The sequence below is a fragment of the Pinus tabuliformis genome, chromosome 9, assembly GCF_031772625.1.
Source record: "Pinus tabuliformis cultivar Carrire ecotype Pingquan chromosome 9, CPIR1, whole genome shotgun sequence".
NCBI lineage: Eukaryota > Viridiplantae > Streptophyta > Pinopsida > Pinales > Pinaceae > Pinus > Pinus tabuliformis.
In genome coordinates this window covers 1,598,577,800-1,598,721,978 of record NC_142307.1, presented here as the reverse complement: position 1 = coordinate 1,598,721,978, position 144,179 = coordinate 1,598,577,800, and the positions used below count along the sequence as shown (strand labels likewise).

General features: G+C 38.7%; 1 protein-coding gene across 1 annotated transcript; it reads left to right on the top strand.

Moving 5' to 3' along the window:
- Positions 1–46,961: 46,961 nt before the first annotated feature.
- On the top strand, positions 46,962–118,568 carry LOC149154861 (cinnamoyl-CoA reductase 1-like). The gene is made up of 6 exons (XM_089441223.1): positions 46,962–47,228; positions 57,695–57,864; positions 58,379–58,564; positions 58,926–59,088; positions 117,904–118,093; positions 118,180–118,568. Exons 1-6 carry the CDS (start codon positions 47,087–47,089, stop codon positions 118,322–118,324), a joined length of 996 nt encoding a protein of 331 aa, XP_089297349.1. The 5' UTR covers positions 46,962–47,086; the 3' UTR covers positions 118,325–118,568.
- Positions 118,569–144,179: the final 25,611 nt, after the last annotated feature.

Below are 144,179 nucleotides of genomic sequence, written 5' to 3'. Positions count from 1 at the left end.
TTTCAGATAGTCAATGGGTTTCTCCACTGGTTATTGTACCAAAGAAAAATGGAAAGTGGAGGGTATGTGTGGACTATCGGGAACTAAACAAAGCTACACTAAAAGATCATTTTCCTCTACCATTCATTGATCAAGTGTTAGACTCATTAGCTAGAAAGAAATTTTTCTCCTTCTTAGATGGGTTTAGCGGATACAACCAGATAAGAATAGCAACAGAAGACCAAGACAAGACAACATTTACTTGCCCATGGGGAACCTATGCATATAATGTTTTGCCATTTGGTCTATGCAATGCACCTGCAACTTTCCAACGAGCAGTACTTGCAATATTTGCTGATCTAATTCATGAATGTGTAGAGGTCTATATGGATGACTTCACAGTTTATGGAAACACATACAATGATTTCTTAAACAACCTTGAGAAAGTTTTGAAATGATGCATTGAAACAAATTTGTCATTAAGCAATGAGAAATGCTATATGATGTTGACAGAAGGAATAGTTCTGGGACACCATATTTCTGCTTCAGGAATAAAGGTGTATCCAGCAAAAATCCAAGTCTTAGTAAACTTAATGCCTCCTACAACACAAAAATAGGTAATAAGCTTCTTAGGCTATGCAGGCTATTATAGACGATTCATTGAAAACTTTAGTAAAATAGCCCAACCTCTGTTCAAACTATTAGCAAAAGATATCAAATTTCACTAGACAAATGATTGTCAAAATGCATTTCAAACTATGAAAGAGAAATTATCAGTTTCCCCCATTCTTCGTGGGCCCAACTCGTCTTTACCATTTCATATATCAACTGATGCATCTGATACCGTGATAGGTGCCTCTCTTGGACAGAAAGAGAACTTGTTCACTTATGCAATATACTTTATAAGCAAGAACCTAACACCTGCAGAAATGAACTACACAGTCACAGAAAAAGAAATGTTAGCCGTTATACATGCAGTAAACAAATTCCGGCACTATATAACAGGATATCAAGTTTTCATTCATACCGATCATTCAGCAATCAAATACTTGATGAATAAACCCATCACCAATGGACGAATAACAAGATGGTTACTGTTATTGCAAGAATTTAATATCACAATACAAGACCGGCCAGGCAAAGAAAATCAAGTGGTTGACTTTTTGTCCCGCACACACTCACCCAACGATTCAAATCCAGTTGCAGATAACTTTCCAGATGAACATCTGTTTTCCATCACAGTCAAAACACCATGGTTTGCAGACATTGCAAACTATTTATCTTCTGGGAAGTTTCCAGCTCAATTTACTAAAAAGAAAAAATACAAAATTGTTAGAGCAAGCTCTAGGTATAGTTGGGTAAATGGTGATTTATTTTATACTGGTCCAGACTTGATAATTAGAAAATGCGTACGGGAAGACAAAATATTAGACATTCTAAGAGCATGTCATGATGAACCATGTGGTGGCCATTTTGCAGATAAACGAACAGCATATAAGGTGTTGCAACTGGGCTATTACTGGCCATCCATCTTCAGAGATTCTAAGAAATATGTCAAGCAATGTGACAGCTGCCAGAGAATAGGGCGACCAATAACATCAGATGAGATGCCGCTGAAGCCACAGGTCCTCAAAGAACTATTTGAGTAATGGGCACTTGACTTTGTTGGACCTATCAATCCACCATCAAATGGGAAGAGGTACATCTTAGTATGTACAGACTATGTAACCAAATGGGCAGAGGCTAAAGCAGTAAACAGAGCAACAGAAGATACAGTGGTCACCTTTCTTTTTGAAGAAATCTTTGTCAGATATGGAGTACCTAGACAAATTGTAACAGATCAAGGCACACAGTTTACATCAAAGCTGGTACGAGATCTAACGGAGAAATACAAGATCAAACACAGGAAATCTACACCATATCATCCTCAAGCAAATGGGCAGGTTGAATCAACAAATAAATTCCTAGAAAATATCATGAAAAAAACAGTACAGATGAACAGAAAAGATTGGTCTGAAAAATTAAAAGATGCACTATGGGCCTACAGGATCACATGGAAAACTACAACTGGTTTCAGTCCATACCAGTTAGTATATGGGAAAGAGGCCCTACTGCCTATAGAGTTTCAGATACATACATACAGACTAGCAGCTGAACTAGGACTAGACTTGACAGAAGCACAACAGCAGCGGATCATGGAACTGAATCAGTTAGATGAGCATCGTCAACAAGCCATGGAACATACTACATTGGTGCAACAACAAAGAATGAAGTGGCACGACAGATATATCAAAACAAATACATTTCACAAGGGAGACTGGGCATTGCTTTTTGACTCCAAATTCAAAGACTTCAAAGCGAAGTTCACAACACACTGGCTAGGCCCATATGAAATTGACGAAATCTTTGACAATGGAGTAGTCAGGATCAGGACAATCGACCAGGATTCCACCTCGTTTATAGTGAATGGACATAGGCTCAAAGTTTACAATAGGCCTATTAGTAAAGAAGCATTTATGAAACAACTGATCGAAGATACAGAACTGGAACTCATGGCACAGGATCAGCCATCTTCCAGTCTAGTAGTTGAATAAAAAAAAAAATAACAAAAACAAAACATAAAAAAAAAAAACAAATAACTTGTTTGCAAGTGAAAACCAGGCAACTGGCACTTCGCAAGCACGAATTCATAGGGGAAAACCAGGGCAACTTGGACTCTATGAATTCCTTCTACTTGTTCTATTGTTCTCAGATACTTTTACTGCAGGCACTCTCCACCACCAAATGACTTGAGGACAAGTCATATCTTTAACAAGGGGGAGACTTGCATCCGCTCTTTAACTGGACAGCTGAAGTTAAAAGCTGACATTGCAAACATCAGCTCTTTAGCTGGAAAGCTGAAGTATAGACGGAACTTGTATTGTCAACAGAGGGACCTGACATAACAAATCATTGCCAAGGGACCTGAAAGACCTGCCAATGTCAAAACAACATGTGCATATTTTGTAAGCAGTGCAAAGGGACCTGAAACAAAGAATCATTACAGAGGGACCTGACTAACAATTCAAGAACCAGAACATGAAGAACAAGGAGCAGCAATAAAGTTTACATTTTGATCCATCTACAACATCTGATCAATTGATTTCATCTCACTTGTACAGCCATCATCCAGGGGAGTATATGTATAGTCATTTTGTGCTTTAAAAATTCAAATTTTTCTTAGAAATTTTTAGTTTTTGTTAAGTTGAAATTAGTACCTGAGGATATTCATTATCATTCATATCCTATATTCCTATAACCCTTATACATCATAACCCTATTCCCTTTCATTTCCATACATATTCCCTATTTTCATTAATCCTATTACTCCTAAGTATTTTTCTTTAAGAGCTTAGAAAGACCAAACTGGGACAACCTTCAACCTGCACATACAACTCAAAGCATTAGTGGTGATGATAATTTTAAATATGACCCAAATGGTCATTTTAAAATTATAGAGCTATGTTATACAAGTCAAATAAACCCCATGCGCTATATGGAAATCAAAAGTTATTATATATCATACCAACATATACCATAGTTCAAAAATGTGAATGCGCTAAAGTCATTTATATCACCCAACGCGCATATGATATAAGATATAAGGTATATAAAACAAAGGTGCACAACATATGGTATATAAAATGGTTATAAGTGAAGGATCATATAACAACGCATATGGTATGATATATGGTGGATGGCCGCATGCAAACCAACATTGAAACATTACGGCGGGGAGGTTGAAATATCATTACATGCAAATCATTGCAAAACAAGCAATGGTTGTATATCATTGCAAGCGCATGACGGTGGGCATGATGGTAAAACAACCGCAATAAACAAAACATTAACCCCAAACAACAACCGGCCAGCACACAGGTACGAGCTTAACACGGTGGCATGGCAACTCATTGTCATTGGACAGTATACTGCGCAAGGGTCATGCGTATGAAAACAATGATTCGGCCATCCTCATGACACAGTCGGGCGACTGGTCAAACAGGACGGCCATGTAAACCACGCATTGTAAACACCAATGGACAAGAAGCGCAGTACAGCCCTGAAACGGTCATGAACCGACTGAGCTCTTGCGTTGTTTAAACCATAATCTTCATTGCCGAATAGCTCAGAGAAATGGTGTTTGAAGCTGCAGCATAGTAAAAAGAAGAGTGAATTGAGTTGGGGCGGATTTAAAGAAGGAAATCATCCCGGGTTTAACGTTCAGAGATAGCAGATTTTCGGGATTTAATCAGGTAAGGCGCTAGTTGTTTAAGCTCGGCACACAGTGAGTCAAGGTTATGAACTATCTGTATTAATGGTTACGATTGCTCTGCCCCTGCCACCAGTCAATTGCACAGTTGAACAAGGATTTGGAGTGTCGGATATTCCTCAAAGCGCTCGTTGATAACAGGTAAGCCGAAACCATAGCCTCAAATCCGTTGATTCGCTGCGTGAATCTTGGTATGCACTGCTAGTGGATCACGCTTCACTTAAATGACAATGCATTGCATGGTTAACACGTTTAGGATTTGGCATTGTTATGAGGAGTTTTTATGGCGTGCCGTGTTAACAATGAAAACTATGCACAGAGGAGGCACGAAACTTAACTGTTATGGCATGTTATGTTGTATGGCGGTGAGTGGGTATTAAATTGTGAGTGCTGTAGACTGCGCACTGCGCTTGTTTGTTGCCATACATTGTTTTGATTGCGCGCCATTTTAAACGTCAAAACAAACAGTCAAACTGTTATGAAACGACATGCGTCCATAACCCTTGCTGCGCACTGTTGTTTCGTTTGCACCGAAAACAGGGGATTGAAATGCCTAAGGATTGAATGAATAATGCATGTGAATTTTTGGGTTGCCAAACGAAGATTTGATTGCTGAGCTAAATGCGTTGTGTTTTCTTATTTTATCACCCGTGTTTTTGAGGCCGAGCGTATGTGTATAGTCCTCAATCTGCCATGCTGAGGCCGAGAGCCTTCTTGCCCATATTTATGATGCAACCAAGCGCATTTTTGTAATTGTTTTTATGATGAGGCCGTAAGCATATTTTCCAAATTTTGTGATCAGTCAAAAGCATTTTTGCAAATATTTTTGGTTAGGCCGAGAGCATTTTGAAATTTTTTTTTGATGAGGCCGAGAGCCATATGCATGCGAACTACTCAGTTTTCCTGGTTGAACATACACAGTAAAACAATGGTTTGAATTTTGGCAACGAAATAAGGCAATGAGCATACATGGATATTGTTTATATATGTATTTTTGTTTTTAAAAACAGAGAGCAGCATATTGACAGGGGTATACAGGTGTATGTTTGCATTGAGCAGGGAACTAAAACAGTGTTGTTGCAGAGAACAGAGTCAAACAGAGGTCAGAATTAAGTTGATTGAGAGGAGGAAGGTAAGCTTCTTCGCTTTCAAAATTTCATTTTGAAAACAAACAAATAGTTATATTTTTTTTTGTCAAAATGAAATTAGTAACAGCAGAGGAATTCATTCATTGGTTTACAGAAGCAATGTCAGTCAGAGTAGAGCCAAAATTTCAGATAGAAAGCTGGGGGAAGGAAACTATAGAAAAACTTTACCAGGCGGGGATGATAAGTTTCCTACAAAAATTTGATGGCCACTCTGAACAAATAACCAGGGATTTTATAAACAATTTCAGTCAAGACCAAACACGGGTAGGAGATGTCATTATTCCTGTAACCCAGGAATATCTTTCCCAAGCTTTAGATCTACCCATGATAGGTGAGAAGTATTACAAAGGCCTGCACTTCAAGGAGAAAGCTTGGACTTTCTTTCTTGAGAAGAACCGGAAAGGGACATTTGATAGAACAAAAGGGATACCCAGGGAATGGTTTAATGAACCATGGGGTGAGTTGGTTTTGGTTATCCAAAAGTTTTTGACTTGTGATAGAGGATATAGCGTTGCCCACTTGTATCATGTCAGACTTCTGCAGCATATAAAAGGGGAGGATAGGATTAACTTGCCTTATTTCCTATATAGGAGCCTTTTGAGAATGATTGAAACAGTCAAACATGAACACAGGCCTAAAGCAAGACAGATTTACCATCAAGGATTAATCAAAATCCTAGTTGAGTATCAGGTGAGATCACAGGGCATAGTGTGGCGAGAGTTCATGTCTAAAAATCAATTCATTGAACAGGTTAATGAGGTACAGGATAAAACAGAGCAGGAAAACAGAGAATTGATGAACTCACCCTTGTATCCCAGAACAAGAGCCAAACAACAGAATAACATGGCTATGCAAGAAAATGAAACATCTGTTATGTCTATTCCTAGAAGATTTAGGAATAAAAGTCCCATTGATTTAGACAAGGAAGTAGAAACATATTCCCCAAGACAACAAGAAGAAAATGATATTGCACAAGAGGTATTTGAGAAGGATTCTTCATATGATGATGCAGCAGCAGCATCACTAATGAAAACAACACAAGATTTTGAAAGAGAAATCAATTTGGGAAGAATCAGGGACTTAACTGACCAATTGGAAAATAGAAAAATCTTGGAGAAACAATTAAAAGATGAAAACAAGGCAAATAAGAAAGATAATGCTAAATTGGTTAGGACAAACGAAAAATTAAATGAAGAATTGGGGAGGCTGAAAAGGAAAAATGATCTACTTTCTAAGCAAGTATTTAAATGGCTAAAGGAAAAGAACATGTGGCAGGCAAAGTATGAAAAACAAAAGGTCAAAGCAGCTTTGTTTAGGGAGAGACATGACACAAGCCTGGATTGTTTGGTCAGGGCAGCACAACAGGAAGCATATACAGGTACAACATCTACTACAGAGAAAAGAAGGTCAAAGAGGAGCAAGCAAGCATGGGGACATGCTTGATGATAAGCAAGGGAGAGATGTTAGGTCTTAGTTTTGGTCTTATTTTTGCTCAAAGAAACTTACTTATCCATCTATTTTCCATCCATTTTCCCTTCATTTATCCCATTTTGATGTATATTTGATATCCATTCAGGTATTTAATTTTAATTTTTCAATTTCTAAAGTTTTTATGAAAATTTGGTTTTTAGTGCAAAATTGGCAGATTCAGAAATTCCCGTAATAGCTCTATGGTTGATATGGTTGCAGGACACTTGGGCATGAATGCATGGATGAACAGATTGGGAACTAGTACTAAGCCAGCAATGGTTAGTTCGAACAGAACAAGCTTTATTAGGCCCATTTGGTGCTAGTCAACCATGACTAGTCATTCAGGAATCCCATAGAAATAGGGCAGTTTTGAGATTTTATAGGAATGATCATCTTTCTTGGGATGGGAGTAATGAATTCGACTTAGATAGGTGGATGAGAGTAGATGGGTTTGTTTGAGTGAATATAGATCAGTTTTTTCATGAGACTTCTTATTTAAAGCCAAAACTTTGATGGCTTATGTATTGATTTATGATATACTTTTATGTTGTGACATCTTTGGATTGAGGAGTTAATTTGAAGACTTGTGTTATTATTATTTTGTTGTTCAATGCTATGGATGTGTGACTGAATTTAAGCTTCTGATATCACCTCTCAAGTGTGCAAGGCAAGGGTGGAGGGCCCCCATTCCAAGCTAAGTACACTTCCTTGTTAACTAGTTTCATTTCCTTGTAATCTGGTTGATTGTAGCACTAGTTTTTCAAAGCTTTATTTCAGATTGCTTTATGGTTTATGCATAGTGATTGATTTCATTAGTTAATAGCTTATTCATCACTTTATTGAGTTGGAAAAACAGGTGTTCAAGTTGGGCATCCCTTCTGCTAAAATGATGAATCAAAACTAGTTTCTTTTGTTTGCATGCAAGTAGTTTCTCATTGAGATTTTGATATTGAGATGAATGAATTATGATGGAATACCTTATGTGTCTCTTAAGTTAAGAGCTTCTTTCATTAATAATTTATCCATCTTAAGCTTTTGGTTTCAATCTCTGATTCATTAAGTGATAATTGAGGTGAAGGTGGACTTCTTGAGTCAAGAACCATTTCAATGTTTTTCCTCTTTTTAAGTTGATTGAATTAGAGTTATAGAATGTATTACTTTTAACTTTTGAATAACTTATCTTTCAAGGTTTGATTACATCTGATATTCACATATAGTGAACTTGCCTCAAAGCATAAACAACCCGGATTAATAAGAAATAATTGTGTTAATTTAGGTCCACAAATTAGCTCAACAAGGTCAAACAAAAGCTACAGGACAGCAACCAAATATATAAACATAGAGAAGATTTGAGAAGAAGAGAGGTACAATTCGAAGTAGGAGACCTGGTATTAGCACACTTATGCAAGGAGAGGTTTCCTAAAGGAGAGTATAACAAATTGAAGATGAAAAATATCGGGCCTTGTAGAATCCTTCGGAAGTTTTCTGCAAACGCTTACGAGTTGCAGTTACCTTTGGGTATAGGAATCTCACCCATTTTTAATGTGGCAGATCTGTACCCATACATTGTTGTTGATGTGGAAGATGGTTCAGAGAGACGAACACAGAATACTCAGGATGAAGAGGAACCATGGGTTAAGAAGATGCCTATGGCACAACCTTGGAGATCGAACGGTTTTAGGACACGCAGGTAGCCAAGAAGGCACAAAAAAAAATAAAAAATTACAAATTAAAAATTCAAAAATAAAAATAAATAAAATAAAATAAAAAATAAAAATAAAAATAAAAATAAAATAAAAATAAAAATTAATAATAATAAAAATAAAAATAAATAAATAATAATAATAATAATAATAATATTTGCAGTATCTAGTCAAGTGGAAGAATCGTCCTATTGAGGATTGTTCTTGGTTGGACGCTACACAGATCCAAACAGCCAGGTACTCTATTGAAGAGCTCATGGACAAGAGCCATGAATTCAATTTACCCCGGGAGCCTGATGTAGGAGCATCCGACTAAAGAGCTACAATTGGATGAACTGGCTACTTTCTGCTGAGAAAAAATGAATTTTTGGTTTAGTATTTTATCTAATAAGTTAAATTGGGCTGACACAGCCATGGTAATCGTTTAGTTATGAATGATTAAGTTAAAGTAGGTAAAAGTATATAAAAAAAATAGTTTTACCAGTTAATTGTCAACTAAATGGAAGATTCTCAACCACCTGGAATTCTTTGGGAAGGTATAAACCAACCCAAATTTGTCTAAGAGGGAGGTTCTGTCATCTCGAATAGGAGAGAAATTAAGAATAGAGGGTTGAAATAAAATTTGTGTGTGTGTCAAATTACAGTCATGTCTTCTTTTAAAGAAAACGAGTTCCTGATACATGGTGTCATTTAATATCAAAATATGCTATGAGTCTTCTGGTTAAATTGCAATAAAAAGGAAAGCAGGAGGACAAATTTACAGAACCCCAGGTTCACACAGGACATAGCCCGAGGTGGAGAAAAATAACAACATAACCCAGGAACGAATTGCAGGTACTCAAATGAGCATTTTATAAACGGTTTCATAACATTCCTTTCATTTTTTTTCAAGTTCTGTATACAAGGCCGAATTAAACAGTTCAAATATATATAGCTTACAAAAAACAAAACAAACAAGGAAGAACCCTATAGGGTTTTCAAAATTTTACATCATATAAAGCAACGGTGAGAACCAGCTAGGTTTCCTTCACATTCTACGAAGGAAACAATCAAAACAACCAAGAGAATGCCCGTTAACCAGTCGGCCAAAGCATACACCCAGAACCCAAGTGGGGTTTCAAGATAGTAATATATAAATCGAACAAAGGAATTAAGGAAAGACCCTACCCTGTCACACAGGGAAGACCAGGGTCAAGACCAGGGCCGAGACAACAATAGGAAGCCTGCACCAGGTCTAAATACCTGCACCCAAAAACAATAGAGACCGAATTCACAATGGAAATACTCGTTCAAAGGGGAAAAAGAAAACAATAACAGGAAAAGACTTGAAATAAAGAAAATTTACCTGGAGGGTCGAATCCAAAGGCTTCGCCGAGGCAGAAGAGCCACATCGAGACAGGGTTCCAAAACCAGAACCCTCATCGAACCAGGAAGAATTACCAGGGTTCAAAACCCAATACAAAGTCGAGCCCAAGGATTTGAGAAAAATTGAAACAGTAGTGCCAAGAGAAGAAAACTTGCAGACCAAGGAGCCAACAGGTTAGAAGAAACGAAAATAATCTTGCAAAGTAAAACCAGAAAGAGAAATTACCTGGTAGGAGAAGCCGAGCTGTTCCAGGGTGAGTACATTTCACTGTTGAGCAAACATAGCAAATATTAGTGGCAAGAACAGTAAAAAGGAGAAAAAATAGGATTGTAAACAAGAATAGAAATCCCAATTTTACCAAGTGAGCCAAGCACTGCGCACAGGGATGGCCATGCCGTGAAGGAGAACCGGCCAAACAACACACACATCCAATGAAGAACCAGTTGCAAAGTTACAGGAAGGTCACGAGGTCGAAACCCTTCCACTTTTCATGCTCAAAACCCCGACGGAGTAAAACGATGGCGGAGTGAAACGATAAGGAAAAACAACCCTAGCTCGAGAAGTCAAAGGCACTTTTTCTATCAAGTGTGAAGCCCATGGTTTAGCACACGGTCAGAGGGGCCGACAGCTCTACGAAGAGGGGGTTAAACAAATCATTAAAATCTTTGTAATCCCATTAATCATTGACCTCACAAAACCCATCAATTAAAGTGGTATAATAAATCATTATAAGCCCCTTTAAGGTTCAACATCACAGTTCCATCAATTACATAAATTTATATTTATCCTTTCATTTCTATGGTAACACTGACTTCCATTCTATATCTCCATGGCCTTGTCATGTAGACATTGCCCTTATACTTCACTTTAACTTTCATAGAAACCATTCAATATTTTCTTCTTCTAGGGATTGATAATTCAACTACCTTCGTAGCTTTTGATCTTAACATCATGTTTTATGATTTCCTCCCCATGTTGTTGCTTAACATTCTCTAGTTGTTGAAATGTTGATGGCTTCACATTGAAGGAGGGCCATGTTTCTTTAAATATCTCAACCACGTCTTGTTATGATTAGAATGGATCAATTTTGTCTATTTTCCTTTCAATACCAAGCTAGGTAACATATTTCATAAATACATTAAACTAAGCCCATTTCCCATCATCAACATCTTCTTTGAAATCTTGTTATATTATATTCAACATGAATAGATGGTCATCTCCATTTTCATTTTCATTATATGTAGAAACCTTAGAAGGATTAACAAATCTCACAAGCCTTCTTCTTTTACAATACATTTCACTATATAAACGTCTTCTTGGTTTTCATCTCCATTTTCGTTATAACGCCTACAATTAAAATGATATACATTTGAACATTTAAATGGAGTGAAACTGATTACCCATTTTAGGGATCTTCCCGTTTATATTACTATATATTCCTTTTTCTGCTTTTGTGGTGTTGTTATTCTCAATATTAGTCTTTATTATTTCATCCTCAAAATTTCCTTTATCTTTATCTTCTTTTTTGGGGATTTGACCTCCTTTAGGTACTTCTTGATCCAATAATTATGTCATTTTTTTTTGCAGTTGTTCATCCTTAGAATAGTTGTCCCCTTCCATGTGGTTTAAAGTGCTCTCGTTTGTCGATTTTCTAAGTGAATTTTCTATACCTAAGAAGACATTTTCCTTAAAAGGATCCATTGAACATTTTTTGGGTCCAAACTGATCTTCCCACTTTATAGGTTTTGATCTTATGGTTAGACTTTTGCATAGTTCCATGATTTTTCTTTCTTTATTATTGAGTTAAAGACCCCAATATTATAACACATCATTTCATCCCTTTCAATTGAGTTTTTAGTCTTTGCCTGTTGCCATGTTTCTCATGCACATGAAAATATTGCATATCTTCATTTTTGTTTTCTTTTGTCTAGTTATGTGTTAATACTTAAAATAATATTACAACTTGCCAATTCATGCGTAATGCCCCCCATAAATGTTCACTAAATAACTAAGAGATTATTTTTATGTGAAACCCGAATTTCTTATCATATGACCCAATATCTAAATATTATTAATATCATTCATGCACGAAACCAACTCATTCATTTCCATTATCAATAGTTGATATAGCTACAATAAACATATATGCATTTATAAACTTACAATGTTGTTTTATGAATTTACAAAGTTATAATTATAATAGATAGATAAACATTTATAAGCTTACAAGAATAATGAGTTTATCCATTTCTCCATAGCACTATCCATTTTAAAAAAGATATAGAAGAGTAATTATGAATTGGCATGGTACTACATATGAAAACTATATGCTTGATCCAAAAGGGATCCAAAAACCCTCTAAGTCTTCAAAGATCAAAACTATCACATGAGGATGAACTCTTAGAACAGGCGGAAAACACTATCGACAACGAAAAACATAGAGAAAACAATGAAAACAGGCTTATCGGTGGTCAAAAGAAACAATGCATAGGAGTCATCGGATCTGTCCGATCAACGGTCCAAATCCGATCGGCACATCGCAATCAGTGATGGCTATCGGAGGCGGTCACGTGAATGTTGCGATAGTGATTAGCAGAGTCAACAAGGATAGTCGATCAAGCACGCAGATCGATGGCCTAGGTTAACCCTCCATATCACATCGGTAGGTAACAATGGAGCGCTTACAACGGCCCGGGGACTTATGCGATATGCGATTGCAACTAGTCGCATCGCAATATCGCATCGGAGCGGTACAATGGAGCGGGGCTGTATATATATATGTGATGCAATGGCCGAACCCGACGGGCTTATAAGTGATATTTGATATAATTTGAGATCCGTAAAAAGAGCTTTTTCTATGTAAAGTTGTGTTTTCGTTAAATAAACGAAAACCAAGGGAAATGCGATTTGGGCGATGTTTCCGGACCCGAAAGGGTTATTAATACTGTTATATATGATTTCAAGTCTGATAAAGCCATAATACAGGATTTTTCAATGTTTAATGTATTTCTTTAATACAAAGGAAACAAGCGGTATTTTGGGAGGACCGAAGGCGGAAAGAGGTTTTGGCCGGGCTCCGCCCAATCCCATACAACGGCTACCACGTGTCCAGGCTAAGGAGAGAGAAAACCACCCTCATCGGGTAGTTAACCCCTGTACGAAAGGGCCGCCCGAAATGAACCATAGCCGTTGGATTTGGATCTCCCGATCAATGGTGGAGATGCAGTAAGCGGTGTAAAGGCAGACCCGATAGGAGTATAGACCGAATTTGAGGACTTTTGAAGTCCGATGAACAGTGTTTTGGTGGTTTTTCCCGTGTTTGAATGCATTTCTCTGTGTAAACAGAGAGCGGCTGTTTCAGGGATTTCAAAGGCCCAATGCACTCTTCCGTTGCAGAACAGGTGGCCACCTCCCCTAAAGGCGTTAGCAATGATTATTTAACGCTCAAAAGGGGGATTCGAGCGGACAGGGGCTAGGAGACAGAAAGCCCGAGAAGATGAAACGAACAGACAACGCAGATTGGCTTTAAAGCCATAAACAAAGAGCAAATAGGAAAGACAATGCTGAGACAGAGCAAAGACAGAGACAAAGAGTGATAGAAAGAGTCTGTGTACTCAGAGAGGCTTGAGAGGTTCAAGCAAAACTCTTGTTGTTGTATCTGTTGTGTGTTGAGACTCAGATTGAGCTCATACCTTTGTAAAACTCGACTTTGCAGACATAATAGAGAGGTCAACACTGAAGGCTGGCCCAGGAGATGTAGCCCAAGATTGTTGGGTGAACTCCTTATTAAACTTCTTGTTTTTATGTGTGTTGTCTATTATGTTTCTTTTATTACTTCATTGTCTATGTATTTCGCAATCTTATTGATCCATTGCACAAAGTAACATAGGCATATCCATGCACATGAATCTGTAATACCTTAAAAATTGTCTAAGATCATATATCAAATCAATGCTCCACATATCATAATTGAGCATTTCCTTCATTATATGTCATTGAGTGTAATCATATATGCTCCACATATCATAATTGAGCATTTCCTTCATTATATGTCATTGAGTGTAATCATCTCCATGCTTAATTTTATAGTAAACTATAGTTATACGAGTTGATCAATTGTATTTATAGAAATAAGTTAATTTTGTAGTAAGTTTTTTTCCTAATCACAAATTTAATAAAAATATGATAAAAATTTCAAAAATAATTATAATACCCCAATTTTTTTTTCAATTTTAAATCACTAAAAATATAATCATAATCCTAAATCAATAAAAAACAATATTTTAATTTAACATTTTTAATAAAAATAAAATTATTATACCAATAAATAATTCCTTATTAAATCTCTTATCTTCAAATAATTATAAAACAAATTAATCAATATAATAACCATAATAATCATAAAATACACCATATATATACATAAAATGAAATTAAATAAATAATATAACACCTAAAAAAATCATAAAATATATACCATATAAACAATAATAATAATAATTTCTTTTAATAATCTAATTAAAAAATAGAAAATTCAATAATCAAACTCCAACTCCTCTTGATATTTGATATTTGTTTGGGTTTTATAACCGTTACGTAATTTAATGGGATATTCTATTTTCCACCTTAGTACATTTTGAAAAGTAATATCCTTTGTTTGAATCTATGTGCATCAATATATTTAAATTTTCGTAAAAAAGTTAGTGAACCATCCATTGTCCACAAATTCAAATCATCTAGCCACCTCTTTTCTACAGATATTTGCAAGTTTCTTAGATATTGATGCGTCAATGACTATAACTTTACGGTTTGAGTCTTATGGGTTGTGATAGACTTAGTATCTCAAGAGTTCTATGAATATTGTATCGCGAGAGTTCTTATGGTATCATAAATCTATTTATTATTGGAATGGTTGATATATTATTATTTTTTAACAGAAATGGTTGAGTTTTATTTATAAGTAGAAGTTGGGCATGGCTAAACAACCTCGATTACAGTCAATTGAGAGATTTCTAGAATCCTCATATTCTTAGGTGTTGCTTTTGAAACTTTTGGAATGGTTGAGTGTTCCTTGCTTTGTTCTTGGCTTCTGAGTATCCTATCTTACATTTCAGGGTTTCTTTGTTGCTTTGAAACTTACATGACTTTAAATAATTCCCGCATATATTTTAATCCCTGATCCAAACAATACAAACCCGCATATATTAAATTGTATTAATATATAACTTGTCCCCACCTCCATTAAATCAAGCTCCTCTTCTGTACCCGACCCCACGTCAAGGTTAAGACCCCTCCATATTCAATGTGCAATAACCGTCGGATCATCCCCCGCCTAGCAGCCAGAAGCGGTGTGATGTAAACCACTTACCACTCCTCGCGTCATTAACACCCCTCCTTTTTCAACACGCGATAACCGTCAGATCTTCCCTCGCCCAGATCTGACACTTTTCACGTCCCTCGCTGTCCTACCCTTAACACCTCAAAAGCGCGCGATATGGGCAGTTTTGACTTGCCACGCATCAAACCCTAAGGTACATCGTGTTTATTTCATGAAATGTTGCCCATCAGCCAAAAGCGGTGCCATGTAAACCGCTTACCACTTCCCGCGTCATTAACACCCCACCTTTTCCAATGCGCGATAACCATTAGATCATCCCCCGCCCAGATCCGGCACATTTGGCGTCCCTCGCTGTCCGACCTTTAGCACCTCAGGGGCATGTGATATGGGCGGTTTTGACCAGCCACGCATTAGTCCCTCAGGTGCATCGCGTCCATTTGAGAAATACTACCCAACAACCAAAAAGCAGTGCGATAAAAACCGCTTACCTCTCCCCGCGTCCTTCAAAACCGTCCTCCATTTGAATTCAATTCTGTGCCCTGTTAAAACACCCAACACTGATGGCCCATGCGATAAACCGATTACCTGTCGACTCCGCGTGATGTTAACCATCAAGCAGTTTCCCACTCTTTCTCTTCAGTGAAAGTCAGCTTGTGCCAGAGCCTTGGTTCTACGTATTTTTGTCCTTGTTCAGCTCTCCTTTTTTGTTAAGGAATTGGGTGCCTTTCAGCTTCTTCATTGTTCTTTGCCAGCATACCTTGAGCTAGAAGACATCCTTTGTTAGCCATTATATCAGCTTCCTTGTTTAGAGTTTGTGGGACATGGTAGAATGAGAAGGAAGTGAAATTTTGAGTCATCTTTCTTATTCTTTCAAGGGTCTTGTTTAGAGCAGAGCTATTGAGATGGTCGCCCGTGTTAAGGGTTTTAATCAGGATTTCGGAGTCCCCGAAGATTTGAAGGTTTTCCCCTTTATTCCTTTGGGCCAGCTGACACGCTTTGAGCAGTCCGAGAATCTCGGCCTGGTTGTTGGTGCTCTGTCCTAGGCCCCAACTGAAGCTATCCTTTTTGTGCCCATCTGTGGAGTAAATTGTTCCTCCTGCCCCTAATATCCCGGGTTTCCTTTGGAGGCTCCGTCGAAGAATATCGTGACTTTGCCTTGATTTTTCCACCACTTTTTAAAGTCCGCCTCAGAGATCCGAAGTCGCCACTCTGGATTGTGGCTAGGCAAGGAGATATTCTTTTTTATGTTGGCCCGTCTCAGGGATTCACCTAGCCAGCTAAGCTCTTCAGGGAGTAGGGAGTTGTCAGACTTATGAGGTCTATTTTCAAAAGTTTCCAGCAGTAGAGCTTTGGCCTTGACTGTCACTGAGTTGGTGGATTGAAGTTTGTTGTTGAAGATGGCTTCATTCCTTGCCAACCAGATTCCCCAACAGATATATTTTGGGATTGCATCCAGATTTTGGTCCATGTTGATTTGCTATTCAGAGTGTGAGGATAGCATTCTTTCCAAGTTGCGAAGAGACTAACAACTGAAGACTGCTCAAGGATTTGGGCATTGAGCCCCATCATTGCTTGCAACCAGACCTCTTGAGAAAAGGGACAGTCTATGAACAGGTGATCGATCATTTCTTGAGCCTTGCAGCAAAGAGGGCATCTGTGGGGACCATTGATTTCTCTTTTCTCTAAGTTGTCTCCAGTGAGGGTCCTTTTGTGCATGAGAATCCAACAGAAGAAGTTGATTTTTAGAGGTCCAAATGGGTCCCAAACATGCTGCCAGAGCTTTGTAGTATGGATCTGATGTTGTTGTTCTTGTAGAGCTGTAAAGCCCAGCCGTGCTGAGTAAGCTCCAGTCTTCCCCCAGCCCCACTTGTCCCTCGAATGGAGATGCACAGGAGGCAAACCAGTGAGTTTAGCTAGTAATTGATGGAGTTGAGGGAGCATCCAGTCAGGGGGGCAATGGAGGACCCAATTACTCCAGTTCCCTGCTGAATCCCAAGTGGATATGTCAGCAAGTTTGTCGATACCTTTTTGGATGAGCCATTTACGCAAGTCTGCTATTTTTGGTGCAAGATTTATGGGTTCGAGGCCCATGATCTTGTCTTCCCACAATATAATTCTTTTCCTGTTTCCTGGTATTATGTAGAGCTAGTCTTTATAAAACTTCCAACCTTGGCTGCACAACTTCCACAACGTGGTTCCTTTGTGGGAAGTTCCTTCTTCCATATTCTTTATTGAGAGTCTGTGCAAATATTTTTAATTAGAACTTGACTTACAGGGTGTCTTTGATTTGAGAAGATTTTCCAGAGGATCTTACATCCCATTTCCAAATTGGCCAACCCAGGATCTCTTACCTGGATTCCACCTTCAGATATTGGCCTTTTTACTATGTCCCAGCTTACTATGTGAAATTTTTTTTGGTTCCCCTTTTCTCCTTGCCATATAAAATTTCGGATCAGTTTTTCTCACTCTTCGGTGATCATTTTTGGAGCTAAAAGGAATGAAGCTTGGTAGATAGGAAGGGATGAGAGAACTGACTTGATCAGAGTGAGCTTCCTGAGTGTGGTAAGCCACTGTCTGCCCCAAGCAATCATTTTTGCCTTGATTTTGTTGATTATTTCCATCCAATGAGGGGCCTTACTGATACCCAAGATTAAAGGGAGGCCAAGATACTTGAATTTCTCCCAAGAGACATAGCCAGTGAAGCCCAGGGCTTGGGCAATCCTGAGTATAGTTTGTTGGTTTGCTGCCTAGCCGTACACTGCACTTTTCCTCTTGTTGACCATAGCTCTGGAGACTCTGTAGAAGCTTTGGACTACTCCATTGAAGGCTCTTGCTATTTTAATTGAGGCTCCTCCCATAAGGATAGAGTCATCGATGAACAAGGCATGATTGATCGGGGTTGTTCCGGATATCGCCCTGATACCAGGAAGTGACCCATTGAGCTTCTCAGCTGTGAGCTTTCAGCTTAGGGATTCTGCCATCAAAATATATAGGAAGGGGGACAGAGGGTAACCTTGCTTGATTCCCCTCGAAGCTTTGGAGTATTCTTCTGGCCTTCCATTTACTAGAGGGGCTATCCAAGGGCTTTAATCAATTTTACAAATTCAGAACTAAAACCAAATGTAGAAAGAACTTGCAGGAGAAAAGAGTGCCTTACTCGATCAAAGGCATTTGCCATGTCCAGTTTGATGATCATACCTTGCTCTTTGCGTTTATGGCTGGAATGTGTTAGGTCCTTATAATACTAGTGATTACCCCATTACTATTGTAGTTGTATCCCTTATTAATATTGTTGTGCCCCTATTGTCCCCATATTGTTATTACTGTGCCCCATAGAATCCCTTTATTGTTATTTTTGAGTCTTTTTATTATTATTGTTAGGTCCGCTGGGTTATATTGTGACTCCTTAGACTCTTATATATAGAAAGAAGGTTTTGTCATTTGAATCATCAAGGAATCATTCATTTGTGTAATGTAAAGGAGGTTGCTCCCTCGAAGAGGCTGAATTCTAAGGCGTTGATCTATCTTTTCTATCTTTTTGTGAGCTGGTTTCATAACATTTAGTATCATAGGTTTTCGATTCTAGGGTTTCGCTGCACCAAATAGGACATCGCGGCATTTTCGCTATAACTTTTTTTTATGCGACATTTCAGAAGCGGAAAAAAACCATTTGAGATGAAATCGCGCTGAACATCGGGTCCGAATTTCAGAGCTTTTCACGCTATATTTGTAGAGGTATGATCTGAGGAAGTTGGTCTTTTTTCAAACTTCTGAATTACATTCCAAACAGGTGACCTGGGGAAAATTGTCATAACTTTCTCTTTGAGCATTGGATTGAAATTTCGTAAGAAGGTACAGAAAGAGGACAGACTGTAGTTTCTTGTATATATTTTTCAGAGCCAAAGGTCGAAACAGGGACACGTGGCACGTCGTACAAGTTCGCTCTACTGAACTAGTCTATAATCAGGTCACTGTGGGATATTTGGCATAACTCTTCCTTGGAGAATCTAATTTGGATCAGACTAGTGGCATTGGAAAGAGGACATATAGGGCTACTACAGGTCGCAATTTCAAAACTAGATGATCCGAAATTACAGAGATACATCAGAGGCAATATCGAGCTCCTACAAAGTGAAAAAAAGTGTGTAGATTTTTTTAAATTCTTGCTTAAGCTTGGTTTGAAAAATTATTTTGAAGGAATTCAAAGGGCATAGTAGAGCATTATTATCGGTAACTGATGCCCCGAGGAAAGAAAATGCAAACACCTAGTAAGCAACCTGAAAGCTCTAGCATGACTCATGAAGAAGAGGAAGAAATGCTACATGATATATCAAAATTACAAGACCAAGTGCAACAAATGTCACTCTCACAAAAGCTAACAGAAGTTAAGATAAATGGCGTGGAAGCTAAGATGAATGGCATGGAAGCTAAGATGGACAATTTGAAGATAGATTTGAACACAAATTTGAAGACAGGCATGGCAGATTTGAAGACAGATTTGACAAATTTTCTACAAGAAATACTTACTAATGGTGAAAAGGTAGTAAAAGAAACTCATGATGTGAACAAAAGAAATGTTAATCATGATTTCATAGACTCTAATGTTGGATTGAAGACCCACCATATTCCAAAAATCGATATGAGGATGTTTGATGGAAAGGATCCCGCAACATGGATATTATAGATGGAGCAATTTTTCGATCTCAATAATGTGCAAAACACACAAAAGGTACGTATTGCAATTTTATATTTGGAACCAAATCAGTTTGTATGATATCAATGGCTTTGCTCTCGTAAACAAATTATCACTTGGGCAATTTTTACGGAAGAATTGACAACACATTATGAGGATACAAAAAGCAACACCTTTTTTAGCCAATGGATAAGTCTCAAACAAAAGGGTTCAATAATGGAGAAAATTGAGGAGTTCCAAAAATTGAACATAAGGATAAAAAATATTCCAGAGGAGCATAGGATTGATGTGTTCATAGGGACTTTAAGGGATAATATACAACATGATGTTCACCTTTGGGAACCTGATTCATTAAAGAAGGCATTCATGTTAGCAAGAAAAATGGAAAGCAAAATTATGGCAACCAGGAAGCATACCACTCACAACTATAAAGATGAAGCGTTGTTGCCCTTAGTCTTCCACAACCTATAAGGTTGACACCACAACAATTGGAAGAAAAAAGAGCAAAAGGGCTTTGTTATAGTTGTGATAGAAAATACACTAAAGGTCATAAATGTGCTGAGAAGAAATTATTCTACATAGATTGTGAAGAGGAAGAAGAAAAAGAGCAAGAAAGGTCAAAAGAAGAGGATATACTCTAGGAACAAAGCCTAGATAAAGAAGAAACGAATCCGATCATATCTTGTAATGCATTGGCTGGAATTACCACTCCTCAAACCATCAAGATAGAAGGACAAATCAAGAAGAAAAAGGTAATAGTGTTGATTGATTAAGGAAGTACCCACAATTTTATTCATTGTAAGGTAGCAAAATAATTGAATTTCTCCCTATATCAAGCACCAGAGTGTCAAGTGATGGTTGCAAATGGAGGAATAATAAATTGCTCTGGAAAGTGCCATAATATCAAGCTATCCATGGGAGAATATGTATTGACTAGCCCAATGCTTTCCATTCCAATGGGAGGTGTTGATGTTGTACTAGGAGTCCAATGGATACAATCCTTGGGTACAATAGCTTTCAATTTTGAAGAACTTTTCATGAATTTTCTGCAGAAGGAAAGGAAGTTGAATTAAGGGGTATTGCAGGGAAACCGGGAAAGATAATCAGTTCTAACAGTATGACAAAGCTTCTAAAAAAGGAACAAAGAGGTGTAATTGCACAATTATGTTCGCTATATGTTTCCACATCGAAATCATCTATTTCTCCAAATCTCCAAAAAGTCTTGGACAATCATTCCAAGGTATTTGAGACTCCCAAAGGTCTCCCACCTATTCGTGACCATGATCATGCTATTCATCTGATTCCAGGAAGTGTTCCTCCAAACATCAGGCCGTACAGATATCCCTATGCCCAAAAGAGTGAAATTGAACGTATGGTTGCAAAAATGCTAGAGGCTGGTATAATTCAACCTAGTCAAAGTTCTTTCTCTGCTCCCGTAATATTGGTGCACAAGAAGGATGGATCATGGCGCATGTGTCCAGATTATAGGGAGCTCAACAAGCTCACTATTAAATATAAGTTCCCATTCCTGTCATTGATGAATTACTAGATGAATTGCATGGATCAATTTACTTCACCAAGTTGGATCTTCGTTCGGGATATCATCAAATTAGAATGAAGACTGAAGACATTCCGAAAACAACATTTAGAACTCATGAGGGTCATTATGAATTTTCGGTCATGCATTTTGGCCTTACCAATGCACCTTCTACATTTCAAGGTTTGATGAATTCCATTTTCAAACCCTTCCTTAGAAAATTTGTGTTAGTACTTTTTGATGATATACTAATCTACAACAAGTCTTGGAAGGATCATGTTGAACATGTTGACAAGGTGCTACAACTATTGGAGGAGAAAGAATTATATGCAAAAAGATCCAAATGTTTCTTTGGAGTACAAGAGGTGGAATACCTAGGTCATATTGTATCTCATGAAGGAGTTAAGGCAGACCCCAGCAAAATTAAAGCCATTAAGGAATGGAAAATCCCCACATCCATAAATCATCTGCAAGGATTTCTTGGGTTGACAGGGTATTATCGCAAGTTTGTTAAGAATTATGGGAGAATAGCAGCACATCTAACAACATTATTGAAGAAAGATGCATTTTCATGGACTCCAGAAGCAACAAAGGCCTTCGAACATCATAAAGAGGCAATGTGCCAAGCACCAGTCTTAGCTACACTGGACTTCACAAAAACCTTTATTGTGGAATGTGATGCTTTAGGAAATGGAATTGATGCTGTTTTAATGCAAGATGAAAGACCCATTGCTTTTGAAAGTCATCCAATCAAGGGAAAGTTTCTACACAAAGCTATTTATGAGAAGGAAATGTTGGAAATACCACATGCACTTAAGAAATGGCGACCCTACCTAATGGGAAGACACTTCAAGGTAAAAATGGATCATGATAGCCTTAAATACTTTTTAGAACAAAGATTATCCTCTGAAGAGCAACAAAAGTGGGTCACAAAGATGTTGGGTTATGACTTTGAAATCATCTACAAAAAAGGGAAGCAAAATGTGGTGGCAGATGCACTCTCAAGAAAGGATGAGGATGTGGAAGCATTGTTGTGCACCATTTCTATTATCCAACCAGATTGGATAAACAAAGCAAGGGAGGAATGGAAGAATGATGAAGAAGTGTGGGCACTTATTCGAAAGTTGCAACAAGATTCTAGTACATCTGATACATTTAGCTAGCAAAATGATTCGTTATGGTACAAAGATCGCTTATACCTCTGTAAGAATTCCCAAATCAAGCAAAATATTCTTATGGAATTGCACACTTCTCCCTTAGGAGGGCACTTAGGATTTTTAAAAACTTACCATAGGGTTAAGAAGGAATTTTTTTGGGATGGCCTTAAATCGGATATTCAAAAGTTTGTGGTGGAATGTTTGGTTTGCCAACAAAATAAAGTTGAAACAATTAAGACCCCGGGTATATTACAACCTTTATCCATTCCAAGTCAACGTTGAGAGGAGGTTTCAATGGATTTTATCACAGGTTTACCCAAGTCTGAGAGAAAGAGTGTCATCATGGTGTTAGTTGACAGACTTACCAAGTATGCACACTTTTGTGCATTATCACATCCATTTAAAGCCAGTACAGTTTCTACTACATTTATGGAAACAATTCAAAAGCTACATGGAAACCCAAAGATTATTGTAAGTGATAGAGATCCCATTTTCACTGGAAATTTTTGGATAGAATTATTTTCTTGTCTCAGTACTCAATTAGCTCATAGCTCATCTTATCATCCTCAATCTGATGGTTAAACTGAGATAGTAAACAAATGTTTGGAAGGATATCTTCATTGATTTGTATCTGATAAACAGACACAATGGGTCAAATGGTTGCCTTTGGCTGAATGGTGGTATAACACTTCCTTCCATACAACAACAAAAATGAACCCATTTATGGCACTTTATGGATATCAGCCACCATCCATCACATCATATTTAAGAGAAAATTCTAAGGTTCAAGCAGTGGAACATCACATCGAGCATCAACAACAAGTCCTCCAACTCTTAAAGGATAACCTCGTGTTGGCGCAGAATAGAATGAAACAACAGGTAGATCAACATCGCAGCGAAAGAAGTTTTGATGTAGGTGATGGGGTATTCCTACGGCTACAACCATATAAACAAATGTCCCTCAAGCAAGCTAAGAAGGATAATAAATTATCACCAAAGTATTATGGGCCATACAAGGTGTTGCAAAATATTGGTACTATGGCATACAAATTGGAGCTTCCTGCAGCTTCTCGAGTGCACCTAGTTTTCCATGTTTCATTTTTAAATAAGGTTATAGGAGACAAGCTCCCAATTCAAACAATATTGCCAGCACTTGACAAGGAAGGAAAAATTATATTGGAACCGGAAGCACTTACAGAAACAAGAACTCGACAGCTACGAAATCGATCAATTTCGGAGTATCTCATCAAGTGGAAGAACTTATTCGCTGAAGATTCCACATGGGAGGATGAGAATTTTATATAGAAGCATCCAGAACTACTCAAGTGTTGAGGACAACACTTTTTTGAAGGAGAGGGGCATGTTAGGTCCCTATAATACTAGTGATTACCCCATTACTATTGTAGTTGTATCCCTTATTAATATTGTTGTGCTCCTATTGTCCCTATATGGTTATTAGTGTGCCCCATAGAATCCCTTTATTGTTATTTTTGTGCCTTTATATTATTATTGTTAGGTCGGCTGGGTTATATTGTGACTCCTTAGACTCCTATATATAGAAAGGAGGTTTTGTCATTTGAATCATCAAGGAATCATTCATTTGTGTAATGTAAAGGAGGTTGCCCCCTCGAAGAGGCTGAATTCTAAGGCATTGATCTATCTTTTCTATCTTTTTGTGAGCTGGTTTCATAACAGAATGGATGATTTCCTGCACCAATATCACATTGTCTACGATATGTCTGCCTTTGAACCCTCCTTGGTTGGGTGAGATGAGTTTTTCCAACAAAGGCTTTATTCTATTTGCAAGTAACTTGGTGAGAATTTTTTAGGACGCATTACATAGAGAGATTGGCCTGAATCTGTCGAACGACTCCAGATTGGCTTCTTTGGGAATTAGAGCTAGGAAGGTGGAGTTTATGATTCCTCCAACTTTGGCTTTTCAGAGGAAGCCTTTGATAATTTGGTACAAATCATCTTTGATGATGTCCCAACAAATTCTATAGAATTGTATGGAGAATCCATCAGGTCTTGGGGCTTTGTCTGGTTCCATCTTCCATATGACATTGCTAATTTCGTCTTTAGTGAATCGTTTCAGGAGTGTTGCATTGTCCTCCTCGTTAACCATCCTTGGAATGTCCTTGAGGAAGTCATGAGCTTCCTCATCATCCTTTGCGCCTTCTTCTTTGAACAACAGCTAAAAATGAGAGGTTGTTGCCTCGTTTATCAGAGTTGTGCCTTTGAGAACAACCTCATCTGGCAAGGTGATTTCAGAAATGTGGTTTCTAGAGAGACGGGTTCGAATTTGCTTGTGGAAGAAGGCTGTATTTTTGTCTCCAGACGCAAGCCAGAGATTGTGTGACTTGAGCCTCAAGTATTCTTCGTCCTCTTTGAATGTCTAGAGGGTTTTGATTTGGAGTTCTTGCTCGCTATGAATTTCTACGCTGGTAATGTCTTGCATCTCTAGGCCCATTTGCAGATCCAACAATTGCTTTGTGCTCTGTTTTCGTTGGGTAGTGGGAGAATCTGTGGGCTTTTTTATCCATTGTTTCAGGGCTATTTTGGTGGCTTTTATCTTTTGCTCCCAAACATAGTTGGGTGATCCAGGAACATGGATGGACCATGCCTTATTCATTGTATCCAAAAACCCTTCTCTGTTTGCCCATAATGGGCTGAATCGGAAGGGGATTGGCCCCAGGTTTTCTTCTTCTTCCATCAAAAGGAGGATGGGTTTATGGTCTGAATTCCACTTTGGCAGAATTTTTGTGGAAATGATCATCTTCTCAGAGAGGAAGGAACTCTGAAGAAGGAATCTATCCAGCCTGGCTGATATGTGCTCCTCCCCTATTTTGTTATTTGTCCATGTGTAAAGCCCTTTTTTTGGCTTGAAGTCCAATAAATCCCATTGTTGAATCAGGTTTTCCACTAAGGGAAGAAAGCGGTCCCTGCTGCTAGTTCCTCCTCTTTTTTCCTTTGGGTATAGGATTAGGTTGAATTCTCCCGCAATAATTATATTCTTGACGGAGTAAGATTCCAAAAAATTTGTCAGAGTTTGCCAACAATTTTCCTTTTCTACATATAGGATAGGTACATAGAGATTAAAGAGAGCAAAATTTATCTTACTTGAGAGTTGTCGAAGTTCAGTGTAAATCCAATGCTGTGTCTGAAAGGAGATCTCAAGCTGAAACGTGTTAACCTCCCAGAGAGTGGCTATCCTGCCGCATGTACCTCTGGCGCTTACCATTTTTCCAGCTTTCGTTTTCCGTTTTCCTTTGTTGAGTTCCAGAAGGGATTCACCTTCTATTTTAGTCTCTTGGAGAATGAGGATCTCGGGGAGTTCTGATTTCACTAGGTTCTTGACTACTTCAACTTTTGATGGATTCCCCAGTCCTCTACAATTCCAAGAGACTAATCGCATTATTTACTGACTAGGGTTGGGGCAACACCTCCCTTGGGAGGTCTGGTTCTAGTATTTTTTCCGATAGACATCTCTATGGTGGCCTGGATACTTTGCATTTTTTGTCCCTCTGCTTCTTCTTCTTTGGCTTCTCATTGAGTTTTCCTCCCCACTCTTTTTGAGGGCCTCTCAGTTGTTTCATCTTCCAAGGATCCCGATATCTCTGGGGTCTTCTTCCTTGTCATATCTACACAGGTTGGGGAGCTAGAGGCACCTTTTGGGGTTTCGCTTTAGAGAGGGACTATTTCCTCTTGCCTTTTGTTTTCTTCCATGTTGTTAGCTTATTGTTGATCCTCTTTATCTGCTAGATCTTGGAGTTTTTCTGGTGTGCTGAGTATGTCAAAGGGGTTTGTGGGTATGTATACTCTTGGTGGGACTGAGCTTCCTTCTGCTTGGGCTTTGGGGGGGGCACCCCTCCCAGTGGGCAAGGCTTTCCCTTTGTTCATGTTGCTTTTCTTAGTTGTTCCTGATTTCTGAACCTGAGTCCATTGATCTCCTTCTCCTTCTCAGCTCCATCCTCTAATTTCTTTTTATATTGTTTGGCAAAATTCCCATAGCCATGGCAGTGCCGACATATAAATGGGAGTTTCTCATAGTCTAACACTTGTATGTGTGTCCAGTCAGCCATCGTGAGTTTAATAGCTTTAGGGAGACCTTCCTCTAGGTCTACTTCTACGCAAATTCTCGCACAAGAGTACTGATCTCTTCTTTCTGCTCGGTCGATGTATTTACCGAGTTTGTTGCCTATGGCTTCTAAGGATTTGCGGTTCCAGCAGTGCAGAGGTAGATGGGGAAATCGCACCCAGATAGGAACAGCCGAGGGCACATCTTGAGTCAGATTGAAGTCTTGTGTCCATTTATTCAGATACAGAACTTGAGGCCCCATGAAGTACGGGCTGTTTCTGAATATAAGGTTTCAGTCTTATTTTGCTTCAAATACGAATACAAAGAAGCATTTGCCAATGAAATGGCTTTTTATTCCTTCCTTGACCAGAGATTGCCAGTTCCTTTGCACCTAGGCATCTACAGCTTTAGGCGAGGGCCATAAGCCCGTGAACTGTCCAATAAGCCCTCTTTCTGCTAGGTTTAATGCCCCTTTGCGGGGTTCTTCACTCGGTAGAGCAACTGTGGGGATGGATTCCATTTTTTTACAAACTTCTGCTAGTTTTTGGTTGCTAGCCATTTATTGCAGGCCGCAACCAAATCCCGGAATGCAGCTAGCTCAAGTGGAAAAGGTGGATCCTTTTCGCGGCCCCCTCCTGGGGCCATGGCTCTGATGCTGTGCACAGTCCCGTGGTTGATTGTGGCTCCTCTCGCGCTCCCCGGGCTTCCTATAAATTGTTGATATTTTGAGTAGTTTAATAAGTTTTATTTTTATAAAATTGGTTGATTGAAGTATCATTTTATTTTAAAAAAAAATTATAATTAAGAAATTATGGACCTTATGGTTTAAGATTTAAAATCAAAATAGTGGTTTTTTAAGTTGATATATTTAATTAGTTTTTAAGTTATTTTGTATTTGACTTATTATTGATAGCTTGGTTAATTAGTAAAGTAAAGGTGGTAATATTGCACCTATTAAGATTTAATCCCCTTCACATGTGTATAGTATGTTTTCTGAAATAAGAAGGCCAATATATCTTTTAAGTTAAGTTAAATATGACATTTGACATAAGAGTGTGACACGACATCCCATATATACTAGTATGAATTATTCATATTCTTAGACATGTCAACTTTGAACTAGAATATCTTTTAGGGCTAATATTTAAGAAAACCATTTTGTATAAGGTATATAAATCCACCTAGTGACTTTGAGATTATTTTAAGTAAGGATCAAAATAACATGTAAATATTGGGAAGTCACGCAAAGCAATGAAGTTAATTATTTTACTTGGATAATAAGTCCTCAAACTAACTTGAAAAAATAAGGATGTTATGACAAACCCAAAGGCCACGGACAACTATGGTAACATAAAAAGATTTATTTAAAAATGAAAATCAACAAATCCATTCGTTAAGCTATGAGTATTGTGGTATTAGCTACCATGTGGCTTCTATAACTTCTTCATCTATGTCTATATAATGGCTTATAAGGTATGCCTTTGATAAAATTCCTCAATAACATGTCTTTTTTATAAGTTTCATAAAAAATTCCATAGGTAGAAACATAAATTTAAACATATTTCTTCTCAATAGAATTCTCATTCTTCATACATTTTTGTGACAAATCTTCAGGGTTTCTTCTAGGAAGTTCTTATTCTCCCTTTTCCCAATAGCATTGTTAATGTGCAAAACCATAGTTGACATTTGATAAAATGATTTATCCTTAAATTTTGATTGAGACATAATTAGATCTAAGATTCCTATGATTGAAGGTATGTATACTAATAAATATCAACATAAATCAATGATTTAATGAAACATGAACCAATGATGACATTGACAACACTTTAACAGAATTCATTCACCAAGATCATAAACAAACCTTATTCGTCCAAAAATAAAAAACTTTTTCGTCCATAAAATATAATTCTCCAAGAGAAATGAGACATTCTCCAAGTTCGTAGAATTCAAGGCATTGGTTGAGAAAGAAAGTGAAAAGAAGGTGAAGGCTCTCAAGAGCGATAATGGAGGTGAGTATGTGTCAAATGAATTTAAAAATTTCTATGCAAAAGAAGGCATTTGAAGAGAGTTGACAACACCCCATAGCCCACAACACATAACAGAATGGGGTGGACGAGAGAAAAAACTATAACATTGTGGGAGAAACGAGGGCGATGTTGCATGACCAAGGCCTACCTCTACATTTATGGGCTGAAGCATGCAACATAGCTGTATATTTGGAGAATTAGAGTCCTCGGCAGATTTTGGGCATGATTACACTGAAGGAGGCTTTCTCAGGGAGAAAGTCGCATGCGTCGCACTTCAGGGTTTTTAGAGCCTTTTTTACTGGCATGTCTCTAACGAATCAAGGAAGAAGCTAGAGTCGACAACAAAATTGGGGGTATTTGTGGGTTACACGGAAAATCCCCACAAATACCTTGTGTACTTAGCATCCCTCAGAATGATAGTTGTGCGAAGGGATGTAAAATTTGATGAGGAGAAAGTGATGTGGTGCTCTCTTGAGAGGGAGCTTTAGATCCCACCAAAAGAGGAGATTTTAGTTCCAAAATAGGAACCTCAAGAAGTTGTGGAGCAACCACAAATTGAGGAGCAGAGAGTGGAGACAACCACTCAAGCAGAACCATCCAGAGAAGGTAGGAAAAGGACCAGGGAAGTTGAGAGACTTGTGTAGGATGCAAGGTAGAATGTGGGTGCTCCTTCAAATCAACGCAATCAGAGAAGGTCACTAGATCAGTACACTGACTACATGGCTCTAATGATTGAGCTTGTAGAGACCGAGCTATCCTCTTTCGAGGAAGCAATAGAGAAACTTGTATGGGTTGTTGCAAGGGTGGTTGAATACAAATCCATTATAAAGAACAATGTTTGGGAAGTGATCCCAAGACCAACAAATAAATCAGTTGTGGGTTCACGATGGATCTTCAAGGTAAAGCAGGAAACAAATGGAAGCATAGAGAAGTACAAGGCAAAATTTATGGCCAATGGGGTACTCTCAAGTTGAGGGAATTGACAATGAGGAGACCTTTTCTCTTGTAGAAAGGTACTCATCCATTAGATCAATTCTTTCTTTGGCTACGTAGATGGGGTGGAAGATCCACTAGATGGATGTAAAAACAACATTCTTCAATGGAGTTATTGAGGAGGAGGTGTATATCAAGCAACCAAAAGGCTTCAAGACTTTTGATCGAGAGTCTCATGTGTGCAGACTCAAGCGAGTGTTGTATGGTCTCAAGCAAGTACCCCATGCATGGTACACTAGGATCGATAGTTATCTCATCAGTTTAGGATTCACTAAAAGTGAAGTGGATGCAAATCTCTATCATATATTGGTAGAAGGTAAATTGTTATTGTCTTATATGTTAATGAGTTGATTTTAACTAGTGATGAGTAACTGATCAGATCTTGCAAGGAGGACCTTGCAAGGGAATTTGAAATAAATGACATGGGTCTCATGCACTACTTCCTCGGGTTGGAAGCATGACAAGGCAATGGGGAATTATTTGTCTCTCAAGGCAAGTATGAAAATGAGATACTATAGAGGTTCTGCATGGAGAGTTGTAAACCCATGGAGACACCTCTAGCGACCAACTTGAGGAAGGAGGATGCCACTTCCGGGGAGGAAGTGGATGCTACCATTTATCGGCAGTCAGTGGGTTCACTAGTGTATCTTGTGAACACATGACCAAATATGTATTATTTAGTCAACCAGTTAAGCCAAACTATGGTGAAGCCAACCAAATTATTTTGGAGGGCAGCTAAGCATGTTTTACGGTACCTCAAAGGCACTACCCAATTTGAAATATGGTACAAATGAATAGAAGAAGTGAAGTTGTGTGGCTTCATAGATGCAGATTGGATGGGGAGTCCATCAAACTGAAAGTGTGCATCAGGTGGAATTTTTAATGTTGGGTCTGTTTGGTTAATTTAGAGTGTCCTAAATTGCTATATTAATTGTTAATCCGGGAGTCGTAAACTACTGAAGTGAGGTGCACTATATATGCAAGATAACCAATTTCTTACTTTTTTGTCGTTTTTATTTTTAGTTTGTTTTTGGGTTTATCTTCATTGATTCCCTAATGTAGGATGGAAATCCTAAAAGACAAGTATGGATATAAGTGTTCAAGGCAATGGTATCCCTTAAAATGATTTCCAAACTTCAAAATTTTCAAAAAGGTTTTAAAACATGCAATGATGAAATTAATTCCTAAAAGAGAATGAAAATATGCCACTATTCTAATTAAACAAATAGTGAGCTATTGACCATGAAACCCAGTATCCTTGTTGTTGTCTAAATATGAAAGAAACTGAACTCAAAGAAATCCAAAAATTGCAAGCAAAGTAAAGCTAAGATCAAATTACATCAACTCATATTCTAACCCCTCACCATTCGTCTCACTCTGGCTTTTGGAGGTAATCATAAACAACTTGAGCAACCTGATGTCTAATTTACAGAAAATAAAACTAATATTAAACTACACACTCATACTTCAATCCCTCACCATTAGTCTCGCTATGGCTTTCGGAGGTAACTGAAAATGACATGAGCAATTCAATAACTAACTTGCAGAAAAATAAATTAATATCAAACTACACACTCATACTTCAATCCCTCACCATTAGTCTTGCTATGGCTTTCAGAGGTAATTGAAAATGACATGAGTAATTTAATATCTATCTTGCAGAAAAGTAAATGAGCAAAACTGAAATAAATAAAACCGTGTTGGAACTAAGAACTAAGAAAAATAAATCAGCAGAAGGACAAGAATAATTCCATGTCATTAGTCATTATAAAACTATGTGCAAATACCCGGGCTGCCTACTGTAATTTGAAACAAAGACACTGATCAGTTAACAACATTGTAAAGCATAAAAACTATGGACAACAATCAATCGTTAATACCATAAGAAGTGCAATATATACAAGTGAATGATTATGGCATAATGAACGTAAAGAAATAAAGCATGAAACTATACAACAACTAACAAAACCTTGGTGTGTATAGGGGCCCTATGCACAACCTCGGGCAATCAGCGATCAACCATGACTTGAGCTTATAAACAGAGTCTTCTCATGTATTAAAATGCAGTCATAACACAGAAATAAATTCACGGCATAGTGGGCTCGTTAACAGTCAAAATTACATTACAAAAGCTAGCTGCTATGTGTATGAGAACGCTTTATTTATAACAGAGGATGACATAACTACTTTCCTAAAATCTGCGCTGATAAAAGACACGTGAACAACCACGTCCAGGAATTTAGCATTATGGCTGCCGTGAAGATTAAATCTATGGAGGGTGGTTGTTGGATTCGGTTCATGGAGAAGTCCACAGGTGTTGATATGTCCCCAGAAATCTAGGAACGGCCACGCAAGTCTTCACGTGGTGAAAAACAGAGTTCTATCACCGTAGGACTCTTACGTTGACCACCGCTTGACTAGCTTTGACAATGACCTTCTTTGGTGAATTCGACTGAGCCAATAGGACTCAGTCCATGTCCATTTCATTTGCAACTTGCTCATGTGGCTGGATTTGCTTGAAGACACCTGTAACATTAGCTTTAACAAGAAGGCTGCGGAAAGTTGAACTGGCTGCGGAAAGTGACAAGATTCCACAGCTGAATGAGCAAAAATCTAATTCAAACAGCAGACACAAAACATAGTTAGGAAACCAATTTATATGCTATTTTTAAACTAATATGCAATGATTTGACATCTTAGGAGGTCCAGGTAAATGGAAAAAGGCTAGAAAGGTGTATAGGGAAGATGCAAGTTTGGGGCTCAACATACCCCCACTGTGAAGGTGTTGCATATCCTCATGCAACCAAAATTTGTATCATCGTCCCTTTAGTCCATGTGCTCTGAAGCTTCTGCCAGTACATCCAGTCCTCTTCTCCTCTTCCTTGGTACTACTACCATCATGGGCTTCCTCATCAAACATCTGAATTTGAGACTAATAAATTCTCTACTCAACTTCCTACACTTTTTCTTTAATTTCCTGTTCTTTTTCTGCCACAGTCTTAGATGTAACATAGTGTTGTCATGAATGATCTTGTCCAATCTGCTTTACTCCTTTAATGCTTCATTTTCTTCTCTAATGTGTTTGTTTAAGACCTCCAATTCAAACAATTCTTGTTTCAAGGATTGGACTAGAGCTTCTTGTGCTGTGTGAGGCTGAGTGGATGACGTGCTCAGGCCTGCAGCTGTCTTCTCTAAGGATTCTAGATAATCATACACCTCTTGCTGATTTGGGTCTATTTCGGGTGTTTTCCTTGGGCTGACCCCAAAGTCCTGTTGAGGAGGACTGATTTCTAACTCTGGCCGAGAAGGACTCATATCAACATCTGGAGGACTGGTTTCAATATTTGGCTGAAGATGAGGTGGGCTACGACCAGCTGGAGGTTTCTTCGGTGTTTCCCACCCAAGTCAATAAAGTGGGGTCCTTTTATTTGTGCTTTCCTCCACTTTCCTCTAAGCCTGTTGCTTCTTCTTAAATGCTGTGGGCTAGTACTCTCTTCTTCCATACTTTGTTTTCCTTTTTCTTTCTTCTTGGCTGTAGCTGCTTGTTTTTGAAGATGCACTAGTCTTTTAGACAATACTTGATGGTCTTCTTCTAAAGAAGGTTCTGGTGATTGGTAGACATCCTCTATGCTTCTTTTCCCTTTCAATTTTCTCTGTTTTCTATCCTTGGTTCTTTCCTCCCTCTCTTTTTGATCAACTTCTTTGGTTTTGCTAATAGGAGGGTCTTGAATTATTGCACTTTTCTCCTTTCTCCTACTCCTTCTTGGTGTACTGCTTTCAGGTGCCTCGGATGGCTCTTGAAAGTAGTTTCTCACCAAAAACCGTTCCCAGGTATCCCTATTTTTCTTCAATTGGTCCTCAATTAGAATTCTCACAAGCCCATGATGATACAAATGAGGTTCTATGTCTTCTATATTCTTTTGGACTGTTGTGCACATCTTTTTCAAGCTCATCAATAAAAAGTAAGGCAGATTGAGGGTTTGGTTTTCTAAAAAGTTCATCAATAACCGAGTATAATACATGTACATTGCCCCAAAACGGCGTTCACAAGTAATGAACTTTTGAATGATTAATCATAAGTTGGCCCACTCCTCTTTTAAAGCATGAACAAGAATTCCTCTTGTGAATATAGTTACGTCCATACCTGGGTTGCGTAATATGACTCTCCAAGCCTGCTCGTCCAAGCTCTTGTTCTTGAACCAGCGTTCACCTTCCTGGGGAAATTCTGTAGCAGCTACTATGGATGCCTTGGTGACTGTAAACTTAAGGTCCCCAATTTCCACCACTTGTCTGTTAAAAGATCTTGCAAAAGCTTTTGTAATCTCCTTATTGTGGCCCTTAAATTTTTGAATGAAACATAGCCATTTTTCCTTCTTCAGTAAGTCTTTTACTTGAGGGTATCCTTCTAAAAACTTGGGCCCTTTCGGTTCTGCCCTCAATAAGTGACCCATCCTTTCTTTTGTTTGAAATTCGTCTGCGTGTGAGGGGTTTAGCTGAGGTAAGGCGGCTAGGTTACAGGGTTTATGGAGAAGAAAACAGTGGCTGAAAGTGGAAACTGGAGAACAGGTAGTGGGAGTGTTCAGGGACTGTAAGCGGAAAACAGAGGACATGCAACCGAGGTGAGTTCACGAAATGGAGTGGAGACCTATGTGAACGAGGTGGTAATGTAGCCGTGGCTTCAATAAAATGGTAGGGGAGTGAAGTGAACCCGGCAGAATTTTTAAACTAAACGGCTGCGGAGGAGATGTTAACACGTTTATGAAATGGTTGCGGAAATTATGCGGTGGAGAGGAGTCGTAATTAAATCGGTCACATCCCATGATTACAGGTGGAGTGTGAAAGTGCAATCAAATACAAGTTAAACCTCGAGAATTAATCATGAGACCGTTTGGAAAATAAATGCATGGTTCGTGGAGGAATGTTGTGGAATGGTTATGGAGTTATCATGGCAATCATTGCATATAGTGGAGCTTATGGTTTAATAACTATGCAAAAATGTGCTTTGATTGCTATTTGAAAGAAATTTTTACTCATACCTTGGAATCTTTGCCATTTGTTTGTCCATGATCAACTGCTCCTTATTAATGCCTTTAGGTGCTCCATGTCTTCATAATATGTCCTCGGTCATACCTGCATTTTGATTTCATGATTATTGAACTAACATCTTAACTGTGAATTTGAAAGACAAAGTGGTGGCTGCGGAAACTGCTTCTCGCTGCGGAAATTGATTCCAGCTGTGGAAACTGACACAACAACCACTTGGTTGAATGAAGATGGATAGATAATAACTAATTGAATGAAAATGGTCATGAAAGAGACTTTTATTGATGAAATGAAATGAAATGGATGAAATGGAGTGGAGTGGAATGAAAATGAAATGGAGTGGAATGAAAATGAAGTGAAGTGAAGTGAAAATGGGAAGAAAGAGTTTTTTTTTTTTTTGGAAAATATAGGGTGTCAGGTGTTCCTGATTTTCACTCTATATTTTCTGTATAACACTGCCAATCAGTGATTGGTTTTCAGGCTTATACAAATTATTATTATTATTATTATTTTATTTTTTAATTTTATTGAACAGAAAAGAACAAAGGCTAGGCTGGTGGAGAAGAAGGATTCTTCTTCACCAGCGTTATTGCAGAATTCTCCTGAAACATTTTGACAAATTCCTCTTTTGAGAGTGGCTTATGATAGATCTTTAATCTGTGGTCATTCACAATAAGAGGAGTTTGAAATTCATCAATGGTCTTGATTTTTACCGCTCCATTGCTAAAGACTTTGTCAATCTCATATGGCCCGAGCCAATGAGTCTAAAATTTACCTTTAAAGTCTTTAAACTTGGAATCAAATAGTAATGCCCAATCTCCCTCTTGAAACTTTTTCTCTTTGATGTATTTGTCATGCCACTTAGCTCTTTGACACTGAACTAGATCAATTCTTAGGATGGCTTCTTGTCTGATCTCATCCAGCTCATTCAACTACTCCATTCTGTGCTTTTGGGCTTCTGCTAGATCCATCCCCAACTGAACTATCATCTTGAAAGTTTTGACTTGAAACTCAATGGGGAGCAGGACTTCTTTCCCATAAACAAGTTCATAGGAAGAATGTCCTATTGTATTCCTCCATGTAGTTCTGTAGGCCCATAAGGCTTCATGAAGCCTTTCTGCCCAATCTCTTCTGTGTAGATGAACAGTTTTGGTGATGATGCCTTCAATAACTTTGTTTGTAGACTCCACTTGGCCATTTGCTTGCGGATGGTAAGGAGTAGATTTTTTGTGCTTGATTTTGTATTCTTCCATCAGCTTCTCCACCATGTTGGATGTGAATTGACTTCCCTGATCTGTCACAATTTCTCTTGGGACACCAAAGTGAGTAAAAATATCCTCATAAAGAAAACTAACAACTGAATTTTCAGTAGCAGAAAGTAATGCTTTGGCTTCTACCCATTTAGTGACATAATCAGTACATACCAATATATACTTCTTTTGTTTATATGGTGGATTAATAGGTCCAATGAAATCTAAAGCCCATTTTTCAAAGGGTTCGATGAGTGCTTGTGGTTGTAATGGAATTTCATTTGAAAGAGTCGGTTTCCCTACTCTTTGGTAGCTATCACACCTTTTGACATATTCTTTTGTATCTTTGAAGAGGGAAAGCCAATGATATCCTAAAGAAAGGATTTTATAGGTCGTCCTTTTTTCAACAAAGTGTCTGTCGCATGGTTCATCATGACATGCCTTGAGGATGTCAGGCATTTCATCTTCCCTAACACATCTTCTGATCACAAGATCTGGCCCTGTTTTAAACAATTCGTTAGAAATCCATGAATATTTTGAACTCTCCTGAATAATCTTTCTTCTTTCACTAGGAAATAAATGTGGAGGTAGTTTCCCTGTAACCAAATAGTTAGCAATATCTGCATACCAAGGAGTCTTAGTAGTTACTACAAATAAATATTCATCTGGAAACTTATCCTCTACAAGAGAATCTTCTTTAGTATTTTGGATCCTAGACAAGAAATCAACTACTGTATTTTGTTTCCCTGGTCTATCCAACACAATAATATTGAATTCCTGTAAAAGTAAGAGCCATCTTGTAACTCTGCCATTAGTAACAGGTTTGTTCATTAGATATCTAATCGCAAAATGATCAGTATGGACAAAATTTTCATAGCCTGTTATATAATGTCTAAACTTATTGATTGCATGAACAATAGCTAAGAACTCTTTTTCAGTCACAGTATAGTTCAACTCAGTGGGAGTCAAATTTTTACTGGTATAGTAAATGGCATAAGGAACTAAATCCTTTTGACCCAACACAACTCCTAGGGTTGTATCGGAAGCATCTGTATAAATATGGAAATGAAGTTTCCAATTTGGCCCTCTCAAGATGGGTGCTTCAGATATTCTTGTTTTCAAAGTTTTAAATGCTGATTGACAATCAGGATCCCATTTGAATTCACAGTCTTTTGTAAGAAATTTGAAGAGTGGAGATGCTATTTTGGTGAAGTTCTCTATAAATCTTCTATAGTACCCAGTAAATCCCAGAAAAATTCTAATATCTTTTTGACAATTTGGAATAGGAAACTTGGAGATGACTTCAACTTTTGATCTATCAACTTTAATCCCATCCCCTGAAATGTGATGTCCCAAAACAATACCTTCAGTAAACGTCATAAAGCATTTTTCATGACTCAATGAAAGGTTTGTTTCTTTACATCTTATAAGGACTTTTTGCAAATTCTTTAATGCCTCTTCAAATGTATTACCATAAACTGTAAAATCATCCATATAAACCTCTACACAATCATGGATTAGATCAGAAAAGATTCCTAGTACCGCTCTTTGGAATGTTGTGAGTGCATTACATAATCCAAAAGGAGGCACTCGATAAGCAAAAGTTCCCCATGGACAGGTAAATGCGGTCTTATCTTGATCTTTAGGTGCTACCTGACTTTGATTATAACCACTAAAACCATCCAAAAATGAAAAGTATTTTTTGCCCGCTAGGGTATCTAATACCTGATCGATAAAGGGAAAAGGAAAGTGATCTTTCAAATTTGCTTTATTCAATTCCCTGTAATCAATGCATACTCTCCATTTACCATTATTTTTAGGCACTATAACTAAAGGAGAAACCCATCGGCTATCTGAAATTGGATAGATGAAGTTTACATTGAGTAGTTTTTGGAGCTCTTGTTTCACTATCTCCTTAAGGTTTGGATTCATCCTTCTCTGAGGTTGTCTGATTGGTCTATTGTTTTCCTCGATGTAGATGTGATGAATGAAAGTCTTAGGGTCAATACCTTTCATATCAGTATACTCCCATGCAAATGCAGTAGAATGTTTTTGCAAGATTTTGGTTAGCTCTCCCTGTTGTGATTTTTCCAATTTTTTGTTGATATTCAATGTTTTACCTAGAAAAATCTCAATGGCGGAACTACCAAACTCTTCCATAGAGTAAAGAGACATTTGTCTAGATGATAGATACTCAATGTCAGAATCTAACTGAAATTGTGTGTGGTCATATTCTGAAGATGTTTCAAAATTTTCTAATGTGTTCAGAATTTGACTATCTTCACTAATTTCAGAAATGGTAAAGACAGGTTGTATAGTGTCCTCATCATCGACCCATTCATTATCTCCTACTTCTGTGATTGCTTTTGCTGGAGGATACAAATTGAATTTCTTTGTCGAACTACCATTAGAAATGTACATATCCCCAGATCTACAACTAATGAAAGCATCAGCTGTGGCTAGCCAAGGTCTTCCTAAGATGAGTGGGTGCCCTCCTAGATTACTCTTAGGAGTCAAAATCATGAAATCTACTAGATATTCCCAAGAATCTAAGGAGATTGAAATATCTTCTAATACACCATCTAGTTTGATAATTGATCGATCTGCAAGTTACAGTAGAGTAGGTGTAAAAAGAAGATTAGGAAGTTTTAGTTGTTCCATAGTCTGTCTACTCATAATGTTGATAGTAGCCCCTAAGTCAATCAAAGTATTTGGAATTTCTACCCCATTGATATGTGTCTTGACAATTGGACTACTGGGATCTACATACTTCTGCATGGTAATTTTTCCCATCATGATATCTGCAATTTTTCCTACCAGGTGAATTCTTCTTGTATCTTTTGGTTTCTTTCCTGGTCTTTTGAGACTCAACTCCTTTATTGTTTTTGCTAGAATATGAATCTCTCTAATGGCTTGTAGCAAGGGAATCTTGATACAGACATTCTTTAATTCATCTAGGAAATCATAGTCATGCAACAAGATTTGTTTTTACACTCCTTTGTCAATTTGTAATCTTTCAGGAATAGGAGGTGTGGATGACGATGCAGGTTGCTCAACTATAGGAGTTGTGGGGGTTGACTCTTTTTCTTTTTCTTTTTGAGTGTTTGGGTTTTGAAGAGATGCTTCAGAACCTTTATTGGCTTCAAGAGAATCTTCCTCAGAAATACTTTGCTTTTGAGCATCTATAGAAGGATTTTCTAAAACTCTACTAGATCTGAGTTGTACATCATTGAGAGGAACAATCATATACATAGGAAATTGTTGTCCTTCTACCATGTAAGCATTTTGAGGATTTTTATTATTTGGATTTGGCAATGGCTGGGATGGTAGTTGATTTGTCTTCTGTTGGAATGGAAGCAAGAGTTGAGAATTTGGATTTTGTTGAGAAGGTTGTTGTTGTTGTGGAAATGGTAATGAAAGTTGTGGATTCTGATTTGGAAGTTGTGGAGCTTGTTGATTTTGAAAAGATGGAGGATATTGATAAAATTGAGCAAATCTCCCATAAGGATTTTGCATACCTTGTACCCATGATTGAAATGGATTTTGAGGTTGGGACCAAGGTTGTTGCCAAGGATTCCAATTTGGTGGAGGTTGGAAGTTCATGGGGTTGTTAAACCCTTGATTTTGTTGCCCCTGCCAAGGTCTCCTTGAAACAAAGCAAAGAGAATCAATTGAATTTGGATCTTCTTGAAAGACAACTTTGAGCCCAGGAATTGAAGGACAATCCTTGGTCTCATGGCTTTCTGAGCAAATCATACATGTTTCTACAACTTTTGCATCAAAGGGGCATTCCCTTAGAGCATGTTTCTTCCTACATTTTGGACAAAATATGGCCAAAGCTTCAGCTTCTGCTTTCTGCTTGTTTTGTATTTTAAGGGTGTCTAGTTGCTTACTAAGGCTCCCTAAAATATCAGTTTTGAACTCATCAAGCATGTTGCCAATCTCAGCCCTACTTATTGATCCAGTTGAAAATTTGTTTGCTCTGATGAGAGAAGGATCTCTAGGCCCTTTTCCGGTTTTAGATTTCCCCTTGAGAGATGGACACATAGTTCTGCTATATCATGAAGTAGAAGTTGAGAAATATCTCCCTTTCCCATCATGTTTAAAATATCTATCCATTCATCTCTAATGGATTTTAATAGAAGGGCTTTCAAGGTCTCCTCATCTAAGTTACTCATTTTTGCTCTTTTCGGGTTGTATTGAAATCTTTCAAGTAAATCCTCCAAGTTTTCATCTTCCTTTTGCACCATTTTGAATACCTCATCCTTATGGTTGGTGGGCATGCAATAGTCCAGGTATCTATCCAAAAATGTTTGTTTCATATCATTCCAAGTCCTAATAGATTGAGTGACTAATCCCATGAACCATTTCAAAGTAGCTCCCTTCAATGTTGAAGGAAACAATTTGAGTTTTTGAGAGTCTTCCATATAATCATAAGTTCGGCACACGACTTCAAACTCAAATAGAAATGTTTCAGAATCCTCACTTCGTAACCCATAAAAGTTTGGGAGGACAGATGGTGAGATGTTTTTCATTGTTGTACGAGATTCCTCATCAACTATAGGGAATCCAAATGAGTTATCTCCATCCCTATTTCCCCCATTGTTACCTCTACCTCCTCCATTGTTTCCTCCTCCTCTACCTCTACCTCTACCTCCTCCTCCAAACCCGTTTACTACTTCCTCTGTCATGATAGTTTCCTCAGAGATTTCAGAGTCCTCTGGTTCTTCTACTAATGGCGAACGAGGAGGAATTTCTCCCTCTTCTTCTTCAGGTGATTCTACTTCCTTGATTACAATTTGTTCTCCTGTAGAAGTAAAGAAAGGTTCTTTTCCTAAGTCAGATTCGGTGGATAGTGTGGGAGAGTCTCCTAATTCAGCTGCTGCCCCTTGAATTCCAGGAATCCTAAGGCTAGGAGTGTGAGTTGGAGATGATGGAGGTGTATCTTGTCTATACCTTGAAGTAGATGGAGTTGTAAAAATCGAACTCTTGGCCCTAGCTATAAACCTTCCCCTAGAATCTCTTGCTCTATGCATGTCTTTTATTTATTTTTCTTCAAATCAGGCTAATAATTCTCTTTCTGATCTTCCAGATCACTCTAGGTGAAAGAAGAGAGCATACTCAAGAAATTATTGAACCAATAACTCTCTTTTCTGATCCTCCAGATCACACTAGGTGCAAGAGGAGAGCATACTTTGAGAAGTTATCAATTTTTACCTTCCTTGAAATTTTTTTGTTTTTTTTTAAGAAATTGGCTACCTAGTTTCACTTCCCTGGCAACGGCGCCAAAATGTTTGGTCAATTTAGAGTGTCCTAAATTGCTATATTAATTGTCAATCCAGGAGTCGTAAACTGCTGAAGTGAGGCGCACTATATATGCAAGATAACCGATTTCTTACTTTTTTGTCGTTTTTGATTTTTAGTTTGTTTTTGGGTTTATCTTCGTTGATTCCCTAATGTAGGATGGAAATCCTAAAAGACAAGTATGGATATAAGTGTTCAAGGCAATGGTATCCCTTAAAATGATTTCCAAACTTCAAAATTTTCAAAAAGGTTTTAAAACATGCAATGATGAAATTAATTCCTAAAAGAGAATGAAAATATGCCACTATTCTAATTAAACAAACAGTGAGCTATTGACCATGAAACCCAGTATCCTTGCTGCTGTCTAAATATGAAAGAAACTGAACTCAAAGAAATCCAAAAATTGCAAGCAAAGTAAAGCTAAGATCAAATTACATCAACTCATATTCTGACCCCTCACCATTCGTCTCGCTCTGGCTTTCGGAGGTAATCATAAACAACTTGAGCAACCTGATGTCTAATTTGCAGAAAATAAAACTAATATTAAACTACACACTCATACTTCAATCCCTCACCATTAGTCTCGCTATGGCTTTCGGAGGTAACTGAAAATGACATGAGCAATTCAATAACTAACTTGCAGAAAAATAAACTAATATCAAACTACACACTCATACTTCAATCCCTCACCATTAGTCTCGCTATGGCTTTCGGAGGTAACTGAAAATGACATGAGTAATTTAATATCTATCTTGTAGAAAAGTAAATGAGCAAAACTAAAATAAATAAAACAGTGTTGGAACTAAGAACTAAGAAAAATAAATCAGCAGAAGGACAAGAATAATTCCATGTCATTAGTCATTATAAAACTATGTGCAAATGCCCGGGCTGCCTACTGTAATTTGAAACAAAGACACTGATCAGTTAACAACATTGTAAAGCATAAAAACTATGGACAACAATCAACATTAATACCATAAGAAGTGCAATATATACAAGTGAATGATTATGGCATAAGGAACGTAAAGAAATAAAACATGAAACTATACAGCAATTCTCAAAACCTCGGTGTGTACAAGGGCCCTCTGCACAACCTCGGGAAATCAAAAATCAACCACGAATTGAGCTTATAAACATAGTCTTCTCATGTATTAAAATGCAGTCATAACACAGAAATAAAGTCACGGCACAGTGAGCTCGTTAACAGTCAAAATTACATTACAAAAGCTAGCTACTATGCGTATGAGAACGCTTTATTTGTAACAGAGGATGACATAACTACTTTCCTAAAATCTGCATTGATAAAAGACACGTGAACAACCATGTCGAGGAATCTAGCATTATGGCTGCCGTGAAGATTAAATCTATGGAGGGTGGCTGTTGGATTCGGTTCATGGAGCAGTCCACGGGTGTTGATATGTCCCTAGAAATCTAGGAACAACGACGCAAGTCTTCACGTGGTGAAAAGCAGAGTTCTGTCACCGTAGGACTCTTATGTTGACCACCGCTTGACTACCTTTGACGACAGCGTTCTTTGGTGAATTCAACTGAGCCAATAGGACTCGGTCCATGTCCACGTCATTTGCAACTTGCCCATGTGGTTGGATTTGCTTGAAGACACCTGTAACATAGACTTTAACAAGAAGGCTGCAGAAAGTTGAACTGGCTACGGAAAGTGACAAGATTTCGCAGCTGAATGAGCAAAAATCTAATTCAAACAACAGACACAAAACATAGTTAGGAAACCACTTTATATGCTCTTTTTAAACTAATATGCAATGATTTGACAGCTTAGGAGGTCCAGGTAAATGGAAAAAGGCTAGAAAGGTGTATAGGGAAGATGCAATTTTGGGGCTCAATAGGGTTCGCATCATTTTCCTGGTACAACAGGAAGCAAAGATCTGTGGAGTTCAACTAAAAAAAAGTAGAATACATGGCTACAAGTCAAGAAACATGTGAGGCAATTTGGATGAGAAAGATACTTGTTGGATTGTTTGGTCAGATGATGGATCCAACTGTGATAATCAAAGTTGCATCAAGCTCTCTGAGAATCCTGTTTTTCACGATCAATCCAAGTATATAGATATCTTGTATCACCATTTATGGCACTGTGTGCAAAGGTGGATAATGTTGTTGTAGTACATTTTGATAGAGGAACACGATGTTGACATTTTTCCAAAGGCCTTGTTAAGAGGGAAGTTCGAGTTCCATAGGTGCAAGATAGGGGTGGTTGATAATCTCTTTCTTGCCGAGAGGGAGTGTTGAAAAATGCAGCAAGAAATTCTCAATTTGATTTTGCCGTGGTTCAATTGAGAAAATTCGAATTTCCACATCAACAAACAACTTAAGATGAACCACATTAGGCGGTTCAAAATGTCGACCAAATCTTAACGATGTGATTAATCCGAAACACTGATATAAAATTGGATGATGTTAAATTGTGTGACATCAACATGGCTTGTGTCACCCAATTTACTCAGTAAATTTGAGTTGGATGAGTTAGAGTTCATTTATGCATGCGTGATTGCTAATTTGTAGCAATTAAGGTCAGTTATCTCGGGTTATTTTCAGTTAAATTAGTTCTAAGTTTTGCAGGAACTAGTGGAAGGTTAGTTACGTAGTGGGACTTCAATCAAACCTAGTGATCGTCCAGTTAACTAATCAATCAACCCAAAATAGCTAGTGCATGCAGAGAATTCAAGTTTCCCACACCAGGTGGAGATTCCAAGGCAATGTAACATCAATTGTAGACTAGTGTTGAGTGTACAGGTGTTGCATGCAGTCAGAGGATCAACCTAAAGGAATTACGCAATCAATTTGAGGAATTTCCTAAACAATAGGGGCTCAATTCCTTGAGGAATAATGCAAGGAAATAGGAGTTCAACCAGAGGCAGACTTTGACTAAGTTTGGGTCAGAGCTTCTGAGTGAGCAAAGAGATGGGTTATGCACTTGCAGGTTGTGCTTAGTTGAGCAAAGAAATTGCAATACATCTTTATTCTTCTAATTTAATGCAAGCAAGCATTGGGGTTTTTAGCTGTTTGCTTTCCTCGGGAAAAATACTTGTTGCATGTGTGTGATTTCTTATTTCATGTCTTTCTTTTTTTTAGATTGTGAATTACTTTCCACAAAGCAACAGAGTAGGTTTTTTCTTGTGATCTTGATTAAAATTTCACGAGCAACTACAAATCTACATCATAATTTCTACAAGTTGAAGCCTGTCAATTTTGAAATCTAGAAATTCATCGGCTGAGCCATCAATTCGTTTTGAGCCCTTACTCCTACCGAGAATAACTCTGTGTGATGTGAGATTAAAGATATAATAAACTCAAGTAATTCTGCCAAATTTGCAAGGGATGGGCTGAAATCCTCCTCCCTACCTCTATGATAATTCTCCATCATATTAAGCCAACTCCAAAGACAGTGATGAGTTTGACTAATGCAACTCCTTAATTCTTGTTTACTCAATTCTAGAGCCCTTGAACTTTCTATATATACCATCCCATTTCCCCCTTGCGATTCAATCTCATTCCATTCCACATTAATGGAAACATGCCTCGCCATAACACCACTTGCAGAGTCCATAATGAAAATTGGATGAATCCTCCAAAAATCGATGAGAATGGCTCCTTCACCTTGAAGGTTGTTATTGTAGAATGAAATTTCATACATACTACCTGCTCCAATTTTCTTATCCACATTACTCCATCTATCCCATGTTCTTTTCGAAGGGACACACTTTTCCCACCTGTCAAAAATGATGAGACTCTCCATATCTTTCCAGAGATTTGGCTGCATAACTTTGAATTTGCTTGCTTGATTATGCGTTATGGTATTAAATGCTTTGATTTGACCTCTTGTACCCTGCTTCACTTGCCCTGAGGTTTCAACCAATTTAACAACGCCTATCATTTTTATGGAATGTCCTTAGTTACAATAATCTCATTCTCATACTTTATTTCTCCTTGTGATAGTTGCGAGCCTTGATTGGCTAGGGAATCCATAGCCTCGTTTAAATTCCTTCTTATATGATAAAAGGCTATGGAATCAAATGATTCCACCAACATTTTAATTCGATGAAGAATTGGAAGGGGGAATTGCTTGTCATTCTTCCTACATTTGGACACTTGTTGAATAACATGCTCAGTATCTCCAAATATCGGTAGATGATGAACACCTATGGAGTGTGCTAAATCCAAACCTTACCACAAGACTAGATACTCAGCTTGAATGTTTGTTGCAACACCCAGTGCCCATGTGAATTGAGACTCTTTTTCTTTGTCTACACTATAGAGAACCCCTCGTGCTTCAGCCTCCCATATTATTATTATTATTATTATAGAAAGATAATACATAAGTTAAACATATATATATTTAAAAGAACATGTAACAAGATTCTTAACTATGAGAATTCATCCAATTTTACTTCGGAGATTTGTAACTTGCAAATAGATTTTGTTACAATACTATGGCTTATCACTTTAATTAAAAGAACATAAATGGCGTAACTATTTTTGACATAAATCTCAACTATTAATCTATGGCAACTATTAAAACTATTCTAGAATATTCCATGGAGATTAAATCCCTCCCACCTACCTAGTAATTAATCAATATAATTAAAAGGACATACCTACTTTTGGGATAAATCTCCATTTTTAATGTATGACTATTATAAAAATATTCTAAAATATTTTGTAGCCATCAAATCATCAGCATTCAACTAATAATTATTGTGCATGAGTATGGAAGAGATGTTGTAATGTCCTTGTCTTGTTAAACATGTTGAGTTGGTCAAATAACATAAAAATAAAATAAAATATTCAGCCTAGATCCATCTAAAGTTAAGATGGATACATGCTACTTGATAATTAAATTAAAATTTTAAAATATACATGCTTAGCAATGTAATTATACACTCTCCTATAAACTAGACAAGGTCCATCAATTCTAAATCTACCAAACACTAAGAGAAATCAAATCTCTTTTCATTCTAAACAGTTAGCATCTCAAATACATCCGAAATTAAAATAAATCTAAATTAATTTAATTATTTATTAAAATTAATTATCAATAAAATTATTAATTTTATAATTTAATTTTATTTTGAACCAATCAAAATATTAAACAACAAATTACAACATCTGATTGAATTGGAGAGCACATATAATTACAACAAAACTAAAACTAGAACCCCTTCCCTCATTCATCATTATCGAAGAACCTCTACTCGCTATCCAAAAATAATTACAACAAAACTAAAGCTACAACCCCTTCCGTCATTCATCATTATCGAAAAAAACTCTACTCGCTATCCAAAAATCAAATGTGAGAATCCATCCCAATAAAAACAAAACCATAATGGCAAAATAATAAACAGGTATCCATCCTCTGAAAAAAACAAAACCATAAAGGTAAACTATTAAACAGTGCGTAGCTCGGTGCGCACTGTATTGATCAGAGATATTGATGTGCCCACTCTTCCAATTTGACCAATTCCATTCCGAGGTATATTTGACCTTGGTAAGAAAAAAACTCATCATGAAATATGTGCCAGACGACGAAAACGTGGCGCACATACTAAAAAATATGGTGGACACCTCGGTCAGAGTGAGGTACCTGCAGACCACTTACTCCCCAGTATACAGCTCGGTTGCTATTGCAATTTTGTAGTTCATTGATGCAGAGACATGTCTTCGAGAACGGGAAATACGGTGCAATTCAATGGTGAAACTGTCTGTGTGACAGGGGCGGGAGGCTTTATAGCATCATGGCTCGTTAAATTACTCCTCGAACGTGGCTATAACGTTCGTGGCACTGCCAGAGAACCAGGTATGCCATTAACAACATATCCCTTCTCTTTGATCCCAAAAGAAATATTAACAAGAAAGAACAAGAAAAGTGAGTTGACAAACTTTGACTGATAATAGACGGGATACAATTATTAACTAAGCTGCCTGTGGGAAGGAGCCCTGTATCCTCATTTGAACGCTAATAGAGATTTGGGAAGCCCTTTATCGATAACAGAGGTCTCAGTGAATCCAAAAACTCTGAATCAAGTTATCTATTCTATTATTTACATTTAAAACTTTTGTAATAATGAAAAATCTGTGTTATTTTCTGGATCTGCAGAATATAAGTGTCTTTCTATATTTTTATTTGCCAAGTTTTTCTTGAGCTTTTCCCATGTCCGAATCAAATTCTGACCATGTGGCCTCCCCAGGTCGGCCATGATGTGAATTGTACTAACTTTGCTGGAAAGTGCTTAAAACTTTTAGATGATGGTTGTCTTAACCTGACGATCAGGATCCAACTAAATTGAGAAAGTATTGGCTTCTTGAATAAAATTTTCGGACAGTTAGATGGAGGAAAAAAGACAATATCGTGTATTTCCAACGGAGCAGTCTAACGAGGCGAGAAGACTTATTGGCCTTTTTCCCCTGAATCTCGCGGCTCAATTTTTTTGACATGACAATGTTGTGTACTCTAAATTTTGCATTTTTGAATCAGAGTAAATTGCATTTTTAAATTTAGAAATGGATTCAGCATCTTAAAAACTCCTGGAGATTAGGATTACGTAGTTTCAACCACTTAAAATTAAGGTTTTCCCAATTTATAACTGGATTCTAGACAAAATCCTTGTCAAGGAAAAATGCCAAAAAGTTGAAAACTCCTGGACATTAGGATTATGTAAGGTAGGCTCAACAACTTAAAACTAAGATTTTTCCAATTTATAACTTGATTTTACACAAAATCAACCAGAAAATTTGTCAGGGAAAAAAGCCAAAAAGTTGAAAACTCCTGGACATTAGGATTAGGTACACTCAACAACTTAAACCGGATTTTCCCAATTTATAACTGGATTTCAACCAGAAAAATTGTCAAGAAAACAAAGCCAAAACGTTGAAAACTCCTGGACATTTGGATTACCAAGACTCAACAACTTAAAACTAAGATTTTCCCAACTTATAGTTAGATTTTAGACAAAATCAACAAAAAAAAATGTGTGAAAGGAAAAAGGCAAAAAGTAGCGTCGTTAGACTACTATGTCCAACTTGAAAATAGGTATTTTCAAATCATGCTTGGAGTACTACTCACAACATGATAAACGGAAATAGTCTTCCTTAACATCCGCTTCACACAGCTTGATATGTCAGCTGTAACATAGCAGAGTAGGTTTAACTGCTGTGCTGGCCTGTTGCCAGCATCCCACGAAGGAAATTTTTGCTTTAGTATTCATTAACTAGCATTGCAAAGCATAGTAGCATAATTCCGTTGAATCAGGTCTTACCGACCAGGTCTTCGGGACAGAAATTCGGTTAGGAATTCGATCTGCCAAATTTCCCTTAAATTTGGTTTCTATTCATACGGAAACGCTAGCTTGTAAGAAAAAAACACATCATTCCCACTAGAAGTCAGAAAATACAAATTGTAATAGATTACGTTAGGGACTATACATTTTGCAATATCATTTGAGAGAACACGCATGAGATTTACTCAAATTTTGAATAATTTGTATGTTTTTCCTATTAGTGTGATGTATACTTTCGTATTTTTATTTCAAATAGGATGTTCCTAATCTGAATTTGAAGTCGTATATGTTAATTATTCTCGAAGGAAATAAAAACATGAAAAGTTGCTCAACCAGAAGAAATATTGGCAGCATTGAGTGCAAAGAAGTAAAATATGATGGCACATATCTCAGTTTTTGTGCGGCACTGTGAGCCCACGATTTGGTTGGAACGCCGCCATCACGGTAACAGGTTTAGCTCCCCACTGTTATTATGCTTGGATTGCCCACCTTTGGGTCAGGCCTTGGATATGGACGTTTTCATCGAAACTATCTATTTGCGACTGCCTGCTAATCTGCTAAGTGTATACCGTGGAAGATCGCTCTTGTGATGGCCCATGAAAGATTTCTTGCAGTTTACAATGCAAGCCCTGCCTATTCGAATCTCTGAAAACAGTGAATCACTGCAAGAGAAAATACGCCTTGTAGATCATAAGTGTCGAGAAACATTTTGTCTTGCAAATCAAGAATCCCAGGGAAAAATCAAGTAGACTTCACAAGAAGGAGAATCTCCCATTCTTCAAATTTGTCCATTCCCTCTGGATTTGCCCCTTGCAGACATGACTTATTCTGTGTCCACTGATAAAAATCATGAATGCTTTATGCGGATCTATGCGTTCTTTGATGTCACTTACCCTGCCTTAAGGTTGCTGGGTTGAATCTATGTGTTGTTGTTGCCGTGGTGATGTGATCTGTACCATGCATTCTCTCTCAGCAATGAATTTTCCTGCCCAGGTTTCATTTGGATTTTCTGGAGACACGTGTCTCTTATCAACAACTAGTGCACCTGCCAGACTTCAAACACAATCTTCCAATTAATATATTTTTAGTACATTAATTTGGACTATTTATTTGCTAAATTTCATGAAGTTTTAGCGTACTTGTGTGCTGGTTTAGTTTGCTTTATTTGTAGCTTTCTATATTAAGTCATCAGGCCAGCAAGAAGAACTCCATTTAGCCATTGGACTCCATTACTAGGTATTGGTTTTGGAGAAATTTGGTTGCAATTAACTTACGGGAAGCTTCCCATAGCCCTTTTGGTGAGAGTTTGGCTTAAAGAGTGGATATTGTTACCCACTAAAATGGGTAACCACATCAGTGAAAAAAATTCTTCTACATTTGACAGTCAACCATATAGCCAGTAACCCCTCATAACCACCACTAGCTGATGATATGCTACATATCTCTGCCACTTGCATCAGCTGTTTGCTTCTCAACTTGAAATATGTAACTAGGTTCGGTCTTCATAATGACATATGTAAACATGATTTTATTTGATGTAATAAGAAAAATAAAATTATTATTGTTATTCTTGAGGCATGGGTTTCATGCTCAAGGAAATTTATTTTTAGGTCTAGCTCCCATTGTGATCTCCTAGGGCTTGTCATTGAGTCTACAAGTCATTAATTCATTGTCATGTATGAAAGACCCATTTGGTCAAGTTACATAATGTAAAAGAAAATTATTTGAGTCAAGGAACCCTCCAAGACCAAGTCAAAATGCATGCAACAAGTCAGCCTATTTTGAAGGGTCTAGAAGGCTATATGAAGAAGACTAGTCGACCACCTTTGGGAGGATGGATCTCACACAAGAAACTCGACCAAGAGCACAAAATTCAACAAAGAAAGGAGAAGATAAAGCAAAGAGGAAGAGACATCTTTCCAGGACTGTTTTTGGGTAAAAATTCTCACACGTGCGGGTTGAAGCTAGGGCATCCTTTGTAGAATATATATCAAATTAGTCATATCTAAGAGCAGAATTTTGGTGCCAATATAGTCTAAATTGAAGGTCGAAATATTGAAGAGAAGGGACCTTGTCAAGCGAAGGAAAAGAAGGGCCAAAATTGACCTAATTACCTCACATGTGCAAAAATTACCCTAATTACCTCACATGTGCGAGAAAGCTGGAAGCTACAGGTAGCCGAGAATTGCAGGAAGAGAAGCTGTCTAGTATTGCAGGGCCAAGGTCAAGAAGAAGGAGAAGTTGCAGTGGTTTCAAGTCAAGGTTGACTTTGTTTGACTTGACAAGAAAAGAGCAAGGTTTGACTTGGTCTTGGAGGAGTTTTGGTCAAGGGTCTAGGTCTTGGAATTCATCAATTGAAGATTCTATAAGAAGAAGAATTCTTGTGGGTTTTCCTCTCAGATTGGAGAGGTTTTGGCCCTGGCTGATTGCCTATATCTTGTGCCCTTTGTATTATTGTTCTTTATGTTTTGGTAGCTGTTTGATGAAAAAAACACTAATAATAAACAAAGGAAAGAAGAAGTTGATTAAGTGAAGTAAATATACACCACAAACAATTATCAAAAGAAGAGAAATCATTCTATGTTGCTGCCCCTAGATTTCTCAACATTATGAATATGATGCATCGTGAAAGTTGAAACATTTCATTTCATGTTAGATATTCTTTGTTATCGTTTGGTTACTTGGTAATGGTAATGTTTACAAGTACAAGTTACAACTTTAGAGATCAATGATGATAAATGTTATATATTGAATTTTGAAAGCTTGAAACTTTAAGATTGATGAATCATGAGACTCTATATGTTGTGTGTTACTAACTTGTGGACGTGGATGATGAATATTATAACTTCTAGATGATTGATATTATATGGCTCAATCCATATTTTTATGCTTTTTATATCTAATTCATCATTCTACATTTTTTTTGTTGACATATATGCATCAAAATATATAAAAATATATATTATATAAAAATTCGCTCCTGATTCACTCCCAAAACGGGAGCTTTTGAAAATGTCGCTCCTTGCTCTCGCTCACAAGTAACCTTGCACGGGACTAGGATACAAGGTTAACCACCGAATCGGGTGGAGGAGACAAGGGTATAGACCTAGCCCACTCTTTCCGCCGAATCCCCCCACCAATCCATGCCCAAAAGTGTCCATGATAAGTAAGGAAATTTACTCAACTATACTAATGAAAAGCCATACCTTCGGGGTCGGGAGGCCCACCTTCAAACATACGATCATAACAGATGGGCGAGGGACCACATGGCTGGCTTAGGTGGCAAAGATAATGGCACATTGAGCTATTTGGTGGCTGCAAGGGGCTGCCGACTGAGGACCATCTAGGAGAAAAATTTTCTCCTATGCATACCATATGCATACTACCCACAGTTAGTGGGTCACAGTGTGTTAATGTTCTGCTCTATTTTTAGTGTTGTAGTTGTTCTCTATATCCATACTTCATTGCTTTTAAATTTTTAATATTATCTTTTAATCATAAATGATCGTTGCATATAGAGTATAACCTTACTATATCTGCAGTACAATTTCAGATTTGTTGTGACAAGCTATTGAATATCTATTATAGTTCATAGTTTAATGGCTATCTCTAGCTCTTTGTTTCCCTCACCCTCTTTAGTGATTATGCCCAACCTTTGGATTTCAATGATCTTAGAAATTACAATCTTGAATCCAAACTCGTTTCAAAATGACTTCTTTGGCCCACTTGTCACCCTTGTTACCACTTAAGGAGGTTAGAAGACCATGATATGATGCAATAGGTGGTGGATGTTGCTATGTATACATATGTTGATGCATATTATTCCATTAAGGATCAACTTTTGAGGCATTTCACATTCCATGAGTAAAAATTGCATCTCTTAGTCTTTTAAATAATGGTTTAATGAAAGCTTCTAGAGAAGTTTCTTCCTAGGGGATTCTAGGGTTTTCCTTATACTATTGTGACTTCTAGTGTGTTCTGAATAGTATTTTATTGTAAAATGTTGAGTAGGTGATTTATAAAAGGAAGAGAGCTCTCACTTGTTATGCATGGTTGGAATTGTGGGAGTTTCTTTCCAACCTAAGTTGCACGAAACAGGGAAACGGGTACGAGTTTCCGAAACGGGAAGCGATACGAAACGCGACCTCCCCAAATTTTGGAAACGGGGAAACGCGAATATATATATATATATATATATATATATATATATATATATATATAGAAAATATTTAAATATATATATATATGTGTGTGTGTGTGTGTGTGTGTGTGTGTGTGTGTGTGTGTGCAATCATAAAGCATAAATGATACATTATAATTTATTACACTTAAACATTAAGATTTAATTTACATCACATTTACTCATGAATGATCACATAATGAAAATAAAAATATCGGAATATCCAAAAGCAACCTTTTTAGATATCCAAATCTCAAAATCAGCCTTTATTTATATTAATATATGAGGCTGCAAGTACAATAAAGACTATAAGGCTGCAAGAGAGAGATCCAAATCAGGATTTTCTGCATCCACATTCCATTCTTTAGAAGGACCACTATTGTATTGGGAGTCTCCTCCTACATACACGTTTCATACCCTAGTACCCTACATGATTTTGATTATTGGGAGTTTCCCCTGCATAGAGGGCTTGGTTGTCTTGATTAAATAGAAGTTCCATACCCTAGTACATGATAAAATCCAATGGAAACATTGCAACCCCCTCAATCCTGAAATCCTGAAAAACAAATAAGTCTGCTGGATTTTGAGTGAGATCTAAAATTCTACTTTCTCCATATGAAATCCAATGAGGGTGAAACCACTCTCAAACATCCTGAGTCATTTCATGGTAATGTTAAAAATTTAAGTAAAAGGATGAAAATGAAAAATAAAGAAGAATATCACTTTTACTTTAAGAATTTAACATTACCATGAACTGCATGTCAACACTAGGGCAAAAATTCACTTTTATAACTTTAGACACACATAGAAAATTAAAAAACAAATTTGAAAAAAAAAAAAAAAAAAAAAAAAAAAACACAATTCAATTGGGAAACGGGGGCTGTACGGCCTGGAAACGCGTTTCCGGCCGTACGGCCACGTTTCCGTTTCGGGAAACGTGGCTGTATGGCCTGGAAACGCGTTTCCAGGCCGTACGGTACGCGAAAACGCGTTTCGTTTCGTTTCCTGGGAGGAAACGACCCCTAGGGCCACGTTTCCTGCAACTTAGTTTCCAACCATAGTTGAGGGTCTTTTGGGAGGAAGAAGCGAAGGGGCATTCTAATTTGAGTTTCTTCATCTTTGTTTCTCTTTCTCGGATTTATTTGATTGCCAGAAATTGTTTGTATAAATTTGCTGAAAAAGATCTTTGTAGAAGGGTAGTCTTTCCCCAAAATAAGGCATTAGGGTTGGGGTGAAATCCTCTCTTTGTCTTGTTGTATTCACTTTGTTTATTGAAGAATTTTGCTGCTGTAATCTCCTAGTTAGGGTTGCCCACTCTCTTTTAAAGGTTTCCCTAGCTAGTGTTTGAAGGTTAAGTGTGGCACGTCTAGGCGATGTAATATTGGCCATTCATTCTATGATGATGACTTCCTACTTGTGTCTACTTCATTTATGTTTACAATTTTCATATGTGGTTGTCCTTTAATTATTCATGATTACACATTAGTAATTGGTTGATTTTGTACTTGTTGTGAGGAGCTTCTTTGGAAGAACCATCCTTCAATTTTGTGCATATTGAAGCAAATTCATGTGGTTAGTTTGAGCTTATAACAAGGCTTACTATGTGTTCTTCCTTATTGTTTGAACACTCTTGATTGTTATTCATAACTCCATCATCCATTGGATATTCACTAGTCTTGGCAATCCACCATCCCACTTATTTCTAAAGTAATCTTACATATTATTTCTAGGAAAATCATAACCTGTGCAAGAGGAGAGCTGGCTGAAAGGGAGAGGACATGTTGTTGAGGTGACATTGGGAAACCTTCCCAAGTGCCTATTGTGAAAATTTCACCATTGAAATCCTATTGCATCAACTGGAATTAATTCTTCTAATTGTTAATTTAATTAACAATTTATTTGCTATGGCAAATATTGAATAAATCACGCTGCAACCTTCACAAATAAAACTGTGGAAAATAATAGCGACAGAAACTGATAAATATGCTAGCGCACACATAAAAATTGACACAATCATTTTTGGACAAAAGTCCCCGAAAAAAAACCCAATTTGGGAAAATTGGTGCAACAACTGAGGGTTTTAATTAAGATGCAGTAGCCAAATTCTGAGTAAAATCTATGGATGCCCAATTGGCAATCCAAACAACAAAATAATTTGGTCGAAATATCTGTGAGGCAAATACCTCAACACCACGCCTGATCCTGCTTCGACAACTGACAAATCTGGCCAGTCGTACAACCTCTACACTGTGCTTGCGCATACCCCAACTTGCTAAGCCCGAAACTGCAAGAAAAATGACGTCCTAGCTGACTCTGCCTTTGGGAGAAATTCGCTTGGCCTCCTGAAGAATCTCCAGACCAATAACTAATGAATTTTTCTCTCCTTCAACAAAATCGATCTCTCTCTGAAGCCTTTTGTGTTGCCTATGTGCAACTCCACTGGGAAATACGACCCTCCTACTGTTGACTCTCCGGATCTGGAAAAACTTTCCTCCAGACTCATTGTCCCTACCCCTCTTTGTATCTGCTTCCTTCTCTAGCTCAAACTTTTTCGGTTGCTACCTCTGGAAAATCAAACTCTCCAAGGAAATCGATCTTTGTGCGTGTATTCTCCATCTACCCATCAACTACTTCTTATAATCTTTTGTTGGGACTCCAACGGCCAAGATTAAATCTTAATCGATGGCTAAGATTATTTCCCAGTCGATCCGTGTGAGTTTCTAGATGATTCACACCTTATCTCAATTAATACTGATTAATTAACCACTTTTCCTAAGTTTAGACTTAGGAAATATTTAAAAATAGGCTAATAATCTAATTGAGACACTTCTAGGTGGAATTTCCAGAAACGATTTTTGGGTTATGGAGAACTCCTGTGTTTTAGCCTCTCCACATAATTTCGAGACTAGAACACTTTTGATGCGACAAAAACTCACACCTATAGGGTTGCACTTCATTTAGGGACCAAAATATCTTTGAGTGTATGTTTGGGTGGTAACAACCCTTATATTAGTTGACATGGTACCCACATGCCTTCAATGTGGAAATCTGTGATTGGCTTGTGAAACTCTATGATTGGCTTATTAGACAATTAGGTTTCTTTTTACTCAACATGGTTTTTTCCCCAGGGTTTCTAGATTTTTCCATAAACTCGAAAAACTCTACTCAAAATCTAGTTTTCTTTTCTCACCATTATATTTTCTATGCCAACTTATTCAGTTTCCTTGTCTAGAGTATATGAGTTTCCAAGACTTTGGAAAAAAACTAGGGCCCAAAAGTCTAGTCCTATTCTTAGCTTGGTGAATGATTGGGTCCCTTGCTCAATGGATGCTTGTCCTTTGCTTGCTGTGAGTAGGTAAAGTTGCTTACCCATTTAGCTAAGCATTGATTTGTTTCTCTCTTACCAAGCACCACTTTCTTTTGCTTGATGGGATCATACTTGGCCTTTTTAGCAGTGTCATAGCTCATACATGGCCTTTTCAATAGAGTCACACTTTGCTTGGTGGTCTCCTTTCTCAATGGATTTATACTTCCCTTGCTGGGTTGTCCTGCCCTAAGCTTGGTGATTAGCCTACCCTTTGCTCGATGTCTGGGACTTTGTTGCCTATGTCCTTTTCTCAAACAATAGGATTTTTCATCTTATCAAGTACAATCCTCATTTGCTCAGCAAACCAACACTTACCATTTCACCATTGCCCCAAGCCTTTGCTCAGCGATGGATCCCTTTGCTCAACATTTAGTTCCTTTGCTTGGCTACTCATCCCTTTGGTCAGTGACTCATACCTTAGCTCCATGAAATAACCCTTTGCTTGGCATTTTGAACTTGGCCTTTCCAGCCTATGAACAATGCCTTCACCTTTCCCCAAGCCTTAGACCATTCTTGTCTCAACACTTAACCATTTTACGATCTATAACATATGAGTTAGACCTTGCATGAATGTTGACATCAGTACCACAACCGTACTGATAAATATTGACATCAGTACCATGTGGACTATTTCATTGCAGCGGGCAAATTACTTTGCAGTAGTGCACCCATTAGCCTGAAAGCCTATGATCCCTTATAGTGGACTGCTACACAATTGAGAAGACTGCATCGTTGACTGCACTCAGAATCACAATCTATTTACGAGTTTCTTGTCGTGACCTTCACTTTTTAATTTTCTATTCAGAATGCAGGTTTTGATCCTAACACAGAATGAAGTTGTGTAGTAGTATGTCTGCTCAGTGCAGACTGTTGCTCTGTTGTGACTTGGCTATTGGAAGAGCAATGTGGCAACAACTATTGTTAATAAGTAACTTTGGTGGAACTGTTACATACGACCTCATGAGACCAAAAGAAGATATTGTGAAGAGGTGTACAGTCCTTATCACCAACTATACCTCCAGCAAAGAAACATTTGGAACTCAGAAACAATAATGCAGTGATCAATCCAAGCTTTAAAAAACTTGCATGGTGCTAGATCTGTTACTTTCATCCTTTATTCAGAGCAGAACTGAATGAGATTTTCTCATGTGTTGTCCTGGGAAAAAGAAAGAGCTAAGAATTATGGTTTGAGCCCTCGGTTGGACTCTGACCAGCTCAAAATGAGAGAACAAAAGAAAAATCCTATTTAGCTATGCAATAGAAAATAATAATAATTAACTTGTTATCTTCACAGGAAATTAATTACATTTTATGGTTAGCATATTCATAATTTGGAACACAATGATATAAATGAAATTCAAAAGTCATGGCGTTAAATACAAAGAAATATGATTTTATTTGGAGAAGATTCAATTCACTAGTAAAATTGTTGATTACAGGCGATGAAAAAAATGTGCATTTGCAGAACATAGAAGGGGCAAAAGAGAGACTAAAACTTCTTAAGGCAGACCTGTTGGACTATGACTCACTTTTAGAAGCAATAAACGGGTGTAGTGGAGTTTTCCACACAGCATCTCCAGTTCCTTCTCAAAGAGCTTCCAATCCAGAGGCAAGATTTTCTCCAACAGTGTAGTTTTATGGTATTTATATTTCTAATTTATGTTTAGACATCTAGCCAAGTGTTTGATTCTACTACGTTTAGAGCATCAATTCTATTTGCCATTGTACTTGATGTCTTAAATTTAGGAATATAATTGAAAATTTTATTTAGTCTGGTTGTTATTTGGAGCTAACTTTTATATTCACAAATAAATTTCAACTGGATTCAAGAGACTATATAGATACTATCTTTTAGTATTAGATGAAGATAGGGTTTTTATTGGTACCTGATTAGTGGGTTGCAATGCTCAATTGGGGGTTATGAGCTCTGTTTCATAAATTCATGTTAAATCCATCCAGAGTGGAGTCCCTAACATCGTAATAAGAATTACCTGATAATTATAAACTTGGTTTTCTGTCATCTTTGGCTGCTCATTTCTCCTATAATTGCCTTTGGCGTTGCATGGTATCAATTATGAAGAACTCATTCCTTATGGACAGTGTAATGGTTCTTTTGGCTTCAGGTGGAAGTCATTAATCCTGCTGTAAAGGGCACATTAAATGTATTGAAAGCATGCTCAGTGTCAAAAGTGAAGCGTGTAATTATGACATCATCAGTGGGTGCTGTTCTTATGGATCCAAAGCGCCCTAGGGATAAATTTGTGGATGAAAGCTGTTGGTCAGATCCAGAATATTGTAGGAAAACCGAGGTAAAATTCATGATCTTATTCATCTTATTAGTTTTATTGAACCTTTGCATTCTGGTCCATCTACTTGAACTGGTAGGCTAGCCCTCGGGGAGACAATTTTATATAATTATGACTAAGTTGTCAACTTGTCATATATGCTTGCTGTCTGTTTGAGACAAAGATGACTAAATGTGTTTTTCAATCATATGATTCAGTACTCACAAATTAAACTCTGGGAACTGCGCAGCTTAATGCACATATAGAAATTGTATCATCCATTTATGCTGTAAAACTTGAGCGTATGATAGCATAATTCTTATGAGGAAAACTCATGCAGTCTAATTACAATATTCTTATTATTACTGTATGTTTTTTGCTTCAGAATTGGTATTACATGGCAAAAACAGTTTCAGAGCAGGATGCTTGGCATTATTCAGAGGAAAGTGGCCTTGACCTCATATCCATTTGTCCATCTTTGGTTCTTGGGCCTATTTTACAGCCAAAGCTTAATGCCAGTTCTTTAATTCTTGTCAAGCTTCTGAATGGTAAGGTGTAACTGACATAGACTTTGTTAATTATCTTCTTGGATAGTACATGAATACATTTTACTTTTCATCAAGCAACAGTGTCAAAATATCATTTAATATCTCGTATAAATGCTCAATATAAATTTTCTCTTGTCTATGATGAAAACACCACATCTCAGCAAAATAAACGCAACAATATATACAAAGCAAGGGACACTAGGAAATATGCTCCAGAAACCCCCTGAAGGGGAATTATATTATTAACCCATATCCGTGTGTATATTGTTTGTACAAATGGTCTCTTTATATAACTATACGTGACCATAAGAACTATTTTATAATAAGATATTTTGTTCAAACCAAATGCATAACTATCTCCAAATATCTCCATGAATTTCTCAACAAATCCTTGTCCCTAACTTCTCTCATTTCACCTCATCTCTTATTCTTACATAGAATTAGTGTACATTATTGCAAATCATCATTTAATTTATCCATCGTTTATGACCACAAGTAAGAGTGATTCTTTCATACTCCCCTTTAATGAGTACTTGTGATCTCAACATGCAATCTTCATTGAATTGATCCCTTCATCTTTTCCTTCAAACTTCTTCACGAATGTGCTTTGTCGATTTTTGTCTTCTATGATCTTTGGTCTTCTTCATTCTTCATACTTGTTTTCCTTCATTTTTCAGCGCGTACTTACAAAACCATAAACAAAGTTGAAGTCCATATAGAAAAGTAACCATCCATAAAATACATGGATAACTAGCCATTGTATCTGCCAGTTTTCTAGGAAACTCTTTCTCATACATGTTTCGCCAGCCATTCTTCCATCACAAGTTTTCATGTCTGTACCTTTTACTCCCCCTACATCATCATCATCATCATCTTTCTCACTTTGGGTTTTTGGCTTACTCATAACCTTGCTCTCGATGCACTTGCATCAAATTACCAGGGAACAAAAGACATCGTCATGGGCTATTGTCCATGAGTTCCCTTTATCTCTAACTATCATCTCACTAAATTCTTCCACACTTTGTTTTTCTCCATCAGTGTCTCAATGCAATCTTCCTAACTACTGTTGATTTTGGGTAGCATCGGATGTGATTTAGCCATGAAATTTGGTAAAGAGGCTAAGGCACATGAGATCTCCAAGACCCAGAAATCGTTTGGAGAAATTCCACCCGGATGAAGAGTTATTAAAATAATTAATATTTTTAATGAGTTCCTAAGTCTAAACTTAGGAAAATAAAAATATTAATGTGTATTAATAAAATATGGGTGAGAAAGTTCTAAGTGACGAGGATCAAGCTAGTTTTAATTTTAGCTGTTGATTAGGGACTTAATCTTGGTCGTTGATTCGTCAAGAGGAAAAGTATAAGAGGAGGCTTGAGGGTCAGTGGGAGACACATCGAGTGATCAAAGAATTCGATTTTCTGGGGCGAGGTTTGTTGAGGAAATCGAGTTAGTGATCAGAGTTGCAACAAGGGACAGTTTAACAAGGGATTTCCATCTGAGGTTGAAGAATACATAACAGAGAGGCAACGAAGTGCTGGGAGAGACAGTGCCAGCCCTAGAAGGGCTGACGCAGAAGCTGAAGAGCTGACGCAGAGGACGTAGAGGGCTGACGCAGGTGACGCAGAAGCCATAGAGGCTGACGCTGGGCCTTAGAGGCAGTGTTGGGGAGATTCTGTGGGGTAGACTGGGAACAGATCAACAGATTCTGAGCCGGGAGAGGGTGACACAATTCCAGAGCAGTGCTTGGAGCAGCTTTTGTTGTCCAGCATAGGGAACATCTGGATTCACTATGCAATTTGATCATTCGATTGTTGATTTGACGGAATTCTGTCTCCGGATAGAGGTACTACTATCGAGGATATTCTCTGTTGGGTGACCCATTTTTGGCATCCTAGTTGTATTCACGAAATCTGCTTAATAATACAAATCCTCTATATGTTGCAACGGTTTTCCCAAATTGGGTTTTTCTGGGGACGATTGTCCAAAAATAACCGATGTCCCTTGTGTTATTGTCTCTATTTATTTCAGTGCATGATCTGTATATTTGTAAAGGATGCAATAATGTTTATTTCGATGTTTATGTAATTAAATAACTTATTAATGTAAAGAACAAGTAGAAGATTGTAAACCAACAATTGCAGTAGGGATTTTTGATGTGTTAGATTCAGGAAATTTCACATGGTATCAGAGCGATTACAGATCATAGGCGACTGAAGGCACCAACCGAGAAATCTGAGAATTTGCAGTAGAGAAGCAGCTGTCCCGAGAGACAGTGTTGTTCTAGAGTTGAAGAGGCAAGAGGAGGAGTCACACAGTGTAGAGTGTGACGCAGAGGCTCACACAGTGCATGCGTCAACATTTTGAGCTGGGAGAGGAAGACGCAGTAGCTGGGAGGAGCCCATGCAGTAGTTGCGTTAGCCATCAGGGCCAGTGCAGAGGCAAAGGAGGGCAGATCAGGCTCACGCAGAGCCACGTCATCCTTCTGAGCCAGGAAGGATTGATGCAGTTGGCTAGGAGGAGCAGATTTAGCCCACGCAGAGATTGCACAGAGCCTAAAGGGCTCAGATTCTTCAAGTTGTCGGGGCTAAGGGAGCTGTGCAGATTTTGATTTGTGGAGCTGGTGGGACATTGTTTATGTCAGTGCAGAATAATGTCTAAGGAGACTGAACCAAGGTAGAGGGAATCACTGCCTCGATGGATTTCTAGCCAAGAAATCTAAATCCGGATTGTAGCAGCAAAGGAGGATTGGAGAGGAGCGATTCGACAGTTGGTCAGAGGATTTTCTAGAGGGAGATCAAGACTCATAGGGAGTCTAGAGAAGAGGAGCAGAGATGGCAGTGAACGGATTGAGGGATCAGGACAGATTGGATGGGGCTTCCAATTTTGTCATCTGGAAGGCCAGGATCTTGGCAATCCTGGATAAACATCACGTCAAGGATTATGCCTTGAAAACAGTAGCTGTCCCAGTTGACCCTGATGCTAATGAGAAGTATGAGGAGGCCTAGGCGAAGGCGAAATGCATGATCCTAGACGAGGTCAAGGATCATGTAATACCACGTATTATTGAGAAGACAACAACAAGGGAGATGTGGGAGACCCTGACCACCTTATACCAAGACTCTTCCGTGCAACAAAAGATGTTATTGGAGAATCAGCTGAGGTCATACTAGATGCAAAAAGGGGAGGAGATAGATCCCTTCCTTCTCAGGTTGCAAGGGATTCGCGACCAGCTTACTTCCATGGGGTCTACATTGGATCCAGATTTCATGGTCAGGACTGCCCTGAATGCAGTCTCCGAGGAGTGGGAGACATTTGTCCAAAGCATTTTGGGTAGAGCGACTCTCCCTAGTTGGGAGGAGATGTGGGTAGCTCTTCGACAGGAAGAGCTTAGGAGATTGACCAAGGCGGGGAGTAGCGGTAAGGGAGTTCGAATCAAGAAGGAGGAGGAGGAGGATGCAACTCTTGCATCAGCGGGACAGTAGGGGGTATAGAAGAGGAAGAAGAAAGACATCTCCAAGGTTAAGTGCTTCAACTGTGGGGAGTTGGAACATTATGCCTCTCAGTGCCCCAGGAAAAAAGGCAAGGGAAAAGCTTCCGACTCAAAGGCTTCTCCAGCAAAGGAGGAGAAGGATGTTGAGACTGATGACGATTGTGCCATGAGCGTTCATGTGCCTCTAGAGAATAGGTGGGGAGACATAGAGCTGTAGTCGAGAGGACTACAGAAGTAGGGCAAGATCCTTGAGGTGCCCAAACTCTCAGATCACTTCCGGCTATGAGAGCCCTTAAAGATAGTAGCATGATGACAGGTGTCGGGTGGAGCAAGGTGTGATGGAGCGGCAAGGCAGCGCTAGAGTGCATAGGTCTGTAGCAACACAATAGAAGTTGCAGCAGTGCGAGAGGCACAGAAGAGGTTGCAACAACGCAGTGGCAGCAGAGGGAGCACAGGATAGCAACAAAGGTAGCTTCAGCATCACGAGGCTTCCAGACTGACCAGGATGTCAATGTTTGGGTGAAGTCAGTTACTTACTTCTTGGTAACTGAGTTGCAGTGCAACAATTAGCAGTGGCAGTGCTATGGGCAGCATGTTGAGAGGGAGCTGCAGTACAAATGTAGTAGTGGCAGTGGCAGTGTCATGGGCAGCAGTACAGGAAGCAACAATGCAATGGATGTAGGGCAGCAGGCCAAGCATCAACACAGAGGACCGATGCAGAGGATCAGTGTGATGCTTCTATGGTGAAGCATTGCTAGAGCACATTCCTCGCTAAGAGGGAGTGTTGATTTTGGGTAGCATCGGATGTGCTCTAGCCATCAAATTTGGTGGAGAGGCTAAGGCACATGAGATCTCCAAGACCCAGAAATCATTTGGAGAAATTCCACCCGGATTAAGAGTTATTAACATAATTAATATTTTTAATGAGTTCCTAAGTCTAAACTTAGGAAAATAAAAATATTAATGTGTATTAATAAAATATGGGTGAGAAAGTTCTAAGTGACGAGGATCAAGCTAGTTCTAATCTTAGCCATTGATTAGGGACTTAATCTCGGTCGTTGATTTGTCAACAGGAAAAGTATAAGAGGAGGCTTGAGGGCCAGTTGGAGACACACCAAGTGATTAAAGAATCTGATTTCCTAGGGTGGGGTTTGCTGAGGAAATCGAGTTAGTGATCAGAGTTGCAGCGAGGGGTAGTTCAGCAAGGGATATTTATTCGAGGCTAAAGAATACATAGCAGAGAGGCAATGAAGTGCCGGGATAGACAGTGCAGGCCCTAGAAGGGTTGACGCAGAAGCTGAAGAGTTGACACAGAGGACATAGAGGGTTGATGCAGGTGACACAGAAGCCATAGAGGCTGACATTGGGCCTCAGAGGCAACTCTGGGGAGATTCTGTGGGGTTGACTGGGAGCAGATCAACAGATTCTGAGCCGGGAGAGAGTGACACAACTCCTGGAGGAGTGATGCAGTTCCAGAGTAGTGCTTGGAGCAACGTTCACTATCTAGCATAGGGAACAACCGGAGTCATTGTGGGGTTTGATCATCCGGTCGCTGATTTGCCGGAATATCTGTCTCCGGATAGAGGTACTACAGCCGAGGATATTCTTTGTTGGGTGAGCAATTTCTGGCACCCTTGTTGTATTCACGAAATCTGCTTAATAATACAAACCCTCTATATGCTGCATCGGTTTTTTCGGGGACGATTGTCCAAAAAATAACGGTGTCCCTTGTGCTATTGTCTCTGTAAATTTCAGTGCATGATCCGTATATTTGTAAAGGTTGCAATAGTGTTTACTTCGATGTTTATGTAATTAAATAACTTGTTAATGTAAAGAACAAGTAGGAAATTGTAAACCAACAATTGCAGTAGGGTTTCTGATGTGTTAGATTCAGGAATTTTCACAACTACCTCTACCACTAAGATAGGTGTTTTTGCCAGGTATGGATTGCCTCAAATTGGTGGTTCTGTGCATTGTGTAGCTTCTCTTCCTAACTTGTCACTTCTTCGTCTCCTTCAATGAGTTCTCTTCATGACACTTTTTTTGGTTTACCAAAACCCCTCGTTACATCTTTTTGGTTTCCATTGACCACGAACCAGGAACTATTGAATGGTTTCTAATAACACCATGAACTTTTCAATATAACAAATTATGGGGGTGTACTTGCCTCATCAGGGCTTATATCAACATTTGACTTAGGTACATACAATTTCAAATTTTCATCTTAGGCTAATCTAGCCCTTTCAAAAACACGTGACCAATACCATTTTCTTTTCACATAAAAAATACATTACTCAAGAAGGACCATTTTTTTAGGGATGTTATTTTATGGATTCAATTCAGTGCATCTGCATTTCAAGTTGAACACAATAGTTTTATTCTTACTTTGCTTTTTCTTTCCTACATTTTCACCATATTTCTTTCGTATTTCGATTTTTCTTTGTGCCATTCTCTTTGCTAGTGCAACATTCTCTCCATCCATGTCTCTTTTCTATGTTGTTTTTTTGCTTCTTCAAACTCTCTTTCTCATCCTTCCTTGTTTTCTCTTTAATATGCCTTTGTTGTTTGCTTCTCTTTCAATGCTTTAGTGTGCCCGTCTTTTGCTTCTTTTGATTGTGTCTAGGAGTCTATCTCTTCTTCTTTTTTCATCTTTTTGTGGCATTTTCCTTCTACTAGGTCATTCAATTTGCTATCCATGTTCTTGTTGAAATATGTAACTAGGTTTGGTATTCATAATGACAGATGTAATCATGATTTTATGTATTTGATGTAAAGAGAAAAATAAACTTATTGTTGTCATCTTGAGGCATGGGTTTCATGCTCAAGGGAAATTTACTTTTAGGTCAAGCACCCATTGAGAGCTTCTAGGGCTTATCATTTAGTCTACAAGTCAATTGAGTCATTGTCATGTATTGAAGATCCATTTGGGCATTGTTACCCACCATTTTGTGAGTGATCTCCCTAGGAGAAATTTTTTCTCCAAGATGGTCCTCAGCCAGCAGCCAGCAGTTACCAACTAGCTTGTTGTGCCACTTCTCCGCCACCTCAGTCAACCATGTGGTCCCTCACCCACCTATCATGATCGTATGTTTGAAGGTGGGCCTCCCGAACTTAAATGTATGCCTTGTCATTTGGTAATTGAGTATTGTAGTTTGCCTATCATGGACACTTCCGGGCATCAAGCGAATTAGACACGATTCGGTGGGACACATGTCCTCCGGATCATGTCTGATTGTGTCCCAATGGGGCACGAACGTGTCTTGATTCTGGGACACGTGTCTCGCTTTTTGGACTGCCGGCAATGATAAAAGGCCGATTTGGGCCATTCTAACATCACATTTCTCATTTTCTGTGAGAGCGAAGAGCAAAGGGTGTGGGAGCATTTTGGAAGCAATTCAAGCAACAGGTAAGTGCATTTTGTCTCTAATTTTTTATCATTTTTATTACAGCAGTTTGCATCTGCATTTTTTTTTACAAATTTGTGCATTTTTTCTTTATTTTTTTACAACATTCATGGCTCAATCAAGGACAGCAGGGAAGGGGCAAAGGAAGGGGAAGAATGTCCCCATTGGAGATGCCCCTCTTGTTCCAATTTGATCAGGGTCTGCAAGTGTTCCCTATATTGGAAGTGGGGCTGCAATAACAACTTCAAAGGTTGAGGGAAGACAGTAGCCTCAAGATAACAAATTACCCTTGTGGACATATGTCACAAGAGAGCAAGGGCCAGGAAGTAAGATGAAGGGAGGAGGCAATTTTTCTTGGAAATGCAACTATTGCAACAATCATTTCATGAGCACATATTACCGTGTGAAAACTCATTTTTTGGCTTTACCAAGTTGTGGAATTGCAGCATGTACATAGATGTCTTTAGCTAAGAGGAGAGAAATGGAAAAAGAGGCCAATGTTGGTATGGCAAAGGTGGCTGCTACATCTAAAAAACACAAGAATGATGATCCCCTTTCATTCTTGAGGAAAAGCAACAACAAATTTCCATTTGAGAGTTCTGGTGGGGGACAAGCAGCAAAAAGAAAGGCAATGGCACTTGGTCCAATGGAAAAGATTTTTCAGAAAGAGAAACGGGAAGAGCTTGATCTCACCATTGCATTTTTTTCTATCAGAACTTCATATCCTTTAATGTTGCACGCTCACCTTTATTTATTGAGATGTGCCGAGCTCTAACTCAAGGGGCTCCATCAGGGTATGTGCCTCTTGGGTCAGAGAAGCTTAGAACCACATTGTTGACAAAGGCAAAGAAAGAGGTGGACAAAATGCTTGAGCCTATTAAATCAACATGGCCAACATCTGGGGTTAGCATTGTTTCTGATGGATGGACAGATCCAACACGACACCCACTCATCAACTTCATGGTGTCTTCCTTGAATGGTCCAGTTTTCTTGAAATCATTGGATGCACTTGGACAATACAGGATATTCTTGTCAGCAGATGGGACAATAATTGCACACCTTTACATTGTTTGGCTCACCCATTGAACCCAAAATACTACAGGCATGAGTGGCTAAATGGTGGACCTTCCCACAGATTCCCTCCTCACATGGATGGTGAAATTTCACAAGGGAGGAAAGATGCATTGAGGCGTATTTTTCAGGATAGAGCATCCCTTGATGAGGTGGAGGACGCCTCTGCAGATTTTTCCACTAGCACTGGTCGATTTGCAGGATATGATGTGATTAGAGACAGGGGCTAAGAAGCCCTATTCTTGGTGGACAACTCATGGGGCAACAAGCCCTCCTATATAGTAGTTAGTCATGAGGCTCCTCTCTCAGGTGACTTCATCCTCTTGTTGCGAGAGGAATTGGAACACATATGGGAATTTGTATAGTGTCAAGAAGAGCAGGCTTGAGCAATCCCAGGCAGAGATAATGGGGTATGTGCACAACAACCTTTGTCTTATTTACAGGTAGAGGGATGAATGGTTGAAGGGAAAGACAAAGATGTGGGATGTCTTTCTTGATGATATGGGTTTGGACAACAATGTTGTGTTGGCATTGGCCAACTTGGATCTTAATGAGCCAATGCTAGAGCCTGTCACTTTTGATGATGATGATACTATAGAGGTGTCGTCCTCCACACCAGCAGATGCAGAGATGACATTGGATATAGACGAGGAGGATTTAGCAGAGGAGAGCAATGGTGACCATGATGATGAGTACAGTGATGCAGATTTTGATGATAATGATTGATGACTCATGAGCTACCTACTGCATTGAGGCTTGCAGTTGTTTTGTATTTGCTATTTCTATCTGCCATTGGCATTGCTACTACCTATGTAACACATTTTGATTTTGATGACATATTGAGAAAACTACATTATCTTGTCTTTCTCCGATTGGATCATTAATGAATATGTATTATGTCACAATTGTATTTGTATTCATGATGTTACTTTGTAAAACTTACATCTAGATCAAGATCTATGTTTGAATCAATGAATTTGTATCATGAATGAGAATTTGTGTAAGAAATATCTACTTTTTAATATATATATATATATATTGTTTTACTAATATATATATATATATTAGTAAAATAATATATATATATATATATATATATATATATATATATATATTATTTTACTAATATATATATATATATATTAGTAAAACAATATATATATATATATATATATATATATATTATAACGTGTCCTGTTCCAGGGGGTCAGCGTGTTCGTGTCCGACACTCGAATCCTCGTGTCTCATGTCCCCGTGTCAGGTGACTTAGGAGAGATTAATGCATTTGTATCATCACTTTGGATTGGATTATTCTTCTCTTTAGAGAATTTCACACTTTTTCTGGGGTGATGAATTGGAGCATGGATGAATTTTGATGTTTGGGTTGGAGTATTTTACCTTGGAGCTTCTTTATTGTCTAATTGTTGATGGATGGATATGTTCTATTACATGTAAGTGCACACATTTAATGTTATTCTTGTTTTACTTTTGTCATATGCATTGAATGGGATTTTTGCTATATTAGGCCTAATTATTGCATTGCATAATTGCGAAATTGTGGAATTATTGTTTCTATATAGCATCTCTCAATGTTTGGGCCATGTATGTGAATGAAATCTCCTAGGGATAATTCCACCAGTGAATTTATCTTGATAAGCCATCTCTTTTTGCAAAGCGAAGTATAAAAGTTTTGAGGTCTCTTCTTCTTTCCCTAAAGGCCAAGTGAAGTAGTCCTTAAGGCCTCCTTGACTGAAATACGAGTTCCTTTCTCATCATTCTCCTAGACTCCATTCTCCCCAAGGGATTAGGCACTGGTCCACCAATAGGTGATCACTCAAAGAACATTTTTCTCCACCTTTCCCTTTCTCTTCTAGGTCTATCCAAGTTGGGTCACCTAGGGCATCACTTTCCTGAAAAAATAGCCAAAGAAAAAGTTTGATCTCCTAGCCTCTACTGCGCTGGTGTGTCCTCAAGGCCTCCTCCAATTTTGAAGCCATTCCAATGGTGGAGTTGTGAGATATCCCAAACCCTAACTATGAGATCAAACTTTTCCCTAGTATTCCCTAGGCTAGCACCTCATAGGATCAATTTGACACTTTTAATTGGAAATTCTTGCTTTGATCCTTTCCCCTTCCTTGTCTGGGTTAAGAACATCATTGGTTGCTAGATTCTCTCTCCTTAACCTAGGCTGGGTCCACTTGGTCCCGTGTGGTCCCATACCTTTGAAAAGTGAATTCTTCAATAACCATTTGGGAATTCAAGTTCGATAAGGATTTTAGGAATGGGAAACTCCCTTACAAGGCATATTCCTCTAACCTAGCCCTCAAATGCTCACCTCCTTATCCTAGAAATCTTTGTACCTTGCTTGGAAAGCAAGTAAGCTCTATTCTTAACCCTCTTCTAGGAAAAGGATCATTAAGGCTACTTCGCATCCATTTGTTGATTTATATTCCACAAGTGGCTTTCTGTATACCGGGTTTCCTTCCATCGGTGAAAGCCCGTAAAGAGTAGGGAGTCTTAGCTGAGGTGATAGTGGGCTAAGCCTCCATTGTTGCCCTTGACCTAGTAGTTGTCCCTTAGGAGTCCCTTCTATGCCCCTTGCTAGTTTGAGTGGTGACATTTTGGTGCCATTGCCGGGGAAGAAGAAGGTCTACCTCCCTAGTGAATCATTGAGGAATTGATTCATTGACGACATTTATAAAGCATTCCTCTGGCGACTCCACTCATTGTCCAAACCCCTAGTTTACTTGAAGGCGACAACATTCCTCCTTTAACTAGGGCTGCTGCAAAAAGGGGAGAGCGAACTCCATCACCTGTTGGAATCGCCCTTTTCCTTGAATTTGAGAAAGTTAGTGATCCATCTCTGAAGATGTCATCTAGTTCTAACACTGACCCAAAACAAGATCAACCCAAGATGACCAAAAGTGAAAGACACTTGGTTAGTGTCTTTGCCCCTTTGAAATTGAGTGATGATCCCAAACCACTACCTGAAAAATATAACCAATGGTTACCCAAGTTCAAAGGGGATGCTACTTGGACTGCCCATGGTTTTATTGAGGAATTCTATTGGCAAATGTCCCCTAGGATGATCTTTGATGAAGATAGGCTCATGATGCTTTTTGCTCTATCACTTGAGGGACAAGAAAGAGACTGGTACCTTAGCCTTCCCCTGGCATGCATAGAAGACTCTGATGACTTTGAAGACCTATTCATGAAGAGGTGGTCATGCAATGCCCAAGGGACCTTTAACATTGAAAAATTCTACCAAATAACCAAGGGAAGGGAAGATGTATGAGAATTCATTCAAAAATTTGATAGGGTAGTCAAAGATATACCTGATCATTTGAAACCATCTGAAGCTAATATTCTTGATAAGTTCATAAAAGCGGTGGGTGGCCACTTAACCTATGTGTTAAGGGACAAGAAACCCTCCACATTGAATGAAGCCAAAGATATAGCAATGGAAGTTGAAGAAAACATACAAATCTCAAAGGTAGATATCACTGACCACCCTAGAGCTAGAGCTAAGGTCAAGAAGGAGAAGTCCAAAGATCAACATGAAGAAACTCTCCTTGCCATCCTCAAGAGAATGGACAAGTTCACTGAAGAAGCCAATGCACGTGACAGGGTTATCATGAACAAAATCACCGCCTTGGAAAGGGCCCAAAAATCTAGTTATATCCCAAAGGGAAAACCCTTTCCCAAAAAGCAAAGTGAAGAAGATAGGTCGAGCTTTTCTCAATTCCCAAACACTTTGGCTCCAACTAATGTTGTTGAACTGGACCCATCGTCTGAGGATGAGGAAAGTGAAGGGGAAGAGCGTGAAGATGAACAAATTGATGAGCAGGCTAACATTTTGGAATCTGACATCTTCAACATTTTACTAGAAGGGTCATATACACATCCTCCCATTAGTGAGTTCACCCTTAAAAAGGAAAAGGAAGAATCTATTCTTAACTCTGATAGCAAGGGAAGGTTCAAAGGGGTCCAATATTCACGAAAGGAAAATAATAAAGACTCGACAACCTCTAAGGAACCATCTAAGGAAGACTCGTGGTGGGCTCCAGTATTGTAGCAATAATGCTACAACTCCTGGAGCTCCCTATCTCTTAATTTTATCAACCCGGTAGTTCGTACAAACTTGGAAGCGGCGGTGCTATATGCACAAGTACTAGCTCTTGTCGCAACTGTCACTTGGTCAGCTGGCACAAGTCCGCTAGGGCTCAAGCCAACTTCTATAGGCTCTCAGAAGAAGCTTGCTAATTGATGGACGAAAGCTATTCTCAAAGGAAAGCTACTTTACTTGACAAAACTGAACTGAAAGCAAATCAAAGCATGTAAACCTAGGAAACCCTAATTTGACTAGTCTAACCTCTACAATGCAAAGAATGTGAATAAAACTTCTACCAATGCTGTCATTACCTCTAATAAGTGAAAATGCATGGATCTAAGCTACTTGCATCATAAAAGACATGTTTTTGTATTTTTCCTTTAAGTGTATGGAATGATTGTGATTTTGTGCTAACTAGGGTTTGGTTGTGCAGATGGGATGGAGAAGGAAGGAAAGCATGGGAAAGGTTGGGGAGGTTAGGAGAGGTCCCTAGGGATCCTTAGCATCCATCCACAGAGGTTCCTCACGTTCAGAAGCTCAGCAACCGAGTGAGTGGCCTCCTACAGGATGTCTGCAGGGGATCCTACAGGATACTCTGGTTTCTACAGGATGTCTACAAACTGCTACAGGATGACCTACCGTGAGTGTTTGAAGTGATGGAGGAGTGATGGAATGGTAGGGGGAGATGTGTAAGGTAGGAATAAGGCTGGTGATGGCTCAGAAGTGGAGAAATAGGATAGGAAATGAGTGTGGGGAGTAGGTTGGAAGACAAAGGGCTATGTCAACGAAAGGGCTAGGGAATGAAGTTACGTGAGGAGTGAAAGACTTTGGGAGATAACAGAGCGGAGCAGAGGTCAAAGATGTGTTTGCATGCGTGATCAAGATGGAGGAGAAGGTAATGGAACGAGAGAGAACAGTGTAAATGAAACAAATGCTTATGACTGTCACCAAACCGAAAATGCATTAACCTAGACTACCTGTGCTTGTAAATTCAATGAACAACAATCCAAAACGTGAAGAGAAATGTGCATGAAGCTGTGATGAAGGTGTGTAGTGCAGGTGTGAAGTACATGAAAGAATCTAACATAACCGTGACTGTGTTGCAGCAAGCACAAAGTAAAGAAAGGTGTATTTTTGTGGTTGGTATAGGCTGCACTCCAATCTCCAAACAGAGATGGCAGTGGAGGCTTTCTCAACCGTTTTCCTTGGAGCTCCTGTGTGTTATCAACCTGCTAATCTAACTGATGCAACTAAAAACATTTCAACCATAAGCTAAACTCACTCAAATTCATAAAGCTAACTCAGCAAACCTGTAATTTCAAATTGCATGGTAAAGCAATGAACTAAAGTGTTGAAACAAAAAGAAATTAACATTACAAAACAGAGGAGGTCTATTGCTCTCTCAAAAACTCAGAATTGGATCAAAAGCTGCCTGTCTTTATTGAATAATCATGAATCTAATGACATGCCAAAACTGGCTTACAAGGAGCAAAAACCGAGCTACAACATGACTAACCAAATTGACTAACTAACTATCCCCAAATTGACTAACTAGCTACACAAAATGACTACCCACCAGCTAACCAAAATGAGGCCCCAAGCCTTCTTATTTATACAATTTGAGGACCCAACAGTCCTCCTAAAAGTTAGGGACTTGGCTACCCAAGACTTGGAGTTAACAACAGTCCAACTTGACTTGCTTGGCTGCCCTTGTGCTCATTAATTTGGTGGCCTTTGAACTCCGAGCTGATGGTGGAGAATTCGAGGTAAGGGTCCATAAATGAGGGGGACACCTTCCTACAAATCCTCTAGCTTGTTCTCCCACGAATTTGGCTGCCAAGTGCTCATTAAGACCTTCAATTTTGTCTCCAAGTTGACCAACAAGGCTACACAAAGCACCCATTAGACTTGTTGGCATAATGACTAACCAAATTCACTCTATTAACATAAAAATAACCAAAAACATGCAATAAACAAATGAGAATGGTGGACTAAGCCAAATTAGGAGGTTGAATGAGCCCAAATAATTGTACATTTTTGGGGCTCATCATCACCCCCCTACTGAAAGTGTTGCTCATCCTCTGAGCAACCAAATCTCTCCCCTTGTCTTTGATGACCCTGGTGACTTCCTTGGCTAGCATCTCGGCCGATTTCTCCTTTGGCTTCCCTCTTTTCAAACTTTCCTGTAGAAACTGCTCTGTCTTCCTGTAGAAACAGACTCTGTCTTCCTGTAGAAACAGTCTTCATTGTTTTGGTCTGCGCGGCTGAGGGTGCCTTCTTTTTGAACTGTGTTGCTACTTGGAAGTTGACGAATCCAACTGACGCAAGCCTGGAGCTTGCCATATCCAGGAACTTCATCACAGTTCTTATCCAAATGTATCATCATTATCTACCCAAGTCAGAACCTCCATAATTGGCAAATTCAAAACTATCACTTGTAGAAGCTTATAACATGTGCCTTCAACTCAAACACAAATCTTGTATATGCGCCTCCAATATCAGATTCAAAGACCAATCAAACAAGTGCGCCCACATTTTACATTCAACTCAGAACAAATTCGGATTCCAATATAAAGCTCTGACTAAATAATGCCATAGCGAAAATTTATTAGAACTGAACTTTCTAACATATCAGAACAACGCAAGGAATCCACTATAAATCTGGATATGCTAACAAAAGTGATTACGTCAACAACGCCTCTGCAATTCACCCATTGAATCTACCTGCACACAAGTCGAGGTATAACCATTTCTTCATGATTTGCACCTTTGATTTCTTTAAATATTTGGACCGTGATATGCACGAGGCTTCTGCTAGCAATTTTATTCCTTTGCAAAATTCTTTACATATACTCGTACTTCCAAATTACAAGAGTAATGCCAAGGTTCAAAAAGCTTCTCTACAATGCTACGGCCTCAGTATTTATGCAAAAACGATCATCCAACAGGTGTCCTTGATTTTAGGAGCTCGACTGTCCAACTAAAGTTTAACTGCTGATCCTGTAGGACAGTCATAACTACTGTTCCTGTAGAACAGTTATAACTGCTGTTCCTGTAGAACAGCTGGCTGTTTCTAAGCTCGGTGGGGAGATGGATTGGAGCTCGGAGTTTTTCTTATTGAAATTAATTCACTGCATTAACTAACAACATTATCCTTTGTACAACTGCATGTAGGAGTCGAACCAATTGAGACTTGTCGCTTTCCCGTAAATGACTGTGTTCCTATAGATTGCGTGATTTGTGGTGAGGTGGCAAAACACATGCACGCTGGCCTTTTCGAACTGAAGTGATTTTATGAACTGCATGTCTTCTATTTGTTAATCAACTGCACTAGAGTTAAACTTCTGATCACTGTTTTTTTTTTTTACATTTTTTTCAATTTTTACGTGAGTCCATTGTCCACGTGCACTGCGTGGCTGCCGGCGGAGTTCTGAAGCAGACAATCAGTTGAGCCTTGCTACATTCGTGGCTTAATCCCTCATTCCATTCGTTTATGCAGTTTCCAATTAAATCTATGCAATAGAATAATGAGATTAGTCACATACCTCGAAGTTGAATGGTTGCCGTGAGCTGCTGTGGCCTGTCCTTGCTGCATGCATTGATTTCATGATTGCATGATGGCTTGGCTGCTAATCTTTGATTGTGTTTTTCATGTGCAGGTGTCCTCTGGCCGGATCCAAGCTCCAGACAATTGTTTCCACGTTCAAATCTGCACGTTCAAGCTGCTGTTGCTGCATCTTCACCGAACCAGAACTTGTTTTCGACATTTCTCCCAAACGCCAAAGCGGATCGATCTGAAACTTGCTGAGCATGTTTCTATCATCATTATGCATCTCCCATAGAAAATTCGTGATCAATGGATGCACGGATTTTGAGAAAAATGGAAAATGGCTGAAGATTTCAGAGGTCGATTTCTCGGAAACCGTGCATCGGAATCGACTGAAACTGCTTGGGTAGGCTACTATCATCCATGTGCATCTCCCCATGAAACAGGTTTTGAAACGGATGCACAGTTATGGAGAAAATGCAAAAATGGCTGATGGTGATGGAGGTGGATTTCTTGGAAACCGTGCATCGGAATTGCATGAAACTGCTCAGGCATGTTGTCATCAACCTTGTACAATTCCCCATAAAGCGGTTTGTCAAATGGATGCATGGTTTTTAGGTTATGGCAAAAACAAATTCTGCTCTATGGATTTTTGCCTCAAAGCTTTTTGCATGTGCTTGCATGGGATGACAAAATGAATTTTGGCTGTGATGCAGGTATGGAGATGATGGAGGATGAGTTGGAAGACTGCATGAGGACTTCTGAACCCTTGAGGAAGCTAGCATGCTCACCAAACCACTTTTTGAAATGCATGCCTAGTTTCCCACAATTTCTACAGGAAGTTCCTGTAGAAGCACAATGAGAAGCACAAGGAGGTGAAAAAATGATGGAGAAAGGCAAGAGATGGACACACAAGTGCTTGTAGGCCTAATCAACAGATTCCCACCATCAGATTCACTTTTGAGATTGAATTTGGCTCGTCCAAAGGTTCTACAGGATGTTTCCTGTAGAAATACAGAGCTTCCTGTAGAAAACACAGTTTTGAGGAAAGAAGCATAATGACATGAAAAAATGATGGAAAAGGGGTGAGGAGTGGAAACATGGATGAGTGTAGGCCTCATGGACATATTCCAAGCCTTCAGGTCCTCTTCGGAGATCAATTTGGCTTTTTTGTAAGCTTCCTGTAGAAGATACGAAACTTCCTGTAGAAGGCACAAAAACTCCTTTGACCTTGATTTGAGTGCTCCTCCTGCCATGAAACATCCTTCTTGCAACCTGAAATGTCATTGCTGCAACATGAAATTATTCAATGATGATTAGCTTTATTTTTCTTTTTCTTTTTCTTTTCTCTTTTTTTTTTTTTGAAAAACAACTAGGGTGCCTCATAGAGGTTTTCACCCTAATCGCCTGCCTTGGGCGCCTCCAAGGGAGGTTTTCACCCAAAGATATTTTTCTATTTTATTTTCTTTTCTTTCCAACCCATTGACCGCCTCATGGAGGTTTTCAATCAATGAGCCAATCTAAGGCGCCTCCGAGGGGGTTTTCACCTTAGATTTTTATTTTTCTCTTATTTTCATTTTTTTCATTTCTTTATTTTTCCTTTTTTTCTACCCTACCCTACTTGAAAAACAAAATCATTTTCAAGTATAGGAATACTTCCAATGGAGCCATGTGCACATCGAGATTAGAGACAAGATGATGTAAAGGCTCGGCATGCATGGTTTGACAACTATCCAACTTTCAGAGACAAAATGATCTGACTTTGAAAGTACAAAACATAGCTGAGGAAGAGAGTACTGCTGCAACTTAGTCACTGTTTGGAACCATGTCTCAATATAGCTTTGATATCCTTGGTCCTTTTGCTGATCTGGATCATTCTTCATGTCACTTTCTATCATGACTTTCTCATCTTCCTCTTTTTGCTGATCTTTCTCTTGAGTACATGGAGGATTCAATGGTAACCATGAGGGAACTTTCTCCATCTCTGATTCTGATCTCTTCTCTTCATCAAGTGCAATCAATGGTTCTTTGGTCTCCTCTTTTGAATCTTCTTTTGCTGGATGTGATTCTTTCAAGATGATCTCTTTTTTGCAATGCTTTTCCTGAGCTTTGGTGAACATCATTGAGCTTAAGAGGAGTCATTTGCACATGTTGTGCCTCATCTTTGAAGTTGGGTGGAGCTACTCCAAGGTGTGGATTTGGAAATGGTGGTATGGGTAGCTGAGTGGAAGTGTGAAATTGAGATGGAGATGGATGGCATTGTGGTTGGGTAGGCATTTGGGGTTGCCTTGGTGGAGGATGAGGCGATGGTTGTGGATGAGCAGGTGGTGGAGGAAAATGAGCGGGATGAGAGTTGTACTGGGGCCTCCACTCCTGATAAGGTGCATTCCACTGAGGTTGTGGCTGAGCATAAGAGTGAAATGAATGAGCAACTGGTTGGGCATAATATGGATCTGTGAAGGAACAAGGAGGATATGACCAAGGAGGAGGTGTAGACCAGGAAGGATGAGCAGGGGGACCCCAAGAAGGCATGAAAGTGGCTTGATAAGGGTCATAATAGGTCTCGGGTGTCCCTTGCAGTTCCTGCTGGTAAGATCTAGGTCCATGTGGCCTCCTTTGGTTCATATAATAGAGTGATTCAGTGGCTCCCTTGGCTCTTTGATATGCAGCTTTGATTCTGGGCAAGGAAGGGCACTGATCTGTAGGATGGTATTCTTCACAGATGAAACACACTTCTAGGGAGTGCATTGGACATTCGTTCCTAGGATGCTTTTTAAGGCACCTAGGACAAAAAATGACCAAAGCCCTCTTGGCTTCTTCTTGCTTCTTTTGGATCCGCAAGGTATCCAGTTGCATGGCAAGAAACTGCCTCATGTCACTCTTGAAATCTTCGATCTGATTTGCAAATTCATCTTTGGATAAGGGACTGCTCCCAACATTTCTGCTTGTAGCCATTTGCTTCAGAGGAATGTTTCTTCTTCTTCTCCCCTAGAGGTTCTTCAGATATGTCTTGATGTCCACCCAGGGGTCCTTTCATCACAGCCATCGAAGAAGAACGTTGGCTGTGTGAAGCAGTGGGGGTGTTGTGCAATCATTTTTCTAACTTATCTCTACTCCTACAAAGCATGAAATAGATTGAACTGCAACTAACTATCTTGCGAAATTGAAAGGACTAATCTATTTTGCTCAAATGAAATTGCAAGAATGAAATGCTAGTCTACGCTTGCGGAATTGAAATGCTAATCTACGCTTGCAGAATTGAAATGCGGAATTGAAAGGCTATTCTAGGAAAGCAGGAAATGCTAATCTATGAAAGCAGGAAATGCTAATCTAGGAAAGCAAGAAAGGCTAATCTACTTTTGCATAAATGAAATTGCATAATGGAAATGAAGTAAACTACTTAGAAGAAGGTTGTAGTAGAAAATAGAAGAATAGCAACAATCACCAATACTCTGCCGCTTCCCCGGCAACGACGCCAAAAAGATGGTGGGCTCCAGTATTGTAGCAATAATGCTACAACTCTTGGAGCTCCCTATCTCTTAATTTTATCAACCCGGTAGTTCGTACAAACTTGGAAGCGGCGGTGCTATATGCACAAGTACTAGCTCTTGTCGCAGCTGTCACTTGGTCAGCTGGCACAAGTCCACTAGGGCTCAAGCCAACTTCTATAGGCTCTCAGAAGAAGCTTGCTAATTGATGGACGAAAGCTATTCTCAAAGGAAAGCTACTTTACTTGACAAAAATGAACTGAAAGCAAATCAAAGCATGTAAACCTAGGAAACCCTAATTTGACTAGTCTAACCTCTACAATGCAAAGAATGTGAATAAAACTTCTACCAATGCTGTCATTACCTCTAATAAGTGAAAATGCATGGATCTAAGCTACTTGCATCATAAAAGACATGTTTTTGTATTTTTCCTTTAAGTGTATGGAATGATTGTGATTTTGTGCTAACTAGGGTTTGGTTGTGCAGATGGGATGGAGAAGGAAGGAAAGCATGGGAAAGGTTGGGGAGGTTAGGAGAGGTCCCTAGGGATCCTTAGCATCCATCCACAGAGGTTCCTCACGTTCAGAAGCTCAGCAACCGAGTGAGTGGCCTCCTACAGGATGTCTGCAGGGGATCCTACAGGATACTCTGGTTTCTACAGGATGTCTGCAAACTACTACAGGATGACCTACCGTGAGTGTTTGAAGTGATGGAGGAGTGATGGAATGGTAGGGGGAGATGTGCAAGGTAGGAATAAGGTTGGTGATGGCTCAGAAGTGGAGAAATAGGATAGGAAATGAGTGTGGGGAGTAGGTTGGAAGACAAAGGGCTATGTCAACGAAAGGGCTAGGGAATGAAGTTACGTGAGGAGTGAAAGACTTTGGGAGATGACAGAGCGGAGCAGAGGTCAAAGATGTGTTTGCATGCGTGATCAAGATGGAGGAGAAGGTAATGGAACAAGAGAGAACAGTGTAAATGAAACAAATGCTTATGACTGTCACCAAACCGAAAATGCATTAACCTAGACTACCTGTGCTTGTAAATTCAATGAACAGCAATCCAAAACGTGAAGAGAAATGTGCATGAAGCTGTGATGAAGGTGTGTAGTGCAGGTGTGAAGTACATGAAAGAATCTAACATAACCGTGACTGTGTTGCAGCAAGCACAAAGTAAAGAAAGGTGTATTTTTGTGGTTGGTATAGGCTGCACTCCAATCTCCAAACAGAGATGGCAGTGGAGGCTTTCTCAACCGTTTTCCTTGGAGCTCCTGTGTGTTATCAACCTGCTAATCTAACTGATGCAACTAAAAACATTTCAACCATAAGCTAAACTCACTCAAATTCATAAAGCTAACTCAGCAAACCTGTAATTTCAAATTGCATGGTAAAGCAATGAACTAAAGTGTTGAAACAAAAAGAAATTAACATTACAAAACAGAGGAGGTCTATTGCTCTCTCAAGAACTCAGAATTGGATCAAAAGCTGCCTGTCTTTATTGAATAATCATGAATCTAATGACATGCCAAAACTGGCTTACAAGGAGCAAAAACCGAGCTACAACATGACTAACCAAATTGACTAACTAACTATCCCCAAATTGACTAACTAGCTACACAAAATGACTACCCACTAGCTAACCAAAATGAGGCCCCAAGCCTTCTTATTTATACAATTTGAGGACCCAACAGTCCTCCTAAAAGTTAGGGACTTGGCTGCCCAAGACTTGGAGTTAACAACAGTCCAACTTGACTTGCTTGGCTGCCCTTGTGCTCATTAATTTGGTGGCCTTTGAACTCCGAGCTGATGGTGGAGAATTCGAGGTAAGGGTCCATAAATGAGGGGGACACCTTCCTACAAATCCTCTAGCTTGTTCTCCCACAAATTTGGCTGCCAAGTGCTCATTAAGACCTTCAATTTTGTCTCCAAGTTGACCAACAAGGCTACACAAAGCACCCATTAGACTTGTTGGCATAATGACTAACCAAATTCACTCTATTAACATAAAAATAATCAAAAACATGCAATAAACAAATGAGAATGGTGGACTAAGCCAAATTAAGAGGTTGAATGAGCCCAAATAATTGTACATTTTTGGGGCTCATCAACTCGTTACCTAAGCAAGCCCCTCCCAAAGAGTTTAACCTTGAAATTCCTCCCAAAAAGGATCCCCCAACCAAATCTAATTCAAAAAAGGATCCTTTGAGGAAGGAAAATATCAAGAAGAAAGAAAGATGGGAAGAGGCCAAGCTTGACATTGACATAGGAGCTACAACCTTACTTGTTCCTTCGAAAGAGATTGCTAAACTTCCCAAGCATCAACAACAAATCAAGAAGTCCCTGGGAATTTATGAAAAAGAATTACAAAACAATCATATTCTTGATCGAAACCCTAGGTGTGAACCGTTTATGCTCACTTTGGCTATCAATGACCTCTTCTTACACAATTGTATGTTAGACTCATGGGCTTCCACAAATATCATGCCCTTAAAAGTTATGAAGCAATTGGGTCTTAGCATCACTCGGTCGTATAAGAAGGTGTGTGGTTTTAACTCCAAGCCTATGGAAGTAGAAGGTCTCATCAAGGACCTTAACGTTTCTTTGGCCAGGGATCCCGACATATCCCTCCTCATGGATGTTCTTGTCATTGATATTCCCGATGTGTGGGGGATGCTATTATCTAGGAAATGTGGGGCTACCATCGAGGGTCATGTTCAAATGGACTTATCATATGCTACCATTCCACAATTGTGGAAATTCTATCACTACAGCAATTGATTTATTTTTCCTACTTATTCCACAATAAGCTATTTATGAAATTACTTCAATAAACATTAAAATAAATACCGTTGTAGATATCACACCGTAATACAGAAACAAACATATGCACAATCATTAACACATTGACACAGATATTTTTGACAACAGTCCCCGGAAAAACCCAACGTGGGAAAACCAGTGCAGCAAGGGAGGATTTTATTATTCAGCAATTTTTATGTACAACAGGGTGCCAAACTGGCTTACCCATAGAGAGAAATAATTCTCCAACACTTCTGCCAATCCCAACGTAAGCCCGACTGACCTCTGCGTGGCTCTTAACCTGTCTGCATCAGCCCCTGCTTGACTGCGTCAGCCCTGGGGTCTCTCTGCGTCAGCCCTGGGCCTCTCTGCGTCACTCACACAGACCCAACAAGTGACTGTGCAGTCTTCTGCTACCTCTGCGCCTGCCTGAAAAGCCATGTGTCTGCCTCTCCTGCCTCGACGCTAATCTCCAGTGGCTGATCCCACCTCTTTGCTCCATACTTGCTGCCTCCTGACTACTCACCAGACCACTGGTTCAATTTCTCAGCTAACCCCGCTCCAGAAATTGAACTGATTGGTCTCCCTTAGTGTGTTCTCCAAGTGACCCTCAAGCCTCCTCTTATACTTTTCTTGTTGACAAATCAACGGTCGAGATTAAGTCCCTAATCAACGGCTAAGATTAGATCTGGCTTGATCCATGACTTTTGGACCATTCTAACACAGTTTTATATTAATACACATTAATATTTTATTTTCCCTAAGTTTAGACTTAGGGACTCCATTAAAAATATTAATTATTTTAATATCTCCCAAACTGTTTAGAATCTGCCCAAACCCTTTTTCGGTATTGGAGATCTCATGTGCCTTAACCTCTCCACCAATTTTCGTGGCTAGAGCACATCCGATGCTACCCCAAATCAACACTCCCTCTTAGCGAGGACTGTGCTCTAGTAATACTCCTCACTGAGTATCACCCTGATCATCCGACATCAGTCCCTGTGCTGATGCTAAGCCTCCCTGCCCAACATCCTCTGCACTGCTGCATCTTGTACTGTTGCCCATGGCTCTGCTATTGCCACTGCTGCATCTGTACGACAACTCCCTCTGCATCCGTGTTGCTGCTGGTCCTTTCTCCCAACACTGCATCTGCACGGCAACTCCCTCTACATCCTTACAGTTATCACTCCCATTTCTGCTACTGAAACGGGTTCTTTACCATCCCCATGTTTTCCCTGAAGTAGTCAAATTTTTCCCTTCCAAGGGCCTTGGTGAGGATGTCCACCACTTGTTCTCTTGTAGGAGTGTAGCTCAACTGTACAGCTCCTCGTTGGACATAGTCCTTGACAAAGTGACACCGGATATCAATATGCTTCGACCTATCATGAAACATTGGATTCTCAGAGAGCTTGCGGCAACTTTGGTTATCACACATGATCCTGGTTGCCTCAATATTCCTTCTGAATAGGTTCACAAGTAGTTTTCTAAGCCATATGGCCTCACACGAAGCTGTGCTTGCCGCCATATATTCTGCCTCAGATGAGCTCAGAGCCACGGACTTCTGTTTCCTACTGCACCAGGAGGTCATTCCTGATCCAATGTTGAAACAGTACCCAGAGGTACTTTTCCGATCCACTGAACTTCTTGCCCAATCTGCATCAGTAAATCCACTCAATCTGATATCCTTACTCCTGGTGTACAAGAGTCCATAATCGACTGTTCCCTGTAAATACCTGAGAACATGTTTGGCTGCTGCCTAGTGCGCCCTCTTCGGTTCCACCATGAACTGATTGAGGGTGTTGACAGAGTAGCAAATGTCTGGCCTGGTATTGACCAAATACATCAGGGACCCTATGAGCTGCCTGTATAGGGTGGGATCGACATCCTTGTCTTCTGATGCATCAATTTTCTTCCAGTTGGTGATCATTGGCGTAGCCATAGGTCTACAGTCCTCCATCCCGAATCTTTTCAGGATTTTTGTAGCATACCTCCCTTGCCCAAGGAATATTTGTCCCTTCTGCTGCCAAACTTCCAACCCTAGGAAGTAGTGCATTCATCCCAAATCCTTCATATCGAATTCTGTGGCTAGATTCTTCTTGCAGTCCCTAATGAGTTTGGATGATCCTGTAAAAAGGAGGTCATCCACATACAATACTAAGATTAGTGGCTCGTTCTCTACAACCAGATAGTAGAGATTCAGATCTGCGTCACTCTTAACAAACCCCATCTTCTGCAAGTAGCCATCTATTCGACCATACCATGCTCTCAGTGCCTGTTTCAACCCATACAAGACTTTCTTCAATTTGCATATATGCGACTTCTTCTCATGAGTTTCAAAGTCCTCTGGTTGTTCAATGTATACCTCCTCTTCTATTACCCCATTCAGAAATGTCGTTTTGACATCCATCTGATGGATCTCCCATCCCATCTGGGCTGCAAGAGATATCACGGTCTAAATAGATGTATACCTAGCTACCGAGGCGAAGGTCTCCTCATAGTCAATCCCTTCCTTTTGAGCATACCCCTTAGCGACAAACCTGGCCTTGTATTTCTCAACACTGCCCTCTGCAGCGTATTTGATCTTGTAGATCCATCTTGAACCTACCACTGATCTGTCTTGGGGTCTTGGCACCACCTCCTAGACATCATTTACCATTATGGAGTTGTATTCCTCTATCATCGCATCTAGCCAAACCTAATGTTGAGTTGCCTCCTTGAAACTGGCAGGCTCTCCATCCTGAGCTACTAATGCCTGATATCTATCTAGTTGTTTTCGCTCCCTCTTATTGTTTCTTGGCACACTAATGAAGTCCTCTGCATCTCGAAAAATCTGACGAAGTTCCCTACTAGTTCTTCCTCTGCCAGCGGGTGCTTTTGTTCGCTCCTCTTCCTCATCTTGAGAATCTTCCTGTCCTGAGGAAGAATTCTTTACTTCTGTTGGTTGAAGAGGCTTAACCAACAACTCCTCTTTCAACTGCTCCTCGGAAGGCATCTTGCAAGATCTTCTGAAAGCCCTGTCCTCCATGAACTTTACATCTCGTCGTACTACTACCTTCCTGCTCCCTGGAAGATAGATTTTGTATGCCTTAGCGTTCTCGCTATATCCTACCAGATATCCCTTTTCCGCAGTCTGATCCAACTTCTTCCTCTTTTCTTCGGGTATGCGACAATATGCTAGACTCCCAAATATCCTGAAATGACTAACTTCAGGTGTCTTCCCTGTGAAGACTTTCTCTGGAGTAATCTTGCCCATTGCCCGATGAGGAGTCCTGTTCTGAACATAGACTGCTGTGTTGCATGCTTCTACCCACAGGAATTTTGGCATATCTTGATCATACATCACGACCCTAGCTGCTTCTACAATAGTCATGTTCTTTCTTTCTGCTACCCCATTCTGCTTCGGATTATATGGAGCTGTCCACTCTCTTATGATACCCTCCTTAGCGCAAAAATCAATGAAGTCCTTATCGACACATTCTCCACCATTATCTGAGCGCAAAACTTTTATTTTCTTCCCAGTCAGATTCTCCACTAGAGCCTTGAACTCCTTGAATCGACAGAAAACCTCATCCTTGGTTTTTAGAAAATAGATCCAATTTTTCCTTGAGTGGTCATTAATGAAGGTAAGGAAATACTCGGCACCATTGAGAGCTTTGACGGACATAGGTCTGTAGATATTAGAGTGTATCAATCCTGGTACACTCTTGGCCCTGTGTTTGCTCCTAGGAAATGCTGCCTTGGCATACTTTCCTAGAACACATCCCCTGCATACATCATCTCGTTCCGTACTCAAATCCAGAACCCCTGTTACAGTGCTCCTGAGAATTCTCAGAGCTCCATGTGCAAGTGACCTATTCTTCTGTGCCATAGTTTGTTCAAGTCCTTGTCTCCATGACTAACTATTAGTGCCATTAGTGATTCTAGTTGCAATCTATACAACCGATTACTTTTGATCCCGATCTGCACTTTTTTTTCTAGCTCGGGTGTTTGATGTATACCTTGTCTTTGATGAAGTAGACGTCATAGCCCTTGCCTTGTAGTTGCGACACGGAAAGTAAGTTCATCCCCAATCCTGGTACATGCAGTACATTTGTAGCACGGAACCATTCTCCCGATTCTGTTTGAAAAACTATGGTACCCTTCCCTACTGGAGTACACTTTGCCTTGTTCCCCTTGGTGATCTGAAAGTTCATCTTCTCTTCTCAATATTCTGAGAAACACTCCCCTATTCCCGTCATATGCCACGAAGCTCCACTGTCTATATACCATACTTATGATGATGCAACACTAGTCATACACGCCACTTCTTCTTCTAGCCTGGAAGCCAACATAGAGAAATCAAAATCTCTTTCTCTTGTGCAATCTTCTGAAAATCTATGTGAGTCCCTTGACGTGGATGCCTCTGCATCGTGGTCTCGACCCATAACTGATTTTCCCTTTCTGTCTCTGATTACTTGCTCTGATACCATGTGAAAATTCTATCACTACAGCAACTGATTTATTTTTCCTACTTATTCCACAATAAGTTATTTATGAAATTACTTCAATAAACATTAAAATAAATACTGCTGCAGATATCACACTGTAATACAGAAACAAACATATGCACAAGCATTAACACATTGACACAGATATTTTGGACAATAGTCCCTGGAAAAACCCAATGTGGGAAAACCGGTGTAGCAATGGAGGATTTTATTATTCAGTAATTTTTCTGTACAACAGGGTGCCAAACTGGCTTACCCACAGAGAGAAATAATTCTCCAACACTTCTCCCAATCCCAGCGTCAGCCCGGCTGACCTCTGCGTGGCTCTCAACCCCTCTGCGTCAGCTCTTGCTTGATTGCGTCAGACCTAGGCCTCTCTGCATCAATCACGCAGGTCCAACAAGTGACTGCGCAACCTTCTGCTGCCTCTGCGTCTGCCTGAAAACCCCTGCATCTGCCTCTCTTGCCTCAACGCTGATCTCCAGTGGCTGATCTCGCCTCTCTGCTCCGTACTTGCTGTCTCCTGATTGCTCACCAGACCACTGGTTCAATTTCTCAGCTAACCTCGCTCCAGAAATTGAACTGATTGGTCTCTCTCAATGGGTTCTCCAAGTGATCCTCAAGCCTCCTCTTATACTTTTGACAAATCAACGGCCGAGATTAAGTCTCTAATCGATGGCTAAGATTAGATATGGCTTGATCCATGACTTTTGGACCATTCTAACACAATTTTATATTAATACACATTAATATTTTATTTTCCCTAAGTTCAGACTTAGGGACTCCATTAAAAATAGTAATTATTTTAATATCTCCCAAACTGTTTAGAATCCGCCTAAACCCTTTCGGGGTATTGGAGATCTCATGTGCCTTAGCCTCTCCACCAATTTTTGTGGCTAGAGCACATCCGATGCTACCCCAAATCAACAACAATCTGGCGGAAATCCTTTTATCCTATATAGGGAACCCACCTACTTATCTCATGTGATCAAACCTGGACCATACTATGAAACACATGAAATTGAGAAGCCTTCTCCTATTCTTGCAGCTCAAGAGGTTTGTACCCTCAAACGACCAATCTCTAAAGGAAGCAAAAAGTGGAAGCCTGAAAAGGAATATAAGGTTGGGGACTTGGTCTTGGTTGATCGAGATCCAGTGCTTGTCAAGATTCATGGAAAAGTTGGGGAATATTACTATAACATTTCCAAACTCAACGATGAACTTTGGCCCGAGCCAGTCAAATTAAGTCATATCACCACTTTCCTTGAGACTTGATGTTGTATCATATGCATGGTAGAGTAGGATGCATTGCATGTTGTTTTTGCATTAGAGTTAACATCATATGATATTTTTCATGATATATTAGATGCATCTAAATTAAAGTACGCATCAGGATTGATGATTTGTTTGATTAGTTCAAGGGAGCAACCATGTTCTCGAATATACCATCAAGTACGCATCAAGGTAGAGGACATCTACAAGACCGCTTTCAGGGCCAGGTATGGATATTATGAGTTTGTTGTAGTTCCATTCCGTTTGACTAATGCTCTAGCTACTTTTTTGTGCTTGATGAATAGTGTGTTGTGTCCTTATTTGGACAAGTTTGTTATTGTATTCATTGATGACATCTTTATATATTCTAAGAATGAGGAAGAGCATGCCAAGCATCTAGTAGCAGTGTTGAGATTGCTAAGAGAGAATCAGTTGTATGCCAAGCTTAGCAAGTACAGTTTATTTCAAACAGAGGTGCATTACTCGGGACATGTTTCCAAGGAGGGCATAAGAGTAGATCCAGAAAAGATAAGGGCTATCATGGAGTGGGAAGCTCCTAAGAATGTGGATGAAGTCAGATCATTCATGGGGTTAGCAGGTTACTACAAGAGGTTCATCCAGAACTTCTCATGCATTGCATATCCCATTACATATTTGCAGAGAAAAGGGAAGAAATTTGAATGGACAGAGGAATGTGCAGCCAGTTTTGAGTAGTTGCTGACAAATGCTCCAGCTCTTAAGATTGCAGATCCAAATAAAGAGTTCATGGTGTGTACAAATGCCTGCAAGAGAGGAATTGGTGGAGTTTTAATGCAGGAGGGACAAGTGGTATGCTACGAGTCTAGGAAACTGAATGAACACAAGCAGAACTATGTGACTCATGATCTTGAGTTGGTAGATATTATCCATGCATTGAAGAGGTGGAGACATTATCTTCTTGGCAGGAGATTTGTATTGATGAGAAATCATAGTGGGCTGAGGTACATATTTGACCAACCTAATCTAAATGTCAGGCAAGCTAGATGGTTGGCCACTTTCAGTGAATCTGGCTTTGAGATTAGATACATCAAAGGTAAGGAGAACAGGGTTGCATATGCTCTCAGCAGGAGAGTGCAGATGAACCATGTTGCAGCAGTAAGCTTGTATGGGACAAATTTACAAGATCAAATCTTACAAGCAGGACAAAAGGATGACAAGTACAGGGAGCTTACTTACAGGTTACAATAAAAGGGTACACCGTACAGGTGATCAGGATGTGGACTATCATCTCACGGTAGATGGCTTGGTGAGATTCAGGGACAGGATCTATGTGTCAGATGACAGTGAGCTCAAGAAGCTTATCTTGAGGGAGTTTCATGTCAAACCATATTCAAGTCACCCAGGATATCAAAAGACGTTGACAATAGTGAAGAAGTTCTACTATTGGCTGAATCTGAAGAAGGAAGTGGCAGAGTTCATGGCTAGATGTTTAGACTGTCAACAGGTGAAAGCAGAGTGTAAGCATCCAAGTGGATTGCTTTAGCCTATTCCAATTCCAGAATGGAAATGGGAGGTCATTTCCATGGATTTCATTACAGGTCTTCCGAGGACATCAAGGCAACATGATTCTATCATGGTTGTGATTGATAGGTTGAGCAAGGTAGCTCACTTCATTCTAGTGAAGACTACTTATTTAGCTAGTGAGGTGGCACAGGTCTTCATCAGGGAGATAGTGAGGTTGCATGGTGTTCCAAAGAAGATTGTGTCAGACAAGGATGCTAAGTTCACTTCCAAGTTTTGGAAGGATTTGTTTGCAGGTTTGGGGATAGAGTTGGCCTTTAGTACAACTTATCATCGATAGACAGAGAGGGTCAACAGGATTCTGGAGGATATGTCGAAGATGTATGTGATGCATTAGCAGAGGAGATAGGAGTACCTTCCATTGGTCGAGTTTGCTTACAACAATGGTTATCAGGAGTCACTGAGGATGAGTCTGTTTGAGGCACTATATGGGTGGAGTTGTAATACTCCCATCAGCTGGAGTGATCCAGTGAACAGGGTATTGATAGGACCGGACATGTTGGCAGACATGAAACAAGAAATGCAGGTTATAAAGAAGAATCTAAAGGCAGCATAGGACAGGAAGAAGAGTTATGCAGACCAACACACGTCATTTAAGGAGTTTTAGGTTGGGAGCATGTGTATTTGCGCATCAAGACCAAAAAGAACTCCTTGAGGATTGGATCATGTGCCAAGTTGGTACCACGGTATTGCGGGCCTTTTGATATCCTTGAGAGGATTGGACCAGTGGCATATCAACTTGCATTGCCTCCGATAGTGAATGTCCATGATGTTTTCCATGTTGCATTGCTTAAAAGATATGTAAAGGATGTTGATCATGTTATAGATTGGTTTATATTGCAGGTGGAGCCAAGAGGAGAATTCCAGCCGGAACCTCAGTGCATATTGCACCGGAAACAACTCGTGCTCCGGAACAGAGTAATCAAGCAAGTTAAAGTGCAGTGGAAGCACTTTGGGCCCGATGAAGCTACATGGGAGATGGTTGATCAGATGTCAGCTATGTCCTTCATTGTTTGCTGTTGAGGCAAAACAATTTTGGTATTTTTACATATTCATGTATGGTTGTTATTGTAAATACCGCAATGAACTGTGTTGTAAAGCTCCAATAAGAGGTATGGTTGTCATGTTGTCATGTTTGTCATGATGGTTTTTCTTTTGAGTTGGTTGTTCATAGTAAATACTGCAACAAGCTAAGTTATAAAGCTCCATGGGCAGTATGTTTTGGTTTTCAGCAGTGTTACTGGTTGTAGGTGTCATAGAACATCGAGGATGATATTCCCCTAAGGGGGAGGGGTCTGTAACAACCCCAGGTTAAAAGTTCATGTAATAAAGTTAATAAAGACAAAATAAGACCAAAGTCATGGGAAACTTATTCCAAGATGAACGTTGGGCAAAACATCCTAGTGGGTGTTCATTTGGTTTATTATGGTTAAGAGCGAGGAAATTGGCAAAGGCTTTGAAAAGGCAAAGAAGCATTAATTCGCATATATTTTATGAAAACAATGGAAATTAAGAGAAATGGGAGGTGAAAGGTCACAAGTTGCATTTGAGGAGGAAATTGAAGGAAAACAGAGGAAAAATCAAAAAATTAGAGGCATCAATAATAAAAGACATCAGAGCATCAATTGGTAGCCTTTTGCCAGTTCAATTTTGGAATTAATCTCAGAGAGGAGAAGAGCACTAAGAGGAGAAGGAAAGCAAGCAAGCAAAGGAAGGACAAGGAAAGCAAAGAAAAGTAAGGAAAAGTTGGATCAGACAGCTTCAGCGGGAATACTTGCAGGTAACAGGTTGCATGCATGATTTCCTAGTTGGTTTTGGGATGCATGGCATATGCATGTGTGTGATGGGATTCTTTCTTAACTGAGATTTAGATTGTTGGAAGGTTTTGGATCCAGGTGAGGTGGTCTCAGGAAAATCCCAAGGGTCGGGGGTGGAGATGGTTTTCTCCAGGAAGCCCTCAACAGGGGGGTGGAGACAAGAAACTTCCTTAGGGGATGGTGAAGGAATTCTGAGGCATCCAAGCTCGGTTTGGTTTTGTGATCTCGAGACTGATTTAGTTGAGATCACAATATGGTGAGGTTGGAGGTGGTTTAACCATGGATTCCCTTGGTTGTTTATGGATTGGTTTATCCCATGAGATCCCACATTCATGCTTGGAATATGGCACGGGGGTGATTGGCTGAAAGAAAGATTTGGTTAAGCCCAATCAATGGTCGGGTGGTACATGGAAGTCCTTGACTTGGTTTGGTCTCCCTATACGAGGTCCTAACCCTTCAGAGGGCTACATTGGCACATGTAGGGTGTGTGTTGAGAGCCATGGACCTCCATAGTAGTAGACAGCACTCCATGGATCCCTTGAGATGTTCAGATATTGCTCGAGATTCACCTATTAGATGAGGAAGATGCACCTTGTTCACCATGCCTAGCCAACCCCACAGTTGTACCATGCACTTGGCAGATGACCCAAGACTTGTATGCTGATGTGGCATCACTTACACCATCATCTGAGCCCTAATAGATGGTCTACAGGCATCTTCGACCTACTTGGACATCCATGAGGTTACTTGTGTGCCCTCACACCCATTGGGAGCACCACAGGTTTATTATTTAGAGAACAAGGGGCCAACCCCTTGTCCACTACTTTTGGGAGTCTTATTCATCATTGTGCCACTTATGGACTTCATTAGGCTTCTTAAAAGGCCCAACGACATGTATTGTTGATCATTCGACCTCTTGAGAGGTTTATTCTTTATTTATGAGCTAGTTTGGTGGGTTTGTCACCAAAAGTTAGTTATTTTGCACATTATTTTTATTTTAGGGGCTAATGTAGGCCCAAGTAACTAAATCAAACTCATTAGAAGTGTATAAATAAAAGTTATGAGGATTCACTTGGATTGGATCATATCTTCTTGTGAGATTTTCACTATCTCTTTTAGGATGAGATATTTGGGATGAATGAATGAATTTTGATGTTTGGATAATCTTCTTTGTCTTGGAGTTTCTATGATTGGAATATCTTGGTGATTGGATATATTCTTCTTACATGTAAGTACTATTTCGATGCTATTCTTGTTATTTATGTTGTTGCATTCATGATGTTGGGATTTTCGCTATTCTAGGGTTAATTTGTTGCTTTTCTTGTAACGAAATTGTGGAAATTGAATCTCTAAATAGTGTTGTATCATGTATGGGCCATGTTTGAATGAATGAATGTTCCTAGAGACAATCTTGTTGAATTTGTCTTGATAAGTCACCAAATATTGCTAAACAAAGTGTAAATGACCTTGAAGCTGCTTCCATTAAGCCCTAAAGCCTAGCGAAGTTTCTTTTAGGCCTCCTTGACAAGTGGAAATCAATCCAAACTCTAAATCTTCCATGACTCCATCTCTCCCAAAGGACAAAGCACTGGTCCTCCTCTGGTGATCACTTTAAAGCTCATATTTTCCCTTCACCTTCCTCTTTTCTAGGTCTAACCCCACTGGGTCTCCTAGGGCATCAAATTTCTTGCAAACCATCCACTCAAAAATTTTGATCTCTTGGCATCTACTGCGTTGGTGAGTCTCCTAGGTGTCCTCCAAATTTGAAGCCATTCTGACGGTTGGATCCTGAGATATCCCAAGCCCTAGCTCTGAGACCGAATTTTTCCCTTGGTTTCCTTAGGCTAGTAACCTCATTGGGATCATTGCATTACCCTTCATTGAAAATTCTTTCTTTGATCCCCTTCTCCTCCCTAATTAGGTCAAGCACATCATTGGTTGCTCAATCTTATCCCCTTGACCTAACCTAGGGTCCACTTGGTCCCATGTGGTCCCATAACTTCTGGAAGGTAATTCTTCAAAGACCATTTGGAAACCAAGTCTTCACAAGGGTTTTTAGGACTAGGTCCCTCCTTAAGGAGTCTCATTTTCAAAACCTAGCCCCTAGGACCCTCTTGGCCCTTCTTAGAGAGCCTTTCATCTTGCCTCTTGGGCAAGCAAGCTATATATTGAGCCTCTAATATGAATAGGCCTCTTTAGGACTCACTCTTTTCAGTCTATTGACCAATTCATCTAGGTGATTCCCTTTATATTGGGTCTCCTCCCATCGGTGAAAGTTCGTAAAGAGTAGAGAGCTTTAGCTGAGGTGACAGTGGGCTATTTCTCCATTGTTCCCTTTGACCTAGTAGTTGTCCCTTTAGGATCCCCCTCCTATGACTCCTGCTAGTTTGAGCGGTAACATTTTGGTGTCGTTTCTAGGGACACGAGATGTGTATTTTCTTCCACATACGACATATTGACATATCATTATTGGCGACTCCATTAGAAGAACTAAGCACTGGTTCTTTATTGAACTTTAAGGTCGATGCTTGTAGGGTGAAGCAAGCATTTGTTAAGGCAATTTTAGTTCACCCTGGTGACTCCCATGATATCAATATATAAAGATCAATGGCTTCAAAAAATCTTTATGAATGGTTTTTTGCTCTATCACATGGGTTCTAGGATACCCAAATGGCCTAGATTGGAAGTTTATGCAAAATATGCCACAATTCGAGGGTGATCCATCTACAGTAATGGGCCACATAGAAAAACTTATCAATCATATCATTGGTTGCTAAATCCTATCCCCTTGACCGAACCTCTGGTCTAGTTGGTCCTGTGTGGTCCCATAAACTATCAAGGTTAATTCTTCAAAGATCACCCGGAACCCAAGCCTCCACAAGAATTATAGGACCTAGGGATCTCGTTTATAAGACACATACTCAAAACCTAACCCTAGAAATTTCCTCCAAGCGCTTTCTAGAGAGCCTTCCATCTTGTCTTCCAAGACAAGCAAGCCACATATATGAGCCTCTCTCCTGAATAGGCTTCCAAGATCACCCCTCAACCTATCATTGGTCCATCCATTTTGTGATCCTTATAATAATGGGTCTCCTCCCATCGGTGAAAATTCGTAAAGAGTAGGGAGCCTTAGCCGAGGTGACAGTGGGATATCGCTCCATTGTTTCCCTTAGCCTAGTAGTAACCCTTCAAGGATCCCATTTTAGGATCCTTGCTAGTTTGAGCTATGACAATGATGATAGATTAAGTCAAAACTTTGCAAAAGATATGCAAAATGAATTTGAAATGTCTTTGCTTGGGGAGTTGACTTTATTTTTGGGACTCCAAATATCTCAGCTAGATGGAGGCATTTTCATCTCTCAAACCAAGTACATCAAAGAAATGTTGAAGAAGTTCAAAATGGAAGACTTGTGAGCACTCCTATGGTCACTAGATGCAAGTTGAGCAAAGAAGATGAATCCAAGGAAGTGGATCAAAGACTCTATAGATCAATGATTGGTAGCCTACTCTATGTGATAGCTTCAAGACTAGATGTAATGCAAGCAGTTGGACAGGTTGCAAGATTTCAAGTAGCACCGAAGGAAACTCATGTTCTAGCAGTGAAAAGGATCTTCAGATATCTCAAAGGAACAACAAACTTTGAGTTGTGGTATCCAAAAGGAAAGGAATTGAAACTGGTAGCTTTCACATATGCAAATTGGTTAGGAAGTATAGATGACAGAAGAAGTACAAGTGGAGAAGCCTTCTACTTGGGAGATTGTTTAGTATCTTGGGAAGCAGATTATATTGTAGCAACAACATGTACTCAGGTCCTCTGGATGAAGCAAACAAGCACAAACACCAAAGCAAGGGAATCTATCGCTATTGTCCACAAATGAAGCAACTTTGAGGAAGTTATAAATGATGAACATAGGATCAAGACAATGGAAGAAGAACTAACTCAAGCACAAACACCGGAAGAAGAAAACAAGCACAAACACTGGAAGCAGTACAAGTGGAGCAACCTTCTAATTGGGAGATTGTTTAGTATCTTGGTTGAGCAAGAAGTAAACTTCAATATCCTTGTCTACAACAGAAGCAAATTATATTGTAGCGACAACTTGTTGTACTCAAGTCCTCTAAAAGAAGAAAACAAGCACAAACACCGGAGCAAGGGAATCTATCACTATTGTCCACAAATGAACCAACTTTGAGGAAGCTAGAAATGATGAACATTGGATCAAGGCCATGGAAGAAGAACTAAATCAAATTGAGAAGAATGAGACATGGGAACTTGTTCCAAGACCCAAGAACAAAAATGTGATTGGTACAAAATGGGTCTTCAGAAACAAACTAAATGAAGATGGAAAGGTGACCAAAAACAAAGCAAGGCTAGTGTGCAAAGGATATGCCCAAGTTGAAGGGTTAGAATTTGAATTTTTTTTTCTCCAGTAGCCAAAATGGAAGCAATCAAAATGCTATTGGCCTATGCATGCTCCAAAAGAATCAAAGTGTATCAGATGGATGTAAAATCAATCTTTCTTAATGGGGAGCTAGAAGAAGTCTACATAGAACAACCAGAAGGATTCCTATTATCAAAAGATGAAGATTATGTTTGTAGATTGAAGAAATCCATGTATGGACTTAAGCAAGCCCCTAGAGCTTGGTACTCAAGATTGGACAGGTATTTGCAACAACAAGGATTCAAAAAGGGAAATGCAGACAATAATCTCTACATAAAGGAAGATCAAGACAATATGATCATCATTGAAGTATATGTTGATGACATCATCTTTGGAAGTGATGATGATAGATTAAGTCAGAACTTTGCAAAAGATATGCAAAATGAATTTGAAATGTCTTTGCTTGGGGAGTTGACTTTCTTTTTGGGACTCCAAATATCTCAGCTAGATGGAGGCATTTTCATCTCTCAAACCAAGTACATCAAAGAAATGTTGAAGAAGTCAAAATGGAAGACTTCTGAGCACTCCTATGGTCACTGGATGCAAGTTGAGAAAAGAAGATGAATCCAAGAAAGTCGATCAAAGACTCTATAAATCAATGATTGGTAGCCTACTCTATGTGATAACTTCAAGACTAGATGTAATGAAAGTAGTTGGACAGGTTGCAATATTTCAAGCAGCACCAAAGGAAACTCATGTTCTAGCAGTGAAAAGGATCTTCAGATATCTCAAAGGAACAATAGACTTTGGGTTGTGGTATCCAAAAGGAAAGGAATTGACACTAGTAGCTTACACAGATGCAAATTGGGTAGGAATTATAGATGACAGAAGAAGTACAAGTGGAGAAGCCTTCTACTTGGGAGATTGTTTAGTATCTTGGTTGAGCAAGAAGTAGTCTTCAGTATCCTTGTCTACAACAACATTAGATTATATTGTAGCAACATGTTGTACTCAGGTCCTTTGGATGAAGCAAACCTTGCAAGATATACAAGTAAAATATGATGAGCCTATTCTAATACTTTGTGACAACACCAGTGCAATAAACATCTCTAAGAATCCAGTGATGCATTCCAAGACCAAGCATATTCCTATCAAGTTTCACTTTCTAAGGGAGAAAGTCATAGAAAAGAATATCAAGCTAGAGTATGTTGGGATGAAGGAACAGATTGTAGACATCTTCACCAAACCACTTCCCAAAGAGACATTTGAGTATCTCAGACAGAAACTGGGAGTAATTTCTACTCCAAATTGATTTGCACAATCTTTAGCAAAGAAATACAAGGGGAGAGACAGTGTCAGGGGGAGTTACCCTTTGCCATTGATGTTAAAGGGGAGAGAAAGATTAAGAAGTGCGAAGACAAATGGAGCATGTTCACAGGGGGAGTATGATGGTTGCCAACAATGACAAAGAGAGCGATTGTTGAAAGAAGTTATCATTGATGTCAAAGGCTGTCCAAATGAAAGAGAAAGTTACATATTCAAATAGCACATTTCAAAATATTGTTTTTGGATTTTTGATGCCCCATTTGGATACCCTATCTTTGAATGCATTTTTACATTATTTACCTAGCTTAAATGGAATCATAACATATATGTTTGGAAAGCTTTTTTCCAAGACCTTTCTAATGGTAAATGGTACTCCCTCTAACTCCTCACAATTGAGGAGAAATGATTTTTGGATTTTTGATGCCCCCATTTGGATACCCTATCTTTGAATCCACTTTTACTCCATTTACCTGCTCAAATGGAAGCATAACATTCCATATATGGTTGGAAAGTTTATTGAGGCCTTTCCAATGGTATATGGCACTCCCTCTAACTCCTCACAGTTGAGGATAAATAATTTTTTGAATATTCACTATACATTCTGCCAATTGCACAATCCAGTCCAGCTAATGGACAAGTCGGCCTAGTCGAGACCCCAAATGCACTATAAAGTAACTTTAAAACATAAGTTACATGTGCGTTTTGAAAAAGTAATTGAACAAAAAGAAAGACTTGAACCCAAGACCTCTATTCTCATAAAGTAACTTTGGACCAAGTGAGCTAGTTTAAAAGGCTAGTAATTTTTGGAAAAGAGGAAGGGGTTTTTTTAGTCACTGAAGCTTTGGAGTGTGTGCTTACTTGAAAAAACCCTTTTTGCCTACAAAACAAAAAAAACACTACCTAACACGGACATGCAAAAAAAACCAAGTCTTATGGCTTGAAGTTAGTTTTTACCGGAAACTAAATATTTTACTCAATGTTTCTGATTTTCCGAGATCACACTAAGACGCGGCGGAAAAGAGCATACGCATGAGAAAAATCCTTCCTTTATGTTTCTGATTTGCCCAGATTGCATAGAGTCGTAGGGCAAAGAGCATACATAGAAATGAACGGTATAGATCTGGTAATAAAAAACAGGGAGCTAAATAAACCGAAGTAAACAGAGATGAATAACTAAAACTGCAAATAAAGACTATTTACCTCCAGATCTTAAAAATGACGTAGTTAGGGCTACCAAAAACCTTTTCGCGTGAAACGAAAGGGGTTCCTCACTGGAACAGATGCTCCTAACACAATAGAGCAGTCCTCTCGGCCCGAAAGCAGTCAGAAACAGTAGATCTAGGAAATGACAGTCGGATGCAGTTGTACCAACTTCGGATTTGGATCACCAACGGATGCGGCCCTCAAATAGCTCTGATACCATGTAGGAATTTACAGGGTAAGTTCTTTAGATAGAACACCAAAGGACACTGCTCACAAACATATCACAGATCAATACACTAGTATTCTTGACATGGTTAAAATCCTCAAAGAGGGAAACAATCCACTGCCTGAGCCACGCAGCCACTTTAGGCAATTTATTAACAAAAGAAAGAAAATTTACATATGCTTCTCTCATGAACGATCACCTTACAAATGAGCCTCTTCATGCACATTGGATTGTTGCTAAGCATGTGTTGAGATACCTACATGAGACTATTAATCTTGGATTGAGATATATTGTCGGAGATGTGAGACTTCATGGATACACTGATGTTGATTGGGTTGGAAATGTTGTTGACAGGAAGAGCACATCAGGGTGTTGTTTTAGCCTGGGGTCTGCCATGATATCTTGGATGAGCAGGAAGCAAAAGTCTATTGCCCTTAGTACGGCTGAGGCTGAGTACATTGTTGCTAGCATGGCTAGCCGCAAGGCAATATGGTTGAGGAAGCTCTTTGGAGATTTGTTTGAGCAGGTACTGGATACGACTGTGATATAATGCGACAATAAGAGTGGGATCTGACTTTTAGAGAATCCCGTGTTTCACGACAGGACCTAGCATATTGAGATCAGATATCACTATATCTGGGATATGGTGCAGAGAGGATTCGTGAGACTCCATCACATTTCAACTAATGAGCAGATAACAAACATTTTTACCAAGCCTTTGTCGAAAGGGAAGTTCTTGATCTTTAGAGAGAAACTTGGACTAGTGGATGTGACCCTCCAGAGAAAGAGCCACGACTGATCCAGAACACTGAGTTATGCTCTTCCCCCATGTTTGAGCTTCCAAGGTGGGAATGGAGTTGGAGAGCTCTTGGGGTCGAGGGAACTCTGGACAATAGGATATATTGTGATCCTTACCTCCCATAGCAAGTAGTATCCTGTCCAGTGTTGCACGAACCCCCCCGGGGATCAAAACCCCGAAATGCGACCCGTATGGATCCGTGGGTGATTCGCTCCCCGAAACGCATCTCAGAAATTCTGAAATGTAGATCAGGATGGAAAAGACGCTTCCTGGCATGTGGGAACTGTTTCAGAATTGTCGAGACGCGTTTCAGGGGGCGGATCACCCGACTGAAACGCCGTAGATCGGAGTCGCTTCCATACGGATCGCAACGACTCTGTGGGTCGTCAGCTGGTTTCGCCGTGTGGCCCCACTAATTTTCTTTTTATTATTATTTATTTTTTGTTAACTTGTGGTTGGGCGTGGGTCTAAGTTGGGTTAGAGAAGGGAATGAAGGGATTAGAAGCCTCTTTCTCCTTTCATTTTCTCTCTTTTATTTTTGGAGAGCTTGGAGAAGAGAGGTGAAGAGAGCTTAGAGAAGAGAGGAGAACGTGAGGAGATCTTGGAGGAGGTGAAGGAGGTGGAGCTTGGAGTAAGGAATGGATTCCATTTACAAGAACTAAAGAGGTAAGTGCAAACCCCAAACTCCCTCATTTTTCTGTAATTGTTTTTTGTATTTTTCTCCTCCCTCTCCTACTCTGTCCCATTCTTTCTTCTTGCTCATTTAATCGTAGGTTGTCCACCACATATATTCATATTCCAAGATGGTGTTCTTTTGGCTTCTATATATCATTCCACTTTTGGTTTTCTTGATGGCAAGGGGGAGTAGGAATAGAAGGGAAGAAGAACAAGAGGATAGTGGTCCCCATATGAGTGACCCAATGTATGACAAGGAGGAAGGGGATAAACCTGAAGGGAACACTGAAACACTAGAGAGGAAAGTTGCATTGGCACCCTTGTGGAACTATGTGACCAAACTTGAAGGGGAAAAAGGTGGTGGAAGCTACAAATTCTTGTGCCCGCATGGTTGTCATGGAGGAAAACCATATAGTGGTTCATATACCTGTGTGAGGAGACATCTTTGTGGGGTGATGGACATGATGTGAAAAAGGATGTTGTGGGGATACAAATTTGCCCAAACATTTCAATTGAACAAAGAAGAAAATACATCCAAATAGAGGAGGTTGCACAACAAAAAGGCAAGAAACAAAAAACTTAGTCTGAATCAAATGCAACCTTTAGATTTGGTAGCGCATCTCTTCATGGTACTTCTGCAAGCTCTGGAGGTAGATCAATAGAGGATTTCCTTAATGTTGTTGGGAGGGATGGTGTGGATGGAAAGATAGTCCGATTTATTTGCGCTTGCGGTGTACCATTCAATGTGCTTTTCTCTCCCTGTTGGCATGATATGGTTAAGGCCATCAATGAAACCCAAAAAGGATACAAAAGCCCCAACTATGAGAAAGCTAGAACATTGTTATTAGAAAGAGAAAAAACAAAGGTTCAAAGAGTTTTGACATGTTTTACAAATGAGTGGGTGGATTGTGGGGTATCCATTGTGTCAGATGGGTGGACAAATATTAGAAACCAACATTTGATAAATGTTCTTGGTGTTTCTTCTAGTGGTGCAGTATTTATTACATGTCATGACTCCTCCATCAGTGTAACTTCCCAAAACATTGCATATATCCTATTGCAATCAATCAGAGATGTTGGTCCTAATAATGTGGTTCAATTGATCACTGATAATGCAGAAAATTGTAAGGCAACAAGAAAAGTTATTACGCGTACTCGTCGACACATCTTTTGGTCTAGGTGCTTGGTGCACACATTGAACCTTTTGATGCATGATATTGTGAAGCATAAAGAATGTGGATGGATTAATGAACTTTACAAGAGAGGGAAGCAACTCATTAAATTTATCACAAGGCATACAAGGGTAAACTACTTTTATGGCACTTACTCCAACTTACAGTTGCTTAAACTTGCAAAAACAAGATTTGCAAGTTATTACCTCACCTTTAGGCGGCTAGTGAAGGTGAGACAACCTTTACCTAATATGGTGACCTCTTAATCATGGGAGGAAATTAACATTGATAGAGATGATGCTAATATAGCCAAGGACACTATCCTTAACATGTTATTTTTGTCACAGATTAAATATGTTTTGCAATTCACCAAACCAATTTATTACATGATCAAGTTTGCAGATTTAGATCGGCCAATAATTGGGGAGGTGTATGAGCAAATGGATAGCATGTTGGGGCAAATTAAAGACATTGTTGAGCCTAGAGATATCACCTTGTACAATTATATTTATGCAGAGGTGGAAAAACGATGGGATATGCTAAACATTCCATTGCATGCCTTAGCATATGTTTTGACACCTAAATACTATCATCCATCATGGCTTTCAACACCTAGATCCAGAGGTTCTAGAGGCTTATATGAGAGCATTGGATAAATTAGTCCCTGATGAGGAGGAGTCTGCCATGGTACGGAAACAGTTGAGCAACTATACGCTTAGCACTGGTCCATTTGGGAGCATGCATGCAATTAGAGATCGAGAGACTTTTTCTTCTCTTGAGTGGTGGAACATGCATGGAGGTGCTACTCCACTTCTACGTTGGCATTGCAGGTGCTATCACAGGTGGTAAACACTTCTTCTGCAGAGAGGTGTTGGAGCTCTTATTCTTTCATCCACAGTGTTAAAAGGAACAGGTTGAGTTTAGATCGGGCAGAGAGCTTGGTTTATGTTCACTACAACTTGCGATTGTTGTCCCATTATTGTGATGATGCAAAGACTAATAAAGACCTTAAGGTTTGGGACAAAAATCTAGAGGAGCCCAATTTGGAGGATGGAGTATTGTGATTATAGCAATTAGAGGATGATCTTATCCATGATGATGATGATGATTGAGTTGAGATGCCACCCCCATCTGGTACCTTGGTTCCCAGGTTCCATGCTTCAACACCAACAACATGGGTTTCATCTTCATCAGTTTCAGTGCCACAACTTCCACAACCACCATCTTCTTCATTTCCACCATGTGGAGGCCCACCGCCACATGTTGTTCATGGTGGAAGGAGGAGAGATTAGTAGATATATTCACAATTTACTACTTTTGTCACAGATTAAACTTGTAGGCTTGTTGTGAATTTTAACTTTTTTGCCTTACTCTTCCTAGTTCAGTGTGTACTTGAGTCTTGGTGGTTGCCAAGTGACCTATTTTGTAAACATTATTATTTGAATTTTGGACATGACTAATGTTGACAGTTGCTCACTTGCTAGATAAGTTACTTGAATGTTTGATGATTTTATGATTTATCTTCTAAATGTTTTATGTTTTATAATATGCTTAAAAATTTGATGTATGTTTGTAATTGCTAGAATCTAGATGGTTGATGCTCGAATAATTAATCATTGATGTACAATGGAATCATGGATGCCATATATATCTTGATTTATGTAAAAATATGCATGTTTTCATGTATTCCACAACTAATTTGGTACTTGGGGTGTTTTTTTTTTTAAATAAATGCAAACAAATATATCTATATATATATAGTAGACGTTTCTGAAACGCTTCGCTTCCTAGATTTTTGGGAAATGACACTTCCATGTCCCTTCTTCAAGAAAACATCCCCATTTCGTCCCCGCTTCATGCAACATTGATCCTGCCTATTGTCACTGTAGGGTGTGTGTGATCCTTGTCACTTATGGCAAGTTAGGTATCCTCCCCTACCATCAAGTCTAGGACTTGACAGAGTATACCCCAGTATGCATCCTACCCACAAGCTAGGCTTGTTGGGATTGCCACCCATCTGGCCAATGGGTGAGGAGAGACTTGGGTGTGTGTGATCCTTACCACTGGTAAGTTGGGTATCCTCCCCAAGTTAGTGGATGCAGGTGTTCTACCACTTGACTCTTGAGGATCAAGGTGGGAAGATCAACATACAATAAGATAGATTGTGATCCTTACCTCTCATGGTAAGTTGTATCCTGTCTATTGTCAAGATTAGCAGACAATAGGATAGACTGTGATCCTTATCTCTCATGGTAAGTAGTATCCTAACTATTGTTAACATCAATGGACAATAGGATAGATTGCGATCCTTATTCTCATGGTAAGTAGTATCCTGCTTATTGTCATTGGATATAGGGTGGCAAATTGATCTCTCCTATGATGATTCTTCTTCTTTAGATCGAGTGCGTTTAGAAGATGAGCAGATATGAGAAGAGACGAGATATGATATGATATTGCGACGATGATGACGAGACCTTAGAGATGAGGCACATGATGCAGTTGGAAATTCCTCCCTAGTTGAGAGGGAGTGTTGAAATTTGGTAGCTGAGAGAGAAATTCCATCCTTGGAGAAGCCCTACATACCCTTAGGAGACCCCGTTGGTTCTTGGAAAAATTAAATTTGCATGTTAGAAAATATTATTTTTAATGTTGGTCCATGTCACATCAAAAAGTACAAGTCGGCCTGGAAGAGGAAATTCAACACCCAAGACCACATCTAAATTGACATCACTTGGAATCACTTGGAGGCATCACATCACACTCATTCATTCTTCATTTGGTTTGATCTTCTCTGAAATCTGTAGGTCCGAGTTCACACATGCGAATGAGAGAGAGACACATATGTTGACCAATGTTGACTTTCTGTTTTGGGATTGTTTTGACCAACTTTGACTTGGATTTGACTTGGGACATTTTGAATTGGTTTGACCTCACTCTTTGTCTGTCTTGAAGGCCTAGCCTAAGGAGACTTTGCCAAGAATTTATCGTCATGTTTGACTAGTTTGATTGCAGGTCTGGTTAGGGTTTGACCACAAACTTTCTCTCTTCTTTGATCAAGAGTTTCACATTGTTTTGATTCGGTTTGTTAAGGAAGAAGGCTGCACTCATTGATTGGTTGACCAAACTGTTTGGAGTTGATTTGACCGTTGGCCAAGGACTAGTTAGGGCTATGTTGACTGTTGTTGACTTTGACTAAAAATTGCAGAATCGAAGATTGACCAGATTTGACTCTTATGCTCATAATTGATTGGATATTGGTTGGTTGACTTGTTTGGTCAAGGATTTGACCTTTGACTAGTTGTTGATGTACTTGGACTATGTATCTCTATGTTGAACATTTGATGACAATCTAATAGAAGAAGAATTTGGATAGGATTTCCCCATTTGTGGGGTTTTTCCTTGGTCTTTGACGAAAACTATGTATCTCTATTATTTGTGGTTGTCTTATTTTGTGCATATTCTTTACTGTTCTACCTATAGTTACTTATTGCTATTGTGTGATTGAAATATAATTGGATAAAGTGATTGCTAAAGAAGAAGAAATTGTCTCAGTGATTGTTGCAGCATAGCACATTGAAAAATTAACACAAAGGAAGGTATAGTTGCTTGTGTCGTGCTTGAAGGTTGATAATAAGCAATTCAATTGGCTGTACAAGCGTTTTTCAACTCTGTAATTTCAATTTACAACAACAAATTCACATGGTAAGGAAGGCCCTTTCAAAGGGGTTTTGAGCTTAAAGGTGTACTCCATCAAATCCTTTAATTTTCTTCACTTCTAGGTTTTATTCAAACATTTTTTAAAGTGAAAAATCAAGTTCCAACTTGATAGAAATAAAAATCTGCAATAATAGAAATCTGGGTTTTGACCCTAGTGGGGATTTGACCCCCTTTTATGAGTGGTATATTCCAGATTTGAATATATCCACTATTAATCATTATTTTAAGTGTTAGGTGGGTCAATTGGTTCATATTTCAGTATCCTAACACTTCCAACCTATAGGCATACTTTCATTGATCATTTTAGGGCTTGAGGGTGGCCCTAAACTAGGTTATTGCTTGTTGTTTTTTTGCATTTTTATGTAGATTTGCAGACCTGAAGTTGCAGGACAGCGGAAAAATTCTTCATTTCGAGCAACATACCAAGGTATCTATCAATGTATAGTTCAATATTTGTAAGGGCTCTTAATACTCATCCTTTGTGACATTCACAGTATAAGGTATATTTATTCTTGGTTTGAGTGTTTTTCTTTGTTGGTCTACACTTCTCTGTATAAGGTATATTTATCCTTGGTTTGAGTGTTTTTCTTTGTTGGTCTACACTTTTCTGTAGTGAGAAAACATTTTCAAATTAGCCAGTTTCCTATACTAACTCCTAGAATCCATCATCCAAGAGGAATTATAAGGCACTAGTCTATTAACCTTGTGGTGGAGAATTTTCTGATTGTAGGGAAACCTCTCATGGCTTTGTAGGAGTTAACCTTGTTACCCACCAAAATGGGTAATCCCATAGGACAAATTTTTTTCTCCCATCTTGGACAGCCAACCATCTGATAACCCTAAACACCGCTCAGTGATGATGATATGTCACATTTCCTTTGCCATTTGCACTGGTCATGCACCTCTCACCATCTGGCATTGCCCTTGAATGAAGATGAGCTACCACTCAATAGGTTCTTTATCCATTTTGCCATCGAGTGCTTTTAATTAATGTTTTGGGCATTTTAACTTGGATAAAGGGGTGATCTTGATGATTGACCAATATTTATTGTAAACTTGTTCTCTCACCTTATCAAGGAGGCTAATCTTTAGCCCTAGTTTGGTGGGACCTCCTCTAAGGCCTTAGGGTTATAGAAGGGGCACTACTTGGAATACTTGGATTGAAGTGGTGTATCAGTTTCCATCATACTTGACATGTTTCATCTTTCATCATTCCCTTGATACCACCTCCATCCTTTGGGTTAACTTTCATTGGTTCATTGAGATTCGATACTCATATCCACATCCTCGAGTCGTGCTGGAAAAATTTGCCCTAGAAGTTGATGTAGCTAAAATAATGAAAAAGCATAAGATCGCCACAACAAAAGAAAAAGAAAATTTAAAATGCAAAAGATGGTTGGGACAAGTTAGCTTGTGGGAAAAAGCCTAGCATGAGCTCTACCCCCCTCATTAGGCATCACGCTCCATCTCATCATAAGGAACCCTTTCATGCCCCAACCCTAATGAGTGATAAATTGTCTCATCTTAAGGGGTAAAATAAATGTTATATCATAAAGAGCAAGCTTTGCTTATTGATTTATGCACCATTAAAAAGAATTTGAAAAAAAAGAGTAAAACTCATACCATATGGGTGGAAAAAGAAGGCCGAGAGGAGTAACTCATGCCTCCATGATTGCTCCCTCCATTACATTTATACACTCTGTTGACCTCTACTGGTCAACTACCCATGCAGTACATCCCCCTTTTTGGCAAAAAGGGGCAGCACCTGATCAGCATGTTCGTGCCATCCTGCCATCATCAGCAACTTGATCTTTTTGATTGTAAACCTAGTCTGCATGTATTGATTGTAAATAATCTTAGCAGACATGAGTCATGTATGTAATTTGCCTAGGTGGACCTAACTTTCTGATGATAATCTACGTCCCGGAAGGTTTTTCGTCTCACCGATCCACGGATTGGCAGAGTTTTCCTTCAAACCTGACCCCAAAGCCGGGATTGATTTTGTCATTAGAACTTTAGGAGAATCCTAGTGTGTTGATATGCTAGATTATAGTTGTGTCGCAGAACTGGGTGATTTGTGAGGGTCTGTATTAAGTGAGTTTGTCCCCTTAAGATGTAAATTTGTAAAAGTCATCATGAAATGTGTCTTGAGGGTTGAAAATGTTTTGAATCCCCTCATGAGTCCTAAGTCCTAGGTCCTAGGTGATGTTTCCGAAGGCTTAGTGCGGTGATCCATAATAAAATGAATTAAAAAAATTAAAAAATGAATAAAAATAATAAAATAATAATAATAATAATAAATTAAAAAAATTGAGCAAAAAACCCTAACTAATAAAATAATAATTTTTTAAGTGAATGCATTTTTTAATAATAAATCGACGGATGAGATCAAGAGATGTCTTGATCCTCATCAACGGTCGAGATCATTTCAGCATGGATCACTCGAACTAGCCGTTGGAGACATTTCCTTTAAGTAGGGTGCTAGGGGTCATTTTCAGATCATCTGATCTGTGAGTCTGTACTGAAAAAGCTCTCTTGTAATCTGATTTCTGGTTAATAAAAGAAGACTTTGGGGTCCAAATCGTGCTGGTGTTACTCTCTGGGATTGCTGTGAGATCTTTAATTTTCTGCATATTTCAGTTTTCAGCCATTAGTCATAGCTTGTTTTTAGAGTATTGTGAGTACAGGTATCTTGCTCACGTGCTAGGGTTTGAGTGTTGCTAGGGTTTCTGAAATAATGGCAGGTATCTCCATTATTTCTTGAGATCTAGCAGCATTCTCTCTCTCTTTGCTGATGGTTGCTTGAGATGTGCAGGAAAACCTTTTAGTAGAGAATATTGGTGGGCGTTTGGGGAAGTTCTAGGCTGAACCAGCCGACTCCCACAGGCTTTTCTTTGCAGAGCCCAGCTGATTTTGGCCCTGGGTTAATCATTTAAAGTTTATTTCCTGTTTTGCATGAGAGATTTTCTTTCTGTTCACAGCAGAATTTAAGTTTTCTGATATTTCGAAAATATTACTGCTGTTATTGCTAAATCTGGCATTTCAGGGGCCACAATCTGTAAATTTTTAGGCTGATCTAGGGTTTCAAATTTTTTGATTTAGGGTTTTAAATTTCTGTTTTATACAGTTTTCATTAGGGTCTTATTTACTGTTTCCAGGATCTGGTAGTGTGTTCCATTACAGGTTGCAGGCATATGCTGTCCAGTTTTCTGAGCCATCATTCCACACATCAGTACGTTAGCTGTGCAGAGACAAACACGTTTGCTCCATCAGCGTTAAGCAGCATTGGGGATTTTTGACGTGAGGCATCGGTTTTTTTCAAAATTATTATTTTATTTTCGTGGGTACGACTGCATGAGATATCAGTTTGCTGGAAAAGCCTTCTGGCATAAACCATTCCGCTCCAGATTGCAGTTTGAACATTTGAAAGGGTTCCCTGCCCGTCCGGAACGTTGGCCTCCAACCTGCATTGCAAAACAAGTAAACTCGCCCTCAGATTTCAGGCATTCTACACGGATCAGTGGCGTTGTGTGTGTAAAACATTGAAACCGTAGCGGAAATCTTCGTGGGCCTGCAAGGTTTTGAGATCCTTATCAGCCGTCAAAAATCCCTTTGGTTAATAAGCAGAAACGTGCTCAATCGCAGATGAAGAAAGGCTTCAGTGTGATTGACAGGCAAAAAATATCGATTCACTGCAATACGTTAAGGAAAAGCATTTGATCAAGCAGCTATGCCCTTCACTGCATAATACCTCCATCCTGCAATCATAAAATCATGGTTTTGAGCAACGCATAAATCATTGCAGTTTACACGGTTGCCGGAAGCAACAAATCATCACTCCAGCACTCTCAGACATTTCGACTTGGAATAGCAGTGTTGGCCTCAAAACTGCTGCTCCGAATCATCACCGTCGTTTGGCGTAAATACCTCTTCTCCGCAGACGGAACAATGGTTTAATCTTTTAGCGGCTTGGTTTTATGCTATGAGCTCACGTCCGTAGCAGGTAAATGAATTTTTTTGGATTTCACTATAACCTTCGGGCCTGCATGTCGTTTTGGTGTTCTGTTTCGATGCGTTCCTCAGATCCCAACGTATTTTCGATTTAGGTTTTATGCGTTAATCTCTTTGCATATGTCGTTTTCCCTTTTAATTCGATGCGTTTTGGTTATTTGAGGTTTAGCGTAGGTTTTAAGTTTTAGATTTAAGAATTTTGTCGTAGTTTAATTTTAAACTTAGTTTTTTTTGTTATGTATTTAGATTTTAATTTTTTTTAAATAGTTTCATTTTATTTTCTAAAAAAAAAAAATAAAAAAATGCGTTTATGTTTAGGATTAGTTTGATTTTGTAAATATTAGATTTTAATTAGATTTTTTATTTTTATTTTTTAGTTTGGTTTTAAAATAAAAAGAAATAACAATAAAAAGATTTTATTCAGTTTTTAGACTTAGGGTTATATTTTTGTATAGTTAAATTTCTTAGATTTTAGTTTTAGAATAGATTTTAAATTTTTAGATTTTTAATTTTCATTTTTATAATATTGAAAAATAAAAAAATTTGAAAAAGATTTTAAATTTTTTTTGAAAAAAAATATATTAAAATTTTGTGGAAAATTATTTTTCCGGTTTCAGTTGCTTTCGCGATATATCTTTCATGCTGAGATCTGAAATTTTCAAGTCGAAACACGAAATATGATATCTGGTTAATAATTCATGATGGTTTAAGGCTTTCATCTTTTCAAAAAATTTTCTGTTGATGGATAGCGTTTTGGTCATTTTAAGAGCATTGTGATTTAGCTGATGACAAATGATTGCTGTTCACGATTCATGTTTCTATATCATCTAACAAGTAATCATCTTAACCATAATCTCTTAAGGCACTGGTCTGCTAAATTAATTATGTTGATCGTGTCTCGTGTCTCCCACCCAACTGTTTGCCAGTTGGTCTTCATTATCTCGCAGGGTCTACCCCCCTTAGCCACGGGAGACAGGCTTAAACGGAGGGATCGGGATCAGAGTGACAGCCCCCGGTCTGAGCGTTGTCGTGCCAATCTGCGCGACAACACACTCAAGATGTGGACTCTCATTAGTTGGCCCCTCGAGCATGGCAATTGGCCATGAAATCTTTCCCCCTCCATTGCCACCTATTCTCACTAACACCTATGGATTGAAAGGTTGACCTTGGAAATGACACCTCCCCTTAGGGGTTGGAAGCCCCTAACAAGGTTGATTACCTAACCATCTCTACAAATATAGGGAACACTTTTACGGGATTTGGTCTAGTTAGATATTTGAAGGTGATCCCGTTTGAAGTATTATTATGCCCTTAATAGTTAAGTAAGATCCACTTACATGCATCTATGGTTATTGTATCTAATTAATGGTTAATTTCACTTGAGTTTAAGATAGTTTTTCCAGGTGGCTTTACACAGAGCAGTTGAAGCCTTGAGGACACATTATTCCACTCCTACTCCACATTATGCCCTTAATAGTTAAGTAAGATCCACTTACATGCATCTATGGTTATTGTCTCTAATTAATGGTTAATTTCACTTGAGTTTAAGATGGTTTTTCTAGGTGGTTTTAGACAGAGCAGTTGAAGCCTTGAGGACACACTATTCCACTCCTACTCCACATGATGCCAAAGCCATATTACACTTCTGAAGAGCATGATGACCTTGCAGATGCAACATTGCCCTTCTACAAGCAAAAAGTTGGGCACTTTGGTGATATTAGTAGTTGATGGACATTCCAAAGCACCCTCGAATACTAGAATATTCAGCTCATATTGCTTAGAATTGAGGATTCTTGATGATGTACCCAACGGGCCCAACATGCCCCCATGCTGGCCTTGACACTTCTTGATGGGCATGACTTGATTTGGAGCCCAAACGATATTGATCATCCCTGGGATGATTAAGGAGGGCTTGTAGCACCTAATGGAGCTCCAACACTGGAGAGAGAGTACACTATGTTGTTTAGATAGCAGTAGCACCCATGGAGATGATGCAGGGCACCCAAAGTTGGCTTTTGGACACATGGAGATACTTTGAGGTTTGATTTGAGGATCCTTCCTCAAATTGAGGTTGATCATGATGCTTAGAGGCACATACAACCCTTCCACTGTACGTTTGGAACATTTTGAGCCCAAAAATGGCATGACATCATGCTTACTAGGGGATTACAACTCACATGTGTGGGAATTTATTCGTATATTTTATTGTTGAGCTAGTGGGTTGGCTTGTAACCCAATTTTACTTTATGTCTAGTTAAAATCAAACTTGTTTTAGGGATTTTAGTGAATTATTAGAGGTGATAGACCTCATATAAAAAGTGGATCACCTCTTCTTATTTATCATCATCACATTTGTGGATTCTGACCTCTTTAATGAGCTTCACGTAGCCTATTGTACTTCATTACTTGAGGAGATGTGATCTTATGTGGAATTTTCTATTGGAGGCTAGTTTTGTGTTGGAAACATCTCTTTGGGATTGAAGGAAAACATGTTCTTGGATAACTAGTGAGTATTTACTACATATCTTTTATGGGTTTACTTGTAATGAAATATTTTTAGGGTTTCTATTTGTTCCTTGTCTAAATGCATATGTTTATTGGAAATTCTTGGTAAATTGTTGTATGTTTAATATATATTCCTTGAACTTCCTAAAGAACCTCCTAGTGAGTAATTTTTATAGTTAATATCTCCCCTCATAAAAAATTACCAGTGATAGAAAGTGAAAGCTAGGGTTTTTCCCTTACTCGATGCAAAAATTTGATATATTTACAATTGAAGTTCCTAAGATTCCATCACCCAAGTAGGGAAAAGGCATTGGGATCCTATTTATGATCAAAACTCTTCAAAACTTTTACCTTTTTCCCTAAGTTGCACGAAACGGGGAAACGGGTACGAGTTTCCGAAACGGGAAGCGATATGAAACGCGACCTCCCCAAATTTTGGAAATGGGGAAACGCGAATATATATATATATATAGAAAATATTTAAATATATATATATATATATATATATGTGTGTGTGTGTGTGCAATCATAAAGCATAAATGATACATTATAATTTATTACACTTAAACATTAAGATTTAAATTACATCACATTTACTCATGAATGATCACATAATGAAAATAAAAATATCGGAATATCCAAAAGCAACCTTTATTAGATATCCAAATCTCAAAATCAGCCTTTATTTATATTAATATATGAGGCTGCAAGTACAATAAAGACTATAAGGCTGCAAGAGAGAGATCCAAATCAGGATTTTCTGCATCCACATCCCATTCTTTAGAAGGACCACTATTGTATTGGGAGTCTCCTCCTACATAGTCGAACGACCTTAGTGCTCTTGATTAAATACACGTTTCATACCCTAGTACCCTACATGATTTTGATTATTGGGAGTTTCCCCTGCATAGAGAGCTTGGTTCTCTTGATTAAATAGAAGTTCCATACCCTAGTACATGATAAAATCCAATGGAAACATTGCAACCCCCTCAATCCTGAAATCCTGAAAAACAAATAAGTCTGCTGGATTTTGAGTGAGATCTAAAATTCTACTTTCTCCATATGAAATCCAATGAGGGTGAAACCACTCTCAAACATCCTGAGTCATTTCATGGTAATGTTAAAAATTTAAGTAAAAGGATGAAAATGAAAAATAAAGGAGAATATCACTTTTACTTTAAGAATTTAACATTACCATGAACTTCATGTCAACACTAGGGCAAAAATTCACTTTTATAACTTTAGACACACATAAAAAATTAAAAAACAAATTTGAAAAAAAAAAAAAAAAAAACACAATTCAATTGGGAAACGCGGGCTGTACGGCCTGGAAACGCGTTTCCGGCCGTACGGCCACGTTTCTGTTTCGGGAAACGTGGCTGTACGACCGGAAATGCGTTTCTAGGCCGTACGGTACGCGAAAACGCGTTTCGTTTCGTTTCCCGGGAGGAAACGACCCCTAGGGCCACGTTTCCTGCAACTTAGCTTTTTCCTTTTTTCACTTTTTTTACCCTTTTAATAAAGCTACTAGTGATAGGGCAAGGGCCAAATTCAACTAAGGCTTGTCTTTGTGCAATGTTGGACCTAATTTGGCACATTCTCACCTTGTTTTACTTACCAAACTCAAAAAATAGCTTCTTCCTTGTTGGAAGTTTCCTTATTAGGGACGCTGCCATCAACCCTAGGCATTGGGCAATTTAGGGCCTCTTAAAATGCTAGTTCAACAAAAAGGCTTCAACTTAGGGCTTGTTGAAGGTTTTTCATTCCATATTGTTGATCATACCCTTTAAGAAAATCTTTTCCTAGTGTTTGTATGCCTAGATGCATTGTTAATGAAATACATCTTGAAACCTTAGGCTTGAAGTGTTATTTTCTAGGTTTCTTCATTGGTACATTGTTCCTTTACATAAATAATTGTGTCCTAATCCTAGTAGGAAGTACCTTGATCAAGTCTCTCCCACATCACCTTGATCCAATTGAATTAGAATACCTTTAGGTGATATAAACTGGGAAGCCTCCCATGAGGTGAAATTCCACTGAAGCGCTGGAGGTGGAGTGCTAAGGTGATAATGGTAGCTACCTCATTGTTGTGTCTTAGTTTAGTTCTCACCTTGTGAGGTTACTCACAATTCTTGCTAGACTTTGAGGCAACAAACCTAAAGAGTGGGGACTTGTGTCAAGATAATAATGGGCACTTGTTTTGTGTGGTGCTGCATAAGCATCTTAGTGGACCTTAACAAGATTGTTAATTTGGTTGATAATAATTCCTTCTAGTTATTATGATTCCATGTATTATTTCCTAGCTTAGAATGGTGTTGATAATTCTGACTTGTTTGTTAGTGTGTTGGAACAGAGATATGAACCTTTATTATTTATAACTGAGTAAAAATCTTACTTTCTTGCTTCTCTAGCCATGGTGGGACATAATTCTCCTCAAATAAATATGTCTTGGCCTAGGCTACAAGGTACTAAAAGGGATCAAGGTAGGTAGCATAATCATATCACCTCCATAATTGACATTTTTCTCGAACTCCATTACATTTCCATCTCATCCATGTAGATTTATAATCTTGAATTTATGAATAGCTTATCAAATGTCACCATAAAAGTCTCAATTAAAGATTCGAAGGAAAAAAACGATGAAACCTCAGTTAAATCAAAGACAAAAATAAAGTGATGAGATGTAGAGAGCAAAGGCAATGAAAAGAAATGTATACTACATTTAAAGACCCACACCCTAAATTCCTAGAGTTTAATGCCCATATAAAGAAAAAAGGACTAAGAAACTAAAAAAATATATCAAAAAAGGGGAAGAAAAGGTTGCCAAAGTAATAAAAATAACAAAAAAAGTTCCTTCTCAAAGGTGTGCAACAAATAAATGAAGACTCCTAGTCAAAAAGACTAGGTGGACAAGAGACAGACCTAGTATATCATTTCATGACTTTGAGAGTTGTTTTATTAGTTTTTCTTAGTTTCCTTCCACAAATTACATCACCTTTACCTATTCCTAACCAAGAAACTTAGATAAGATAAGATAATTTTATTAATGTCCAATGGATGACCACAAAATTAGGTCAATGGGACTAAAGGATACATCAATATGAGCACAATGTGGGATTAAAGGATTGGCACACACAGGGTATGGGCCCATAGTCACCTTGGCCCAAACCCCCCTCTTTAGGTCCAACGCCCTCCTTAAAGGCCAAGGGAGGATTCCCACTTGATATCCCAACCAACCTCAGATAAGTTTAGTTCCTTAAATGGGGTCAAGAAGAGGTGGAGGAGTTAGTCATGAAGGTTGTCCAACTGATTTCCGAGTGTGAATATGCAACAGAAAACTAAAAATAAAGACACTGCATGCATTGATGTTAAATATGGCATGTAAGTACTCAAAAATGATGTAGAGAAAATGTCCTAACTAGCTATGGAGTTATTTTTAGGTTTGTGTTGTTGTTTAAGGGGGGGTACAAAGTAAATCATTTTGTTGCCCTATTAAAATGGACTGCAAAACCTATAATAAACAACATGGACAGCAACATCTTTCACTCAAATCGACCACCCAATAAATATCAAAAGAACTCCTAGATCAACGATATAGGGGTGGGGAGTTTAAAAGATGAAATATAAGTCTTGTAAAACTACTTCCAACCTTGGACAACAGAAAATTGCAGTTTCCAGCAAATTGGAAATTGTATTTCTGTAAACTAGGGATCAAGTCCCATTGGGTACTATGCCCAAAAATTTTTGATATTTAATTTACTTTGAAAACAACTGGAAATAACTGTCTTTTACTCTAATTTGATAAATCAGCAATGTAAATTCAATGTAGAGTCTAACTACAGGGTTCTAAATGATTTACTTGTTAGGAACTGAAAGCCTTGATATTTGTTGCAGGTTTTTTGAGTTAGAACCAGTAAAATGCTCGTATCTCCACTAAAATAACTAGATACACAAGGGTAAAGATATGCAATATTAATACCAATTCAATGTATCTAACCTTGGCTTATATTTTACTTTGTTTTCAAATATCCTAAGGTGAAAAACTTCTTGTTTATGATATGACAGTTAAAAAATTAGCAAGTAGAAATTACTACTATAAAATAGAAATTAAAAGTTGAGTTTTTTAAAATAGAATGGTTGCTGCAATTTATACCATGTACGAAAAGAAATATACCTTATTGATGGGTTCTGAAACACGTGCCTCCTTAAGTTGATATTGCAGTTTGTCAGGGAAGTGCTTGCTCTACAAGAAAAATTGCCCCACTTGTGACTTAATGATTCTTCCTCTTTCAAGACCCAACTAGGAGCTACTCGTAGGGTGGCATTCTGTGGCCTTTAGTTTGAGTGTTTGGAGTACAAGCTCCTTTCCTGGTTGAAGCTTCCTACTAGAATGATCCAACTCTTCTTGGAACAAGCTACCTACCAACGAAAAAACATAGTGGGCTTTGTTTGTTTCCTCCACATGACTCTATAGTCCTTCGATGGCTCAAATAGTTAGCTTTTGTGTAATATTACTTGTTAGAAAAATTATTAGATTAAAACCGAATACAACAATTAATCAAGAAAAGAAACTATAGTAAAAACCAAACCACACAATGTACAAAATGAGCATAGATTTGCAAATGAAAGTTCTTTATTGATGTCACTTATCTTGTAAGACAACAAGAACCTCTTACTAGAGGGGAGGCTAGCCTTTTATAAAAAAATTCTAATGGTTGGATAACAGCTAGTGGGAAAGAATCCTTGAAAAATTTTACCAAGAAAAAATGTCAGCCCACACTAATATTCATTCTTAACACTAAACATCTACACAAATGGATATCAATTCTAACAATAGTTCTAAGAAAGCACCTTCACAAGCTCAAGCTTTGCAATAGCAGTGGATGTGTAAAGGATAACATTAGAGTTGGGAGACAAATAAGTTGACAGCAACAGAAGTTATAATAGCATCAAAATATATGTTATGAATATCCAATCATAGTCTATATTGGAATAGCTAGCTAGCCTTCAAGGAGTTGCTAAAACTTCCCTGATCCATGGTTATTTGCTTTCATCTCTGCCTTACAAATCTTTTCTACCCCATTTAATTTTTTTGAAACTGCTGATCTTTGCAGTTGCCGCACCCAACGTCTTACGACCGCATTTCTATTTTTTCACCTCTATAACTGGATACTTCGAGACTTGAAATTTTCTTGCTTCATCTTTGCTTCATTGGAATTCACCTGAACCCAACTTTATCTGGAATCTTATGGATCCTGCCCTCTCCTAAACTTCCAGTGCATCAAAGTCCATTTTCCTCGAGGAATTGCTGCTGTTATATTTTCAGTTTCTCTTGAACAACTGTACACACTCGACTCCTTAACCTGGATGTCACATCCAGCAACTCTTAACAGCTTCTACATCAAACAATTCTAATATACTTTTGCTTCTTTTGGCCTTCTGCCGACATTGTCTCCTTTGCATGTGCAAAAGAATCACAGAACCTTTTTTCACCTCAAAGATGCAATTTTTTTCCCTAGACTTCTTTGACTATTTTTCTCTCCCCCTAATGATTTCCACATTGATAACGTACTTGAATTTCAAGTCGTAGTTTTACTTGCGTTACCTTAATTGGAACGAAATTATTTCTTAGATCAAGCATGGGTGTTATAACATTTCTTATTGTCTTCTAATTGGAACGAAATCCTTTCTTTAGATCAAGCATGGGTGTTATAACGTTTCTTAGTTTCTTCTAATTGGAACGAAATCCTTTATTAGATCAAGCATGGGTATTATAACATTTCTTATTGTCTTGCACACATCATCTTCATGTCTGTAAAGTCTAAAACTGTCCTTAGATTGTGTGCTGGATACCATCATATGTACATACTGAACCGTTGACGTTTCGCTGGCATTATCATGCAAGCACATTCTCCACCTCTTTATCACCTTATACGTCATTGACTTCTGAAACAATTTGGTGTGTGTGAGAGCTTGCCAATTGGCTTTGACTCACTATTACTTGAATAGCAGAACTCATCGCGCACTTTGGATGTTAGTAGATAGAATAAATACCTCTTTCGACATCTAATCCGTCTTCCACTGTCAGTTTACTGTTGAATTAATTTTTCCTGTAAAATTTTTCATTGCTTCCATATTTAGATCAAAGGGTATACTACTTGCTTTTATATATATATATATATATATATATATATATACACACGCGTTCAACAATGTAGTAGGAATATTTGAAAACAAGATTTCTTCATATACAAAGGATTTAAGGAGCTTAAAGACCAAATCTCAATAACGTGATTAAAGACCAAATCTCAATAACGTGATTAATCCGAAAGACAATCTCATTATTTAAAGAGCTTGTTAATATTTTCTTCCATATAGAGCTGTTGGTATTTTTTCTAAAGTTCTTACACAAATATGCTTTTAAAAAGTTCTTTGGAGTGCATCCAAGTGCTAAAGATTCAGTTTGTTTTCCAGTTTGTTTCTCCATGATATAATTTTCTTAATCAATTATTGAAAACTATCAAATGTATTACTAAGTTTTCTTGCTTGAGTTAATCATGACATATGTCACTATGTGTCTCTGGGCCCATATCTGATTTACTAAGGATGATGAGGCATATAAAGTTTAAACATCTTATGTTTTTGAAACTCATATTTCTTTATTGTGCTGAAAAACACTTTCTACAGCCTACTATAGTAGGGAGATGTGTAATTTTCAATATCCACCTACATAAAATATTATAATGTCAAGTATAACATTATATATTAATATATATAACAATTGAAAGTAAAAAAAAATTATGTCTGGTTACAAAGTTTTAATGGTGTAATTTCTTTCATGCTCAACATGGAGTTGACATATGACATAGACATATATATTTGTGTATATTTATTAAAAAACAATTTAGGACTTAACTCCAGATCTATTATCTATAAATAGGGATAAGTCTTTCAAGGTGGAAAAAAAATAAATTGAAAAAAACTAAAGAAAAGGTTTGCACCTCAAGGTATATGATTTCCCTCAACTCAAGATTGATCTAGACCTTTAGACCTAACATGGATGGACACTGGTTAGTAAATGGAGCCCAGAGAAGAGAGTTTGAATAGAAGTGTCGCATGACCGAGATGCATGCATCATTGCTTAGAGGGAATTCCTGGACTAATGTGTTCAAGCTGCATGATTCAGGTAAATCATATATAACGACATAAAAGCAGTGGCATAGAAATGGTATTCAGCAATTTCGGCTTACAATTTATTATACTACCGAGCCTGACATATGTAGAGACAAAATGTTAAATGATTAATTAAAGACACTGTTAATTCAAATAAACTTACAAATATTTCCTACAAAATGTTAGAATTTTAAATATTTTTTCAGACATTCCTATTTTATACCTACATTCAACAATTCTTCTTTGCTCCTCATTCCCATTTGCATGTTCCCTTCATTTCCAGTTTCAAACTTTTTGCTAGAGATTATCATCTTTTAATTAAATCTCAGGGATCCAGTGAAAGTTGTTTTGTCAAGCTTGCTTAACCAAGAGTGCAGAAACTAAATTATGAACTTTCGAATGCTATGAATGAAGGGCATTGAGCAGAAGCCAATTATGACTGGTTATAACTTTTTTTGTGCTTTTCAAACAAGCTTGCTACATAACATAGCTGTAGAGTATATTCCAATTGTGAAAAAATTGATATATTTATAGGTGGATATTGTGGATGCTGAGAAGAGCTAGGTTCATTTTCTTAACAGGTGATCTCGAGAGGTGTGAAAACAAAGCACGCATCATTGTGGATGTCAGAGATGTTGCAAAGGCACACATACTTGCTTATGAAATCCCTTCTGCAGCTGGAAGATATCTATGTACAGCTCACTCAGTAAAAACCAAGGAATTGGTTGACATTCTTAAAAGGCTTTATCCACAGTATAATTATCCCAAAGAGTGAGTGACTTTCAACCATAAACCTGATATGAGGATTCTGCATGAATTATTCTGGATTAGTAAGCTAAATAATTTGTACCTCGCAGTTATGTTGATGTAGGGTTGGATTCGTCAGGTGTTGAACAACTTTCCGGAAATAAACTGCGAGAACTGGGTTTGGAGTACATGCAGTTGGAACGGACACTTGTTGACATCGTTGAGTGTTTCAAAAATAAGGGTATTTTGAAGTGAAAGAAATTCCCATGTCAGCTAGATTGTAATCGCTGTTAATGTTGCATTATTTTAAAAGGGTAAAAAATATTGTCAGGGATTTATCAGCAAAGTAGGTTACTTCTTAAGAATTTGAAATGAGGGAAGATTCAATCTTTTGTGATTTGATTGTACGTTGGCTAATCGAAGATGCAATCTTGCACGTGTGTCAGTGAATTGAATTGAATTTGATTAAAGTCCACGAGGCTAACTGGCTTATGGGAAATTATGTGTGTTCAAACATATTCCGTATGGTTTCTTTTGGCATTGGGCTGTTCGCATTGGGAGCTCATGGCATTCCGTACCGTGATCCTTTCAACTCTTTGACTTTGATTTTCCAGTGTTTTGTTTTTTTTCGTTTTGGCTTGACCCGAGTTTTAACCTTAGACTTTAGTAACACTGTAACGGTAATTACACTGTAATGGTCAATTGGACTGCATGTTTTGATTATTTGAATGAGTTTTAACCTTAAACTTTAATAACACTGTGATCTTAAATTTGAATAACACTCTGATAGTCAATTGAGCTGCCCTGTGGGTTCCATGTTTTGATTATTTGAATGAATGAATAAATGATATTTTAATGTCCATGAGACTAAAAATAGTCTATGGGACTATTAGCCTCTCTGCTTTTTGCCTTTTGCAATTCAATCTTTTTCTTATTTAAACTGATGATGAGCTGACCCAACTTTCTAAGGCTTCCTTCACGGAAAAGACAATGCCAAGGAATTGATGCTAACATACTGCCATAACTGTCCTTGATGTCTCTGAAAGCATCACATTTCAAAATTAAATGCTTTTCCAATTTCACTGCCCCATAAGTGCAAAAAGTACACACCCGTTCTTCCTGCTTATTTAGGTATCTTCCACCGTCTTGTTTCACACCGAAGTTGATATGAGTTAGTTCTTAATTGAGCAATAAGAATCTTTGCTCTCCATGGAATGTTGACTCCAATGTACTCTTTTTGCTGGAGATCACAAGTGGGGTTGAATTTCTGAACATAGTACTTCTTCTTTCTACCCAAATCTTTTCCCCATATATGCTTACGAAACTTCTCCATAACAAAATTTTTTAACTCTTTGTTATTTGTGGGACATGCATTGAGGTAAATATTCCATTTTTACATCCATTTGTCTATCCACGATTTTTTTCTTTCGCTCATGCCTTCATTGAAGATAACTTTAAGCTATCTACCCACTCCCATTTGCTCAATTATTTTCAGATACCTTATAAGACGCACCATAGCGATTGCTTCGATGGGAGTTGCCCCTGTTTCACTCAACATTATCTCATAAGGAACTGAATATTTTATTTTGAACTTGCTCATGATCAAACGGTTTTGGATTTTCTCAATTTGTTTCCATTTCGAAATAGGGATGTTGTTAGCCTATAGTTCACACCCATATAATATCACTAGACAAACTAGGAGTCCAAAAAGCATTTTAATCGTTTTCCAATCCCATAACTCTACCTCTCTACATTTGTTTTGAAATGCATATAATGATTTCCACCCTCCTAAAATTCTCTTATTTCTGTAGTCCTCTCAATTACGCTGCTTGTTGAAATTGATCCCGAGGTACTTGTATTCATTTACTTCAAGAATGTTTCCTTCAAAGAAAAACGCATGTTGACTTTGCTTTTTTTTATTAGAGAAAATCATTATTTTGGTCTTACTAGCATTGACTTGCATCTCCACTGCGTTACAAAAATGCTCAAGGTCATATAGATGCATTTTTGCAATTCCTGGGCCGATTTAGAAAATAATACAAGATCATTGGCATATAAAAGAAGCTTTATCACAAACTCCCCCAACTGAACACCATCCCCACCTTATAGATTTAGCCACTCTTTCAATTTGTCAATATATAAACCAAAAAGGGTAGGGGATAAAGGGCAACCTTGCTTGACTTTGATGTCACTTCTAAAACTTTCTAAAATGTCTGCTGAAGTTCTAATTTTGACTTTCACCTCTTCGTAAAGCCTATGGAAGGCAACTCTATATTGTAAAAGAATTTTAAGTTCTTCCATTCTACACCACAACTTATCTCTAGGGACCACGTCAAATGTCTTTTTGAAGTCAACAAAGCAGCGAAATACTTCTTCTTTGTCCCCCCAAACTTTTCAATAATGTGTCTCAGTGTGATACCATGGTCTATTGTAAAATGCTTTAGTCTAAAACCCATTTGTCCTTATGCCCTCTTTTCTTTTACTTCTGCCCACTTACTGATTCTATTTTCTACCATGCCGTTGAAAAGCTTTGCAAACAAAGGATTGATCATGATGGTTCTATAGTTGGAAGGATTATTAATGTCTCCACTTTTAAAAAGGGTTATTGCTAGACTAGTTGTCCAATCTCTTGGGAATCCTTGTCGAATGACGTCATTGAATATTTCCATGATGTGCGGTGCTAGAATGTTCATTCCCCACTTTAGAATCTTGCTTGAAGTTCAACCAAGTCCTTTGCCTTACCCGTTTTGAACTTTTTAATTCCTGCCTCCACCTCGTAATGTGAAAATGGTAAAATGCATTTTGACTTTGATTTTATTAATAAACTCCTGTGCTTTGATTCATATTTTTTATTTTTAGTTTGTCTCACAAAATTTTAACCTTAAATTTTAATAACATTGTCATCGCCAATTAAACTACCCAACTTCCCTATGTCTTGATTATTTAAATACGCTGTAAGTTTTAATTAAAATTTTTAAGAACATTGTCATCACCAATTGAATTGAGCTGCCTCGAGTTCCATATGTCTTGATTATTTGAATGAATGGTAAAGTGCATTTTATTTTAAAGCCTTGACCATCCTGCCTAAGCCTAAAATGGAATAAGAAATTCATCGAACATTCTTCCCCGATGAGCGACACACCATTATTCCAAGTGCATCATCAAATATTCTTTCCCACTGAGCAACATAACATCAGTCCAAGTGCATCATTTGGACATGGAGATGTCAATATGGCTTATGATAAACATGAACTCGGCATATCGAAGATGTTTCATAAGCTTTTGTCATATTCTTTTTCACAGATATATCAATAAATAGTTGGTATCGCATTATATATAACTATCAACGTATAAACCTATAACTTGTGGTATGTTATACTTCATATTGTGTAAAGTTTCACATTGTTATTTTCATAACTTCTTGTGGTACGTTACACTTCATATTGTGTAAAGTTTCACATTGTTATTTTCATTACATTGATGGTCTTTGTTGTTGGTATTTTTGAGCTTTTGGGGTACACACGTTGATTTTTGATTGGAGATTTTATTTATTGGTTGAGTAGATTTTTTTAGGTCAGAGAAGATTTAGTCTTTTTTAGTGGATGATCATGTTTATGGTCTTCTCATGGTTGTGGATGTTATGTTCATGCTTTGGGATCACTCTCTTGACATATGGATGCTTGCCATTACTTGTTTTATCATTTTCTTTGAGCATAATAGAGATCTTGCGTGATGATGATGTTGGTTTGGGGTAGCATCGGATGTGCCCTAAGCCTCAAATTTTGCAGGGAGGCTTGGGCACATGGATTCCAAAGAACCCAAAAACCATTTTGGGAAATTCCACCTAGAGACGATTATATTAAAATAATAAATATTTTTAATGGGGTTCTTAAGTCTAAACTTAGGAAAATTAAAATATTAATGGGTATTAATCTAATCAGGGGTGAAACTTCTAGAAAAAGACACAGATCAAGCCAAAACGATATGAGATTTTGATTATGATTTAATCTAAGTCGCTGGTTGTCCAATATGAAGATATAAGAAGGGGCTTGAAGGTCATTTGGAAAACACACTAAGAGAGATTGAGGAAATCGATTTTCTGAAGTGAGAAGTTCTCAGGAGGAAAAATCAATTGAGGATATTTCTTGTAGCAAAGAGGCAGTGAGAATTCGGAAGAAGGAATTTTCGGAGAGTACGAGGCAGAGGGAGAATAGAAAGATGTCTAGATGAACATTGATGCTAGCCCACACAATGTTGACACAGAGGCAACACAATCCTTGAGGGGAAGTCGAGTTTCCTACTAAGGGAAATCAAAATTCAGTTGTCGGAAGTCAGGGTGTGAGTCCGGAGGGTGGAAGTTCGATTTTCTTAGCTAGCAGATGATCCGGAAGAGGGGTAGTGTAATACCCAGAATGGGTGATGCAGAAACTGTCAGGGGTGACGCAGTTCTGCATAGAGACCACGCAAAGGGTGACGTAGAGCCTCCAATTCAGTAGGATCAGTGACTGATTCTCCAGTGATAGGGTGAGATCATTTCACCGGTGTTTTGTTTAGTATTCTCTCTGTATCAGATTGTTAGTTGAGCATCCTAGAATTGTACTCAAATTTTCTCCTGCATAATAATAAAACCCTCAGAGGTGTTGCATCGATTTTCCTGCATTGGGTTTTTCTGGGGACTTTTGTCCAAAAATAACAGTGTCCTATGTGTTTGTATTTCCTTGCTCAGTTTCTATGTTTTAGAATCATATTTAATTTGGTGTAGGTTGCTTCAGTAATTTAATTCAATGTTTCAAGAAGAAATCTAAAATAAGTTTGTAATGTAATTTACAATCTAGGTGAAGTAGATTAAATGGCTAATGTATTCAATTTTATCTACGCGAATGTTAATTACTTAGGCACCCTACTTCATTTAACAACTTTTCACACTTGGGGGAGTCTATTTGGAAGAGGCTTGGGCTTTTATGTGTAGCTCTCCCTCTTTTGGCACAAATTTCAAGGTGTGCATGCATTGTTTTGTTATTTTGGAGAGGATGGCACATTTTTCTAGAGTGGACCTCCTCGGTGTTGAGAAATCCATTAGGGCAGCGTTAGGACAACTTATTCTTGATTTCTCTTACTTGACATTTACTTGTGATATTATATTTTTCTTCTGTTGATTATGTTAGTGTTCTTATCATCAAATAAATTCCAAAAACATGAATATCACAAAAATGAACACAAGATGCAGGTACTCAGCCAGGGCAAAACCCCTCTCTAGGGGAAAACCCAAAGAAATTCTTCTCTTCTTTAGAATCAGGTCAAATGAGACAACCAAGACCTTTTGACCAAGACATAGACTTCCTTCAATCCATCAAGTCAACCTCCATGTAGTCAAGTCAAACTTCAATCAAATTCTTCACAAGTCAACACAAATTTTTCTCTGAAATCTTAGTCAAACATTGTCCTTCCCTCTCTACAGCATTTGAAGTCCCAGCTTGCAAGAGAACAAACTTGCAGAAACCCTAGCTCACACGTGTGGCAGAATTTCGGCTCCCAAAGGTCTCTTCCTTCTTCATTGTGGTTATTTCTTCTTTTGTAATGATAAATATTTCTCATTAGACTTCTTCGCACCTCATTCTTTACCTGAAAAATTGCAGATCAAATTCAAGCATGGATGATCTCATAATAGGTCGACTGCTCAGCGATTCATAGTGGTTTGAGGCTCCTCTATGAGGCCGACATGAAGAAGTAGGCAAGTCGACTTGATGGAGGAGCCTAATCTTACAATATTCTCTTTTACAAATTTATTTTTCAATATACAAGGCCCAAGAAGAGTCTATAACATGATGACATGTACAATGACTTATGACTCAATCCTAGAAGCCTTCAATGGAGTCTTGACCTAGAAAAAAATACATATAACATGAAACCCATGCCCGTAAATAAATTTTCTTTTCTTTCCTTTTGACAAATACATAATAATTACATTACATCATGACTCAAATACAATTATGAAGACCGATACTAGTTACATTTCTCAACGCTCCCTCTTAGCTAGGGAGATATTCATAATTGTTCAACCAGTACAAGGTTGAACTCAATCTGAAATGTTCTTAAGAAGAGTAGAATAGTATACGCAATGCTATGGATACCCTAATTGCTAAGGTATCCACCCAACAAGGACTAAGGTGTCATCTAGGCATTTTCCACTATAGGTACCATCAAGCTATAGCCCGGGTATCCATCCAACAGAATACCATCTAGGCCTTCATGCCCTGACACTAACCCTTATAGGGATCTAGGTATCAACACTAAACCAGAGCTCCACACAATACCCTTCCTCTAGGATCTAGATATCGACCTAGATCTCAATACTAACCGGGCCACGATGTCCTCCCGAGTGCCATCATCATCATACGGGCAATTTTATGGTACTTCATCTCTCTCTCACAACCAAAATAGATGCATTTATCAATACACCAAATTTTCAGGAAGAGATCAACACATCTTCTAATCTAAGCATGCTCTTAAAACTAACTTCTTGTTGGGGAGAGATTTCTTCAACACATCAACTACTAGTTCATCTGTTGGCACATATTATAGCTCCACAACCCCAACTAGTATCAAACTTCCAATGTATATGTTCTTGTATGTTAGCATGAAACTCCGACGTCTTCAACTATTCTGATGTTTCTTAGGTCATCACAATATCCAAATACATCTTGATGGAAGCTTCCTTCTTCGACTTTTTCAGCAGCATCAAACACATCCTCATCACTTTCCAAAACATCCAATTCTTGTTCACAACTTCATCAATCACAAATATAACTTTATTAATCACAAATAACCACATGTGCTTTGGCCTTTCTCCGGTCTTCATTCCTTCTTCATAGTCTTGATTATAGTTGTCAAAACATGTCCTCCCTCTGAATTGGGGAGATATACACCTTTATCCAAGCTTCTTCTCTACTAGGGGACAAATTCATCAACTTCAACCACACAGGATCTTTCTTTCGCTTCATCACATCATCAGAGAAATGCAACCTTCTGGAACATCATTTCTTCTACCTTCACTTGGTAACAAGGTCATTAGTAATGTATACTTCAATGTTACCAAGATTCTTACAGCTCCCTCCTTTTGTCATTCTCAACATCATCATCAAGTTGTCATCAAGTATGAGGTAGGTGTCCCTACAAATCTTCAACAACAAGTTCAACCAAGCACAAATATAGAGCATGAAGTCAACTTTATCAATATAGGGTTCACATGTCGACATAATGGGAGCATAATAAATCAAACTTTAGATGTCAAAACATAAACCTAGTTAGGTTTGCAATCAACAAAGGTTACACTTTTCATGCCCTGGAATTTCACAACAATCTATGCTAGATTCCTCTACCAAAACTAAACTTTAGATATTAGCAACTAAATTTAATCATAGCGAAAGCATTTTACATCTAGGGTTTAATTATCATGCATTAGAACCTCATATCAATCTTCTACTAGGGTTTTTGACATTAACCCTAGATACAAACATCAAAACTTCAATGATAAATATTCAACAATTTTGACCAAGCTAGGGTTTCAATCATACGAAAAAACATACACCTAGGGTTTCATTCCTAGGATCTTACATTAACTATTACAAGGATTTTTCCATAAACCCTAATTCACCAAACCCTAAAAATCTAGGGTTTCACCATATATCCTAGACATCAACAACAAGCCTTTAAAAACTAGGGTTTCATAACATCAACAAACCCTAAACATCAAGAGAGTATGATTTCATCATATGTCCTTGTTGTAGCGGCTACAACCACCCTCCAAAATTTTTCCTTAGCTTCGTTTTGGAGCCTCCCTACCAACCATCCTAAGCAGCATGTCTTGCACTGTCAAGTACATAGGTCTCAACTGAGTTTTAGTGGCTTGCTAGCGTGTGTATGTCATCTTGTTTGCCTCCTACCCGCAGGCTGACATACCAGACTTAGGCAAATCTCTGGCTAAGATGCTCCCTCTGAAAATTGTGCAATTCTGGAGGGGAACCAACCTTCCCTCCATAAATTGCGTAATCCAACCAAGCACCCCTCCCTCAGGAAATTGCGCAATCCAGCCCAACACTAGGCTTCAACCCAGAAATTGCGCAATTCTGGGAGGCAGTGACCTGCTGACCCCAGAAATTGCGCAATGCCTGAGGGACAACCAAACTTTCTCAACCCAGAAACTGCACAAATCCCATTCCCAGGCTTGCACACTGTTGCATGTGCCTTCAGGTTGACTGGTTCCCTCCAGGACTAAGCAATCCTGATTTTCATGCATGGGTTTCTTTTCCTGAAATAGCAAAAAGCAACATGAAAAAAACATCCCTAGATTTTAAGGATCTATTTTTAGCAACTGGAGGTTACATGCAAAGATCATTTTAGAAACTTCCCTCCAAGTGTCGCTTTTTCCTAGATTTTTGGCATGCGCGTCATAAGCCTCATCCTTATCAAACTTATTTATTCGACGCTGCAGAGCTCATTCCTCACATTGATCTTGGAGCTCTGACATCCCACAGCACATCTAAGAGTCTTCAACACATTCAGCTCAACTTTTTTCGAGTAAGTCTGCTTTTCATGTCATTTGTTTTTTTTTTGTCGCTTTTTGTATTTCGCTTTGTATGAATGTTTTTTTTTTGGTTTTGTTGAACGCCTGATGTCGTTTTAATGTATGTTAGCTTGTAGAAGCACCGTTTCAATTTTTATTTGCATTTCACTGATGTCGCATGCATGACATTGTTTTGCACTGACGGTCGTCGTTGAAACGACTCGTTTCACACACATGCATGCATTCTCGTTTTTTGAATCTTTCATTCATTGTTTGCATGCATGATCATTCACTCGTCCTTACACTCAGTCTCACCATGCATCCAAACCCTTTCATGTTTTTAGTCGCCCGTCGGCAGGTCTGGGCTGCCTTAGCTCGGACCTTGCCTTACCTAGACAGCAATGCGCATTTCTAGAAGTGAAGGCTTTGCCTTCCCTCCAGAAACTGCACAAACCTGTCTAGCACTGATATCCAAGCTTGCATTGCGTAATTCTAGGAGGCAGTTCCCTGCTGACCCAGAAAATTGCGCAATGCAGTCCATGGGCTTGCATGCCCTTGCTAACTAAAAATGCCAATTGCGTAGTTTCAGTCCTCAACAGGCCAAGCTGGACTATGTATTGCACAGTTCCAGCAGTCAGTTAGCCTCTTGACAGCCCGGACTGTGACTTGTGGAGTTTCGGTAATCGGTCTCCCAACCTCCCAGTAAAATTTGCGCAATCTTTGCTCTCAGTCACCCAGGTATGTTGCATGTCAGTCCTCAAATTTGTTTTGGTTTTCAACTGACATATTGCTTGTCATGAGTGTTTCTATGTCTCCAGTTATAACAGGTGTTCGTTTGTCTCTCAGCGGTACAGGTACAATGGCCTCCAAGAGAGCAGGGTCAAAGGACATTGTTGGAAGTGCAACTGGAGATGCAGTTAGTGTGTGTGAGCTTACCCATTTACAAATACACCAAGATTTTCATAGACAGAGACATCAAGATGAAACGGTAGGACATCAATGACACTTTATCAAGCACATTTGAGGAAGATCTGGAAGACCGCAAGGTCTATGTCAACATCCACAAGTCTGTCTTGTACCGAATTACATGCAGGTATCTCATGTTTCCATGCGCGGACATGATACATTGGATTGTCTCGCACACTGATCCTAAGATGATGGCATTGAGCAGTGTCAGTGGGACCAAGCTTGCTACCTTCAAGGCGAAGGACTTTCAGCAGATGTATCACTTGTCATAGCCGGTGATTACAATGGAGAAACCCTTTAGAAAACCCAGCAGTAGCGCAAACTCCAGGGATATCTTGAAGAGCTGGGTGAAAGAGCCAGCCAAGTTGAGGACAACACCCAACCTGGTTTACAAGACGAAGATACTGCGGAAGGCATATCAATACTTGGTCATCTTTGCATGCTGCTTATACGGCCAAGAGAGTACAGAGACCTTCCCGTAGAGTTGGGTGATTGCCTTGGACCAACTGGTCAATGAAGGAAGGCCATGCAACTGGTCCGAAATGTTGGCTCTCAAATTGAAGGAACATGTGGAAGAAGCCCGACATCCGCCCAAGGGTTAGCAAGCAGAGATATACATGTCAGCATACATACTGGATGTAATATGTGCCTTTCAGCAGTTCCCAGGCTTGAGTTGAGCATGGACACCTTTGGAAACCTCTGTGCACACTTATTGCAAATTGTTCTCCGAATGCAACATTCTGCGGAGTTATCACACAATTGTCAGACCACTTTGTCACCCCGGTGTACAAAATGATATTTGAGTAGGATCCACCTTGCATGTCGCAGGCAGCAATGGAGGCATTGATCGACATAGCAGATTGGTATGCCTCACCCCTTGGCACCTTCATATGAATGTACAGCGCGGAGAAGTCTCCGCATGTTTTACTGAAGTTTTCCATGGACAAGCTTGTAATGCAAAAAGTGTTGTATCACATCTCGATAAGGTTGTCAGCTAGACTTCACAGGAAGAAGAAGGCACCTTGGCTCGTTCTTCCTTTGCGGATTAGGTTGTAGGAGATACAGAATCTCAAACATGTTGCGGCCGAAACAGAGGACTTCAAGAGATTCACCTTCAGCACCAGAGGATTCGATCCGTATGACCCGCATTACTTGGTAAATGACCACTGTGCGAGAGTGCAATTTCCTTGGATCCACGGGGCATGTCATTGGCTTGAGGTAGACCCATGGAGATATTGTCACAGATTCTATAGGCCTAATGAATCGGTCGACGTCGCTGTGGAATACTTAGCAAAGCAGAGGGAAGCAACATCTCGGAGAGCACAATCATCAGCAGCAACAGAGGGTAACAGAGATGTGCATTAAAAAGGCAAGAGAAAGGTTATTGACAGTGCAGAGGCAAAATAAAGTCGCAAGTTCAAAGAAGATCCACTCGTGATGAAAGCATCTTTGGAGATTGAGGCTAAGAGGTGACAACGCGATAGGAGGAACACACAAAGGAAAAGAGAGAAACAGAAGATGGAGGAAATAGAAAAGGAGTTGCAAGAGTTGAAGCAACAACTCCGGGAAGAACAGGAGTTGCGCAGAAGAGAGAAGGAACTGTAGCAGGGACAAACACAACAAGAGGCGCAACATGCACAGATTGATGAAACTGTGGCCATACAGGTTATAGACTCATCCAAGCACAGGGTGAGCAGTCGCAGGAGCAGGACTTAGATCAAGAGATTGAACAGATAATAGAGCAGATAGATACAGATGTGGTGCAGTCAGAGTCCGAACAGGATATTGACCTTATGCATCATAACCGAGAGGTCACCCCACCATCTTTTCCAGATTCGGAAGAAGAGCAAGTCCCAAGCGATCAAGGAGACATAGAGATCCTTGAAGACAATTTGGAAGCGAAGATGCACAACATATCTTTCGACGAGTCGCAACATAGAGTTGTGCAATCGCACAGAGTGCCTACTCTGGATGTCCACACATCTCCTGCGCATTTTGAAGAACGAGTGATCGTATCTGATGTTTGCAAGCATCCAACATCATTGGCCGATGGTACTAGAGCATATTTCAAAGCCACCAGCTCGAGCGTTCAATTCTTGATAGCAGAAAACAAGCGAATCACTAAGGAATTACAAGCGCCCAAGCAGGGAGGAAAATAGATTACATCATCCGTCCGAGCCGAGTTGAGAAGAGTGATACTGGATGAAGTATCATCTCTCGAAGTAGTCATGCAGATGTTGTATTCCAAATTCGGCAAAGTGCACAAGTTAGTTGTCCATCTCAACGGTTGGCAGTAGCGTTGTGCTATGAGAGCACACATCTTGTCAAATTTACACACTATTGTTGATTGCATGCAAACATGGACAATGAGGTACAAAGGAGCCCCATTGCACTTGCCAAAGATGATGAAGCCCAAGGCGGTAGAGTTGAAGGCACGCATTCGGAGTCAGATCCAGAACTATGAGGAACTCCCGCAGCTCATCACCAGTTTGCAAGCTTCACATGCACAAGTGTTCAAAAGCATGGATGTCATTGTGCGCGCGCACGCGATCCCATCTATTGGCACACTCACCGAGGCAAAGTCAAAGAACCAAGTCTAAACGGAGCTAGACATGTACTTTGATGAGTTGATGTGTGTAGCCACTAGCGCAGACTTGGAGATCAACACAGACACTATGCATCAGTATGTTGTTGGTTTGGCTGCACTCAAGACTATGATGCGCATGTTAACAGACGAGTTGGACAAAGGTGCCAAATCAGTGTACCCGGATGCAACGGAGGCGAGAGTTCGCTTTCAACAGGATGTCACCATTGAGCACGCAGACACCATCACGGACTACCAAGCTTGGTATCAGTTCGCCACCGTCGATCATCATGAGGATGTCGAAAAGTTGGTCTTCCCACAGTTGTCTGAGTCTTAGTAGTGTCTTGCATGGCTTGACCAAGCCTATTTTGTCTCACATGGGTACATGGGTAGATTGTAATGTAACATCTTGTAAAAGTGAAAGACCAAGTGTCGATGGTCGAATGTAACAGTCATGTAGTAGTTGAAGAGTCATGAGGGTAGGTGAAGAGTCAAAAAGGGGAATGTCAAGGGTCACCCCACCCTTTTCTATTTATAGAACCTCATAACTCATTGTAAGGGCTTTTGGGATCCAAGCTTCCTATAGGTGTATCTTATAGAAAGCTTGGAGTGTATTGTAATGAGCTTTGGCTTCTCCACAGTGTAGAGCTAGTATATCTATTTGGAGGAGCAGGCAACAGTGATTGTAACATTCTGTTGTTGAAACTAGTTGTTGGACATGGTTGTATGTATGATTGGAACTTTCACTTTCTTAATATAACAAAGCCACCATGTTTCAGGCATATGTTATTATTGTATTTCAGTTACCTTGGTTACTCTAATGATATATGTAGTTGTTTTCTTACGCATGTATGTATGGACTCTTTCTATATATGTATGTATGAATCTTGTTGAGATGTGTTGTTGGTTTAACCATCACTTTGGATCGTTGGTTCACCTGCCTTCTATCTTGTGATGTATCTTTGCTTGTGTGTTCCCTTCCAAGCCGTGTGTTTCCACAGGCTTCCAAGGGGTGCACTCATTCCACTTTCTGTTTGTTAGAACCTTTCATGTGCCTTCCTTGGCTTGCTACGCTGGTCACACCCTTGCTACCAACAAGGACATCCTGCTTGCTTCTGCGCGCAACCACGTTCAAGGCGATACCATACGATCCACTGTTGGGACTCCTACACCAAACAGTTTGAGGTCTAGTTGGGACTTATTACCGGGGAGATCCTTTAGCATGTTGGTGGGTCCAGCACCGTCAACATTTCCGGTGCTAGAAGGAGGGCCAGATGACAAGATGAGCCCTTAAATATTGTTTTGAATCTTTGTATCTCTCTCATGGATATCATTAGACTCTTCCCTCCATGATGTCTTTCTCATGCTAAACCTGTTCAAATAACGAGGGAGTTTTATGATCTCTTGTTGGAATTCACGTACAATGGTGAAGGCGAAGTGGCATAGCCTGAATACTTACACGACTTCCTTTCATTCCTTGAGGATGCAGATGAGTTCGATGAAGTCGAGGTCAGTTTGTTTCTTTCACACACACTTAGCAAATCCCCATAATGATGGTGCCACAACCTGCCTCACAGTTGTGTGCACTCACTTCAACAGTTTTGTGATATCATTGAATCCACTTTCCATCATTTTGATCATGAGCCTCTTGACCAAAAAATGTTAAAACAACGGAAGACTCTGCAAGAATCGCATATTGATTTTTGGCAACGCTTCTGTGTATTGCAGTTTGAAGCTCCGAAACCAGATGAAGTTTCCATATCTTTGGGATAGATTTGAATATTGTCTTCACAAATCACTCGATCCCAAGATGAATTTGAAGTTCAAACCTCGCTCAGCATACTTCGGTGATGGAGCTGCGAATCACAGACGGACACATTCACCGTCACAAGTGACTGTCCACCGTCCCCTAATCAAACAACTTCACCACTACAAAGTGATGTGGGAGAACATGCACACACGTCTGTTCAACTGTCATATCCTCCCAGCATCACTAATCTCAATTTTCGCACAGCTTTGGCTACGAAGCCCATGGGTTGTCACATGCATCTATTACCACAACCTCTGTCTTTGTGTTCCGCTGATCCTTTGGATTGCAGTGTCTTGTGTTCTTTCGTTTCGGACTCTACACTTGTTGTGAACAAGGATCAAGCCATCGATGGAGTTGGTGTTGCACAACCAACCTGCACTGTCATTCATGAAGAGTATGACTGGGAGCTTGAACATCAACCCACGACAAAGGATGATCTCCTTTCGTCCGCTCCTCCTCTGCTTTTTCTTGACATCTTTGATGATTCTGGTATCTATGATTTTCCTGATGTATATCCATCTATGGATGTATCTACTGTTGACCATTCACAGAACACACCCGATGTCGGTCCATCATTTGACAGCAGAGAGGACAAATGCTTCATTGAAAATCCACTTGATTTTTCATATGTTTTTTTTTCTTTTTCGGAAACACAGAGGGTGAACATTATTGCTTTTCATCTACCCCTATGTTTGATTTATTTGATCATGAGGACACTGACGAAATCATTGATTTTTCTGATTGTAGCTGTCGTGATCCATTTACTCCCACATTCATGCTTTATGGCTCCCTTTATTGCTTTGTTCTTCGAACTTAGGCTTGCGGCCTAATAATTGAAGTTTTGACTTATAGTCAAGTTAAGAATTGAGTTAGTTTAATTTGGTCCTTCTTCTAGGTAGCTTGGTTTTGAGAGTTAAACTTGAAACTTTTGTTTTCCAACCAATAGTGATCTTCTAGTTGCGTCTTTTGCTACTGTCCTTAGCTCTGATACCATGTTGAGAAATCCATTAGGGAAACATTATGACAACTTATTCCTTATTCTCTTACTTGACATTAGTGATATTATATTTTTCTTTTGTTGATTATGTTAGTGTTCTTATAATCAAATAAATTCCAAAAACGCGAAGATCACAAAAGTGAACATAATAAGTAGGCACTCAGCTAAGGCAAAATCCCTCTTTAGGGGAAACCCATATAATTTCTTTTTCTTTAGAATCAGATCAAATGAGGCAACCTAGATCGTTTGACCAAGACATAGACTTCCTCCAATCCATCAAGTCAACCTCCATGTAGTCAAGCCAAACTTCAGTCAAATTTTTCACAAGTCAACACAAATTGTTCTCCAAAATCTTAGTCAAACAATGTCTCAACCCTCTCTGCAACATCTGAAGTCTCGGCCTGCAATAGAACGAACTTGCAGAAACCATAAATCACACGTGTGGCAGAATTTTGGCTCCCAAAGGTCTCTTCCTTCTTCACTGTGGTTATTTCTTCTTTTGTAATGATAAATACTTCTCATTAGACTTCTTCGCACCTCCTTCTTTACCTAAAAATTTGTAGATCGAATTCAAGGATGGATGATCTCATAATAGGTTGACTGCTCAACTATTCATAGTGGTTTGAGGCTCCTCTTTGAGACTGACATGAAGAGGTAGGCATGCCAACTTGATGGAGGAGGCTAATCTTACAATATTGACTCTTTACAAATTTATTTCTCAATATACAAAGCCCAAGAAGGGTCTATAACATGATGACATGGACAATGACTTATGACTCAATCCTAGAAGCCTTCAATGGAGGCTTAACCTAGAAACAAAATACGTAGAGCATGAAACCCATGCTCATAAATAATTTTTCTTTTATAAGTATTTTATTTTTCTTTTCTTTTGACAAATACATAATAATTACATTACATCATGACTCAAATACAATTATGAAGATCGATACTAGTTACATTTCTCAACACTTGGGTTAGTTGAGCATTATTATGATTTGGCATATGGAGAAATATTTTATTTGTTTTTTGATGAGTGTAACTACCTTGACACATATCTCTAGGTCACCTTCTTCTTGTGCACATGGTTTTTGGAAAATTTAATGGTTTTGGAAAGCAACACAAGGTTTTGACACATTTGTTGACGAGGTTAACTAACATTTGCACAAATTCGTAGGGTGCACTTCATACGGAGGATATTTTATATTTTTTGGTGGGTTGAGGTGGATTTGTTGCACACTTTTTTAGGATGCACCTCTCCTAGGTGGTTTTTCATCATTATTGCATGTTATTTCAGCTACACTTAGGCATTATTTCAGCTAAATTGGGAAGCATTTTCACCTCTTTGATTTGGCATTTAGATTATTTCATTTGGAGGTGATTATAGAGGATCTTTCTTGAGGTGCATTTAGCATGTGGAGGGCCACATACATGGTTGATGCATGCATTTATTAGGTCATGTTTCTATATTTGGAGCATTTTACTTAGAGAACACATGTGAATACATCCACTTTCTATTTTAGGAATTTGACCACTTTTTTTCCTTATGGAGTGCTCCATCTAGTTGGCACTTTGCACATTTATCCTTGGAGTTGGTTACCTTGGGATTCACAAGTGTGCATTTCTTACATGCAACTTGTGGAAAACTTGTTATTTTTGGATGGTGCATATGGAGATTTCTCTTAGGAAGATTATTTTATTGTTTTCTCACTAATGCATCTTAATGGGTGCACTTGGAGATTTTTTCTAGGTGGACCTTTGAAGCACATTCTCCTATTTAGAGATATTTTAATTTTTCATGCATGCATCTTGGAAGGTACATTGTAAGTGGACCATTTGAAATTTTGACGTGGTAAAAGGCCTATTTTAGTGAGATTCCTTCTCTTTTTATGAGGATATCTAGCACACTACATCCTATTTTTGTTAATTTTCATAGGACTACATTGTTATTTGCTTTGATAATTGCATTTCTTCATTAATACATTAATTTCACCCCATATCATCATTACATTACTCAGATGCAATTATGTAGAAAGAACAATATCATCATCATCAATGCAACATACTATAATGGAACAATAGAAGAAAAGCATGCACACACATAGAGACACCAGGATTGGTCCGAGACCAGGGCAAAAACCACTAAGAGGAAAACCCTTGCAAATCTTCTTCTTCTTAGATCGTCATCAAATGATTCAAGAAAATAGAGTACAATGATCCATAACTTTATCTATGCAAAAAAACAACTATGATATCCATGAAATGAATCTAATCATGCTTATAATCAAACCCTGAATTTGAGGATTGTAATGTGTTGTCACTAACTGTAGTCAATTGTTGGATATTGTTGTCACTAAGTTGAACATTGTTGAACAAGGTTGCATACTAATAATTCATCTTTAGATCTCGGACGCATGGATAAGGAGTTGTGCGAGCGTCTAAGACAGATTTGGATGCTATCAGGAAAACTGGATGAATGCATCTAGGACTGATCTAGACGCTCCCAGGTGAACTGCATGCGAGCGTTTGGGGACCAACCATACCCAGATATGCCTCAAACCCTAGACACTCTCTTCAGGATTTTGTGTGGGTATCTATTGCAGCCCATACGCTACCTTGAGGCTACTGTGACAACGTCTATGGCATCTTGGATGCTCCCTAGACCATTTTGTGTGTGCGTATGGGATCCAAACTGAATTGCGGAAACCCTAACCTCCAAGACACTCCCTTAGATATTGAGTACGAGTGTCCAAGACTTCCCAAACGTTGTCTATACCATACTGTGCTAGCATCCAAGGACGAAAATCCATAGTTACGAGCCAACATCCGAGATCCAAAAACCATATACACGTGCGAGCTTTGACCCTATAGTTTCGGACCCTTTTCACAAGATTTCCTCCATTAGACCTATGTGAACCAAGACAATAACAGAAGAGAAAATGGCTTGAACAATGTGTCCAAATGAGCTTGATGTATATTCTATTTATAGGCTTTCATGAGGGTCCACTTGGGGTTTAGGCTGATATGTCCAATTGTACATGTGCTTAAGTCTGACCCAATGCAATATACATGAATAAATAAATAAATTCAAAAACCAACTTCTGCTTGTCCAAATAAGGTTATATTTAGGTCGATTTTTGTCCTCTCGAAAAGAGGAATATATTGCAATTATTATCTTCATTATATGATCTGTCAAAAAATGAATTTTGTCGAAGTTGCAAAAATTAACACTCCCTCTCAACTAGGGAGAATTCCACCCGCCAATATATGTCCATCAATCAATATGCCATTATGGAATCTTCAAGTGTCATCATGTATCATCGCTAATCATATCTGTCATGTAGTCATCATTCCATGACCACCTCAAGTATCTCATCATCACAAATCATTAATGTACATCTCGATCTATCCCTTATTTATTCATGCTTATCTCTTGATTGTTCTTGCTCATATGATGAACATTCTTGAATCTAGAGGAAGAAGATTTTGTTACTAGAGGGGAGCTTAAGCTACCACCCTCTATCCATCAGGCTATCACTTGGAATCTCTTCTAGCGGGCTACTACCTGAAATATCATCAGAGAGCATATCATCAAGGAGCAAATCTCAACCTAGAACCATATCGGGGAGCACATCTCCACCCATAATCCCATGGGGGAACTATACATCTACAACCCCATATCGATCAATAGGATATCCAAACACACAGGGGAGCACATCTCGACCTTGGGATCACATCAGGGAGTTCAATCTCAACCTAGAACTGCATAGGGTTATCTCTACCCATCCTATTGCCTACTGATCTTCCCATCGATGACCCTAAATAGTCATGTGGTAGAACACCTGCATCATAATCGACTTGGGTTTTACACCCCAAGTACACTCTCAACTCATTCGCCAAAGGAGGAGCGGTATTACTGACAAGCCCTGCTTGTAGGTATGATGCCAACTGGGGTATATTTTGCAACGACCAAACAGGGGAGCAGCATCTGCAACCCTATGGGTAACAGATAGGGGAATACCCTATTTTCCAGAGTTCCCTCAACCCCAGGAGCCCTCTATCTCAATTCCTCACCTTTGGAGCTCAAACAGGGAGGAAGAGTTGGCTCAGTGTCCTCGATCAATGTTTTTGTCATCATACTTAAATATGGTATTTTATTGTCTCAATAACAATTGTTTCTTGTTCATACATGACATCAAATCAAATATCATGTTAGATCATAAATAATCATATAAATCACAAAAAGATACCATATCATCCTCCCTCTCAAGGAGGTGTCAATCACAAGCCTAAACTTGTCTCGAATAGCTGCACTGACTCAATTTATGAAAGTATCTCAGTCCCAACTATATATATGGGATACTCTGTCAATCGCAATGTATCTGTCGTATTCAGATCATGCTCAGAAAACTCTCTGAGGAGCTTCTCCATCCTGCCTCACAACTAGCCATGCTAGCAACATCATATTCAACCTCGGTCATGCTATGGACCTCCCATCCAATATATCATGGCATATCTCATACTAAAGCATCATCCAACTGTGCTCATTAACAATAATATCAAATATCAACAACACATCCATGCAAACCACATATCATAGGAGAAATATCTCAACTTCAAAAATAGAACATCTCATGTAGATATTTCAAAGGATGCTAAGTGGCAACTCCATGTGAATGAAGTAGCTCACTCATGAATTTATTCAGCTTCTATGCGCATCAAGTATATATATGGATGGATGTTCAAAAGAAAAACATCAATGCTTCAATCAACTAATGGTTTCCAAGTCAAGTTCAACAACATCTTGAACTTCAAATTGGATTATCCAAGGATTTGCATTTCCGTTATTCAAAAAAAAATTCCAATACCCTTGCAATATAAAATTTCTTTCCCAAATTATAGAAATAGATTCATCATGCAATGATACATCATTTCAAGCTTCAGAAGCCATCTCCCTCTTGCTTAGATCATCAGAGGCTCATCACTTGTCAAGATTAGGCCATCAGTATGTAAAACCAAAACTATAATCTAAATCAATGTCATACCTTGGAACTCATCATCCTGACTTCATCAGATAATTGTCAAATATGGACATATATGGATCCGGGAGCTTGCTTCATGCAATGCTCTGCAATCTGTTGTTGGCCACAACCCCCCCATCATTTTGTCACACAAAATATGGGGACCCTCCATTAAAAATAGAAAACCAACATAAAAATTGTTAATAAAATCCCATAACCAAAGTTTAATACTTAGGCTTTTTTAAAACCTAAGTATTAAATCTTGATTATCCAAAAAACCAAATTTTAAATAGCCCCCGAGACCAAAACTATACTTAGGGTTTAAAATCCTTAAGTATTAAACAATATTGCGTTATCAAAATAAAAGTAATAATTCAAAGTGCAATTAAAATATGATCTATAAGCTAAAACTTTAACTTATCAAAATATTGCTCCCCCGCATCGCAAATAAACATAAGGCAAGACCCCTTTGCTAATTCTATTGTGATTGCGATTTGATAAGCCGGACCCAATGGGATCATAAACTTCACTTCATTAAAATCATTCGTCCGCGCGATCGCAAGAACTATAGCCCAAGTCCCATTACCTATCCCTTATTGCGATTGCGATAACTCAGACTCGACGAAGTCATACACTCCATTTAATAAAGCTCCCCGCGTCTAGGCAATCGAAAAAAAGCCACAGGTTGACACCTCTCCGCCTCTCTGTGATTACGATTGTGATATTTAAACCAGACTCGATCATAGATTTAAATCCATTGAATAAAATATCGCATCTGGAATGATTGCAATATTCAAAGGCTTAAGTCAATACTCCTCCGCACCATAGATTGCGATATGCGATATAAGCTGGGCCCGACGGGATTATACATTCCAGTCCATAAATCCACCGCATCCGCACAATCGCAAGTTCTAAGGGTCATGCCTCCTTCCATGTGCCAATTGCGATTGTGATTTGCGATATGGATAGGACTCGACGAGATGCTCAATTGTGATTCATAAAAATCTCGCGCTCGCGGCTAGACCCATATCAAATGCGATTGCAATTTGTGATATTTCCTAGACCTGATGGGGTTATCAAACATAATTCATAAAACCCTACATCCCTAACTATCGTAGTTCTATTAGCCATGCCGCCTGTTCCAAAGACTCCTTCCAAATGTGATTATGATCTGTGATAAGACCCTTTCCACTGCCATATCATCTGCCACGTCATAGTGATGTCACCATCAGATCATCCCGCATAATGCAAATCGTAAGTCTTTCGGCCACTTCTTATAGTTTTCCACTCCATAACTGCGATTGTGACATTCCCGAGTATTGTGATTGTGATATCTCTGTGTATTGCGATTGCGATCAAGACGCAAAGTGTGATTGTGCTAAGGATAGGTTCTGCTCCTTGATTGATTCTGATTGCGATATGATTTGAGAAATCCCCCTTTGGATTTTTTTTGGAGTACTCTCGGTCTTAAAGCGATTGCGATTATTCTGAGTTCTACCCCTAGTCTAAAAAATCAATTGCGATTTTGTCTTTCTTGCGATTTAATTAAAACCGCTAAGCTTCCCCTTTTCACCAATCTCTGTTTTGCGATTTGCGATAAGTCCGTAAAGTCCACCTCTCTTATCATAGACCTCACTCCGCATTCCTCTCCATGATGGTTGTGTTTGAGATTTATTACGCTCTACATTTTTATCCTGATTTCCTGCAAAACGTGATTTGTTTCAAATGAAACTCACTTATCAGTCTCATTTATTTTTAGTTTATCTATTCCTGTTTCATGTGTTCAGGTTCATGACAGAAGAGGAAGATTGTGTTGATAAGTGACAGTTCAGTTCAAACAGACGAACAAACATCTAGATAATCTGATGGAACAAACAAAGTTGATGAAGATATCAAACCACATTCAGAAATTTCTACCAAAGAACTATTTACCTTTAAGCGTTATTGAAGGGATTTGTTTAAATGACCTCAACGCTCTGCACAATACATAGAGTTGTTTTTCTGATATTTAAGCTTGCTTCTTGTATGAAATGTGAGGCCCAGAATTTGAAAGAGAAAGCCTTGGAGGTTTGCATTATTGTACCTCTTAGTCTTTTTAATAGAATGATAGGTCCCGAATCTTGGAAGAGAAGCTTGTAATACTGTAACTGTGGATTATATATGTTGGTGGAGAAGCTCTTATTTATCATGCATTACTGCTGAAAGAAGGAGACATTTTCTGCAAGCATAGATCGATTACAAACTCCAAAGGATTGTACACTACTTTCGTTCTATGAGGATCTGTAATTTGATTTCATTTATTAATAAATGATCATTTCAGTTAATGATGTTTAACACTATTGTTTACAAGATTTAACTGATATTTTTTTTTTTTTTTTTTTTTTTTTTTTTTTTTTTTTTTTTTTTTTTTTTTTTTTTTTCAGTATTTCAATTTATATTTTGAATGTATGAGTGAATAATTGGATTCATGCACTATTGTTGAATCTTAAGTGTTAATTCATTTAAAAGTTTGCTTAGACTATTCTATAGGCTTAATTTTAGATATAATATGAGAGTTGAAGTTTGCATAGGAATAGATAGCTATAATCTTAGATCGGCAAGCTATCTTCCGATTTAGGATATAATTGTTTGTTTGCATACATGAAGTCTTATTTGAACTAATTCAATAATTCATCATGAATATTTGTAGTTCTTATGCATATGATAAATAAGGAATTGGATATATTTTCAATAAGCACTTATGTAACTATTTACTAAGTGTTTAATTGTTAGTATTTATGTTAATGAGGAATCAGATCTTGTGAGTTATCTCCTTGATCTAATTCCTCCATTTTAATTATAATTCTTTAAAGCTTCTTTTCCCATTAAGTTAAGTTGGCTCTGGATTGAGATAAGGGTTACCCTTTCCTTCAATCGAGATAGGTTATTTTAATTTCATTGTAGACTTAGTTTTGCATGTGTTATCATAGATCTTGTAACATACCTCCTGAGCCTACCCCAAGAAATTAGCCCCTAGGCTCCATTAATTTAAAATTTTCTTTGTTTACTGTTGAGATTTAACCGTTGTCAACTGTATCATTATATAAACACTATTGTTCATACAACTGTACTCATAGACTTATTAATTTCATAATGTTAAAAGTGGATCCGTGATGTGGATTTTTATGTTCATCAACAAGACTTGTATGTCAAATCAATTACAATTGGAGAAAGGATTTAATGTTATCATCCCAACTCTTTGATTCACCCATAACACATGAAGAATCTCTCACGGCATGCAACCTATAAAGTTTCGGGGTTAACCTACCCCATCATTAATGAAGTTTTTATATTAAGTCTGTTGTGGCTAGCTTGGCCATGCATCAGTTTCATAGTCCTTTAGACATAATCAAAGTGTTGTTGACTCAGCCTTTATTTCACATGCATGACTAACTAGTCTAGTCTCCATGGATGAAATCTTTATGACATGGATGGCATAGATGACTTGAACCATTGACTTACATAATTAGATGCATTATTACCTATGGTTCTGCATGCACAGATATCTCCTGTCCATAACTATCTCAACACGAATTAAAGATGATTTCATAGTAGTATTAATGATCATTAACATAAATGCACCACAATTATCATCGACCAAGTCCTATGGCAAAATCGAAGAATACTGACATATATCTTTGTGCAGCAAGCCCACAGTAGATGTCAATCATTCCATAATACAAATGCATAGCACAAATAATTGGAATCTTAGACTAGATAATATCAAGTGCTAGAACCGAACTATATATCTCATGCATCATATTAACACATAAGCCAAAGTGGGGCAACATATCCATTACTACATAAAATTATCTTGTAAAAGCCATTAACTCAGATAATCTATAACAGTCACATGCATTCCTCTAAACTTAACTCCTAAAACCATAAACACAGATAAGTCTACTTATGTATAATTACCACAAGCAACTCATTTAGTTATTCTCATGCTTACAGATAACCCCACATATACGCATATGAACTAACAATTTAACAACATAAAAAGGTCACGAATAATCATACATCATTTTCCATGCAAGTAACATCCGACCAGAATGGAGGAGAACATCAGTAAATCTACTCGTAGACAAACTGAAATTATAACAAAGATGGGAAAGAAACCAACATATAGAACTGTCCACTCATATGAAACCAACTAAAACATCACTTTGGAGAGTGGAGCACCACCACCCAACCATGAATCACCTCTGGTTCCCCCCGAGCCAAGGTTCTTGCCATGGATCAACTGCCTCCAATTGATCTATGCAATGGGTATTTAATACCCTCTTTCATGATATGGTTTCCATTAGTGGCATCCCGCTTTTATGGATTTTTATCCATTTGCCTAGGCCTTTTTCAGAAAAGCTCGCCTTTATCTCCTACGAGGCTTTTCCTCATAAAAGCTTGCCTTTATCTCCCACAAAGATTTTATGTTTTTCTCCTCGATGGATATTTATCTCCAATCCATGAAGCTTATCTAGAATCACATCTAGAAGATTTATCATGAAAGATTTATTCCTATCCCATTCCTCAATGGGATTTGGCAAGAATCTCATCTCTTGGTGTCTCGCTTTTCCAAGTGATTTATTTATTAATTTATTTAATAATGTATTTGTTTTTCATATTATACATTATACCTAGCTTTCCTCAACTTAGGTTTACAATAGTTGACACACAAAGGAGGGGTGTTACCTACTCCCCCCTTAAATTTTACACCATCCTCGATGTATTACTACATCCTCGTTCATAGGTAGTTGTCTCTGAGTCCACAGCTTCTATGGTCTTTCCATCTGATGCAAACTACCGATATATATATATATATATATATATATATATATATATATATATATATATTTCGGTTACAAGGAGTGCTCCCAACACATCTCCTTCCATTGCTACCTGTAACATTGGTTTCAAACAATTTTGTAAGAAATTTTAGATGCAGAAATGCAACAAAATTTTCCACAATTAACATCATAATTTAATACACAATACTACTAAAGTAGCTACGACTTATATTGCTCGTCATTTATTGTGTTTGAAGGAATGCATGTCTCTCCCCTGCATTCTTCCAAGCCTTTGTGTTCTTGCCGAACACTTGCTTCCTGCAATTTCTCTGCATACAACAAGTCAATTTGCATATTTTCCACATCAATATGCATATAACATCATAACCATATATACTCATCATAACCATATGTATGCCAAGCTACAATTAAACAGTGGTTACTTATCGTTTAACCACTTCTTAGTTTCCTTCTTCTGTGCAACCTGTAGGTTGGTATCCTTGTCAGACACCCACCCAATGTCTTCATGCATACCTACACACAAGGTGTATTACACACATAGCTATACATATCATGTTTTAATCATGCCATACATATATCCATACTGGTACCATATGTATTGCTTGTACATAGTACAATCTGTAACACTGCATATCCATAACATCACTTGTACCGGGTTTTAATCAACAATGAATTACATCATAAGCAGACTACTAACTCATAGATTTTTGAAGTTTAATAATCATCAGATCAATACTCCATACTTAAATAATTCATCTCATGTGATTTACTATTGCCCTTTTCATGCCTCAACATCTTGTTGGCCATGCATAATTTAGTGTAGATATAATCTCATCTCCCCTTCATGAGTTATAAATGAAAGTTTTACTGCTTTCAATTCTACACCCTTTTAGTTTGTAGGTACTTATGATCTCAGGGTATTTACATGTTAACACCTCCTCTTTAACATTAAATCACCCTTAACCAATTTTATGAATTCTTGCATGGTTTATGTAACATTTCTTATGTTGTCCTATTCAACCCAAATACATTATCAATGCAATCTAATAAGAGAACCTCCCAAAATTGCTTGGTACAAAATATGCATTTCAATTGGTATGATATCAGTCTATTTAAATAGATTGTTGGATACCATTTAATTGACCGAGTGGTCCATAACATACAATTTGTGCTTCTTATTAATTACCATGGTTTTTATATTGTTGTACTCAAGGACACTTATAGGTCCAACTATGCATATCCAATGAAAGATGCATATGTCACGGTATATAATAACCTGTTAAAGTTAGGTTCCCCTTAATCACACTTTCTTCCAACCGAAGAACAAA

Excerpts from the sequence above, each read along its gene's own strand:
- LOC149154861 (XM_089441223.1), top strand. The coding sequence starts at position 47,087 with ATGTCTTCGAGAACGGGAAATACGGTGCAATTCAATGGTGAAACTGTC. Across the intron at positions 57,865-58,378 it reads AAAGAGCTTCCAATCCAGAG|GTGGAAGTCATTAATCCTGC; the intron begins GCAAGATTTTCT and ends TTTTGGCTTCAG. Across the intron at positions 59,089-117,903 it reads TCTTGTCAAGCTTCTGAATG|GTGATCTCGAGAGGTGTGAA; the intron begins GTAAGGTGTAAC and ends TTTTCTTAACAG.